This window comes from Geotrypetes seraphini, chromosome 1 (genome assembly GCF_902459505.1).
Source record: "Geotrypetes seraphini chromosome 1, aGeoSer1.1, whole genome shotgun sequence".
NCBI lineage: Eukaryota > Metazoa > Chordata > Amphibia > Gymnophiona > Dermophiidae > Geotrypetes > Geotrypetes seraphini.
In genome coordinates, this window is record NC_047084.1 from 338,170,407 (window position 1) to 338,314,585 (window position 144,179).

Consider the following 144,179-nt stretch of genomic DNA (forward strand, 5'->3'; position numbering starts at 1 on the left):
TTTGTTTCTGTAAATTGACACGGAAAGAAATAAGATAACACTCTTTTCAGCTACTGTGGCAAAATAACGCTCAGAATTTAAGAAGTTTTGGTTGGGTGGGCTGAGAACTTTTCAACACCCCCTTGTAGCAAAACACTGTAGTTTGAAATAGCACTTTGAGTCTTTCAGATATACAGGTACTCGTCAACTTATGACCTATTAAAGTTAAGACTGTTCGACTTTACCACACGTTTACTAGAGTTTCCCCCGCCAGCTGTTAGCAGCCCCAGTCTCCTGCACTCCCAAGCCTCGCAACGCAGCAGTAATAATATAAAGAGGAGGAGGAGCTACAACAAATGTTCACCACAATGGGATTCTGCTGTGCTTGACTTAGAAGGTAAGAAAATGTTGATAAAATATTATGATTACAATATCATTACCCAGTCTAATACAGTATTCTTAACCTTAGTCTAACATAGGCCGACTTACGTCCCGAACAACTTAAGACCTGTCAGTCAGAACCGATTACAGTTGTAAGTACCTGTATAGCACAAACAAGCTGAAATATTTTATTTGACTATTACACTGTTATTAGCATTAATTGTACAAAACTTTAGAAGTGGCTTTTGATTGTTCTTGTGAGAAATAATTTGGAACTTTCTAATTTTGTCATTAGAACCTTGTGATGGGATGTACATTCTGTTCCTGGGGGTCTCCTTTTCCCCTTTTAGAGCCAACACAAAGGGTATGACTAGAAGAACTGTAGTCTTACTGGGGAGGGTCTAGTCAGTATGGAAAGACTACGAAAGTGGTGGCAGGTCCCAGACGTCCCCTATCCTTCCAGTTAGAGTGACTGCTGATAAAAGAAATCCCAGAAGGACAGAGTGAATTAATTTGCATTGGAAGAAACTAATTTGCATATGTGCTTAAGTACAGAGAAAAGGGCACGACAATGATTCTCTAACACTGCCTATGGCCTCAGTACTGTTCCTCTACAATAGTTCATCCAAACGGAAACAGGAAGTTGCATCACAGGTGGCAGACTGCGGTAAAGGAACTGTGCTGAGGAGACTTCTCCTTTCCTTCCTTACTTCTCACTTAACCCCATAGCATGGCATCTTTCTCCTCTCCTTCTCTTCTATTTATCCCTCCTCCTCCATGCTCTGGCATCTCCTCTCCTTCCTTTCCCTCTAGTCTGTCTTCTTAGTTTCCCTTCCCTCCCCCCATGCCCTGGCATCTTTCTGCTCTCCTTCTCTTTTATTTATCCCTACCCCTCCATTATCTGGCATCTCCTCTCCTTCCTTTCTCTCCCTCCCTACTCTCTTGCCCCTGGTCTGGCATCTTTCTCTTTCCCTTCCCCCTTCCATGGTCTTGTATATCCTTTCCTTCCCCTCCCTCCCATGGTCATGGTATCTCTCTTTCTTCTCCTCTCTCTTCCCTGGTCTTCCTTCTCCCTCCTTCCCTCTCTCTACCTAATTGGGTGCAGCAGCATTCCCCCCCCCCCAAAAGCAGTGCAACCTTCATAACTCACTCCTTTCGCTGGCTTTGGCCCTTCCTCACTGCCAGAAACAGGAAGTAGGTGTGACTCAGCAGAGAGGAAGGCCCAATGCCAGCTGTCACTATGGGAGTGAATGGGCTGCTCCTAACATGTCTGCCTGCCAGCCCCAGAGCTCGAGGAGCTGCCCATGGTAAGGGGCCCCCTTTGGGCCCTTCTCTCTTCCCCTCACAAATTCTTTTCTTCCTCCTGGGCCCCTGACTGCCTGCTGAGGTGAGGTCAGCTTCTCTCCTTTCCACTCCCTCACTGCCCTCATGCCCGCCGCCCATAAGCAAACTAAAACCAGACTGCAAGGCTCTAACACTGTGTGCGCCGGCTTGCATTCGCCTCCCTCCCCCTTATAACCTAACTGCCTGTTTTGGAGGAGAAGGGAAGCTGGCACACACAGTGTTAGAGCCCCACAGCCTGGGTTCAGTTCATTTACGGGTGGGGGGCAAGAGAGCAGCGAGGGAGTGGAAGGGAGGGAAGCTGACCTCAACAGGCAGTTGGGGCCCTCTGCAGCTGTGAGGCCCAGGGCAGCTGCCCTGTTTGCTCCCCTCCTAATACCAACCCTGGGGTCCCCCTGATGTTTTCGGGCCTGAGGCACGTGCCTACTGGGCCTACCCTTTAATCCAGCTCTGGTCAGGGGCATTCCATGTAAGGATTTTAAAGGCAGTGATGCCTGATTTAAACTTTACCATTACGGTTATGGGCAGCCAATGTAGTTTCATATAGAAGAGCTGCCGGTGTTCCGATTTCTATAGTCTATATGAGTCTTACTGCCGCATTTTGAACTAGTTGTAGATGTGACAACAATGTTTTAGAGCAAAAAACTAGTGTTACTTTACAGTAGTCTAGTCAAGATATGATTAGGGATTTAGACAAGTATTTTCACTTTAAATGGCAAATGATGGTAATCACTGGGTATTGGCCTATTGGGCCTATTAAGTCCCAACTTGATATACTGGCTTGATAAGTAGCATTGATAACAGAGGTTGGTCTCAAGTATGAAATTAATTATTCTATTTTCATAGTTTTTAATTGTGGTGTCTGTTTCTATTAAAACATGTATACAATATCTACCTAGAACTACCGTATATATTGAGTGGATGGTGAAGTTTCCTTTCCTTGAATGCTGCTAGACCAGTCCATACTAGTGGGTTATATCCCCTAACTAGGCAATGCACCAAAAACCTAGAGATTCTAATGCCATGGGGAGAAGGGAAGGACATCTGGGACGGCTGGGGCACGGGCAGTGTGTCTGGGAGGGAATGCATGGATGGGAGAACATCGCAGGGGAGGAGACATAGGCATCCTGGGACTGTCTGCCAAGTCTCTTCCCTGAAGAAGCCCTTTCTGGAAACGTCAATCGCTCCTCCTAAACTTACTTGCTCCACTTCATCACTGACGCTGAAACCGTGGATTGAAGACAAAGTTTTATTTTATTTTTCTTTCCAGCTTATGATTTATCTTTAATCTTATCTATTGTTTTGCATTTTGTCTTTGTTTTGTTCTATTTCTATCATTTAAATTTCTCCAGAATTCTACTGTTCAACGGCTCCCCCTTCTGCTTCTATTCCTTTCTCTCCTCTCTTCTACCTTCCAAAGTATTTAGATCAATGCTGTCTTGTTAAAATGTTTATTTTATTTTTATTTTTCCTCTAACTCTACTTTTCACTTCTCTATTACCCTCCAGGTACTTTAGTTAGATTGTGAGCCTTCGGGACAGTAAGGGAATTTTTCAAGTACCTTTCTTATTTCTAATCTTAATGTATATTTTCTGTAAACCGCTTAGAACCTAACGGATGTAGCGGTATATAAGAAATAAATTACATTACATTACATTACATCCTGGTTCATGGAGGCCCCCTGGAACAGCTGATTTAAGACTGAAGGGAGGGATGCTAGATGGGAGGCCATATGGTGAACTCAGGGGTGATGTGGAAGGAAAGAAGAAGGAAGATGGGAAAGATGCTACAGTAGATGGGAGGGCATTTGGTGGGTCAGGAAATTGAGGGAGGGAGCAGGGAGGAAAAGAATTGTGGGCTCCCCTCCTCAATTTCTGCCCCGGGCCCCAGCATGTCTAACACCGGCCCTGGATGAGGCATGGGTGTATCACCCACTTACTCACTTACACATTTAACAACTAAACGCTGTATTTCTTCAAGCCTTCTTACAACTGTCACAGACATAGCATAAACTGGCACAGCTAAATGTGCATGTGCTAATGCCAGTTTAAGCTAGCATTCTATAAAAACTTTTATACATGTTAGAATAAGCTCACTACCCGTGTTTATTGAATGCCTAAATTATGGTGCCCAGTTATAGAACAACCCCAAAAGGGGGCAGTTGCTATGGGTATATCCAATCAAAAATGACAACATCTGTATTTGTAACCACTCTGTTGGTTTTGTTTTGTTTTCACAGACATTTTTATACAAGATGAGGGTGGTCATACTATTTCCACTCTTTCTCACTGTAGCATTTTCTTCCCTGGTAAGTACTCATAGAGGTTAATTTTATTGCAAAGTTTATAGGATTCTTCTACCTATTGATAGGCACTTTGCTAGAAATCCTATAACTCAATGAGTGTTTTCACTAAGGGGCTGATTCTATAAAGGGCAGGCACATAAAGTTAGGTGCCTCTTAGGGCTCCGTTTACTAAGATGCGCTAGCATTTTTAGCGCACGCTGCATTGCCACGCGCGCTAAACCCTGCGCTATGCAACAATATCTAACGCCAGCTCAATGCTGGCGTTAGCGTTTAGCACGCACGGCAATTTAGCGTGCGCTAAAACCGCTAGCGCACCTTATTAAAAGGAGCCCCTAGGTTCAATAATTGTTTTTAAAAGTTTGTATTGGGTAATAGGCACTTATCTGATTCTATAAAAGATAGGCGCCTATCGCATGGCGCTTAGCAGCGCCTAACTCCTAAGTGGGCATTTTTGTGGGCAGAGTGTTAGGCGCTGCTAAGTGCGATTCTCCCAAAACTTAGGTGCCTGAAAAGTAGGCCTCTGAAATCCAGATGCCTAAGTTTTTACATAAGTTGACTAGTGGCACTAGTTTTAAACCCACTTATCAAACAAGGGCAATATAATGTAATAATTCTAAAGAATGCTAGATGTAATCTGCATAATGGGGAGCGGAATGAATGCAGATTACATCTAGCATTCTTTAGAATTATTAAGGGCTCCTTTTACGAAGCCGCGCTAGCAGGTTTAATGCACGCGACTTTTCATTACGCGCTAACCCCCGGCTGGCTGAAAAACTACCACCTGCTCAAGTGGAGGCGGTAGCAGCTAGCATGTCCGGCAGTTTAGCGCACGCTATTACGCACGTTAAACCACTAACGCGCCTTCGTAAAAGGAGCCCTACATTTTGACATAGGCACCACTAGCCACAATTCTGTAAATGGCGCCTATCTGTAAATGGTGCCTAAAGTTTGACTGACACATGGACAGCGCCAATTTTTTTTAGGCGCTGGCTGATTTAGGCGACATTTATAGAATCAGCCCCTAAGTCAGTGTCTCTCAAACTGTGTGCCACAACACAGTGGTATGCCCCAAAGAGATTCCAGAATTTTACTTTATTTTAAAAAATTCCTTTCATAAGTATACACTAGAATAAATGACATGTATGTTACATGGGCAAGAGTCTGTCAATGTTATGAGCATCTGTGTGTAAGGATACAACCACCCAAACATCATTCTTTGATGTGATTAGTCCTTGAAAATTAACGGCAAGTAATTTTTAAGTTCAATATGTTTATTAGTGTTTTTAATAAAGCAAAACAATCAGTGCCGTATTCAAGCAGATACATGTCTAGCAATGAGAAACAGTTTCATCCAAATTTCAAAATGTGAAACCTAGCAATATATTTTAGGTTTTATGAAGTAATTACCCTAAATTGAGCAGCAAAGCAATTAAGGCTTTGTTACCGTTTGGATCTTCTTATCTTTGCAAGCTTAAATTTTCAGCTTTGACAGATATTGAATTAAAAAAAAGAGAATGACTGCAGATGGTGGATGATGCAATGCGTGTTTGCTTGTCGACTATCGAGCCACGTTTTGAATTAATTTGCACTCAAAATCAAGCACATCCATTATATTGATTAGCAAATCTATTCTATATACTTTAATTTCACTGTTGTTACAATTACCCATACATAGCTTAAAGAACTTTAAGTAAATAACTCAACTATAACTTTTTGTTGGTTTTGCAATTTTATAATTTCAGTTATAATGTGCCATGAAAAACATTTGCTCCGTTTACTGTGCCGAAGCTAAAAAAAAGTGCATATCAATATAGACAATCAAGTTCTTGCAAAATTTACATTTTTTGATGATTTAGTGGTAACAGATTCATAGGCTTAAAAACGTATTCGTTTTACATGAATTAATTTTTCAGATTGTATATTTATTGAATTTACAATTTTAAACCAATAATTCAACTTCTATATAAAGCAGGGAAAATGAATACAGCATCAACAAAAAGGAAATTTTCTCCCCAACCCTTATAAAAACAAAGAAAATGGAAAAAAAAATTAAATCCATATAAAGCTATTAATTCTTCCACAATAAGGGAAATCTAATAATAAATGGAAGAATTTAGGAAACAATGTTATAGAAAATTTTTATCAATCAATTGCACCACTCTAGTAGATATTGCAAAGGATGCATAAACTGTTCATGCTCTAAATTAGCTAGAATATTTCCCCTGCTAATATAGCAACCTTTGTAAGATATATAAGATCCTCAGCGCCACCACTCAGGACTCAGTATCTCATTGTCCTAAGCTTTGAGATTGGCAAAAGCTCTCCCATATATTGTAGGTTTGCATCAAACAGGTTTCGTTGCTCAGAGACATTCATCAAACAATACTAGACTGGCTTTTCACATGCTAACGAGAAATTGGAAGAGTTCTGACAGTCTCAACTTCCCTTTCTGGGGGGCAAGTTTATGTGAAAAGATGAATGCAGAATTATTAGGGGAAAATAAGGTATTTAAATTAGTGTGGGGCCCTTTAGCAGCTTTTGGTGCATCTATTTAAGTTATATCTCTTTTCAAGTTAAGTTAGGTTTGGTTCCATACACATCCGGGGAGGGAGGGGGGTATTTCATAGCAATGTATTGGAATATGTCTATATTTCGGGTTTGTAAAGGGTTGGGGGGGATAATGATGATCTTTTAAAATTTGTTGTTCAAAGGTGTGTTTTTATGGTTGATATCTTTCAAATGTATACATTTGTATTGCACTGTTCATATTGGAAAATAATAAAAAATTTACAAAGATAGCTTTACGTGTCTACTCGTCATTGGATCTGCTATTAACTTAAAGAGCTTAATTTTTAATTTTTTGCATTCAATTTTATCAGTTATTCAATGCCTTTTTCATTTTTCTAATTTTTCAATACTTTTTAGGCTAATACTTAGCTTGTAATCAAGTGGTCTCCAGCTAGGGATGTCAGTGCCGACGTTTCGCTTAGTCAGCTTTTTCAAGGCTTTATCCCTAGAAAAATAACCATCGTATTAATGACCTCTTAGTTGTCAAGAAAGTGGTCAAATGTTTTGGATTCCTGAAAATATACCTCCCTCCTTTACAAAGCCATGCTAGCATTTTTTAGTGCCAGCCACCGTGGTAACAGCTCTAATGCTCATAGAATTCCTATGAGCGTCCGAGCTGTTACCACCGCGGCTGGTACTAAAAAGGAGGAGGATATTTCATTGAGCAATAATGAATTGAACATTTGAATGGATATTTCAAGAAAAACACAGCCCCCAGTTGAAGCACTCCAGGACAAAGTAGCAAAAATTATATTTTCCATTTTTATGTCTCACAGGAGACATTAAAAAAAAAAACAAAAACAACTATAATTTTTGCTCCCATGAAAGATTTGTCCTTAGATCTAAAATCATATTTCTAAATTAATACCTGAATATTTTTATAAATCATTTCCATGCATAAAAACATTGATTTATTTGCACAGATAAGCAGCCATAAAATTAGGTCACACCTAAAAGTACTCATGGTGCAAGATAATGTGTACTTACTGTATATAATAGGTGTGCTGGGGTTTTAGCATAGCATGGGTGGTCTCATGATTTACTCACATGTTTTATCAAATGCATGAGTCATGTACATTTACACCTGCGATTGAGCAGGTACAATATCCAGGACTTCATTCTCGGCATGATTTCTCCAAGATTCGTACTAATATTTTATAAAGAGACATAGGCGGTGAACAGCAAGCCTTAACTAAAAAAATAGAGTGGTGGCAGCAGGATCAATATATATGAGTGAAAAAGCAAGCTAAACAACGTAGTCTCCATCAAGGGCTACTGTATATATTTACTCTCTCCTTTACAAAGCTGCGCCAGCCACGGCTGGCAACAGCTCCAATGCTCTTAAAATTCCTAAAAAACGCACTAAAAATGCAAGCGCAGCTTTGAAAAGGAGGGGGTTAGTCAAATGAATTTCCAGCTTTTTGTAAGCTATTTTTCCTACGAAATTAAAAAAAAAATGGAAACTTGCTGGTCTAAGGGCTCCTTTTACTAAGCGTGCGCTAGCATTTGTAGCACACGCAGGAAATTACCACATGCTACGCTTCTAGAACTAACGCCAGCTCAATGCTGGCATTAAGGTCTGGCACGCGGGGCAATATAGCGCACGCTATTCTGCGTGATAAAGCCCTAGCACACCTTAGTAAAAGGAGCCCTAAGTGTATAGACCTCAATGGAGACTACATTGTTTAACTTGCTTTTTTACCAAACTTTTCAAACAACCCTTGTATATATACTGGTACTGAATATATATACAGTGGAACTTTAGTTTACGAGCATAATTCGTTCCAGAAGCATGCTCATAAACCAAGTTACTCGTATATCAAAGCGAGTTTCCCCATAGGAATGAATGGAAACTCGCTTTGATTCATTCTACCTCCTCCTTCCCCCCCCCCCTGCCCGAGGCTACTGACGCTGCTCCATCACCCCCTCACCCCCAGCTCTAACCGGCATCGCACCCTCCAAACCGGCATTGCAAACCCCTCCCCCCCCCTCCAAGCGACAACCGCATCGCACCCCCGTGCTGGAAGTGGCATCCGCCCGCCCTCCCTCCCAAACATGCTCTTTACCCCATCTGCTGCTTGTGCGAGAGAAAGAAAGCTCCCACCTTGTTGCCTGGGCTTGGCCTTGAGCATCTGCGCATGCTCAAGGCCTTCTGGCTCTCATTCTCTCCGAGATCTCAAGAGAACGAGAGCCAGAAGGCCTTGAGCATGCGCAGATGCACAAGGCCCAGCCCGGGCAAGAGGCGGGAGCTTTCTTTCACTCGCACAAGCAGCAGATGCGGTAAGGAGCATGTTTGGGAGGGAGGGAGGGCAGATGCCGCTTCCAGCATGGGGGTGCGATGCGGTTCTCGCTGCGGGGTGTTCGCGGGGAGGGGTTGTGATGCCAGTTAGGAGGGTGCTATGCCAGTTAGAGAGGGGGGGAGGTGCTCGTTTATCGGAACATGCTCGGTTTGCGAGACAAAAGTTTGTTAAGTGTTTTGCTCGTCTTGCAAAACACTCACAAACCGCGTTACTTGCAAACCAAGGTTCCACTGTATATTAATTTAAAGGTGACACTATGGCACTCATTTCTAAAGGAGGAATACATCTCAAAAACTGCATAAAGTGACAGATGGATGTTTTTCTCACCAAAATGTCTAAATCGGGAGAGCATCATGCCATGCCAACCTCAGCTCCCTTATGATGTCACTTCCTGGTAGCAGGACCAGGATGTGACATCAGAAGGGAGCTGAGGTCATCGCAAGCTGAAGGTAGAAAATGCTGCTGACGCCGGTGAACATTTCAAGAGGTATGCAGGGGGCGGGGAGTGCCCAAGTGGTGGGGAAGAGTGGGGTGGGGTGCTTAGCACGGCGATGCTGGGCACAATCGCCCCAGGCACCAGCCTCCCTCGCTATACTACTGACTGGGATGTTTTCCACTGAGTTTGTTCTAATAGAAAGGGTATATGTTGGAGGTGTGTTTTGGGTGGGAGTTGGGCAGGCTTGCAACCTGGAGATTTTTCTATGATAATGGAACAGAAAAAAAGTCCAGAAAAGAAGTGTTTTTATCTAGACCTGTTTCAGGCACAACTAAAGAACCAGTATGCAGCTAAAGGAATCTTTTGAAAGGAGTCCTTTATTAGCAACAGCTCACATAACATTCACATACAAAGAGGGGGTAATTTTACAAGTTTTAGGTAGCACGAAATGGTGGAATTCTAGTCATTTATATAGATAATTAGATAGATTAGATACATAAAATAATTAGGTAGATTAGATAGATAAATGGATAGAGTGAACTTACTAGTGAAGAGTCATCTAATATCAATTCATCAAAGCTATATTTTTTTGCTTCCATTCAGCTCAAAGAGAATCACAGAAAAATCAGATCTGCAAGTCACGTAAGAATACAATTTTTTAATTATTTCATGTAACTAGAGATGGGAAAACAATTTGAATTAGACATAAGGCTGTTCTTCTTTGATCCATCTCTCCTGAGCATTCTTTGGCCTAGCCCTATAACTACAGTAATTAATAAAAGGAGCCCTATGTAATGGAATCTTATTTAGCCCTCTAACTTTATTATTTATTAACTAGTATTTTAGCCCGTTACATTAACGGGTGCTAGAATATATGTCTGTCTGCCTTTCTTTCTGTGTCTCTCTCCCTACTGCTGTTTTTCTTTTTGTCTGTCTCTCTCCCTGGCCCCCTTTGTCTGTCTGTCTTTCTGTGTCTCTCTCTGCCCCTGTGCCTTTCTTCTTTTCTTTCTGTCTGCCTTCCTCTCGCTGTCTGGCTTTCTTTCTATCCATCTGTCTCTCTCCCCCCCACACTTCCCTGTGCAGCAGCCACAGCAGCATTCCCTCCCCCTCCATGTCTCTGTGCAGTAGCATTCCCTCCCCGCCACTACTTCCCTGTACAGCAGCATTTAGATCCCCACCTTCCCTGTGCAGCAGCCACAGCAGCACCAGCATTCCCTCCCACCCCACACCACTTCCCTGTACAACAGCAGCGTTTCCCTTACCCCCCCTTTCCCATCCCTCGGTCTTGACTGCTCCCTTAGTCCCTTGCCGCCCCCACCCTTCCCTTGCCGCTGTCCATTCCAGCAGCGTGTACAGCACTCTACACATGCTGCTTCGGGGCCTTTTACTGCCTTGATTTACTCTGCAACGTCCCTGATGATATCATCAGAGACGCAGCAGAGCAAATCAGGACAGTAAAAGGCCCCGAAGCAGCGTGTGTAGAGTGCTGCACATGCTGCTGGAATCAGCTGGTTTTGAGTCGGGACCGCAGCATCCCTTCGTGGCTGGAGTGTTTTGGGCTTCCCTTCCCGCCCCGCGAGGTGTCAGCACGGCTCCTCTCGATCCCGCCAGCATCGGAAGCCTTCTCAGACGCTGGTGCGGCTGGTGAAAGGAGCCGACACGGAGAGCAGAAAGTCCAGCGCTGGCGGCAAGTGGTAGGCACTGGAAAGTAAGGCTGGAGACGCGCGCATGCACACTCCTGCAAGGCCACGGACCTACATCTCACAGATCAGGGGAAACGGAAGCACGCAGTTGAGTGCGCATGCGCGGCTAGCGTTTTATTATATAGGATGTTCTCTGTAATTGGATCTGAAGTCTTAGGGCTCCTTTTACTAAGCTGCGCTAGCGGTTTTAGCGCACGATAAATTGCCACACGCGCTAGATGCTAACGTCTCCATTGAGCTGGCGTTAGTTTCTCCGCATAGCGCGGGGGCTAGCATGCGCTATTCTGCAGCGCATGCTAAAAACGCTACCGCAGCTTAATAAAAGGAGCCCTTAGTTCCTGATTAACACTGACAAGCAGTGAAACAGGTCAATTGTTATAAGAATAAAATTAATGCATTTAAAAGCAAGTAGCAGCCAAAATTGGTCAAAATAGTGTGGTTAGAATGTGAGATTGATGCACTGAACAAACTAGGATGCTCGGGAAAAATACAATAAACCTTTCGGCAGTATTGCATGAATACTTGACTTAATAATAATAATAACAGTTTATATACTGCAATACTGTGAAGTTCTATGCGGTTTACAAAAGATTACAAGAGATACAAAATGAGAGAACTTAAGAGAAAAGAGAGTGAGAATAGGTCAAGAAAACCGTTATTGAGAGAGGTGTGCGGGTCAGTTGTCTAGGTACTTCAGGAATAGGTATGTTTTTAGGCGCTTCCTGAATTCCTCCTAAGTGGTGGGCGAGAGCAATTGTTTTAGGTCTTTGCCCCATAATGCTGCTTGATGTGAGAGAAGGTGTTCGTGGTGTTTTTTTCAGTTTGTAACCTCTGACTAGGGGGGAAACGAAGATCGGATGCGAGCTTCTCTTGTGTTTGTTGGTGGAGAAGGTGAAAAGGTCCGTTATGTATTTAGGGGCTAGACCATAGAGTACTTTGAAGCAGAGGCAGGCGAACTTAAACTTTACGCGTGCTTCTGACTTCAAACTAAACACTTGGGGCTCCTTTTACAAAAGTGCATTAGGGCCTTAACGCGCGCTAGCCGCTACCGCCTCCTCTTGAGCAGGCGGTAGGTTTTCGGGTAGCGCGCACTATAGCGCACGCTAATCCAGTGCGTGCGCTAAAAACGCTAGCGCGCTTTTGTAAAAGGAGCCCTTGATTATCCTACAAGCCTTAAACTGTGCCTCCTAGATTGCGCTGGTCAATATTGTGTATTTAGATTTTCAAAAGGCGTTTGACAAAGTTTCTCAGCTCAGCGCGCGGCGGCAGCAGCTACGGAAAAAAAAAAGAATGTGAGGATTTATCAGGAAAGGAACAGAAAACGAAGATGAGAATTTTATAAATGCCCTTGTACTATATCACTCCGTAGTGAGGCCACACCTTGAATACTGTGTGCAATTCTGGTCGCTGCATCTCAAAAAAGATATAGTGGAATTAGAAAAAGCACTGAGAAGGGTGACGGAAATGATAAATGTGATGGGATGACTTCCCTATGAGGAGAGGCTAAAGCGGTTAGGGCTCTTCGGCCTAGAGAAGAGAAAGCTCAGGTGAGATGTGATAAAGGTCTATAAAATGCTGAGTGGAGTGGAAAAGGTAGATGTGAATGGCTTCTTTACTCTTTACGGCCATCTGGTAACCCTATCTAGGTGGGTTGGAGGCAACATGGTGTTACATAGAATTTTGTATAGAGTTAAATATGTTGCAAAGAATTATACATGCTACATAAAGTAATCAAATCACGACCTTTGAAGTCCATTGGAGTCATTTGTTGAGCAACAGAATGATTGATTCTTTAGCTCCTGGATTTAATTTCCACACACATCCAGGTAGGGAGGGAGGGAAGGTTCATAGACAATGGCGCGAAAGACAAAAGCACGTGCCGACAATTGAGCGCAGCGCGCGTCGCCGCGCCGCACTAAATTACAGTTTTTAGGGGCTCTGTCGGGGGGTTTTGTTGGGGAACCCCCCCAGTTTACTTGATAGACATCGCGCCGGCGCTATGGGAGGTTTGGGGGGTTGTAACCCTCCACATTTTACTGTAAACTGAACTTTTTCCCTAAAAACAGGGAAAAAGTTTAGTTTTCAGTAAAATGTGGGGGTTACAACCCCCCACACCCCCCACAGCGCCCCCACAACGCGGCGCGATGTCTATTAAGTAAACGCCCTCCCCGTCGGAGTGCTAAAAACAGTAATTTAGAGCGGTGCGTCAGCGCGCGCTGCGCTCAATTGTCTGGGCGCGCCTTTGTCCCGGCGCGCTATTAACCTGACACCGGGAGGGAAAGGTATGGGGAGGGGGGGAGGGGGGGAGGGTAATTTGTTTTAGTTATTTGCAACAATGTAAGTGCTGTTATTTGAGATTTCTGAATGTATAATTGTTGCACTTTTTATATGTTTTGAAAATCAAATAAAGATTTTTTTTTTTTTTTTAAACCTGCCTTCTCTGTCCCAATTTGGTCTCACAATCTAAACTAACGGCTCCTTTTACTAAGCTGCGCTAGGGTTTTAAAGCGCGGAATAGCGCGTGCTATATTGCCGCACGCGCTAGACCTTAATGCCAGCATTGAGCTGGCGTTAGTTCTAGAAGCGTAGCAAGTGGTGTAGTACACGGTAATTTCCTGCGATTGCGCTAAAAATACTAGGGCTGTAATGCGCGGAATAGCGCGCGCTACATTGCCATGCGTGCCAGACCTTAATGCCAGCATTGAGCTGGCGTTAGTTCTAGAAGCGTAGCGTGCGGTAATTTCCTACGTGCACTAAAAACGCTAGCGCACCTTAGTCAAAGGAGCCCTAAGTGGTCTGATAGGAAAACAGAGCTTTCACAAAAGGTAAATAGATAACGGAGACTAGTAGTTGGTACGGTTGAACAGACTGGAAGGCCATATGGTCTCCATCTACCATCATTTTCTATAGGTTCTATGAAACTGCAACTTATTCAGCCACTAAACTTAGGCAAGTAGATATTCTGATTTATTAGTCTAACACTAATCAGAACAATTTCACATCATATATAACCCAAATATATATCAATTCAAGAAAAAAAACCTCAGATACCCCATCGGTGTATACTTCGCTTTAAACTTTGAGCTACTGACCTTACTGGCATTAGGGGGAAAAAAACTTCCTTATACTGAAACGTGTGAATAGTCTGCTTCAATATATACAAAACTTTTACTTATCTGAAATACGAATTTAAAAAGTAGCAATCCTACCAACAGAGGCCTCTGTTTCACTTACAGTTGCTTCAGGAAGTTCTTCAGGAAGTGTCTATTAATTTATTAAAAAAACAAACAACCCTACAAAATATCTCATGATTTTAATAGTCTCCAGGAGAAAGGAAACAGTACTGGCTATTAAAAATAAATATGTATCATTAGCCATATCTGTTCCCTGAACCAGATCACTATATAGAACCAATAGCCACCCTCACTCTTTTCAGAGTTACTAGGCAGTGAATATTCTGATTCTCTCTTCATAAGCCACCACTTATGAGATACCTACTGTGTGAAGCAGATTTAAGCAGGCAATGATGCTTCTCAGTCCACTTGGGCAGGAGCAAAATGGCGGAAGACCAGAGGTTACTAAACACCAGCCTAGAAATATGGAACTAGAGAGAGGTTGAGGGAAAGAGGAGAAAAAGAGATTAAGAAAAGGGAAGATTGAGAAAAGGAGTTTCTGCAGCTTAGGCCAATTGAAGAAAGGGATGCTGTGAAGGCAGTGGGGATAGACAGAAAATTATTGGGTTATGCCATTTCACATATCATTTCTAGAAATATTTGAATCATTTGTTTGGCCATTTTTCATCACGGGAGCAAAGTCGTATAGCAGGCACTGTTTTGAAAGAGTGCACCTTATTTGATAAAAGAGCATACTTTGATGTTTTTTTCCTGATGTTTATATACAGTACAAGTGTGTACTGTTCTTGCATGTGCTGTGGTTCACACAAGCCACAATGGTTCATGCATACAAAATCATTGACACACTTCTCTGGAGTCTATAGGGAGTAACTTTTTTTTTTTTTTTTTTTTAATTTATTCAATTTTTCTATACCGTTCTCCCAGGGGAGTTCAGAACGGTTTACATGAATTTATTCAGGTATTCAAGCATTTTTCCCTGTCTGTCCCGGCGGGCTCACAATCTGCCTAATGTACTTGGGGCAATGGGGGGATTAAGTGACTTGCCCAGGGTCACAAGGAGCAGCATGGGTTTGAACCCACAACCCCAGGGTGCTGAGGCTGTAGCTTTAACCGCTGCGCCACACACTTTCAGTGCATCTGCCTGTCATCACAATAGTTCAGATAGGAAGTGGAAAGGGGAGTGTTATAGGAGAAGGGAAAAATGAAGTCTTATGACACCATTAGAGACTGCTTTTGTGTGGAGCTGAAAGCTCTGAGCTTCAGCAGAAGTAAAAAGAGTGGGGGGTTTCTTAAAAGGGATCTCCCTCTTTCAAGGTTTACAAATTTGGCATACGCGATCATTTCCTGCAAAGTTCTGGAACAGAATCTGTGTCTGTAGAATATCTGTTTACAATTGGACGCAGGAAGTAGAACCTTGACTTCTAGAAGGCTTAAGAGTGAATCTTCCAGACAGTTTAATTCTGCCTTTCAGACAAAATGCTGTGCAAAGCAAAGGCTGGTCACAAAGACAGTGATTAAAGAGGAGACTTTCATAACCTTAGGCATAAGCAGCAATTAAAGTTGCTTCATTTCTAACCCTTTGAGGTTAGGACCAAAACATCCTGTTACAATATATACAGTATTTATTGAATACTGGGCAGAAAATAGAATGATTACAGATGGAAAAATATATTAGTGCACCTTCACTTCTTTTTTTTATTTTTATTTTTTAATCTTTATTGATTTTCCAAACTATCAAAGTGCAATAAACAATTGTACATAGAATAATTTTGTTATAAAAAGCACATTCATCATTCAGAAATACATGAACAATCATTTTTACTCCCACCCACCCAAATGACTAATCAAGAAAAACATAAATGTATAGGTTCCTTCAATAACCTTTCCTACATTAATCTCTGTAAAACTCAAATCCCAAACCTCCCACCCACCCCTTGGAAGTATAAGTTATAATCAGAAGTGAATTAATAAACCAGTCAATTATTATTATTAATAAAATCAGTCAACGGACCACATGTTAGTTGAAATACCTTAGTATTACCCTTTTGATCATTACCGTATTTTCACTCATACCGTGCACCCGTGTAAAATGCGCACACGGGTATAGTGAACAGGAAACTGTAATTTATGTAATATTTAAATAATTAATCTGATGTCAGAGAAAGGGCGGGACCGCCGCAAGAGGAAGCAGCGCAGACGCAGGGCTCAGAGAAGGGGCGGGACTGCCGGCAGAGGAAGCAGCAGGACAACGGTAGGCAGCTTCTCCATGATGGGGGGGGTGGGGAGGCTGTGGGGGTGCGAGCGGTCCTTCGGGGTGGGGGTGCGGGTGCAAGTGCGAGTGCGAGCGGTCCTTCGGGGTGGGGGTGCGAGTGGTCCTGTGGGGGGGTGAATCGGACGTCGGGGGGGGGAACTATGTAAAAAAAAATATGTACAACGCGCTCACGAATATAACGCGCATGGTTATACTCGGTTTGTAAAATCATGTATAACGCGCGCGTTATATGCGTGAAAATACGGTAATCATTTTTTCCAACCTATAACAAAGACATAATGAGTGCCACCAAAAACTAAAATTCAAGCGATCAAAATTTTTCCAATTTTTTGTGACCATTTGGATGGCTATCCCAGTTATAATTCCTAACAGTCTGTTTTTATCCTGTCAATTGGTGGCTTAGGGGATAATAATGTCCCACAGATAACTGTGTCATAAGATAACCCTGGGCAAGTCACTTAGGCCCAAATTCTATAACCAGCGCCTAAAGGTAGGCACCTATTTCGGCGGCGCCCAACTAGATAGGTGCCTATCTAAATTGAATAACAAGCTCAATCGAGCTTTTAAATCAGCACTGATTGAAACATAGGCGCCTAGCAAGAAAGCACGATTCTGTAACAAGGCGCCTCTAAAAATTTAGACGGCCTTCAAAAAAAATAGGCGCTATGCATGTTAGACGTGGGCGTGGCCACATGTTAGGCGCCTTCTTACAGAATCACTGCTCTTAAGCGTGCTTAAGCGCTCGCATGGGCACCTAACTTTTAGTTGTGCCTTGAGCTGGCCTATTTAATGGGCACCTCCAAAATAGGTGCCGCTCAGCGTGATTCACTAAACAGCACCCAATTTTGCTTGAATCACGCTGAACAGTGCCTATATCGGCGCATAACTTTTGGGCGCTTCTTATAGAATTTGCCTTTTAATCCCTTGAGTACCTGAATAAATGCTTGTAAACCTTCCTCAGCTCCCCTGGGAGAACAGTATAGAAAATTGAATAAACAAGTACTAGGAATGCTACTTTTGTTGTCACTCGGTCTCTCCAGCACAAAAAGGAGAACTTCTGTCGATGCCAAAAAGACACCTACCAAAGTGCAGATAAAAGAGAACAACTTGTTTCTCATTGCTCAGCTCTGTCCTCTCTGGACTGCATTACACAGTCTCAGAAAACTGAGCTGAATGCAGCCACACATCACCGTTTTAACTAGCTACAACATAATTTAAGAAAAATAGAATTCACTGTGATAAAAAGCTTTAATGATTATTTTGCTATTCTTTCCACAGTCAAAAGAACTTTGGAGGATTCCTCATTATGTGTCCCGTGTCAGATTTACAACTCTTCCATACCGAGTGTCAGTGTACATTTATCCATGGTTAGCTGGGTTTCAAATATATCCATACTTTACAACTACCAAGCCTGGAATTACTACTTCTTCCCCTCCAACTACACCAAAGAAAGAATCTGGAGACGGAGGAAGAGGAGATAATGATCCACCAGAGTAAATCTTTATTTATTATTTATTTATTTCGATTTTTATCCCGTCCTCCCAGTAGTTCAGAAAGGCCTACAAACAAACATTCACGGTGGTGTATATTTGAACAGTACAAAGATTATACAGTAGTTCAAATACGGGGATTATACTATTCATGGTCTAAGATGATATATGTTTTCATAGCATTGAAGGTAGAATACTAAAGCATGCATACAGTACAGGGAAAATTCTTTAAAAAATGGTGCAAAACATGAGGTGCTGATAAAAATTGGCATTCATTGTTATTCTATAAAGGGTACTTTGGGATCTATTTATATAAATATTTATAGCCCTCATGATCCCATGGTTCTAAGTGAGGTACAATTAAGTAAAACATATATAATAAAATCAAACAGCAATAAAGCAAAAAGCATAAAATAATAAAACTCATTTAAAAAAATCATCTAAAGATTGTATTAGTTCATTGGTGTCACTTCTCATTAGAAGTTACTGCTTCTTAATTCAAATAGACTTGAGGGGAGATATGATTGAAGTCTACAAAATCCTGAGTGGAGTAGAACAGGTACAGGTGGATCGATTTTTCACATTACATTTCTAGACCGCAAAACCTCGCGGATTGATGCGGTTCACAAAAAGAGAAAACTGGGCATTCCCAGTGAACTACAAAGTAGACATCAATCAATTCAATTCCCTAAAAATTTTACAAACAAGACTGATTTTCAGTAACTTTCTGTAATGCACATAAGAACAGGACCTGCCAAATAACCAATAGGAGGAAATTTTTTTTCACTCAGAGAATAGTTAAGTTCTGGAAAGCATTGCCAGAGGTTGTGGTAAGAGCGGATAGTGTAGCTGGTTTAAAGAAGGGTTTAGACAATTTCCTGAAGGCAAAGTCTATAGTCTGTTATTGAGAAAGACAATGGGGAAGCCACTGCTTGCCCTGGATCAGTCGCATGGAATGTTGCTACTCCTTCGGTTTTGTCCAGGTAGTAGTGACCTGGATTGGCCACTGTGAAAATGGGCTACTGGACTTGATGAACCATTGGTCTGACCCAGTAAGGCTATTCTTATGTTCCTATATAAACAACAATGTCTTTAACTGTTTTTGAAATTGTAGTAGTCCTGGTAGAGTCCACAGTTCTAATGATAGATCATTCCACCTTTATGCCCCTTCAATATAAAACATAGAATTTCAGTAAACAACTAATTTGACCTGCTTGAAAAAATGTCCAATAACAATTTATCCATAGAATGCAAATTACATAAAGGTTTATATAAACTAAGTGAAGTAGCTAGTTGCAGCACCATCATTATTCAAGGTTTTATACTGTAAATCAAGCAATGTCTTAAAGCTGATTCTGGACTTGATTGGTAGCCTATGTAGGCCCAGCAAAACTGGAATAATATGTTCTTTTCTGGATACACGAGTCACCAATCAAGCTGCAGCATTTTGGATGATCTGCGATGCTTACATCACATAGGGCTCCTTTCTCAAAGCCGCGGTACCAGCTGCTGCTGTGGTAATCGTTCCAATGCTCATAGGGATTTAATGAGCGTCGGAGCATTTGACATGCAGCAGCCACTACTGCGGCTTTGTAAAAGAGTGGGGGGATATTTAGGAAGACCCAAATATAACAAGTTACAATAGTCCAGAATTGGAGAAATCATTGCATGTATTACAGACTGAAAATTATTAGATGACAAGAAATTCTTCAATCTCCTCAGTAATCTCAATTGAAAGACTTTCTTGACAACACCCTTTATCTGTGATTTCAAAGAAAAGGTGGCATACAAATGTATGCCAACTTACTAGTGGATCATTACCTGCTAATAACAAAACTTCAGTCTTGGTAATATTCAATTTCAAATGATTAGCCATCAACCAACTATTGATCATTTGAAGACATAAGAAAATTTATTGCATCAAATACTGAACTCTCAATAGGAAAATAAAATTGGATGTCATCGGCATATAGAGGGTGCCCACAAAAACACTTCTTGATTTTAAATTGTTACAAAATCAAAACTTATTGGAATACGTTTATAAATAAGATGACAGCAAATACAAGTCCCACAAAGCACGGTTAGCAAGATCTTACACAATCGCTTGCACTTTCCCCCTTATAAGCTGCAATTGGTGGAGAAGTTACAACCTTCAGATAAATGACAGGGGTTCCTCAAGTGGCCCCCGAGATCACCGGACAGTACAGTTTGTGACTTTTTCCTTTGGGGGTACGTGAAAGACAGAGTGTACATACCTCCACTACCCACAACCATGAATGATCTGCAGTATCCAGGAAAGATAAAAATAAAAGTTATATTTCAAAAATTAAATAGTAACTAAATGAATATATAAATTATAATCAAAGAAAAGAAAAGAAAAATTAAAACAAACTCAATAAAAATCATAATTAGTGCCAATTAAATGCTTGTTAACTCCAATAATTAAATCATTGGAGTCCATTAACTAATTATTTTGGATGCCGATCTGAGATTGGCGCCCTTTATAGAATTTGAATATAAATGTGGTGGTTATCCTATGTATTAAAAGCATATGTTAATGAGATACAAACGAAGTACACACAAAATACTAAAGTACATGTATATAAGTACACATAGCAAGGAGTTTAATTCAACTCAGTACTTATAAGAACATAAGAACCGCCATCTCCGGATTAGACCTTCGGTCCATCAAGTCCGACAATCCGCACACGCAGAGGCCCAGCCAGGTGTACACCTGGTGTAATTTTAGTCACCCAAATCCCTCTATGCCTCTCGTAAGGAGATGTGCATCTAGTTTGCTTTTAAATCCTAGAACGGTGGATTCCGCAATAACCTCCTCTGGGAGAGCATTCCAGGTGTCCACCACTCGTTGCGTGAAGCAGAACTTCCTGATATTTGTCCTGGACTTGTCCCCCCTTAGCTTCAGTCCATGTCCTCTTGTCTGTGTCACATTGGACATTGTAAATAATTTTTTTTTTCCTGCTCTATTTTGTCGATTCCTTTCAGTATTTTGAAAGTCTCGATCATATCTCCTCGCAGTCTCCTTTACTCAAGGAAGAACAATCCCAGTCTCCTAAGTCGTCCCTCATATTCCAAGTTCTCCATACCTTTTATTAGCTTCGTTGCTCGTCTCTGCACCCTTTCCAGCAGTTTTATATCCTTCTTTAGGTTGGGAGACCAATGTTGGACACAGTATTCCAAGTGTGGTCTGACCATTGCCCTATAAAGCGGCATTATAACTTTCTCCGATCTACTCGTGATTTCTTTCTTTATCATGCCTAACATTCTATTTGCTTTCTTTGCCGCTGCCACGCATTGTGCCGACGGTTTCAGGGTCCTATCTATCAGTACACCCAGGTTCTTTTCCTGTTCGCTCTTACCCAGAGTTGCACCTGACATTCTATACTCGTGTTCCTTGTTCTTTCTGCCTAAATGCATTACTTTGCACTTTTCCACATTAAACTTCATCTGCCATTTTTCTGCCCATTTCTCTAACTGACATAAGTCACTCTGGAGTTCCGCGCTATCCTTCTGCGATCTGATGTGACCACATTTCAACAAAAGGCTGCATCAGAACCAAAACTAGAAAGGAACAGTCAAAAGTAATGCTAGTGGTTGGTCAATTTTCATATGGCAAGCTCTGTCGTATTTACAACAAGCACTGACTATTTACCTAATAGAAATCTGAGATCAGAGCAACTGCTATGAGTTTGAGGATTGATACTGGATGTTATGTGGTAACAGGTCATTCAGCTTTTTCAGAGGCAGCAGCGAGAATAAGCTACCAGGAATTTTGAGATTATGTAAAGGTAGTGACCAGTTTTGTAAATTGCTTAAAACACATCTTTTTGTGCAAGCTTTTAATGATTAAGAAAAGCAGGTTCTTTCATATTATTGCAGGCTGCCAATAATTGAATAAGTTGTTTTTGTATTGTTGATATTTTTATGATGTAAATGGATTGTGTGTGTGTGTATCAAGTGGGAGATAAATTTTAAAATAAATCTATAAATAAATAAGCACACCTCTCTAGATTGAACTAACAGTCAGGGTGAATTAATTTTGCAGCAAAGTCTTGACTGCTAGTTCTAGGGGGAAACATGCTTTTTAAAAAAAAATTTTTACCTCTCTAGTTTTGCCTGACTGCAGCCTTTTGATGAAATATGGCCACACTAGGCCTAAGTATTTATTTTGTTGAACTAAAGCCTTCTAATAAAATTGTTTATCTGCACTGGCATCGCAGATCTCCTGTTTCTCTTTTCTTCCCTGCAAATATATATAAACGTGTAGCCAGTATCACACTATCACACAAACGCCCTCTCTAACCCCCTCTTTTACAAAGCTCGATAGAGAAAATAACCAGACAGAATTCATTAATAACCTACTTATCCCTTATAATCAAACAAGGACTTTAAGCGACAACTTTTAACTTCAGGAAAGGAAACTACGAGGCAATGAGGGAAATGGTAAGGAAGAAACTTAGGAACACTTCCAAAAAATGGCAAACGGTACAACATGCCTGGTCTTTTTTTCAAGGGCATGGTAAGCGAGGCGCAAAATATATATACAGTGGTGCCTCGCATAACGAATGCCTCGCACAGCGAACGCTGCGCACAACGAACTTCATGTCTTGCTTCCCACAACGAACTTCGTTTCACACAACGAAGTCGCCCGAGCTGCATCCTTCCGCGCAGGCACCGCGCTTAACTGCCCTCTCTCCGCCTGGCTCCCTGTGCAATGGCGGACCGTCAGCTCGCAGGGGCCCGGCGCCTACTGCTGATGCGTTGGGGGGGCGGAGCTACTCTCGCCGCTTCCCCGATGCTAGAAAAAAAAAAACAAATGAACAGTTAAGTCCCAGTTTTTGCCGCTGAGACTCTGCCCTCTCTCACTGTAAAATTATTGTTTATATAGTATATCATGGCTTCTAAAAAAAGCAGGAAGGTGATTTCTGTTGAAATTAAACGGGAAATAATTAGAAGGAGTGAGTGTGGGGTAAAACAGTGTGACCTCGTCAAAGAGTTTGGCCTCAGCAAAACCACCATTTTCACCATTTTGACAAATAAGGATGCAATAAAATCAGCCAAAGTAGCCAAAGGAGTATCAAAACTATTTCATGAAAAACATAGGTCTTCAATCCACGAGGAAATGGAGAGGCTATTAGCAATTTGGATTAAGGACAGGCAGGTGAAAGGTGATGTAACAACCCAAGATATTATCTGTCACAAAGCCAAGAGAATTTATGACGATCTAAAGAAAAACGTCCCTGGAAGTAGCAGCAATCAAGCTAATGAAGAAGAATTCAAAGCCAGCAGGGGGTGGTTTTTTAAATTTAAGAAAAGGTGTGGAATCCACAGCGTTACTATGCATGGTGAGGCTGGCAGTGCTGACAAGAAAGAAGCAGAAAAGTTCTCTATTAACTTTCAAAAATTTATTAAGGATGAAGGATACTGCCCACAACAAGTGTTCAATGCCGATGAAACGGGTCTTTTCTGGAAAAGAATGCCGAGCAGAACCTTCATTACAAAAGAGGAGAAGAAATTGCCAGGACACAAAGCCATGAAGGACAGACTTACCCTTATGTTTTCGTCTAATGCTAGCGGAGACCTCAAGATCAAACCTCTATTGGTTTATCACTCTGAAAATCCAAGAATTTTCAAGAAAAATAACGTTATTAAGTCCAAACTGCCCGTCCATTGGAAGTCCAATCAAAAAGCATGGGTGACCCAAGTTATCTTCAACGAATGGATTCTGGAAACCTTTGCTCCTGCCGTGAAGAAATTCTTGCTGGAAAAAGAACTGCCGCTCAAAGCCCTTCTGATACTTGACAATGCCCCTGCTCACCCAAAAGACCTAGAGGAAATATTGCAGGAAAATTATCCTTTTATCAAGGTGCAGTATTTGCCACCAAACACCACATCCATTATTCAGCCAATGGATCAGCAAGTTATTGCGAACTTTAAAAAACTCTACACTAGAGCCCTCTTTAATAAGGTGTTTGAAGAATGCGAGTTTGGTGGAGACAATATGACTGTCCGAAAGTTTTGGAAGGAGAAATTTGATGTCCTTATGGCAATACGACTTATACAGAAGGCCTGGGAAGAAGTGTCACAAAGGACCCTAATTTCTGCTTGGAAGATGCTTGTGCCTTCGTGGACCCAGGAAGAAGCAGTAGTTGATGACACAGAAGTGGTGAAGGACATCATCACAGTGGCCCAAAGGTTGGAATTAGAGGTAGAGGAAGAGGATGTAGAGGAGCTTATAGAGGAACACGAAGAAGAGCTGACAACTGAAGAGCTCCAAGCACTTCTGGTCCAGCAACAGGACAATGCTCAAAGGGAAGCGTCATCTGATGACGAGGAGCAACAATCAAACAATAAACCAATCCCAACTGCTGACATCAAGAACATCCTGGTCAAATGGAAAGCAGTTCAGGAGTTTACCAATGCCCACTATCCTGATTCAGCTGAAGCAAACAGGATCAACGATCTTTACTCCGATACTCTTGTCCGTTATTTCCGGCAGATGTTGGAGAAAAGAGAAAAACAAACGACTTTGGACAGGTTTTTCATGAAACCATCGGCCAAAAAGCAGAAAATGGATGAAGATGTGCAAGATTCGGTAGAATCTACTTAGTCTGTCTTTAAATTTAAAAAATGTGTGTTGTTTTAAAAAACAATTATGTTGTTAGATGTATCTAAATAAAAATAATAACCAAAAATTTATCTTTTTTTATGTCATCTTAGCATATTTTATGCTACAGAACAAATTATTTTTTTTAACATGTATTGTTATGGGAAAACGCGTTTCACATAACAAACTTTTCGCATAACAAACTTGCTCCTGGAACCAATTAAGTTCGTTGTGTGAGGCACCACTGTATCCCCAGGTTCAGAAAGGGGTGCACAAAGAGTCGAACAAAAGACCCGGCGTGGATAACCAAAATAGTGAAGGAAGCAATAGGCAATAAGAAAAATTCATTCAGGAAGTGGAAAAAGGACAAAACTGAGGGGAACTGGAAAGAGCACAGGAAAAATCAAAAAGAATGTCACCATGTGGTTCGAAAAGCCAAAAGAGAGTACGAAGAGAGGCTAGCCAGGGAAGCACGAAACTTCAAACCGTTCTTTAAATATGTTAAAGGGAAGGAGCCGGCTAGGGAGGAGGTAGGACCACTGGACGACGGAGACAGGAAGGGAGTGGTGAAGGAGGAGAAAGAAGTGGCAGAAAGGCTTAACATGTTCTTTTCGTCTGTATTTACAAATGAGGACACATCAAACATACCGGAACCTGAGCAATTCTTTCATGGAAGTCAAGCAGAAAAATTAACATCCATAGAAGTGAGCCTGACAAATCCCCGGGTCCGGACGGAATACATCCAAGGGTTCTGAAGGAATTAATGGAGGAGATAGCGGAACTACTACAGCAAATTTGCAACCTATCCCTAAAAACAGGCGTGATCCCGGAGGATTGGAAGATAGCCAACGTTACGCCCATCTTTAAAAAGGGATCAAGAGGTGACCCTGGAAACTACAGACCAGTGAGTCTGACCTCGGTTCCGGGAAAAATGGCGGAAGCTCTGATAAAAGAAAACATCGATGAACATTTTGAAAGGAACGAACTTCTGATAACCAGCCAACATGGTTTCTGCAAGGGGAGATCGTGCCTAACAAACTTATTGCACTTCTTCGAGGGAGTTAACAAACAAATGGACAGAGGAGACCCCATAGACATCATATATTTCTAAGTATTTCTAAGTACCTATTTTACTTATAATTTTAATGCACCCTATTGTCTATTTTTCTGTAAACCGCTTAGAATCCTAACGGAGTTTAGCGGTATATAAGAAATAAATTACATTACATTACATATATCTAGATTTCCAAAAAGCCTTTGACAAGGTGCCCCATGAACGTCTACTCCGGAAACTGAAGAACCATGGGGTGGAAGGAGATGTACATAGATGGATCGGAAACTGGTTGGAAGGTAGAAAGCAAAGGGTAGGAGTGAAAGGCCACTACTCGGACTGGAGGAGGGTCACGACTCAGTTCCCGCTAAGCTGTGCTGGGGTGCGCTGGCGCACAAAATATTACCTCGCAGCGCACAAGTTTCTCGTCACAGCGCACACAGTGTAGAGCACAGTTCTTCAACCGCCGGTCCGCAAACAAAATCTTGCCGGTCCGCGAAGGATTCGGTCCCCGCCGCAACGAAAGGCCTGCGTCAGCTGACTTGCAACTTCCTGTTGTAGTCGCTGTGCCGGGACTCCTGCCTGCGCCGGGACTCCTGCCTTCCACCGCGTTTGCCTCCTGCCTTGTCTCCGCACCTCCAGACCAGCAGCGGCAGCTGTGTATGCTTTTAACTTCGGCACAGAGCTGCCCCTAATCAATAGTTTAGCGCGGTTTCATAAGGCAGCCTCGGGGCCTTTGCTAGGCCGGCCCACATCGCATCATCGAAGCGGGCCGGCTATCAAAGGCCCCGAGGCTGCCTCATGAAACCGCGCTAAACTATTGATTAGGGGCAGCTCTGTGCCGAAGTTAAAAGCATACAGAGCTGCCGCTGCTGGTCTGAACTCTTGGGCCGCTGAAGGAGGGCAAAAAGCAGCTGTCCTGGAGGTTTCCCTTCCTCTCGCCTTTACAGGTTCCTTTTTTCCACCTTTTTTTTTTTCCTTCAAACGGCAACGGGCCCCAGCATCGACATCAATCAAGTAAGTTCCACTGTCAATCAAGCGGTTCTGCTCGGCCAAAGCTTCCCCTGTGACATGAGCCACCCTCAGGGGAAAGAAAGTGACCCACAAAGGTGAGGGGAAGGGGGGCAGATGATGGAAGTTGGGGGGGGGAGAGAGAGAGAGAGAGAAGGGGCAGATGATGGAATGGAGGAGATGAGAGAGAGAGAGAAGGGGACAGATGATGGAAGTGAGAAGAAGGGAGAGAGAGCAGAAGGGAGATGGATGTCAGTTGAGAAGGGAGAGCAGATGCTGAATGGAAGTGGGGAAAGAACACATACTGGATGGAAGGAGGAGATAAATAAAGGGGGAAGAAAATAGTAAGATAATGGAGGGGTGAGGGAAAGGGGTGACTGACAAGCTGTGTGTAGACACAGTGAAAAGAGGGAAACGGGACTAAATAGTAAGAAAGAATTTAATTTAGATGGAGGCAGAAAATAGAGAAGGAAGACCAGAGAAGAAAAGGGAAGAGAGAGCAGAGAATGATCAGATCTGAGTGGAGGAAATGAGAAGAGAGATATGCTAAAAACCACAGGGGGGAGGGAAGGATAGAGATGCAGTTATTTTGAAGCTACACTGTTAAGTTAATATGCTGTTGGTAGAGTTGCAGTGGCATCCTAAACATATTTCTGGCAAGCCAACTGTATATGGTGACATTATTAGAAGATGACTGTGTGAAACTTTAGGGAACTTGGATGCCAATCAGTTTTTGGAAGCCAAAGGAAAACATACATTTTTTGTATGCTATACTGTATGTTTGGCTCGTTTCTACTTCAGTTTTGTTCTTGCCTTTTCGTTTTGTCTTCCTTCCACCATCTCTTATCTGCCTTCCTTATCATCCTTTTCAATGTGATTTGGCAGCTCCTGTCAATCATAGGCTGGCTGTGCAAGATTGCTAATTCTAGATGCCTGGGTGACCTAATGCCTGTGCATGTGATTTTCTGTTTTTGTGTTTAAAACATTTTGCTGAAAGCACAACAGTGCAAAAGAGTAAAACAGATTTTATGCTGTTTATTCTAGGAATAAGCAGTGGGCTTTCCTAAGTCCATCTTAATAATGTCATGCAGATTTTTTAAGGAAATTATCCAAATCTTTTTTTAATTACATGTTGAATGAAAAATATTTTCCCAGGTTTGTTTTAAATCTACTACTTAAAAGCTTTATTGCATGCCCCTTTACTCCTAGTATATATTTATTTTTATTTTTTATTTTTTAGTATATATATATTTATCTTTTGGCATGGCCCATCAGTTATAGCATTTGCTACATGATGGGCCATGCCAAAAGATAAATGTAGCATTTGCTACATGAATTGATTTTTTGTCACATATGGTTAAGGGGCTGGAGGAGTTGCCGTACAGCGAAAGATTAGAGAAACTGGGCCTCTTCTCCCTTGAGCAGAGGAGATTGAGAGGGGACATGATAGAAACATTCAAGGTACTGAAGGGAATAGACTTAGTAGCTAAGGCAGGGAGAACGAGAGGGCACTCTCTAAAGTTGAAAGGGGATAGATAGATTCCATACAAACGTAAGGAAGTTCTGTGGTAGAAAGCAACATATTTATTTGGCTCATAACTTGCTGGCGCCCGATATTTTTAGCTCACAGTGAAAAAAGTTTGCTCACAACACCCGCCCGCTTAGAGGGAACACTGCGAGTGGTGTACCGCAGGACTCGGTGGTTGGGCCGCTGCTATTTAATATATTCATAAATGATCTAGAAACAGGGACAAAGTGTGAGATAATAAAATTTGCAGACGACACCAAACTATTTAGTGGTGCTCGGACTATAGAGGACTGCGAAGAATTGCAAAGGGACTTGAACAAGCTAGGGGAATGGGCGACGAGATGGCAGATGAAGTTCAACGTTGAGAAATGTAAAGTATTACATATGGGAAGCAGAAACTTGAGGTACAACTACACGATGGGAGGGATATTATTGAAAGAGAGTACACAGGAAAGGGACTTGGGGGTAATGGTGGACACAACAATGAAGCCGATGGCACAGTGCGCAGCAGCCGCTAAGAGAGCGAATAGAATGCTTGGTATAATCAAGAAGGGTATTGCGACCAGAACGAAAGAAGTTATTCTGCCGTTGTATCGGGCGATGGTGCATCCGCATCTGGAGTACTGCATCCAATTTTGGTCGCCGTACCTTAAGAAGGATATGGCGTTACTCGAGAGGGTCCAGAGGAGAGCGACACATCTGATAAAAGGTATGGAAAACCTTTCATATGCTGAGAGATTGGAGAAATTGGGTCTCTTTTCTCTGGAGAAGAGGAGACTTAGAGGGGATATGATAGAAACTTACAAGATCATGAAGGGCATAGAGAAAGTGGAGAGAGACAGATTCTTCAAACTTTCAAAAAATAAAAGAACAAGAGGGCACTCGGAAAAGTTGAAAGGGGACAGATTCAAAACCAATGCTAGGAAGTTCTTCTTTACCCAACGTGTGGTGGACACCTGGAATGCGCTTCCAGAGGACATAATAGGGCAGAGTACGGTAATGGGGTTTAAGAAAGGATTGGACAATTACCTACTGGAATAGGGGATAGAGGGGTATAGATAGAGGATTACTGCACAGGTCCTGGACCTGTTGGGCCGCCGCGAGAGCGGACTGCTGGGCACGATGGACCTCAGGTCTGACCCAGCAGAGGCATTGCTTATGTTCTTATGTTCTTATGTACTACCTTCTTACCATCCCCTCATTAAAACATATTAGCACAATGAGGACTACAATTTTCTCTGTATTCCAAATTACTTACGTGAAAAATCAACTCTTGCCAACTTTAAGGTGAAGTTAAAGACATTTCTCTTTCTCGATGCTTTTGTAATATTAACTGTCCTTTTAAGGGTGACCTAGATCCAAGAAAGGTTTTTTCCTTCAGCCCCCCCCCCCTTCTCTTTGTTATTCTTCCCCTTGCATGTTCTCTTTCTCTCTATCAATTGTAGTTCTAACCCTTCCTTCCCTTTTGTTCCCGTTTGTCAACGTCTTTAAAAATTGTTATTACTCCTGGTTTGTCAATCAGGGTTCCGTTCTGGTTATAGTACAGAGACGATACTAGCTTCTCTGATTGACTATCTTCATTGATTATTTAGTGTAGGCTTAAGTGCATTGATCCTTCAGCTGGATCTAAGCAATGCTTTTAATCTGGTTGATCACAAGATTTTATTGGATTGTTTAGACTCAATTAGTATCTCAGGTAAAGTTTGGAACTGGTTTGAGGGTTTCCTAAGAAATAGATGTTATCAAGTGTTTAGTGAGGAAAGCTATTCTTCTTTCTGGAGTAATTCCTGTGGCGTACCACAAGGGGCTCCAGTATCGCCCACTTTATTAAACATTTATTTAGTCCCACTGGGAAGATTGCTGCATAGTTTGAGAGTTAAGTTCTTCATCTATGCAGATGATATTACTATAGTGCTTCCGCTTACATCTTTTTCAGGGGAGATAAAAGACCTAATTTCTTCTTTACTAATTCACATTGAGCAATGGACAACGAGAGGCAAACTCAAACTTAATCCAGAAAAATCAAAATTCTTTTTGGCTAGTCCTTCTGTTAATATAAAAGAAAAGGTACTACTACTGAATGATAAAACTTTCTTAATTTCTACCTCTATTAAAATCTTAGATATTATATTGGACCGCCACTTAACTTTGGATGATCACACAAATCTATTGAGAAAAAAATGTTTCACAATTTTGTGGAAACTTCAAACGATAAAAAAAAATTTTGACAGTGTATCATGTAGGTTATTAGTGCAATCCTCCATTTTATCTGTTCTGGATTATTGCAATATAATATATTTGGGGTCTCATAAAAAGCTTCAAAAAAGAATGAGACTTATCCAGAAGACGGCGGTCCGTCTGATTTTCGGTCTGAAAAAGTTTGACCATGTTACTCCATTTTATCAACAGTTGCACTGGCTGCCTTTTGAGGCTAGAGTATTGCTTAAATTTGGTTGTATTTGTTTTAAAGTCTTGTTTTGTATGACGCCTATTTACCTGTCCTCATGCTTTGAACAATATAAACCTAATAGGATTACTCGAGGGCATTATCTATTTGTTCATCCGACTATTAAATCTTGCCGATACAAGAGATTTTTTGATAAATTACTCGGTGTTCAGGCAAGTAAAATGAACTTATGGTTATGTACCATCATTTCTCAGGCTCATTCATATATGTCATTTAGGAAGCTGCTAAAAACTGATTTGTTTGATAAATTTATAAATTGATGTTTTAGAATCCTGATTGGTAAATAGTACATTGTTTTTATAGTTTGTTTATTTTAGTTTGATTTTAACGTATTTATAGTCAATTGTATTTTACTTACTGATTCTATAACCTCTTTACTGTATGTGAACCGCCTAGAATTAATGTGGTAGGGTGGTATACAAAAATAAAATTATTATTATTATTGTTAAAATGTATTTTATTTAGCACATTGTTTTAGCATTTTTGTACACCGCCTAGAAGGCTTGATTGGGCGGTATAAGAAATTTTAAATAAACTTGAAACTTGCCAACGCGTCAAATGCTCCAAAGCCCAATGGGTGTCAGAGCATTTGTTGTATGACACTCGCTCGCGCAGCTTTGTAAAGTAGACCTTAAGGTAGAAAAGTTTTCTGCATTAATGCATCTAAAACATTTTGGGGACAATTCTATAAAGCGGTGTTAACATTTACATGCCAAATATATGCATAAACTTTTAGAATACATACTGGCATATATGGAGGCACATACATGTGTAAATGCCAAAATTCCATCCATGGGGTATTCAATAGAAAGGTGTCCTATGCCTAAATTTGCGGGCATACATTTAAATTAAAACCAATTAAAGCTAATAATTGCTTGTTAAGAAGTCAATTATCATTGCTAATTGGCTCATTCAATTAAGTTGCACATGCAAATTAGGCGTGTGCCCAAATTTCTGTACGCAACTCAAAGCACCATATAAAGAATTCAGGGGATAATGTTTTGGAAAAACTCTTATTACAAAATGTTTCTAGCTACACAGGTTAGAGAAAGCAGATGGGACTTGATATATCTGTGGTTACAATTAAAGTAGTTAACATATTATAAACTGGTACTTATTTTGTACCTGGGGCAATGGAGGATTAAGTGACATACCAGAGTCATTAGGAGCTGCGGTGGGAATTGAACCCAGGTTCTCAGCCCAGTACACTAAACATTAGGCTACTCCTCCACACCTGATCTAGTTTCAATGCTAAAATATGTGATTGTTTCCATTCAGCCTGCCTCTATATATATATTACCGTATTTGCCGGCGTATAAGACGACTTTTCAGTACCTTAAAATCCTCCCCAAAGTCGGGGGTCGTCTTATACGCCGGGTACTGTTTAGAGAGCTGCACGGGGACGCCCCTAGGGTCGCGGGGATCCCGTGGGGATGCCCCCTAGGGTCGCGGGGATCCCATGGGGACGCCTCCGAGGGTCGCGGGGCTCCTGTGGGGCTGGATGCTCAGTCTTCTGGATGTACGCGGCTCTTCTTCTCCCTACCTTCTCTGCTTGCAGCACAGAGCCGAACGGAAGTCTTCCCGACGTCAGCGCTGACGTCGGAGGGGAGGGAGGGCTTAAACAAAGCCCTCCCTCCCTCCGACGTCAGCGCTGACGTCGGGAAGACTTCCGTTCGGCTTTGTGCTGCAAGCAGAGAAGGTAGGGAGAAGGAGAGTAGCCTCGCGGTTCGAGTGGCTACCAAGGGAGAGGGGCGGCTGCCCCGCCCCGGTTGCAGCACAGCCGGCCAGGTCCCCTTACTTTTGTGGCACTTCCCCGACCGACCGATAACAGCCCGGGTCCGACAATCCTCCCTGCCCTGTAGCCGCGAATCTAAATTACCTTCTTACAGCAGCTGTAAGAAGGTAATTTAGATTCGCGGTTAAGGGCAGGGAGGTTTGTCGGACCCGGGCTGTTATCGGTCGGTCGGGGAAGTGCCACAAAAGTAAGGGGACCTGGCCGGCTGTGCTGCACCCGGGGCGGTAGAGAAGGTGTGCGGAAGAAGGGGTAGTCTTATACGGCGAGTATATAACAAAACTCTATATTTTAACTAAAAGTTGGGGGGTCGTCTTATACGCCCAGTCGTCTTATACGCCGGCAAATACGGTATTTTTATTTTTTTTTACTTTTCAAAAGTACAGGTTGATCACCTTTGTATTGTGCTAGTTGACTGGTGATAAAGCTGACATTGGCTTTGTTTGTCTGTAATTTCTAAGTTCTAAGTGTTCTTTCCATTTTGCAGAGGATAGTGACGAGAACAGACTGTCAGCTAGCCCTGAAGAATCGTGAATTTTGGAAGAGGATGGATTCACTCTGTATCACAAAACTGTATACTTTACCTTTCTAAGTTTTTTTTGAAAATATAATCATGACTATAAGAATTAGAACACTTTCTCTGGGTGAGGTTCCTGATTCCCCCGCTTCTCACAAAAGTCACCCGAAACAAAGACAATGTTAATAGTCAGCTGCTATTTATGATATATTACTTCAGACTGTATGTATAATTTGATAACAATTTGTATAATTCTTTGTAACATATTAACTCTATATAAATTTCTAGACTAGAACTCTAATTAATAAGGATCCAGCGGGATATAAAATTGTGCATAACATAACATAATGTAATATAAATTGCCTTTTAATTGTGGTCACCTGGTATTGAAGTTAATTAGCAAGTTGGAGAGTTTTCTCCCACTTCTCCCCAACTTCTATTCATCCATAGACTCTTATACGTACACATGTACATGCACACTCTCTTCCCTTTTTCCCTCCATTGAAGATCTCGGTGCTTTAGCCTTTTACCTATGCTTGCCTCCAGCTCCTTTTTCTCTCCCTCAAATAAATCACAGCTTCATGGCCCAGTGACATAGCTACAAAGGGGCCTCAAGTGGCCTGGACACCCCCCAACCCCCATTTTGCCTTTAGGTCTCCCAAAATATCAGCACCTTCTGCTGCTATAATAGTTGGAGATCCCTGAGCCGTGCTAGCTAAACAGGTTCTCCACCTGTGGCCTGTAAATTGATAGTGCTTTATGTAGGCCACTGCCACCATGCTGCTTCACTCCCCCCCAGTGCATGCTTAGTTTTCATGAATGCAGGAAAACTGAGCATGCACAAGGGGTGGTTGCAATCCATGGAAAGAGCCGCCCATCACTAGGCAGCCAGTGGAGGATCTCTTCGGATGGTGGGGCTTGGAGATCTGCCAGTTCAAATATTTGGGGAACAAGGAGACACAAACAGTAGGGCAGAGACAGAGCAGGGGAGTGATAAAATTTTGTGCCTCTCCCCCTCCCCCCCACAAACACACACTTTCGGTTCAGGCTTCCACAAAACTGGCTACATGCTTGCTTCTTACTCCTCTAACACACCCTTAGCTGATTCCCAACTCCTAGTATTATTGAATTGAGACTGAGCTATGTGTGTGTTCCAGGCATTCCTGTTTCTCCCCACATATTGCATGTTGACACAAGGAAGGAGGGGTAAAGATGGAATTTATATATCAGAGCAACCCCTTTCCTTGTGTTCCCCGCATGCTGTCTGAAGGGGATGGACTAGAGTAGAAACCAGGATCTCTGAGGCATGGGATGAGATAGCTCCTTCAAATTTTGATGCCTATATCTAGGCTTGGAGAAGAATTCTAGAGCTTGGAAAAGTAAGAAATCATACAGTTGGGTTGGAGGAGTGAGAAATAAGGGAGTACAGCAGAGTTGGAAGGCTGAGAGGAATTAGAGATGGAAAGGGTCGCACATCCAAAGCATAACTAGGACACTACAAAAGAGAAGCCGCTGAGTTCTTAATTCTTGCTTCACTGGCATTACATTTCCAGGGTAAAGTTTGCCACCTCAGACTTAGCCAATCAAGTCAATAATCAGTGGCTGACCAGCTAAGGTAAAGCAGTGAAAGCTAGACCTATGTAGGTGGGTCTATCAAGCTACTAGCCTTAGCTGCCCAACCGCTGAATATTGGTGGTGACCAACTATGTCGTGCAACATAGCTGGTCACCAGCCAATCTGGAGAGTTGGATATTAAGCCAATTATTTCCCATGGAATATTGTCGGATTGCCAGTTAAGTGGTATTTAGCTGGCCGGGAGCTGCTCTGTGCTTGCTAAGTACTGCTGAATATTGGAGAATATGGGGCTCATAATCGAAAGAGAAAAACATCCAAAAACCAGCCTAAGTCGGTACTTGGACGAACATTTCTCAAAAACGTCCAAGTACCGATAAAAAAAACGGGTTTTGGACGTATTTCTAAACTAACTAGGCCTTCATAGTGCCACTGAACGTCAAAAGCTAAACAGGACGTTTTAGGAGGCGTGTCAAAGGCGGGAGTTGGGCGAGATGTGGACCATCTAGGCGTTTTGGACTTGGACGGAAAGTTGGACAAAAATGTGGTATAAAGATGGACGATTTAGTGGCTTGGATGATCAGATCGGCAGGACGTATAATTAGTCGATTTTCGAAACGAAAAAAAAGTTGGAAGTATCTTTCGAAAATGTGTCTTAAGCTCTTTTTAACTTTGGACGACTTGCGAGATGGACGTAAATTGACTTAGACGTCCCTTTTGATTATGCCCCTCCACGTGCCTACATTGTTTAATGTATATTATCAGACTATGTGACTCCTGATGCAGGCATTTCTGCTGAAACACGGCTGTGTCAAGTCCTTGGTTTCTACTTCATGGATGTATAATGGAGATTTGGTTTTGATGAACATTTAATAAAGTCATTTAGTTTTACTGGAAGTTCTTGGACCTTTGTTGCTCCTCATGCTTTCTTGGTAAAATACAAACAAAAACCTGTCAATATTCAACCCATGGCGGTCAGTGTTTTTCTAAATGCTGACCACTATGGGCAGAATTAGCCCTGGATATTCAATGCTGGGCCATATCCGAGCACCAGCATTGAACATATGGGGCTAATTTGTTATATGCTAGCCACTGGGTCTTATGCAGGTCTCTGGCTGAATATTGGTAGAAGCCATATATGAAAATATGACCATGTCCCAAACTCTTTCCCCTACAATTCTGCTCCCCCGCCCCTGACACATACATACACACACACTGAAACATCCAGCAACCTCCCAGGCTAGCCTTCCTCTCCTCCCCCCCAGAAGAAGAACATTCAGAACTCTCCCCAGATCCTTCTCCCTCTCTTTCACCATGCCAGAATATCCAGACCCACCCACCCACCCCCACCCACCCACACATATGAAACCCCTCAATTTTGAAGAGGCAGTTACAATGGGAAGGAGTGAATGGATATCGCTCTTGTTTCCTGCTAGATTACCAAAGATTGAGCAAGTAGGTCCCTGACAGGTGGAAGATTCCCACGGTAAATGAATTATGTTTCACAAGCAGCATTATTCTACTCAATCAGGAGCATTGGGTTGCAAAGCTGTGACACCATGTCCCTGAGAACCACCCCCATCGCACATACTCCTTTCAAAGTCTTCCCTATCTGTTTCCCCCTCCTAAAGTGGACCCCCACATCAATGACTTCTGCCCTTAATTGAACCCTGACCCCCTAGTGGTAGTACCAAAATACTACCACTAGGGGTCACCAGCACCATTTTGTACTTGTTGCCAGCAAGGAAAGCAGTGACTGGGGATCACATATTCCTGGAGCCAAGTAGACACCAGCAGAAGGTCCAGGTAGGCCTAGGGAGCTTGGTGGGTGGGAGTGTCTACTAGGTGAGGCCTTAAAAATGGTGTATATTGTATTTCTTTTCTCCCTTCCCCATCGGCAATATAAGTTTTGGTATGTTAAGTCCATCTCTCTTCTTCTCTCCTCTCCTTTCCGCAGCCTGGCATCTGTGTCCTCGCCTTTCTGCAGATTGGCATATCTTTCTCCCCTCCTTCCCTTCCATTCCATGTTCTGGCATCTCTCTCTTCCCTCCTTCCTTCACCCTTCTCTGGAACCTGGCATCTCTCCCTTCTTTGAGTCATCTCTCCTCCCTCCCAGTGTAACATTTCTCCCTCTGTCCTCTCCACCACTATCATGTCCAACAATTCTCCCTCTTTCTTCATTTCCCCATGTATACTATCTCTCTTTCTCTCCCACTCCACACACCTATGTCCAACAATTCTCTTTTTCTCTTCCCTCACCCAACAGCATCTCTCTTTCCCTACCACCCCACTCATGCATCTTTCTTTCCTTCTCTTCCTAAACCCCAGCCCATTTAGCATCTGTCCTTCCCTACCTTCCCAGACAACTTCCAGTCTGTGCAATATCTGTCCTTCTTGCTTCCCCCCTCCCCCCCTCCGCAGCACATGCAGCATCTGTCCTTCCCTCTTTCCCAACCCCAGTTGAGGGGGGGGCTCAGCTGGATCTTGGTATGACCTCTCCCCAGTTCCTGACTCCCCCACCTACAACCTCCCTGCTGCTGTAATTTAAAATCTTCAGGCAGCCGGCAGTGCAACGAAGCCAGCCTCCTGCCGTCAGCCTGCCCTGAAAGTGTTCTTTCTGCAGCACTTCCTCTTTCCACTTAGGCAGGATGCTGCAAAGTGCTGCAGAAGGAACACTTCTAGGGCAGGCCGACAGTGGGAGGCTGCCTTCGTTGCGCTGCCGGTTGCCCGAAGATTTTAAATTACAGCGGCGGGGAGGTGGTAGGTGGGGGAATCGGGAGAGCCATACTTCCGATTGCCAAATTTTGTTGAGGCCATAGCCCCTCTTGCCTCCCCCTTTCTGACGCCTATGGTGCCATTTACTGAATCTGCCCCTTATTGCAGAAGAGGGATGGAATTGGCAGGCAATAGGTGGGAATAGCGCTTTATAAGAACATGGTCCATCTAGCCCAGTAGCCCATCCTCATGGTGGCCAATCCAGGTCACTAGTACTTGGCAAAAACTCAAAGAGTAGCAACATTCCATGCTACCAATCCAGGGCAAACATGCGGGGACAGGAAGCAGTAGCAGAGGGAAAACTTCCTGGTCTCCAAAGGCAGCGTGTTTACCTCACTCAAGCTGCCACTGGCATGAAGAGAGAAATAGTGGCTGCAGGGATGGATCAGGCAGGGGGATGGAACCCCAGACTGCCACAGGAGTCGCCAAAAAGCTCTCCGCAGGCCACTATTGGCTTGCAGGCCTTGCAATAAAGACCACTGCAATAGGTTCATTATGTGGTTCACCTCTAGTGTTTTATAAAGTTTTCATGAAGATGAGAAAGCTGGGTACAAAGTAGGATGTGCAAAGAAAAAAATTTTCATATCATGTTTTGTTTCATTCTGGGATTTATGTTTTATTTAGGGAGCTCATTTTCAAAGCACTAAAACACACAAAGTATTGTAGAAACCTATGGTACTTTGTATGTCTAAGTGCTTTGAATATGAGCCTCTTCCAGGGGTGCACTAAAGCTATTTAACATTTACTAAGGAATAATATATATGATGGATTTCATTGTGTAACAGCATTTTACATTCTTAGTAGGCAACCAGGAATAATAGTGACTACTAGAGAATGACACGGTGGCAGTTACCTGCAGCTAGCCGTGGGTAGCCGCGGGTAACCCGCCGAAACAGTGGGGGGAAAAAGTGCTCACTGTGAGCACGGGGACAAGGCCATCCACCGCCCCATGGAGTGGTGAATGGCCTTGACCCCGCAGTTATGGGAGGGAAGGTGTACGGTCACCAATTGCACACGGCCCTCTCCCTACCTATGGCCAAATCTATCTCCCTCCCTCTCTTCCCCTTACCTTCAAGGCACTTTCATAAAAAACTTACTGAAGTCGGCGAAGCCTGCCTGCCTGCAGTCGCGTGTGTGGGGGGCAAAAGTTTCTCCTCTGACGCAACTTTGCCGACTTCAGTAAGTGTTTTATGAAACTGCTGTGAAGGTAAGGGGAAGGGAGGGAGCTAGATTTGGCCGGAGGGAGGGGGCTGCGCGCGATCGGTGACCACATGCCTTCCCTCCCTTAAGTTTCAATTCTTTACTAACACGCCGCGAAGATAAGGGGGAGGGAGGGAGATTCTCGGGATGCTGAAGGGCGGTGAGGTGGCGAGAGAGAGGGTGGATGCTGCAGGGACGGAGTAGTGAAGGGGACGGTGGAGACAGGGACGGGGCAGTGAAGAGGATGGTGGGGACGGGTCGGTGAAGGGGACGGTGCTCCGGGCAGTGATGGGGACAGATTTTTTTCCCCGTGTCATTCTCTAATGAATGGATGTAGACGCAAATGTGCAAAAATGATAATCCCGCTACATAGTATTCTGGAAGTATTTGCATATCTTAAATAAGAACATAAGAATAGCCTTACTGGGTTTTCCCCCTTGGCATCCCCCATTCTGGCACCATTTGCTGAATCTGTCCCTTAATGCAGAAGGGGGATGGAATGGGCAGGCAATGCGCTTTATAAGAACATAAGAAAAGCCTTGCTGGGTCAGACCAATGGTTCATCAAGCCCAGTAGCCCATTCTAACGGTAGCCAATCCAGGTTCCTAGTACCTGGCCAAAACCCAAGAGTAGCAATATTCCATGCTACTGATACAGGTGCAAGCAGTGGCTTTCCCCATGTTTTTCTCAATAACAGACGATGGACTTTTCCTCCAGGAAATTGTCCAAACCTTTCTTAAAAACCAGCTACGCTATCCACTCTTACCACAACCTCTGGCAATGCATTTCAGAGCTTAACTTGATTTAAAAAGTATTTCCCTGTCACTTCATCGAGTGTCCCCTAGTCTTTGTAATTTTTGATGGAGTAAAAAAATCGATCCACTTGTACCTATTCTACTCCACTCAGTATGTGCATATCTTTAATACTGCATAGAGTTGGCATTCACACAGATGGAATCTTGACAAAGTGTGGACAAGATATACATTTATGTGTATAACTTATATTACACTACCAGTTACACAGGTAACTCCCAACTCTAGGTGGAAGCTTTTATATCAGCTCAAGGCTTGCAAAAGTGCAAATGCCTAAACACATACATGTACTCATGAGTACATGTACACTTTACCCACCCCCCAATCTAAGGTATACAAAGCAAAAAAATATATATGACGGACTATTAGCCACCAAAGCAGCGAAACTAGATACCACACACATACACACGCACATCTCTCCAATCTGCTGACTATGACGCCCAACTAAAAAACATTCAGGAAAGAACTTAAAACTTTTCAAGAAATTTGTCAAATGATCTAACTAAACCTGATCGACCCTCCACAGATCCCGACGCATATAACATCTATTAACCATGTATTCTCCCTGAAAATGCCCAGGCCAACTCTTGTTGTAAACCTAGAACTGAAAGGTATTGGTGGGATAGAAGACATCAATATAATGTAATGTACATATATCCAGTTACATTAGTACCATATAGAGGAAAGTAGGTGCCTACCTTCTGTTATAGAATAGGCGCACCATTGCTAAAATTGCCCTGTAAATATATGTATAGGCTTTTCTGGGTCAGACAGCAGGTGGAATGAGAGTGGGATTGGCACTTATCCATGAATTTTATAAAATACGTTCACACACAAAGTTCCACCTGCCTCAAAGTAGGAATAAAGATGTGTTCCTACTTCCCGTAAGATAACTCTAATAAAAGTGAAAACATACAATACATAGCCTTTATTAAACAGGCCCAACATATGTTCCACTGTGCCTTGGTAGGCTTGCTGCTCCACTATAAAATTATACTCCATATGTTTTAGCATGCACTAACCTTGTAATGAAATGAAGCCCCAAAAAAGAGAAGCACATCCCTAATTCAATGGGTTAGTTGTTTTCAGCCCAAAAGGAATCGAAATGAAGCAATATTATGTCTGGGGAAATGTCTGCGTTCATGTAGTCAAGAACTATATGCAACACCACTGGTTTTCAGAAAGCCATTTAGAATTCAGTCAAGTCCTTTGGAATTCTAACGTGTGGTAGAATTTACACAATACCACACGTTAAACAGTCACTGGCTTCCTTTAAGGCACTGCCAATAACAGCAGGGTACTAAATGAGCTTCATTTTGACATGAAATGGTAAAATTGCTGCTTTCTGAATCATGATAACCTAATTAAGTGAATTTGGCTGATACTCTGCATTTTTAGTCTTAACTAGCTCCTCGACACCCTGTTCTACAGACAACTAATTATAGTCCTACTGTTTGGTATCAAATTATAGGCTTAGCACCTCTTGTCCATAAAATTACTCATGCCTGCTAAAAACTGGTGGTTTTACAGGAGTGGGACGTACTAAGACCAGCACAAAACTATGCCGATTAACACTTATGAGATACTTTTGTACTCTTGGGGGTGATACACAATGCATATTAGTATGCAGCAGCAGGAAGGGGACCAATGGAATTGACAATTCACTTGGTACCAAAGATGAACACAATCCCCCTGGCATTCAGCAGGACTTAGCCAGCTGGGAGCGCCTTCCAGCTGACTAAGTCCCATTTGGCCAGCTATCCACTGATATTCAATGGATGATAGGCGGCTATCTCCCGCTGAATATTGGGCTCTCCAGCTAGCCTGTGACTGGCTATATTGTGCAACACAACCGGTCACCGCTGATTTTCATTGGCTGGCCAAGCTAAGGCATACGGCCAGATAGACCCACCTAAAAAGCAGGTCTGTCTTTAGCCATTTAGCCATTTAGCCTTAGCCTGCCAGCCGACAAAGATTAGCCCGGCCAGCTAAGTTCAAGCCACCAAACTTTGCCCCAGATATTCAATGCCGGGGCTGGATTTGGCTTGCTTACAGCTTGCTTACGGCTCATGGGAGGTAGCTAGGCGAGGGTTGAATATCGGGCCCAATGTGACACCAGCATAGCCCATCAAAGATGATTTATTAGATCAATATAACATTTGTAGCTAGTTGCCTTTATCAGGGGTATTGTTTCTAAAAATGATATAAAATAAAATGAAATAATTATATCCATAACTTTGATTGAATAAATGCCATTAAAATAAACAAAATGATAAAAGAGCCATATATGTCTAAAAATGTAAACTAAATAACAAATCATTATAAAACAATCATAATTATTGACAAGTACCATAAGACATACAATCTTTGAATAAAAATTATGACAAAACAGAATTGTAATAATTCTTTAATAATTGCAATAATTCTATTCTGAATATCCTTTAGAAATATACTGTACTGTTACTATTTGTATTTTGTACTTCACTGATTGTCCAGTCTCTCTTTGATGTAAACCACTGAGAAGTCATCAGATTGCAGTGGTATAGAAGAATAAAGTTATTATTATTATTCATGCACGTATAGTGTTGCATTGTGACCATTTGAGGCCAATAGCTGAATATATTAAACATCTGAAATATGTATACAAAAATGATGTTGCTGGCAATAATAGTAATGAACTCAGCCCAACCAAGAAGAGAATGATGTGGATATGGTTCAATCAATGATCTGAAACAAGGTCAAAACATTGAATTTTGTTTCTGCAATTTGGCGCTTAATGACATAAGAAAGCACCTCTTCTCAGCTACAGTGATAAAATAATGTTCAGAATTTAGGTTGGTTGGGCTGAGAACTTTCCATCAACCCCTTGTAATAGTGTCATTGTGTGCCCTTGGGTCCTTACATTTTTGAAAAGAGGACCCAAGTGATTCACATCTATCCATTCCACTCTAGTCAGTATTCTATAGACCTCTGGCATATCTTTCCTCAGCAGTCTCTTCTTTAAGCTGAAGAGCCCTATTCTCTGTAGCCTTTCGTCATTTTTAAAATATTTTTATTTTTGCACAATCTTACACATGCTAAGTGGATTGCATCTGTTATTGTACATAAATTATACAAATGTATAAGAAATGATAATACAATTAAGGGCTCCTTTTACAAAGCTGAGGTAGAGGTTTCTAGTAGCCAGCGAGGTAAATGTTCAGACCTCACAGGAATTCTGTGAGCGTTGGAGCATTTACCTCGCCTACCTGTGGTAGAAACCTCTACCACGGCTTTGTAAAGGCCAACATAAAATTTTAAGTCTCGTCAAACTTTTCTTCTTCCATATCATAACCCTTTAAGTGGCAGATGGTGAAACGGCTGCTTTACGTAACTTGATGTTGAACGACAGCAACAATGCCAAATAAAGGGTTACAATTTGTCTTCAAACCTAAATTCCTTGCTATGCCTGTTGGACAAGAATTGTTTTAAGATCCTTTTTAAATGATGCCAACTTTTGAACCTCTTTCATTCTGAGTGGCAATAAATTCCATAATAAAGGACCAACAATATAAAATATAGGTGATCAATACTCTTCCAATCTGATTGCATGATATGATGGAATTTCCATCAGAAATTTTATTTGCAGATCTCAGTGCTCATAGCGGTTGATAACTGTGGAAAATAGTAGTGATAATCGTAGAAATCTGTTTCATTAAGATCTTATAAAAGAATACAAAATTTTAAATCCGATCCTAAATTCTATAGGAAGTCGGTAAATTTGCATCAGACTAGGAGAAATAGAGTAAAATTATTACAACCCACTACAACCCTAGCAGCTAAATTTTGAGCTACTTAAAGAGCATCCCAATATGCAAAATATTACAGTCAAAGCAAGGGATTATAGTGCTTTGAATTACCAATGATAAATTGTCATGATTTAACAAATGTTTTTTTTGTGTGTTTTTTTTTTTGGTTTGTTTCAGGAGTTGATTTACTGACATCATTTTCTACTGTTAGTCATTAATTCCATTTGATGGACTACCTCAGCCATTCTCAATGTTTGAAACAATCAAGAAACCAATTTCTCTATGTATGTTTTAATCATTTTGATCATTAAAATAAACGTCCATTATTTTCTGAATTTGAAATATCATACTAAGGGAGGAATCTAAAATTACTCGAACTCCATCAACAATGGAAATATTGTTTTCAAATGTAAAATGAGTGGAATATCAGAACACGGATAATCAGAAAGAAATAAAATCAGAGGTTTTGAAATATTTACCCCTTCTTTTAATGAAGCCGACAGAGAGGAATTGAATGGGTGTCGGAGCATATGCTGTGAGCACTTGACGGTGCTGCTTGGTTAAAGAGGGTCTTAGGGCTAGATTCACTAACCTGCTGATTGTGCCCGATCCGTGGCCTAGCCAAGGCAGGCCGACTGATCCACAATGGGTCAGTATTTAAATGGGGGGCGATCGGAGGAACATCCCCCTCCGACCACACAGATCGCTAGTAAGCGATCCTGAAGCATGCACAGACCATCTTCTGTGCCTGTAGATGGTCTGCGCACGCTTATAAAAGCAGCAATTCTTCTTTTCTTTTAACTTCACTTTCGAGCCTGTGGTTTTAACCCACTTTAAACCTGTGGGTTAAAACCATGGGCTTGCACTGCGGGGAAGGGCAGGAGATCGGGTCAGAGAGCAGGAGATCGGGGTTGAGAGCAGGAGATCGGGGCAGAGAGCAGGAGATCGGTGCAGAGAGCAGGAGATCGGGGTTGAGAGCAGGAGGTCGGGGCAGAGAGCAGGAGATCGGGGCAGAGAGCAGGAGATCGGTGCAGAGAGCAGGAGATCGGGGCAGAGAGCAGGAGATCGGGGTTGAGAGCAGGAGGTCGGGGCAGAGAGCAGGAGATCGGGGATGAAAGCAGGAGGTCGGGGCAGAGAGCAGGAGATCGGGGTTGAGAGTAGGAGGTCGGGGCAGAGAGCAGGAGATCGGTGCAGAGAGCAGGAGATCGGGGCAGAGAGCAGGAGGTCGGGGCAGAGAGCAGGAGATCGGTGCAGAGAGCAGGAGGTCGGGGCAGAGAGCAGGAGATCGGGGTTGAGAGCAGGAGGTCGGGGCAGAGAGCAGGAGATCGGTGCAGAGAGCAGGAGATCGGGGTTGAGAGCAGGAGGTCGGGGCAGAGAGCAGGAGATCGGGGTTGAGAGTAGGAGGTCGGGGCAGAGAGCAGGAGATCGGTGCAGAGAGCAGGAGATCGGGGCAGAGAGCAGGAGGTCGGGGCAGAGAGCAGGAGATCGGTGCAGAGAGCAAGAGGTCGGGGCAGAGAGCAGGAGATCGGGGTTGAGAGCAGGAGGTCGGGGCAGAGAGCAGGAGATCGGTGCAGAGAGCAGGAGATCGGGGTTGAGAGCAGGAGGTCGGGGCAGAGAGCAGGAGATCGGTGCAGAGAGCAGGAGATCGGGGCAGAGAGCAGGAGATCGGGGTTGAGAGCAGGAGGTCGGGGCAGAGAGCAGGAGATCGGTGCAGAGAGCAGGAGATCGGGGCAGAGAGCAGGAGATCGTGGTTCAGAGCAAGAGATCGGTGCAGAGAGCAGGAGATCGGTGCAGAGAGCAGGAGGTCGGGGCAGAGAGCAGGAGATCGGTGCAGAGAGCAGGAGATCAGGGCAGAGAGCAGGAGATCGGGGTTCAGAGCAAGAGATCGGTGCAGAGAGCAGGAGATCGGGGCAGAGAGCAGGAGATCGGGGTTGAGAGCAGGAGGTCGGGGCAGAGAGCAGGAGATCGGTGCAAAGAGCAGGAGATCGGGGCAGAGAGCAAGAGATCGGGGTTGAGAGCAGGAGGTCGGGGCAGAGAGCAGGAGATCGGGGCAGAGAGCAGGAGATCGGGGTTGAGAGCAGGAGGTCGGGGCAGAGAGCAGGAGATCGGTGCAGAGAGCAGGAGATCAGGGCAGAGAGCAGGAGATCGGGGTTCAGAGCAAGAGATCGGTGCAGAGAGCAGGAGATCGGGGCAGAGAGCAGGAGATCGGGGTTGAGAGCAGGAGGTCGGGGCAGAGAGCAGGAGATCGGTGCAAAGAGCAGGAGATCGGGGCAGAGAGCAAGAGATCGGGGTTGAGAGCAGGAGGTCGGGGCAGAGAGCAGGAGATCGGGGCAGAGAGCAGGAGATCGGGGTTGAGAGCAGGAGGTCGGGGCAGAGAGCAGGAGATCGGTGCAAAGAGCAGGAGATCGGGGCAGAGAGCAGGAGATCGGGGTTCAGAGCAAGAGATCGGTGCAGAGAGCAGGAGATCGGGGTTGAGAGCAAGAGGTCGGGGCAGAGAGCAGGAGATCGGTGCAAAGAGCAGGAGATCGGGGCAGAGAGCAGGAGATCGGGGTTCAGAGCAAGAGATCGGTGCAGAGAGCAGGAGATCGGGGCAGAGAGCAGGAGGTCGGGGCAGAGAGCAGGAGATCGGGGTTGAGAGCAGGAGGTCGGGGCAGGGAGCAGGAGATCGGGGTTGAGAGCAGGAGGTCGGGGTAGAGAGCAGGAGATCGGGGCAGAGAGCAGGAGATCGGGGTTGAGAGCAGGAGGTCGGGGCAGAGAGCAGGAGATCGATGCAAAGAGCAGGAGATCGGGGCAGAGAGCAGGAGATCGGGGTTCAGAGCAAGAGATCAGTGCAGAGAGCAGGAGATCGGGGCAGAGAGCAGGAGATCGGGGTTGAGAGCAGGAGGTCGGGGCAGAGAGCAGGAGATATGTGCAAAGAGCAGGAGATCGGGGCAGAGAGCAGGAGATCGGGGTTAAGAGCAAGAGATCGGTGCAGAGAGCAGGAGATCGGGGCAGAGAGCAGGAGGTCGGGGCAGAGAGCAGGAGATCGGGGTTGAGAGCAGGAGGTCGGGGCAGGGAGCAGGAAATCGGGGTTGAGAGCAGGAGGTCGGGGCAGAGAGCAGGAGATCGGTGCAGAGAGCATGAGATCGGGGCAGAGAGCAGGAGATCGGGGTTGAGAGCAGGAGGTCGGGGCAGAGAGCAGGAGATCGATGCAAAGAGCAGGAGATCGGGGCAGAGAGCAGGAGATCGGGGTTCAGAGCAAGAGATCGGTGCAGAGAGCAGGAGATCGGGGCAGAGAGCAGGAGATCGGGGTTGAGAGCAGGAGGTCGGGGCAGAGAGCAGGAGATATGTGCAAAGAGCAGGAGATCGGGGCAGAGAGCAGGAGATCGGGGTTAAGAGCAAGAGATCGGTGCAGAGAGCAGGAGATCGGGGCAGAGAGCAGGAGGTCGGGGCAGAGAGCAGGAGATCGGGGTTGAGAGCAGGAGGTCGGGGCAGGGAGCAGGAGATCGGGGTTGAGAGCAGGAGGTCGGGGCAGAGAGCAGGAGATCGGTGCAGAGAGCAGGAGATCGGGGCAGAGAGCAGGAGATCGGGGTTGAGAGCAGGAGGTCGGGGCAGAGAGCAGGAGATCGGTGCAAAGAGCAGGAGATCGGGGCAGAGAGCAGGAGATCGGGGTTCAGAGCAAGAGATCAGTGCAGAGAGCAGGAGATCGGGGCAGAGAGCAGGAGATCGGGGTTGAGAGCAGGAGGTCGGGGCAGAGAGCAGGAGATATGTGCAAAGAGCAGGAGATCGGGGCAGAGAGCAGGAGATCGGGGCAGAGAGCAGGAGATCGGGGTTCAGAGCAAGAGATCGGTGCAGAGAGCAGCAGTTCGGGACAGAGAGCAGGAGATCGGGGCAGAGAGCAGGAGATTGGGGCAGAGAGCAGGAGATCGGGGTTGAGAGCAGGAGGTCGGGGCAGAGAGCAGGAGATCAGTGCAGAGAGCAGGAGATCGGGACAGAGAGCAGGAGATCGGGGTTCAGAGCAAGAGATCGGTGCAGAGAGCAGGAGATCGGGGCAGAGAGCAGGAGGTCGGGGCAGAGAGCAGGAGATCGGGGCAGAGAGCAGGAGGTCGGGGCAGAGAGCAGGAGATCGGGGTGAGAGCAGGAGGTCGGTGCAGAGAGCAGGAGATCGGGGCAGAGAGCAGGAGATCGGGGTTGAGAGCAGGAGGTCGGGGCAGAGAGCAGGAGATCGGTGCAGAGAGCAGGAGATCGGTGCAGAGAGCAGGAGATCGGGGCAGAGAGCAAGAGATCGGTGCAGAGAGCAGGAGATCGGGGCAGAGAGCAGGAGGTCGGGGCAGAGAGCAGGAGATCTGGGCAGAGAGCAGGAGATCGGTGCAGAGAGCAGGAGATCGGGGCAGAGAGCAGGAGATCTGGGTTGAGAGCAGGAGGTCGGGGCAGAGAGCAGAAGATCGGTGCAGAGAGCAGGAGATTGGGGCAGAGAGCAGGAGATCGGGGTTCAGAGCAAGATATCGGTGCAGAGAGCAGGAGATCAGTGCAGAGAGCAGGAGGTCGGGGCAGAGAGCAGGAGATCGGTGCAGAGAGCAGGAGATCGGGGCAGAGAGCAGGAGATCGGGGTTCAGAGCAAGAGATCGGTGCAGAGAGCAGGAGATCGGGGTACAGAGCAGGAGATCGGGGTTGAGAGCAGGAGGTCGGGGCAGAGAGTAGGAGATCGGTGCAGAGAGCAGGAGATCGGGGCAGAGAGCAGGAGATCGGGGTTCAGAGCAAGAGATCGGTGCAGAGAGCAGGAGATCGGGGCAGAGAGCAGGAGATCGGGGTTCAGAGCAAGAGATCGGTGCAGAGAGCAGGAGATCGGGGCAGAGAGCAGGAGATCGGGGTTGAGAGCAGGAGGTCGGGGCAGAGAGCAGGAGATCGGGGTTGAGAGCAGGAGGTCGGGACAGAGAGCAGGAGATCGGTGCAGAGAGCAGGAGATCGGGGCAGAGATCAGGAGATCGGGGTTCAGAGCAAGAGATCGGTGCAGAGAGCAGGAGATCGGGGTTGAGAGCAAGAGGTCAGGGCGGCAGAAGGCAGGGCAGTCGTAAAGGACCTGAGCAACTGGTCCTCAACAGTCGCTTATTTTTGATTGGTCAGCCCAGTCAGTGTCCCTCTTTTCTTTTTTAATGAATCTCTGCCTGCCTACATTTGAATGCCGGTCCCCCTCATTTGCATGCGCGGATCGAATGATGATCGGGACAGAGGTTAGTGAACTGGGTCGGAGGAAAATCGGGTCACAAAGGGGTCGCTAAGTGGGCTTAGTGATCGGTGGGCTTAGTGAATCTAGCCCTTAGGCTTAAATGACTTGCTTTCATCCATTGTCTACGAGGTTTTGCTGAAAAGTTCTCAGCTCACCCAACAACCATCTTCCTAAATTCTGAGCATTATTTTGCCACTCCAGCTGAAAAGAGTGTTATCTTATTCCTTTAAGTGTCAATTTGCAGAAACAAAATTCTCTGTTTTGACTGACTCAACCATATCCATGCCATTTTCTCCTTGGTTGGGATGAGAACTTTTCAGCACCCCCTTATATTTTTATCAGAACCTTGCTTCTTAGGCAATGGTTTTATTAATCACAGCCTTTTTTTTAAGAGAGAGGGTACTTTACCAATATCAAAAGACTTATTTATTATATAGGCAAAAGGTTGTAAAGATAAATCTCTCAATGCCTTTATAATAGTTGGAATGTAAATACAGTATCTGAATGACAATATGAAGGATTATTCTTTGAAGAAACTAATTTTAATTGTTAAACAAAGATATGCTGAAATTCAGACCAAACCTCATCTGAGGACGACATTCCAGTGGTTTTTTTGTGGAATCAAATTGTTCAGTAATTTTAGAGATTTTCATTAAAAAAAAAAAAAAGAACTTTTAGCAAAGCTCTGACAAGTAGTTTCCAGAGAATTATTCCTTTGAAAATTTATTAACTACTGCAAACAATTCTTTTGATCCTGAAGGTGCAGATTCAGTGATCTTACGCTTCCTAATCCAATAATGGTTTTATTCAAAAGAGCTTTTTATTCTTCTTTATCTTACCAAGCTATATTATAAACCGTTTAGATACCTGTATGATAAACGGTATATCAAAAATAAAGAAATTTGAAACTATACACATTTGGAATTCAAATCCTTTGGGGACATGAAGGATTAGTTCCTTCCCATTTTATCAAGTAATTCTTTAAAGGCATATCTTAAAAAAAAAAAAAAAAAATCTTGGCATAATTATACAATGTTTAATAAATATTTTTAATGATTTGCTATATTTATTCTCCACTGACTATTCATAGAAACATAGAAACATAGAAGATGACGGCAGAAAAGGGCTACAGACCATCAAGTCTGCCCACTCTGCTTAACCCACCCCCTGTCTATACCCTAATGACCCAATTTCCTTATCTTGACCCTCGTAGGGATCCCACATGGGTATCCCATTTATTCTTAAAGTCTGGCACGCTGTCTGCCTTGATCACCTGCACTGGAAGCTTGTTCCAATGATCAACCACTCTCTCTGTGAAGAAATACTTTCTGGTGTCACCATGAAATTTTCCACCCCTGAGTTTGAGCGGGTGCCCTCTTGTGGCCGAGGGTCCCTTGAGAAAGGGACCCTCGGCCACAAGAGGGCACCCGCTCAGATACTCTTACTTTGTAACCCACATTGAACCTTAGAGTACCGTATATACTCAAATATAAGTCGATCCGAATATGTCGAGATCCCCATTTTTCCCCCATTAGGGGTGATCCTGATGATCCTGGTGAGACAGTCCACAAAGACTAGATATCCTTGCCATACGTTTTAACACAAAGGGCTCCTTTTACTAAGCTGTGATAGTGTTTTTAGCATGCGCAGAATCTTTAGCGCACGCTAAACATGCGCTACGCGGCTAAAACTAACGCCAGCTCAATGCTGGTGCTAGCATCTAGCGTGCACGGCAATTCTGTGTGCGATAAGCGCGCGCTGAAACCACTATCGCAACTTAGTAAAAGGAGCCCCAAATATTTTTATTAGTATAAAACCACACAACGTTTACAATAACATCAGTTTAAACAAATAAAAAGATATTGGCCATTATGACAGATATGTTACAAAGGAGTGTATACAAGGTCAATATACTTAAGAACAGCAAAAACAGCAATGGCCAATAACATATAACCATGGGTGCTTCTGTAAAACAAAATCTAGGTCCAAAGAAATATTAGCCTTCTATAGATAGTAATTTTAGGTGACCTGTCATGACACATCAACAAAGGTGACCATATTTTTTCAAAATATTTTTTTCTATACAAAATTCCTGTAGGATCAAAAGGATACTGCTCACTTCTGTCCCAATGTTGTATGACATTGTATTATTTGGGACTTTATTACATCCCAAGAGTCTAATTACTGCAAGCAAGAACAGATTACTTCTTGTTATGACAGGGATTGCTATCCAGTTGATTACAAGGAATTGGAAAAATTGGGATAGACTGAATTATATCTTTTGGTGGGAAACCCTGGGCCAATTTTATAGATTTGAGCGAATGAATTCGGATCTGGGACATGATAAAAAAAATGTAGAGACTTGGGGCCCATTAGAGAGTTTTGTTAAAACTGATCACTAGTGTAGCCTTTCATTTCTAAAGGAGTTTTGCACACCTCCAGGAAGGGTGGGAGGGTGGGAAGGGGGGGTGAAATGTACTTATATTATTATTTGTTAGATATAAGTGCTGTTTTATGGTACCAATTGTTTGTATATTCTGTTGCACTTTGTATTTATTTTAAAAATTAATAAAGATTAATTTTTAAAAAATGCTCACATTATAGTAAATATTTTGCAATAAAAATTATAGCAATAGACCCTCCCCCTTAAAAAAACCACACACACTTCAGGAAACAAAAATACCTCATGAACACTCCCCAATAGTTAGCACATACAGTGTGGGCACACAGGGAAAAGAAGAAGGAAGAATACTATACCTTAAAGACTTGTAAATTTCATCATGCTCAAAAGAAAAATATACAGTAATTACTGTTAACTCAAAGATATTACACTCCCTCTATGTTACCTGTAAGTGAATTGCACCAATAAATCTATCGGCAATAAACCACTTAGGGCTCCTTTTACAAAGGTGCATTAGGACTATAATGCACGGAATAGCATGCGCTAGCCGCTACCGCCTCCTCTTGAGCAGGTGGTAGTTTTTCGGCTAGCACGCGCTAATCCTGTGCGTGCGCTAAAAGCGCTAGTGCACCTTTGTAAAAGGAGCCCTTAGAAATTAAAATAGGCGGTATTTCAAAAAAAATCACCCAGTAAACCTAACAGGGCAGAAGACATCTATTGATGACAACTCCGTATGCTGATCAAGTGTGGGGCCCAGCATCTGCATATGCCCAAGGCCTGGCAGCTCCCGCCCCTCTCCGAGAATCTCAGAGGGGGCGGGAGCCAATAGACCCCGAACAGCTGCTTACCCAGCCCACCCACCGGAGTCGCTGACCTCCATGCACAGAGCCACTGACTGCTGTGCTCACCCCCTGGAGCCGTTGGCATTCATGCACAGACCGTTGGCGATCCGCTCTGTGCTGGGTTAGTGGGAGTCTTGAGCATAGGAGAGGGCGGGAGCATCCAGGCCTTGGGCATGTGCAGATGCTCGAGGCCCCACACTGGTTCAGCGTGGAGTGAATTGCTGGTGGTCTGTGTATAGATGTCAGCGGCTCCGGGGGGAGTGCGCGGTGATTGGTGGCTCCTTGCATGGAGGTTGGCGATTCTGGTGGGTGAGGTAGAGTGGGAGAGTGGCTCGGGGGTGGGGGGAGCATGGAGGTCAACAGTTCTGGGTAGTGGGGCGAGATGGGTTAGCGGCTCTGGAGGTGGCCGGTCCCATGCATGATGAAGGTCAGTGATCAGATCTGCGGCAGCATTAGGAGTGATTCTTGAGTGTGGGCCTGTGCACGGAGGTCGATGGCTCCGAGCAGTTGACGGGTCAGCTATTGGCTGTAGTAGCACCAGTAGGTGTATGGATATCAGCTGGATGCACGTGTTGAGAATAGCGGCGGGGGGGGGGGTGTAAGCCTGCATGCAGGAGCTTAGCGGTGAACAGGAGGAGGACAACTGTGCCGGTGGTGAGGGAGTGGCTTGAATATAAACCGAGACCCCCATTTTTGGGCCCCAAAATCTTGGTTTATATTTGAGTATTAATATAAAATTGTTTCGTATTGTATTCAATCACAGTTTATTTCATTTTCAGAAATTATAATTCTGATGCGGCAACTGCTGAAATGTGGCCATCTGTCATTATGTCATTGTCACTGTCTGTGTATCTTGGTCTTTGTGTACTATCACCAGCACCTGTTTGCCCCTTTGTTTGACCATTAACAGTTCATTTGTCTGCCTGGCCCATCTAGTAAAGTTTGGAAAAAAATGCCATCAGAAAACAAAAAAATGTAACTTAATTCATAGAGAAACTTGGGACACTTAGGTAAAAAAAAATATATCATATATCATTGGTAATGTAGCCATGTGAGGGAAATTTTATCAAAGGATGCCTATGTCAAAGTTGATAAAAAAGATTGTCTGGATGATATTCAGCCAGCATCAGTGAGCTGGCTGGAATATCATATGCGTGTCCCAGTTGAGCTGAAGCCATGTAAGGCAGTTGTATGGCCCTGGCTGAATATTGGTCAGGACCCGCATAACTATTTTCTATTTTGAAAGCCTTTTCATTCCCCTCTCTGACCTCCAACATAGCCCCCTCCCTCCTACCCTCTCCTCTCTCTCCTATCCTCTCCCCTAGTCCATGAAAATCAATGACTCTCCTTTCCTGCTGAAATGAACCCCCCACCCCAACCCCTCTGAGTACTAGGTAGACAACCTCGGGCCTATCCGGTGTTCTTTGTGATCTGTGGAGATCATTGGGGGCAGGAGTGAAGTCTACTCGCTCCTGCCCCTTGTGGCTTACCTTAGAGAAAGGTGCTGCAACCACTCGTGGCAACTCACAGTATATAAAGAAAGGTCTGATATGGCCTCTTAACTTAAGTGATTAAGTGCTAAATATTGGCTCTTAACGTTACAAGTTCTGCTCTGCCCTTGGACCACCCGCAAAATAGTTGTCTCTCAGTTCAGCAGTCTGTGGTGATATTCAACTGCACTAACCACAGCTGCTGGGGGGATCGGGGAAGGAGTGGGGGGGGGGCAGAGATGATGGTGGGGGAAGGGCACCATCGTCCAGGTGTCTCTCAACCTCGCTATGCCACTGCTCCTGGACCCTAAAATGGCTTGTATGAGACTATCCACTGATATTCAGCAGCATTGGAATATAGGATCCATATGTGAACCCATTATATTCTATGGGCATCTTAGCAATTAGCGCGCACTGATCTTTAGCACATGCTAAATATAGATTAGCATACGTTAATAAAAGGACCCCTTAGTTTTGGGGTCTCTCTACAAAACTGAGATATTCTCATTGACTTCCTACTAAACATTACTCCTGAAAGATTTGAGTGCATCTATGAATCTGTGGGAGAAGCAGAAGAACAAGGTGTAAGGCAGAGATACACTGAGGTCATCTCTGAGTCAGAATGATATTTTGGAACACAAGACAATTTGTGGTAATGTATTTGTAGTCTGAAAATGTCATGCCTTGCTCAATAATAATATCTCTTGTACTTTCAGGAATGTGCCTATGGTGTTATTAATATTCATATCTCATCTTCGTTAAATGTGGTTGAGTTCTAGAGATGGCCGCACTGGATATGATGACATTGCTTCGTGAGCAGAATGGCATTGTGTGTTACATAATAATCTGATGTTCTGTGGCGGGTTATGACTTCCTCTGAATCACCGCAAACAAATAACTGTCCTTATTTGAAAAAGGTTGAACTCGTGTCCTCCTTCAAAGATACTCTGTATTGGGGTTATTTTATAAGGGGCCTGAATGAGTAGAACAATGTTTTATGTGCTCAAGTGGGCTCTTAAAATTGTCCAGTCTATAAGTTTCTTTTAAAAAAAATTAAAAAAAAACCCACCTAGAGAAATCATAAATAGCTATATTATGGAATTTATTTGTACATAGATATTCCAGGGAACAGAGCTGAGACAGATTACCACTTCCTGTATGCATGCATTACACCTCTGAGCGGGTGTAAATGTATGTGTCCACTTTCTCTGCACTGGACAGAGGATGCCTAAAGTTGGATACGCAGTTTTGACCATGGATTGCAAATCTGTTGCATAAATTAATTAGCTAATTAAGCATTAACAATTATTGGTGTTAACAAGCACCTAAGTAATTAGAATTTACACATGGATCTGCCCTATGCTCTATTCTATAACATATGCACCTACATTTCATACCAACTCCATATGGGTAATGGCCATAGGAGAGGTATGGGTGGGTAAAATCAGTTAGCTTAGCAGGGTTTGGAGGATGGAAATTTAAAAAGCATCATCAACATCTTTTCTCATATCAGGCAGTATTATGGGGTAAAGATATGGAACAATTACTTATGCTCACTAATACTTATGGGGAATTTAGGAGACACCTAAAAACTTATCTGTTCCTGAAGTATTTAGGCAACTGACCTGTACAATCTTATTCTATAATAACTGATCCCTAGAGCTGTTAATCACTAGCTTCTAATTTTGTTAATTCTACTCAATTTGTAGCATCTTTTAATTATTGTAAACTGCATAGAACTTCACGGTCCTGCGGTATATAAACTGTTATTATTATTAAAAAAGGTTTGGAAAAATTCCTAAAAGGGAAGTCCAAAGGCCATTATTGGGATGGCTTGGGGAAATCCATCCCTTATTCATAAAATCTGTTTTACCACTGGGTTGATCACTGTTGGAAACAGGATACTGGGTTTGATGGACCTTTGGTCTGTCCCAGTATGGCAATTCTTATGTTTTTATAGGTGAGAAGCATTCCTAGAAATTAAGTGTGATATCATATATATATATATACATTTTATTTATATACCACTTATATCCTAAGTACTTTATCATATTTCCTTCGCTGTCCCAGCACTCAAACTCTATCTAGTATACCTGGGGCAATGGGGAGATTAAGTGACTTGCCCAGGGGCACAAGGAGCAGTGAGGGATTTGAACCCACAACCTCAGGGTGCTGAGGCTGCAGCTCTAACCACTGCGCCACACACTCCCCACATAGAATACCTTCATTCGCGAGCCTAATTGCCATCAGCTGGGCACGAGCATTTACCCCAGTCTTTGGCAGGTGTAAGGCTATAAAGATTGCTCCATGCAGAGTTCCCTTCACAAAATACTAGCTTAGCGCAGATCATTCCAGCATCTAACTTTGGGCACCATTTTTTTTAAATTTCTCCCCTATTGCGTATGAAGTAGATCCAATCTATGGGGCTGATATTCAGACAGTGGGAGGCAGCCCAGCAACCTCCCACAGTTGGCGGCCAACCCCGATATCCAATACTGGTGCCTTATGTAGCCACCGGCACTGAAGTGTAGCCGCCATAGATATAGCCAGCCAAGTCAATATTTATCAGCTGGCCAGCTAAGGCATAGTGGCCAAAGATAGACCTGCTTTTTAAAAGAGCCTATCTGGCCACTAGATTTATCTGGTCAGCAAATGAATATTGGTGCTGATTGACTATGTCACACAACATAGCCGGCGACCAGCCAATCCATTGACTGGGATATTCAGCGGGAGATATCTAGTTATTTCCCACTGATTATCGACAGTTATCCATACTTGGAGGGTTAAATGCCACGTAATATCGAGTGGTATGTGCCTATGTGCTTCAAGAGTCTAGGCACCTAGTTATAAAATTACTTCCTCCACCCCACCCCACCCCCATCCCCTAGAGACTATCCAAGGGAAAACACTGATGTTTGCTAGGATTTGCTATTTTATATTTAGCAAAAGCAAAAACCTCGTTTGTGAAAGACTACCAGAATAAGATGCTGTAAGATCAATACAATGGCGGGACACATGGCTACTGAATTGAAATACAATTTTTATATCTTCTGCCAGTGGAATCAGCACCTACCCTTGACGAAGAGATGAAACAGAGCACTCTTTCAGGTAGTATTGGAACCATACCGGATAAGCTAGGGCCCCTTTTACAAAGGCGCGCTAGGGCCTTAACGCGTGGAATAGCGCGTGCTAAGTTGCCGCATGCGCTAGCCGCTACCGCCTCCTTTTGAGCAGGCGGTAGATTTTTGGCTAGCGTGCGTTAAAAACGTTAGCGCACCTTTGTAAAAGGAGCCCTAAGTGTCTCTGTGCTTATTATATCTTTTTTTCATTTATTCATATAATGGTTAATATAATAGATTGAACTTTCCAAAAATTTAAAGTATTCGCTGACATTCCTGCAAAAATAGTCTCCCTGGATTGATGCGAGTGTCAGTAGTAGCACAGTGCATGACACATTTTTTGTAAAAAAAACCTTACGGAGAATGGTGATGTAGCAGCGGACCCGTGCTTTCGGACCTGAGGGCACACTGCATGTATGTTCACGGGTATACCACCATTTTTGGACAGTTCCCTCTACTGAAATTCTCATTAACAATGAAAAAGAGAAAAAAACAGAAAAATGAAAAATCAGTAAATATAATTTTATTATTTTGTGGTTGATTGTCGCATCTTATTCTGGCAGTCTTTCACAAAATAGTTTTTTGTTTTTGCTATTAGTGGGAATACCTCCTTTGTTTATTTCCCATTGAGATTTTGGATAATTTACACTATTTTATATTTGCAATTGGCACTGTAGGTCCCTAAAGCCATGAACATTTTTGAAAATTGTCCATGCTCCTTGCACCTAAAAGTATGTGACTACACCAAAAGTGTCTCATCACCTGGAATTTGTGGCCTATATTGATTTTTGTTTTCTGCATGGATTGCACCAAACTTCAATATATTTCTCTTTGCCAAATAATTCATCTTTATCAAGTACACTCATGAAATGTTTAACTTTGTCCACTATAAAAGCACCATATTTTTTAGTTTCAGTTTTTATTAGATATAGACCACTATTTTGCTTGGATGTAAAATTCAGTCTTTTGTTATTTAAATTATCTTCTGGCTTGGATACCGTGGGTTTAGTCGAGGGATGCAGAAGGTTGCAAGCTCCAGCGGCCCTCACTGGTTCATATTCACACGACCAAACTTGAGTTCTTGATTTCAGTCAAAAGCTTTCCATCAGTTTCGGTGGCACATTTGGTTTTGGCCAAAACTGACAAAAGCAGTTTTGGCCAGCCTCTACCTTACAGCATTTAACACCCTATTCCCCTGTTTCCAAAACCATAGCGTGTTTTTTAGTACCAGCCACAGCGGTAACCGTTCTAACGCTCATAGAATTCCTATGAGTGTTGGAGCTCTTACAACCACACTACGGTTTTGTAAAAGGGGGATGGTAGTAAACAGACCCTCCTGCGGTTTGTTATTCCCCCTGTTATTAGAGACTATACTGTATAGGAAAATACATTTTTGCTCTGTTAATTTCTTTTTTGGATTATTGTGTTCTGGTAGGGTTCTGTTCTTAGTTGCTTCATTTCCATGTTTAATGTTGTACTTGAATGGAATGTTAAAATTTGCACAATTAAAACAATTTTTAGAATGCCTCAACTCACTGTATCTTTACCTACTTACTAAGGACTATTTCTGTCCTCTTTCATCTGCAAACTCTACGCCGGTTTTAAAATTGAAAATATGCATATATTTTCACTTTGAAAGTTGCCTATGGAAAAAGCGCTAACGGACACTTGCACCTCCTTTTTCTATGAGGGGGTATTCTGCCCCGGTCGCCATCTTGATGGGGCACCGGCACCCCCTTCTCCTCTCCAACCCGCTGCTGCGCGCTCGCTTTCTCTTCCCTCCCTCTTGCCTACTTAGGGCCAGTTACACAAAGCTCCAACGCCACAGTAAAAAATACCAAGGTAGGAGCAATTTTTTCTTTTACCAGCAATGCTCACCACAATGGCATTGAATGTATCCTACTCATGCAGAAAATTGCAGGTAAAAGAGGGGGGAGGAACTGTGCCTGGCACTTGATCCTCCTCCTGCCTGCCCTGTCAAAAAAAAAAAGATCAGCCCCTGCTCTCCCTGCCTACTAGTACAGTTGAGCTGGCAGGACTTCCCAAAGCCAAGGCAGCTTCGGGGAACTCCTGCCAGCTCAGCTGATTGGTGATTCCCCTTCCCCGATCAGCTCAACCTGCAGGCAGGCAGGGGCTGCTTTTAAAAAAAAAAAAATTGGCATAGCACTTGTACTCACACAGCTGCGCCCATTTAAAAAATAAAGAAGTTGTATGAGTCCAAAAGTGGGACCCCTGACAGCCTTCCCCCCTGACTTCTGATCCCCCGCCCCCTCCCACCACTCCAAAACAAGATTCTGGTGGTCGTCTGGGCTAGTGGGCTGGGTTGGGTCATACCATCCCCAGCTTGAGGATCCTCCATCCCCAACACCGTCCCCCATACCTTTTGTCAAAAAATCAGGCAAGAGGGGTGCCCACTCCTTCCTGCCTTGAAGGACTAACTCTTCAAAATGGAAGCCTGTCCCCTCTCCCAGTGCATCCTGAGATGCACTGGGAGGGGTCTAAGGTCCTGACAGCCTCAGCTGCCTAAGGTTCCTCCCCTGTGGAGATGCCTTAGCCAATCGTGGCCTTAGGACCCTCACAGTGTATCACCAGCATGCATTGGGAGGGGCCTAAAGCCCCAGTTGGCTCAGGCACCTAAGGGGAGGGGCCTTAAGCACCTTAGTCAATCGGGACCTTATACCCCTCCCAGTGCATTCCAGGATGCACCAGGATGGGAAGGGCCACCATTTTGAAAAGGTGGCCCTTCAAGGTAAGAGGGAGTGAGTAGAAAAGGTACAGGGGGCATTGTCATTGATGGAGAGTCCTCAAGCTGGGGAGGAAGGTCTGATCCAATCTGCCCCATCCCACTAGACCACTAGGATTTTGTTTTGGGGTGGTGGGAATGGTCGGGGAGATTCAGAGATACCGGTAATTAGCAACTAAAAACAAGGGGGTATTCCCTTTTGTGCATTGCTAGAAGAGCTCATTTAAATACTAATGAGCTCCTAGTGATGTATCTGCAGAGGGTTCTGGGGCTTTGGGAAAAAGGGGGTGCATGTACTGGAAGACGCACGTGCAGCAGGGGGTACGGAAGTACGCCTCCGCCCTGGGCACCCCTACCCTTGCTACGCCACTGTCTATGGATACATTTTCCAACCAAAGAGGAGAGGAGCAAGGAATTTGATATACCAATTTGGGGGGGGGGGGGGTCAGTCAAAGTAGTTTAATGGGTTTTTTTATTTTTTTGTACAGGTACTTTTTCTGTCCCTAGTAGGCTCACAATCTAAGTTTTGTTTTTGTTTTGTTTTTTAGTACCTCAGGCAATGGAGAGTTAAGTGACTTTCCCCAGGGTCATGAGGAGCTGCAGTAGTAACTGAACCCAGTTCCCTTGGTTTTCAGGCCACTGCACTAACCTCCTCCACATGAACTTTCTCTGCACAAATTCAACAGACTGCTAAAACCTGTTGTTTCCTTCTCTACAGTATCTCCAAAATCTGACCCTTCCTCTCTGAGAGCACTCTCAAAACCCATATCCACACCCATATCACCTTATGCCTAAACTACTGCAACGTGCTTCTAATGGGTCTTCCACATAACTATCAATTCCCACCTTCAGTCCATTCAAATTTCTGCCACATGACTTATATTCTACCAGAATCACCAAGCACACATCACCCCTCTCCTCAAGTCATTTCATTGGCTCCCTATCCATTTCCACAAACAGTTCAAACTCATCCTACTGAATTACAAATGCATTAACACTGCAGCTCCCCTATATCTCTCCTCTCATCTCTCCCTATACTCCGCCAAAGGAACTCCATTCATCAGGCAAGACTCTCTTACTTGTACTCTTCTCTTCTACTGCCAACTTTAGACTATGTTCCTTCTCCCTTGCTGCAACATATGCCTATTCATTTATTTTTATAAATATTTTAAATGTTTTTATGTATTATTTTTTATTAATAATTTTTCATTTTTTTATTTTTCCATCATTATTTTTTTATTATTATTTTCTTATTATTCTTTCACTATTTATTATTTTATAATTACATAAAATTCACATATTTATACTTTTTTTTTGTTTATCTGGTTAATATCAGTTCATTATTGGGATCAAAACAACTTGGAACATACTTGAACATTCGCTTGCTTTGGGTAACGTTGCTTTTCTTCATTTATGACATTTATAGTTCTCTTTTGTTTTTCTCTATTCAACATTTGTGTTTTAAATCAACGTTTGACTAATTGTTTTGAATGCTTTACATATTATTGATGCACAAATTCAACTATTATTATGATTGTTTTGTTTTATATACAGTATTTTACATTTTAAATGGTTTTAAAATTTATGTTTTCATATTGTTTTAATTTTGTTTTGTTATTAGGTCCTATTAGTGTTTTATTTTATGTATTATGTTATGTTACTATGTTTTTAGACTCCTGATGCAGACCTTTGGCCGAAACAACACGACTCGTGTCGAGCCATATTGCGATATTGAATAAAGTATTCCTATCCAACTCCATTGGTTTTCATTTCCTGCACTGTATTGTGTGAAGGATTTGTTGTTTTCTATTTTTATCCCCTTATAAAACATGATAGCATAAAATGGTATTCAAAATTATAATGCATGCTATCACTTTAACACAGTGGTCTCAAATAGAGAATGACATGGGGAAAAAAAATTATCACCGTTCCCACTTCGTCCCCATGAGCTCGTCCCCGTCCCGTCCCATCCCCATGAGCTCGGTCACGGTCCCTGCCCCATCCCCGCAAGCTCAGTCCCCGTCCCCACCCTGAAAACTGTCAGATCCCATCCGCACAAGCCTCGAATAGTTATGATTTTATACTGAGCTTATTTTATTAAAGTACTAGCTGATGCCCGGCGTTGCACGGGTATTTAAATATAGCAATAACACTGTAAATGGATTCAAATAAAGATACTTTATAGTGGTGAATGAATGCAAGTCTCACTGGAATTAGCAATCTCTTAAACTGAAAAGGAAGATCTGTTGGAATAAGTGGCATCCAAATGTTTCAGTATTGATTTAAACAACTCAATATGTGGAAACTCAGGTTGAAAAGAAACTCCATGCAGTTTTTTCCCGGTTCAGAATGGAACCTGTGTGCCTAGTTCAGCATATGTGAGTACTCATGTAATGTAATAACATTATGAACTGGGGTGCATGAAGGAAACAGTTACAAACACAGTTAGAACATACAAACTCTATATGTATGGTGTCCTTGGTAGAATAGAAAAGATGTCCCTAGTGGTTATAGTGTCATAGAAAGTGTTTTATAGTTGGAATTACGGTGAGAATGGCAGCTTTTTACATCCTTTCCATTGACATGAATGGGTGAAATCTGATTTTCTGTTTGTAGCTCCGCCCACGTGTGCAGGTGGGCCGCGAGAGCCCCAGAACATATCACCCCAGGTAGTGAGGGATCTGCATACCAAGTTTCGTTCAAAGCGGTGAAGCCGTTTTTGAATTAGTGTGAGAATGGCAGCTTTTTACATCTTTTCCATTGACATGAATGGGTGAAATCTGATGTTCTGTTTGTAGCTCCGCCCACGTGTACAGGTGGGCCGCGAGACCCCCAGAACATATCACCCCAGGTAGTGAGGGATCTGCATACCAAGTTTCGTTCAAATCGGTCAAGCCGGTTTTGATTTACTGTGAGAATGGCAGCTGTTTACTTTTTTTCCATTGACATGAATGGGTGAAATCTGATTTTCTGTTTGTAGCTCCGCCCACGTGTGCAGGTGGGCCGCGAGACCCCCAGAACATATCATCCCAGGTAGTGAGGGACCTGCATACCAAGTTTCGTTCAAATCGGTCAAGCCGTTTTTGCGTGATCGCGGCACATACACACATACATACACACATACATACACACATACATACCTCCGATTTTATATATATAGATAAAAAGAGACAATATTCTGTATAATTGTCATTTTTAAACACAAATAATACAGAGCAAGGATCAACAAAACCCTGTCTCCCCTCCCTTTCACAAATATTTCCTCCACTATTGTGAAAACTGAACAAACCAAATTACTACAGAATGCTACATAGAAAAATCAAGCTAATAGAATACTTCAGTCACACATGGCAGGAATAGTGTTAGGGGAGTGCAACTAAGGAACCTGCCCACTGGTCAGCTGGAAGCTAAAGAAGCACAGCCTGGGCTTTGCGGTCCCCAGTTATGTCTAATACCAGCTCTAGCAGGATACATATTTCAAATCTAAAATATTCTAGTCACAAAATATAAAATAATTTTTTTGTTCCTATCTTTTGAGGTCTGGCAATTTTATTCTTCAAATCATATTGGTCTCAGGCTTTGGTTTTGGGTTACTTCTGTCTTCATTGTGGCATGGCTGGCTCCTGAAGTTAAAATAGGCACAAGAAGAGCTGGGGAGGAGATGCCAAGTCTGACACGGGCACAATTTTTTTTACCACAGGAGCAAGATTTTCACCGCTCCCATGGGGCGGTAAAAGGTCTTGACCCCATTCCCTTGGGGCGGTGAAAGGTCTTGTCCCTATTCCTGCGGTAAAACAGTTGCAAATGTCTCCATTCCTGCGGATTTACTGCGGTGACCATGGTTTACCGTGGTAAACGGTCCCCTTGTCATTCTCTAATCTCAAACTCAAACCCTTTGCAGGGCCACATTTTGAATTTGTAGGGACTTGGAGGGCCTCAGAAAAAAATAGTTAATGTCTTATTAAAGAAATGACAATTTTGCATGAGGTAAAACTTTATTTATTTATTTTTTGTTAATATCATTTTTATTAAAGCGTCAAGAGAAACAGGCATGACACAATGAGCATATAGGCAAACAGAAGTAACAGTACAAAAATACAATAATTGCCAACAGCACAAACTGTACCAGTAATACATAAACAAATAAGAGGAGGAGCCCAATACCACCCACCAATTATGTTCCTAAAAGAGAACTTGTTTATAAAGCTTTCCTTTTGGCTTAGTCTTAATAACAATATTGCCATTTATAGCTAAAGAGACATATGATCAAGAAACTGTTTTATTTTACTTTTATGATTTGATAAAAATACTGAGGGCCGCAAGTTTGAGACCACTGCTTTAACATATCATAAAACCCACGTTGAAATGTTAATATGGGTTGGTAAATCAACCCTTATATTTTAAAGAAAACATTATTCTCTTTTAGGATCTTTACTCAATTCTATTCTACTTTCATACTGAATTGGCATGGTTTTTATTATTATTATTACTGGTATTATTTTTGCATTTCTCTTACTATTTACATAAGCTACATAGAATCCAGGGTCATATTTCTCCCTTTAGAAAATAAAAAGGATACAGGATTTCATGGGGTTTCACTCATTACCCATTGTGTTCATGACAGATACTGCTGTGTAAGTATTCTATTCCTGCTTAGATCATAGTTTTTCTGTTTAAAATGGGAAAAAGATTTTACTTATGCCCTGCTATTAAAGCAGATCCACGCCCCTTGTGGCATACTGATGTCTGCACCTATTAAAAGGGTCTAATGAAATGTTGGGCAATGGAAACCATATGACTTCACAATAATTTCTGGGTCTTGATTGGCTACCGGCCAGCAGTGGTAGAGTTTAAATTGCACATAAGGATTCAGTAACACCAAAAGCTGTAAGAAATACAAGCGAAGAGCTTCTCAAAGGCATTAAAACCTGTTCAGTCTTATTGCGTGTATGATACTACTAGGGGTCTACAGGTAATTCTGAAGTGTTTTACCTATACAGCGATTACTTTCATAAGGGCTGCATGCTCGAGGAAGAAAAAAACAAAGCATAAAATGGTTTAACACTGTTTTTGATGCAGGTAGCAATTTGAAATATGAAGACTCTAATCATTCTTTGTCTTTGGGGGACAAGTCTTTCTTTGCCAGTAAGTATGATTTATTCTCTTATTATGACTTTAGAAAGCTTACAAGTCCACCTTTTCATGTAGATAAGGTCAGTGTTAGGGGAGGACAAACAGGGCAACTGCCCTGGACCCCACAGTTCTGGGGAGCCCCTGTGAGCAGGCATGCCTTCCCCCTTCTGTCACCCTCACCTTTCCCACCTCACTGACAAATTGACCGCGGCAGCAATTCTGAAGCGCTGCCTGTGGGCCCCCCTCCGTGCTTTCCTTCAGTCATGTTTTGCACCCAATTACACAGCTTCCTGTTTTCTCTTGGGTGAACTGTAGCAGAAGGAAAGCATGGAGGGGGATCACAGGCAGCACTTCAGAACTGTTGCCGTGTTCAGTTTGTCAGCAAGATCTGGAAGGTGAAGGCAATGTCAGACTGGTACTGAAAGAAGGGGAAAAGCATGCTGGCCCGAGGAAGCCCTCTAGACCAGCTGGCTTTTAAAAAAAGCAGAACAGGGGAGGAGTTTAAAGAAGTGCCAGATTGGAGATGGGGGAAGGTGAAGGTGAACATCTTATGGGGCCCAGAAACAGAGGGTAATGTTTTGAAGGGAGAGAAGAGAAAAGGAAAGACGTTGGCTGCAGGGTGGTGTGGAGGAAGGGAGAAAGAGACGCTTAATGGAGGACAGTTGAGAAGAGAAAGGAGGAGATGGTGGACCTGGAGGGAATAATTAAAATAAGACATACCAACATACTGAACAAAAAAAAAAATAAAAAAAAAGAATTAGTAGTAAAATAAAATGTCTTAATTGTAGCACATGTTGATAAGTACTATATACCCCAAATGGGTATATGAAGGATAGGGGGATTGAGGGATACAGATAAGGGTAGATAAGAGCATGGAAAGAGTAAAGATAAAAACAAGCGGGCTATAGGGCTAAATCAAGTAAACATGACAGGTCATGGACCTGATGGGCCGCCGCGGGTGCGGGCTGCTGGGCACGATGGACCTCTGGTCTGTCCCAGCGGAGGCAAATTCTTATGTTCTTATGCGCTTAAGCTGGTTGGGATCCTATTTGGTTAAAATGTGCCACATAATTCAAGTTATTTGTAATGATTATTATTTTATCTATTCTGCTAGTTAATGTGATTATAAGTGTTTCACCTTCCTAGTCACTGCAATTTCTCTTTCCTCTCGTAGGTATGGCCAAATAGATTGTTGTCTGCAAGCAATAGCAGAGAGGTAACTGAACTACGCTGTTTGCATGTACAGAATAGGCCTCTACTAACTTTTCCTCATATAAAGGGCTAATAGAAAACCACCAATGCAAATTAAAGGGGTAATTTTTGAAGTTTTATTTTTACATGTATTTGGTCACATGTATTTGAAAGAAGATGTTTATTCCAAATAAGAGCTCCTTGGTATTCAAACTGCCAATATACCTAAGACAACACACCACGTACCTTGGCTTCCGGAAAAAAATTAAAATACTGTATATCTATTCTCCCACCCTCACCCAAAACAACCACTTATTTTACTTCAGCTTATGTACTTATGTAACTTCAAGAATTTGATCTAACTCATATTGTAAACTGCCTAGATTCCTTGCAGAGAATTGCGGTATATAAGACACTGTTTTGTATTGTATTATATTATATTGAATTGAAATGACATTCATAAAACATTAACTAGCTTAAAAATGTGCTCTGTTTCTAATAAAGTATTTATTTTGCTGTTAGCCATAGCCAGATGTAGTCTGGGCAATGCCAACATTGGTTATAAATACTTTAATCAACATGTATACTTGTTAACTTTACTCATAAATATTTACAACTGCTCTTGAGTGAGTCTGAATGTCTGCATATGAATTCAAGGTGCAATCTCTGCTATGTACAACAGTATTTTATAAAGATACACTTGGGGCCAGATTCTATACAGGACTCCTATGTTAGGGTCCGCCAGGTGCCCTAATCGTGGCTGCCTAGCCATGCCTTACTTTGGGGTCCGCGCACAACTTTTTATTTATTGGCTTAATCGGCATGATTTTCAGCCAATCCAAAAAATAATTTTTAATTAGCGATTAAGAGTTTGGCGCTGAACTCTAAGGATGCCTAGCAACACCTAAGTGACAGCACCCTCCTACGTCTACCTGAAAATTAGCTTGGTTAGGGGTGGAAAATAGCTGTAGAAGACTTAGGCATTGCTAGACGTCTGAGTAAAGTGCCAGTAAATTAGGCCCAGTAACACCTGGCCTAATATATAGGCGCCTACCTCTAGGATGCCTAGTGACACCTAAGCACACCTAGGCACCGCTGGGTGGGATTCTATAAACAGCGCCTAACAATTGATTGACAACCGCGCGAGCAACGCCTACAATCTGGTCCTTAGTGTCTTCATAAAATAGAACCTAAGTAGGTGTCTACTTGGCCTCTTAAACTAGACGCCCTCTTACAGGCGCCTAACCTAAATAAAAAACATTTAAAATGTTTTAACTGATTTTCAAGGCACCTATTGGTGCCTAGAAAATCGGCACCATAATTGCACCTCCGCAGGCCCGATTCACATCAAAGGTAGGTGCCGGAAATGTAGGCCTTGAAAACCCTGCCATCATTTCCAGCACCTACTTTTGTTGGAGGTGCAATTCTCTAAATAGCACTGTTGCGTGATTGACAAGTTATCAGTGGCTGTTTTTAAGGCGACTGCCAACCACGACACCATTTAGAGAATCCAGGCCTAGGTGCCTAACTTAATTATTTAAAAGACTTAATCAGCGCCAGCAACAAGCAATTAGAATCACATACAGAATCTTAGGTTGCAGGGGGCCAGCATGGGATTGTGGGAGGGGGAGTCTTGCTCTAAATGCAACTGAGCTCCTGGAATGCCCCACAACTGAACTTTGGTTGAAGGTTCTCCCTTTCTTAGAAAGTCTAATCCAATGCGCTACTCCATGGGACTATGGTATGTTGTTGTTAGGAGACTAGCGGGGCTTGATGAAGGCGGGGTTCTCCCTCCCAAAATGGAAGGTGATCTACATGGCTGTCTTGGTAGTCAAAAAGCTATTACTGCAATATTGGGTATCGGATCGTATTGGCTCTATTTTCTCAACGGGTTAACCGGATTGCTGAAGTGGCACGGTTTGAGATTCAGAGGACACCCAAGGAGGGGAGGATCAAACATAAATGCTATGTGGCTCTTTGGAAGCACCTCCTGGCACTCTACTCTAGTGACCAGCTCCAGTAAACTTCACCTTTCTAATCTCTTTCTAGGGCCTGGGAGGGGCTGTCTTGCAGTGGATAGATGGGCAGGGGTGAGCAGGGGGTAGTATGAATGGGTGGTAGATGATGTGACTTGGATGGTATGTGTGTAGATTGTGTTGTTGGCAGGAGGAGGTGTGGGGTCTATTACAAAAATTAACAATGGTGATGGGACTGTGGTTGATTATATTTAGATTTCATTTGTATTAGGTGATTATTGCTTTCTGTACAGTGGAATTTATAACTGTATTGATGGTTGATTGTACAGTCTGTGTTGCCATTTCTAATAAATATAATTGGAAAAAAAAGAACCACATATAAGTAATTGGCTTAAATTAATTGGATGGTAGGCACATAACTCATTAGGCACCTATTACTTTCAAGTAGGTGACTAATCCAAGGCACCTACCAGAAAGTAGGCATGGTTAGGGGCGGACCTTGGGCATGTTTTGCGTGTAGATACCTGTTTTAGATTTAGGCATCAGTTGGCGCCTATCGTAGATGCCAGCATTTAGGCCAAGAAAACCCTGGAATACATAGGGTGCACCTAAAGTTATGGTACCTATTGGCACCTAAGTCTATTTTGTGCACCACTATGCACAATTCTATAAATATTTAAAGTTTAACATTAATAAACTGATGCAAAATGCAAAATTTTTGATGTCAAAAATTGAGATGGATTCCCTATAACATCATCACTCCCAAAATGGTGGGGACTGGGGGGGAAGGAGGGAGAGATGTACATTTCCCTAATCTGACATATTACAAGTAGAAAAAAACATACTTTTTAATCCTCCCTTTGTAATCTATGCATTGTTTTGGTACTAATTTCTCTCTTTGGCTTTTCTCAACCCTTTCTTGGGTCTCTTGTCCTTTTGACATTTCTTGTCTATGTCCATCATCCATCTTATGTGCCCCTGTCTATCCTGTCCAGCATCTCCCCCTCTACATTCCTGTCCATAATCTTCCCGCATACGTTCCTGTCCCTATCCTTCCCGCATACGTTCCTGTCCCTATCCTACCCGCATACGTTCCTTTCCTTATCCTTCCCGAATACGTTCCTGTCCATATCCTTCCCGCATGTTCAGCATGTTCAGGCGGCCTGTTTCTGCCAGAAACCTGCAACATATTTTGAAGATTGTGGAGGAGGGGAAAGTAGACGGAACTTAACGTCTGAGGCTAGACCTGTTTTTAAAAGCATCTAAATGCCCACTGACCAATATTTACTTTGGGAGTGATAATGTTATAGGGGGGGGGGCCCATCTCAATTTTCCCACCCAGAGCCCATTCGGTCCTAGCTATGCCCCTGCTTGGAGCCCATTTCATTCTAAGAAGACCAATGTAATAAACTCCATTACCATCGACTCTTGTGTTAACAGACCATATTAATGACATCAAAATAGATTTTATATGAATTTATTAATGTTAAAATTAACATGCTAACAAGGACATTATTTCAAATTTTTAACTCCACCTATCCACCTGTGTCCCTTTCCCTCTCCTTGTGTCCAGTATTACCTCTCCTAGTCCCTGTATCTATGTTCCATCCATTGCCAGCATCTCTTTTGTGCCCTGTCCCTTCCTATGTCCAGATTCTTTCCTTTCTCTTTTTTTTTCTCTTACATCCCAACTCTGTGGTTTGGCATCTCTCTCTTCTCCCTCCCTCTGTGGGCTCAATCTCTCTCTTTCCTCTGCCTCACATCCAGAATGTGCCCCCTCCCTCCCCCAACCCCATCCCTGAATCAGAGATCCCTAGCCCCTCTACCCCACCCCATCCAAACAGGGATCTTGGATCTCTCTAGTCCCATCATACCCCACTCCTAGATCTGGATCTCTAACCCCCTCACACCCCACTCACAGATTTGGGATCTCTAGCCAGCCCCCACCTGCGGATCTAGCTCCCCAGTAGACCTGTGATCTCTCTAGCCTTACTCCACCCCATCCACAAATCTGAGATCTCAACCTCCTCCCCACCAATTTCCTTGCAGGTCCAGCTTCTCTTTAACACCCCTACTCATAATGCGCCACAGATCACTGGCAGAGACAATGACTGAAACAGGCCGCCTTTGCCTAGTCCTGCCAGCATCTTTTTTGGTACGAGGTTTCATCCATAGGAACTGACATTGGAGGCAAGACCCCAGCACAGAGAAAGGCCCTGGTAGACCCAGGTAGAGGTGGCCTGTTTCTGCCAGCAAACTGCAACACATTTTGAAGATTGTGGAGGAGGGGAAAGTAGACGGAACTTAACATCTGAGACTAGACCTGATTTTAAAAGCATCTAAATGCCAAAAAAGTACCCATACTGATCAGATAACCACTGGAGGGATTAAGGAATGACCCACACATACACAGTGCCACAATGGTAGCTGACCCCCTCCAACCCCCAAAAAATCTGAATGAAACAGTATATACATGTGTCTAGAACAGCAGCAACTGGTATAGGAAAGCTTAGCAGAGCATCACACAGGTGTCTTTAGTAGCCTGGTAGATGGGCTAGTGAGCCATAGAAACGAGGACCCAAGCCCATAAGCCACTCTAACCAACACATTTTTGGTGGAAAGTATGAGGCCATCAAAACCCACCAAAATCCTACTATACTGCTATATGTTTATGTCTATTGGAAGCTTCTATACCGCAACTATTGACTGGGTGCCACTTGCAGACATAAGGGCTATTGAGGTGGTAGACAGGTAGGTGCTGGCCTTCCATGTAACTTTTTTTTTCCCCCTGGGTAGTAAGTATTTTTTATCAATTGCCTATGCCACAAAAGTATATAAAATGGCTATCATTCCCTTCAAACTTTGCTTTTGTGACCAGGACATTGATATTTTGAAATTTACCTTTTTTGCAGAACTTTCTAGGTTGATTCCAAGCTGAATAAACTTAGGGACCCTTTTACTAAGGTGCAAACATCTGGCAGATACATTTTGCTAAGTATGCAGCCAATTTATCAAGAAAAGAGAGGAAAAGTATTCCTTAAAAGCATCTAATAAGATGTATGATGCCTTCAAGGCATATTTTGGCATGCCTGTTGGGGATCAAGACATACCTTGGGCACCTCACGTCACATGTGAACACTGCCAAAAAAATCTCTGGAAGGTAAGACAATTTTGTTTCTCACTAGGATGGCTGGATTTTCCGCTATAAAATTTCTTAGAATGTTTAATTTTTATATCATACGAGTATGTTGTAAGAATCTCATACACATTAGTTATAGGCAAAATAAATTTATTGTTTTCATTACCACATTTCTATTTTGTTCTTCTACAGGATGGTACAGAGGGAAAAAGAGAGCCATGAAGTTTGTGATCTCAAGAATTTGGCAGGAACCAACTGACCACTCAAGCAACTGCTACTTCTGCATGGTGGACCCTTCCAAATGTCGAACTGGCAAGCATGCATCTGCAATAACATATCTGAAAATTCCTTCATTCATCACCACTGTGTCACATTGCCCTGAGCTCCCCATGCCCACTCCCCAAAAGAGAGAGCATCTTTCTTCAGAAGAAAGCAGCAAGTCAGAGAGTGAGGGAGACACTGGATCCAATTTACAGTATCACTGGTGCAGCTGATGAGAGAAATCCATACTATCCAAACCAAAAAGACCTCAATGACTTGATCAGAGATCTTAGTCTCACCAAGTTCAATACTGAGCTTTAGATGTCTAGGCTCAAGTAGTGGAACTTGTTAGATGAAAGTGTACAAATCACAGATCAGAGGAAGCATCACCACTCTTTTCCCACCTTCTTCACCCATCAAGATGGGTTCTGCTTCTGTCACAATGTGACCAGTGTTTGAGGCAATTGGAATTGCTTGTAACCTGAACGAGTGGTGTCTCTACATTGACAGCTCATCCAGAAGCATCAAAGCCGTGCTGCTCCATAACAGGAGCAAGTACCCGTCTCTTCCACTGGCTCACTCAGTGCACCTCAAAGAGGATTACAACAGCATCAAAACCTTACTATGCACCTTGAAGTATGATGAGTATGGCTGGGAGATCATTGGAGACTTCAAAATGGGAGCATTCCTAATGGGTTTCCAAGATGATTTTACCAAGTTTCCCTCCTATCTCTACCTTTGGGACAGCAGGAACACAAAGGTGCACTACCAAAGGAAGGACTAGCCACAGTGGACTGAGTTCTCTGTGGGGAGAAACAACATTAAATGGGAACCACTGGTGGACCTCCAGAAGGTGCTGATGCCACCACTGCACATCAAATTAGACCTAATGAAACAATTTGTCAGAGCTCTAGATAAGGAGTTGGCAGCCTTCAAGTACCTTAAAGACATCTTCCCTAATCTATCTGAGGCAAAGGTCAAAGCTAGTGTCTTCGTCACACCACTGATAAAGAAGATCCAGGAGTGCAAGTAATTTCCCAAGAAACTAACTAGAAAGGAAAAAGCAGCTTGGAACAGCTTTGTCGCAGTGGTTTGGAGCTTCCTGGACAATCACAAGGCCGAAAACTACAGTATGTGGAGTTGGTTGAGAATCTGAAGAAGAATTACAGTAAAATAGACTGTAGGATGTCTCTCAAAGTCCATGCCCTTGATGCTCATCTTGTTGACATTCAAGGAGAATATGGGAGCATACTCAGAGGATCAAGGTGAGCACTTCCATCAGGATATACTAGACTTCGAACACCGCTACAAAGGACAATATAACGAGAACATGATGGAAGACTACATATGGAGGCTGATTTGTGAAAGTGACTTACAATATATTTGCAAATCTCAAAAAAAATATTCACTTCTAAATCTTCTGTGGTCATCTTTGTATAACTTCAAAATAAATACACATTAGTTGTGATTCATATGTTGCTTTTTATGACGTTATAAGAATGAAAAGATGAAAAATTGGCGTTTTTATGTTTTAAATATATAAATTGCACAATTTGACTATCCTGGTCACAAAAGCAAAGTTTTATGGATATAACAGACATTTTCCATACTTTTTAGGCATGAGCAATTAGGAAATTACACTTCCTAACCAGGAACAAAAATCGTGATACATAGTGAAATCAATACATTTTGGGGAAAAAGAATGTTATCTGGGATTAACAACAACAAAAAAACTGATCTCCTTTAGATATCACTGCAAAAAATGAAAGATTTTTATCATTTTCTTCATGTTATAATTTTCTAATTGTCACTCCTAATATTTGTTAATGTTGCAGCTGGTAAACACTGGGTTTGGATTGCCTCCAGCACAGATTGTGCCAGACCACACCACCCTTCAGCTTCAGCAGGACCCCAATCAGGTAAGATTCTGAGAACGCTTCACCACATGTTGTGCAAGCCTCAATAGATCACATAAAAATACTTTCAGAAACGAGGATGATTTTATTCAGGGGATAGGAGATGGTTAGGGGTCCTAAGGGCAGGTGGGGTAATAGGGAGTGGACTAACTAGAGGGTTGAGGAATGAATGGAAGAGTGGTAGGTGGTGGTATTTACAGGAGGTGGGGTGGCTTCTTGGGTAGTGTTTGGCAGGTAGGGTAATTAGAATGGATAGTTGTGGGGAATAGTTGTGAGGAAAAGAGTGTAGAAAAGGGTCAAAGTGTGTCACAGAAAGTGGACAACAAGGAAATGCTCCGCCAATAGGAATTAAATGAACGTCGGAGCATTTACCTCGTCAGCCAGCTCTATAATTCTCTACCGTGGCTTGTTAAAAGGGGGCCAATATAATTAAGACAAAGAAAGCAAACAACGGCTTAGGGTATTACTTATGGTGGGATGGTTAAAACAGGCATTTACAAAATCTAGTCCTGAACGCATAGTTACAGAATACAGCTTAGGCATGCCAGTACCATGTACATGCATAAATGCACACTTATTCATATGAATTTCAGTTTCTTCTAAATTGGAGCACTCAGTTAAACTTACATTTAGGTGACCTAATAAAGAAAGAGGAGGTTAATGCCAGAGACACACCTGTAATGTATAATATTTTATAAATTTTGCGCATAAATATGAGTCCTGCCCAGACTGCCTGTAAGGGGCATTTTCTAAAAACTAAGGGCTCCTTTTACTAAGGTGCGCTAGCGTTTTTAGCGCACGCACAAGATTAGCGCACACGCTAGCTGAAGAATTACCGCCTGCTTTAAAGGAGGCAGTAGCAGTTAGGGCGCGTGGCATTTTAGCGCGTGCTATTCCGCACGTTAAGGCCCTAACGCACCTTTGTAAAAGGAGCCCTAAGACATCCAAAAAATGGCATAAATCAACACTTGGACATCCTAATCAGCAGGACATCCAAGTGCCGATTTTCAAAACCGTGCTTCTACATGTCTTCCGATGCGTTCTACCCGCTGTGCGTCTAAAACTAAAGGGGGCATATTGGAGATATGTTCTAGATGGGCTTTGGGCAGGCTTTGGATGCACTTAGTCTTGGACATCTTGTGGTGATAACATCTCCCAACACATCCTGAATGGAACTTAGGCATCTGAGGATAGACCTATTATAAAAGTCTAAGTGCCAGATGACCACTGGAGGGATTAAATAATGACCCCCACACTCCCTCAGTGATCACTAACCCCCCCCCCAACCCTCCAAAAATCTGAATGAAACAATACATACCTGTCTCTAGAACAGAGGCACCTGTATGGGAAAGCTTAGTAGAGTATCACACAGATATCTCAAGTAGCCTGGTGGGTGGGCTAGTGAGCCATAGAGAGGAGGACCCAGGCCCATAAGCCACACTAACTCTACATTTATGGTAGATATTGTGAGGCCACCAAAACTCACCACAATTCTACTATATTGGGATATTGGGGTGATAAACACTGTGTAGAAGGACTGAAGTTGAGATACACTAAAGAATAACACAGGATGGTTTCTCACGGTTATTCACGGGGATGTCTATACATGGGGACAGGGACAAATTCTGTCCCCTTGTCATTCTCTAGTAGACAGGTGGGTATAGTAGGTTTTGGGGAAGTTTTGGAGGAGGGCTTACCTGGCACCCTTTATGTGAAGTTCACAGCAGTCCCTTCAAAGGTACCCCACTGCTCTGTTGGCATGTCTGTGTGGCAAGTCCATTACAATGCTGGCCCCTGCTATGTCCAAATGGTCTGAATCTGGCCATTTTGCACTTGGATGTTTCTGTGGTCGAAAATGATGGTTAAAGTTAGGACTCCTACAGTCCCGTCGGCTAAGACGACTAAATAGGTGATTTTCAAAAAAACAGAAACTTTGGACATGGGCATTCCTTCATCCCCAACTTTGGATGCCTTGCAGGAAATGTCCAAAATCAGACTTAACAATGAAGTCGTGAGCATAAGATGTCAAGTAATCAGCCACAGGTATACTGTTCTGGAGTCTATGAGCTGCCCCCCTACCCCTCACACCCGCCCCTCCTCTCCTCCCCCTCTCATACCTCTTGAAATATTTGCCGGCACGAGCAGCATCTTCTACCTGCTGCTTACGCTGTCCTCGGCTCCCTTCTGAAATCACATCCTGGTCCCGCAACCAGGATGTGATGTCAGAAGGGAGCCAAGGCGGGCCTGAGTAGCCCATGGAAGATTCTGCTTGTGCTGGTGAACATTTCAAGGGGTGCGTGAGAGGGGGCGGCGAGGAAAAGAGGTGCCAGTGCCCCCCCCCCCCCCGTGAAGACGATGCCCGGGGCGGTCCCCCTCACCCTCCCTTACTACACCACTGCATACAACCAGTACATAAATTTTATTGCCTACTTAGAGAATCACCCCCTTTGACCTCAGACAGACAGATGAACAGACCTTCTCAACCTGTTTTGTAATTTGTTACCTTTACTTACAGACATTGCCTGAGTAATTACCATGTAAACATTGAATGCCAAACCTGGGTTTCAGAATACAATTGCAAGAGTAATTGAAGTTTAAACTTAAAAGAAGCGATGTTGGCTGTGCTGGACAAACTTTTATAATATAAAAAGTCCAGGTATTTGGAAAATAGGATAGCACATGCGACTGATGATATTATGAGGTATTGAAGATGGTGTACATTAGCTGTAAAAAGATATTTTAAAAATCAAAGTAAGCATTTCTCATATACAACTGAAATATTTGTCTGTATTTGACTAATCAGGATAAAATTAATGTATTTTGAAGATTAAAGGATGTTATTCAAGAATAATAATAAGAGAAAATAAAGCCCTCGTATCTGCTTTATATGTTACTGCAAAAAGAGAATGATTTTACTATTTTCTCATGTTATAATTTTCTACTTTACTCTCCAAATATTTGTTAACATTGCAGCAAATGAACCCTGGGTTTAGACTGCCTCCAGCACAGCTTGTGCCAGACCACAGCACCCTTCAGCTTCAGCAGGATCCCAATCAGGTAAAGCAACATGGTCCTCATGTGCAGTTTGTATTCAGACAGTTGATATACTTGATTAGAGATATAGCAAGTCTTGTACGCTTTTGTACAACAGATATCTTATTGCATAAGAAGATAAAAACAAAAGAATAAGCTTACTGGGTCAGATCAATGGTCTATCAAGCCCAGTAGCCCGTTCTCACGGTGGCCAATCCAGGTCACTAGTACCTGGCCAAAACCCAAAGAGTAGCAACATTCCATGCTACCGATCCAGGGTAAGAAGAGGCTTCCCTCATGCCTTAATAATAGACTATGGACTTTTCCTCCAGGAATTTGTCCAAACCTTTCTTAAAACCAGCTACGCTATCCACGTGTTCCAAAGCTTAACTATTTCTACTCAGCCTTGATTCTGAATCTCTTTTGGCAGGATCCACATCTTCACCCTACATTTAGAAATCTACCAGTGATCTCAGGATATCAGCAAGTAAGACAATGTATAGTTTATTAAAACTTATTATACCATGTATACCAAACAGATGGAGCTAAGTGATGTACACGATCTAAAGCAATAAAATATAAAACCCCAATGTATAAAACAGGAAAGATAAACAATCAGCCCAAAGCAGACAAACAGATTCTAACATATAGGGCCCTATTTGCTAAGCTATTATCTATTAATGAAGCAATTAAGACTAAATTCTCTGTATGGCACTGAAAAATTGGCCACAGGCAAACAGAAGAACACCTTGCCTTAGTATATAAGTAGACAAGCAGAAAAGCAAGGGAGGTGTCTTTTCAACCAATGATCGAGCCTTTATTCAAATTAAGTTGTCCCGACAAGGATCCCAGTGTCGGCGTATGGAAGACGCCTTCCTCAGGGGACACTTGGGTGCTTGGCACGGATTCCAAAACACTTTTGTGTGGTACAGTGGTTATAACTACAGCCTCAGAACCCTGAGGTTGTGGGTTCAAACCCACGCTGCTCCTTGTGACCCTGGGCAAGTCACTTAATCCCCCCATTGCCCCAGGTACATTAAATAGATTGTGAGCCCACTGGGACAGACAGGGAAAAATGCTTGAGTACCTCAATAAATTCATGTAAACCGTTCTGAGCTCCCCTGGGAAAACGGTATAGAAAATGGAATAAATAAATAAATTTTGAAGACAATCTGCAGTGCTCTCAGAGCACTGCAGATTGTCTTCAAAATTTATTTATTTATTCAAGACTGTTTGATAGGCTGGTATCTTAATGCATTCTGCTTCATTTTTTAATCAAGTTCCTTATATTCAACTTGATGTATTTTATCTGTTCTATGTATTACTTCTTTCCCTGCCATGCTGGTATTTTATTGCATGTCTAGCTGGCATTTAACAGTTCTTTATAAACTGTCATCAGTGCTTCCCCAATTTTCAAATCGTGCACTCAGCACTTGGTGCTCTACCCCTTGGTCCGGAAAACAAAGACACTACACAAGCGTTTTCAACTAGTGTGGAATTTATTAGGCCGCAGCCATAACAGCACTATTACATCACAACTGTCATCAATTGAGCATAATAACCAATCAGGTATGACCCCCACATGATCAGGTGCACAGCATATGCCTCTTCATCCTCTCCGAATGTGGGTTGCCGTAACAGCTTCCCCTGCTCGCTGGACCTATCCCGTTCAAGGATGTGTCCTCTCATCAGCAGTACGTTGCTGTGAAGATCAGGGCCTGGCCTCCCTGCCGTCCAAGCAAGGTGACATGCCCAATTTCCTAAGCAATGTAAAGGTGTATGTCGTTGACTCATATGCTGTGCTTACCCTCCTTTCCCGTCTGGCTGCGACAGAAGTAGAGGGTGGGCGGGAGGGAAGCCGCGTCCGCCTCATGTGAAGCCGGATCGAAAGGGGCGACCTCCCCTCCGCTCACCCTAATCTAGCCTACCCCCCCCCCCCCCCCCCCTCCTGCACCTAGCCGATTGGCCCCCCAAGGCTTCGGCTGATTTGTCATCGCTCCTCCCTATGTGGTTCGGAGCTTGTTCTCAAATCGTGCACTCAGCACTTGGTGCTCTACCCCTTGGTCCGGAAAACAAAGACACTACACAAGCGTTTTCAACTAGTGTGGAATTTATTAGGCCGCAGCCATAACAGCACTATTACATCACAACTGTCATCAATTGAGCAGAATAACCAATCAGGTATGACCACCACATGATCAGGTGCACAGCATATGCCTCTTCATCCTCTCCGAATGTGGGTTGCCGTAACAGCTTCCCCTGCTCGCTGGACCTATCCCGTTCAAGGATGTGTCCTCTCATCAGCAGTACGTTGCTGTGAAGATCAGGGCCTGGCCTCCCTGCCGTCCAAGCAAGGTGACATGCCCAATTTCCTAAGCAATGTAAAGGTGTATGTCGTTGACTCATATGCTGTGCTTACCCTCCACTACCCGGGATAGCGAAACCTCGCTTATCGCGGGTTCCCCCCAAGTGCTGTAGCTGCGGCCTATATGCTACCCACTGCATGGGTATGCAAAGGTACTGATAACTTTTCGTACTGAATCGCCTCAGTGTAATGAACATGGGTATGCAAAGGTACTGATAAGATAACTTTTCGTACTGAATCGCCTCAGTGTAATGAAATATACGCAACCCACTGCACGGGTACAGCGCTCCAACTATATATGCCAAGGTACGGGTAAATTCATCCATTGATATTTGCAAAACTTCAGATAAGCGTGTGCTGATAAGCGTTGACAATGTACCGAGGAGCACCTGCAATGTAGGCCGTGGAAGCCTCTGCTGTTGTATATTGCTGAAATTGTGCTGCCGTAGAAGCTGCCGCTGCAGTTGAGGCCGTGGAAGCCTCTGCTGTGATAAGCCTAGCCAATGTAAAGCACATGCGATGTACCAATAAGCGTTGCCAATGTACCGATGTGCTGATAAGCGTTGACAATGTACCGAGGAGCACCTGCAATGTGCTGATAAGCGTTGCCAATATACCGGTGGCCGTGGAAGCCTCTGCTGTTAGAGCCGCTGATGTTGTATATTGCTGAAATTGTGCTGCCGTAGAAGCTGGCGCTGCAGTTGAGGCCGTGGAAGCCTCTGCTGTTGTATATTGCTGAAATTGTGCTGCCGTAGAAGCTGCCGCTGCAGTTGAGGCCGTGGAAGCCTCTGCTGTGATAAGCCTAGCCAATGTAAAGCACATGCGATGTACCAATAAGCGTTGCCAATGTACCGATGTGCTGATAAGCGTTGACAATGTACCGAGGAGCACCTGCAATGTGCTGATAAGCGTTGCCAATATACCGGTGGCCGTGGAAGCCTCTGCTGTTAGAGCCGCTGATGTTGTATATTGCTGAAATTGTGCTGCCGTAGAAGCTGGCGCTGCAGTTGAGGCCGTGGAAGCCTCTGCTGTTGTATATTGCTGAAATTGTGCTGCCGTAGAAGCTGCCGCTGCAGTTGAGGCCGTAGAAGCCTCTGATGTGATAAGCCTAGCCAATGTAGAGCACATGCGATGTACCAATAAGCGTTGCCAATGTACCGATGTGCTGATAAGCGTTGACAATGTACCGAGGAGCACCTGCAATGTGCTGATAAGCGTTGACAATGTACCGTTGGCCGTGGAAGCCTCTGCTGTTAGAGCCGCTGATGTTGTATAGCTGATATTGTGCTGCCGTAGAAGCTGGCGCTGCAGTTGAGGCCGTGGAAGCCTTTGCTGTTGCATATTGCTGAAATTGTGCTGCCGTAGAAGCTGCCGCTGCAGTTGAGGCCATGGAAGCCTCTGCTGTGATAAGCCTAGCCAATGTAGAGCACATGCGATGTGCCAATAAGCGTTGCCAATGTACCGAGGTGCTGATAAGCGTTGCCAATGTACCGAGGAGCACATGCAATGTAAGCGTTGCCAATGTACCGCGGAGCACATGCAATGTGCTGCTAAGCGTTGCCAATGCAATGTGCTGATAAGCGTTGCCAATGTATCGAGGAGCACATGCAATGAACTGATAAGCCTAGCCAATGTATAGAGGGGCACATGTACTGAGGAGCACATGCAATTTGCTGATACGCCTAGCCAATGTACCGAGGAGCACTGAACAGAGGATCGTATCCAATGTACAGAGGAGCACATCCCATGTCCTGATAAGCCTAGCCAAAGCACAGTGGAGCACATGCAATGTGCTGATAAGCCTAGCCCATGTAAAGAGGAGCACATCCAATGTGCTGATAAGCCTAGCCAATGTACAGAGGAGCGTATCCAATGCACTGATAAGCCTAGCCAATGTAGAGAGGAGCACATGCAATGTGCTGATAGCCTAGCCAATGCACAGAGGAGCACATCTGTACAGAGGAGCACATCCAATGTGCTGATAAGCCTAGCCAATGTACAGAGGAGCACATGCAATGTGCTGATAGCCTAAGCTGATAAGCCTGGCCAATGTACAGAGGAGCACATGCAATGCCCTGATAAGCCTAGCCAATGCACCGAGGAGCATATCCAATGTAACGATATGTACTGATAAGCCTAGCCAATGTACAGAGGAGCGTATCCAGTGTGCTGAAAAGCCTACCCAATGTACAGAGGAGCATATCCAATGTACTATGTACAGAGGAGCGTATCCAGTGTGCTGAAAAGCCTACCCAATGTACAGAGGAGCATATCTAATGTACTGATGAGCCTAGCGATGTACAGAGGATCCAGTGTACTGAGGAGCCTAGCCAGTAGAATATCTGGATCAGCGTGTAAATATCACAATATTTATCCCATATTCCCCATAATCCAAGCATGTGAGACCAGTAATATGTGTGTGTTGTAGTTCAGGAAGGAATGCAAACCGTAAGGGAGGCATCGGACCTAATGTCCCGTAAATGCTGTTGAGGTAAGGTGAACTCTCCTTATGAAGGTCTTATAAAACCCCGTATGTAAGTCGTTAAATGGATAAAGCGAAAGTTCAAATTTATTGTTGTGTTATACACCCCAATATAGGACCCAGCTTCTAGTGTATATCCTTCTATGCGATATCCTTCTAATGCCCTGCGGACTTACCTCCCAAATGCTGATTGTCGAACTGCAGATGCTTGTGCTGACAGGATTCCAGATGTCAGCTGTTGTGGTCTCTGGTAATGAGGTCGTAAGCAAGATGGTATGAATAGACTGTGTGGGAAAGAAAAACGTTAATACATGAGGTGTGCAGGAAGTGAGGAAAATGGCTAATGGAGCTCGTGGGGCCCGTTAAGGTCCAGAAAGAAAATTTAAGGAAGCCCAGTCGGATAACCCTGTAATGCTTACCCCTACGCGAAGAGAAGATAAAGTGATACCATAGAAAATTCCTGGATCTGGTTCCCTCGGTTGCAGTCTTCGTTGAAGACAAAAACATCCGCCTACGACTACCTGTGCTCTCGTATGGAGCAAGTGTTGTACAGTAGTATACATCGGAGCCGTGCATCGAATTCTAAGGGCAGGACCTGTGAATCGAAGTTCACGCCGAGTGGATGCAGCCCTAATCTCGGGAGATAAGTCATTGGACTATCTCATTTGCCCTCCCGCTTAATGGAGTTAAAATTCACGGGAGGTGCTGCTCTAGAATTCACGGGAGGTGCTGAGCTCCAGATGTGCGGCCGTAGAAGTCGCGGTGGTAGCACGTGTGCTGGCCGTGGGCCTCTTCGGTGCTGGCGGCTTGGATCGTAACTTGTCGAGATGGCATGGCTATGAGAAATACTAAGAGAATGAGACTGTAAGTAAAGGCCTAAGTAGGGTGGGACCAATAAGCATGCCAACTTGTGGCCTCCGTGATAGGGAGGTTAAGTTATATAACAAATGTAATAAGGAAACCGTCAATCATTAAGTCCGTGAGGTCCTGCAGAGGCTGTGCGGCCGTAGAAGCCGCGGTAGTAGTGCGCGTATGGATCGTGACTTGTGCTGTCGCGAAATACTTTGAGAATGATACTGTAAGTACCGGCATAAGGAGAGTGGAACATGATTGTTTATAGGCATGTCGGCATGTCGTGTCAAAGGAAAACCGAGCGGCTTCCCATTTGTCTTCCTTGTTTAATGAGGTAAAGTTATATAGCAGAAACTTAATAAGTAAAACACAGTACATTTATTGCAAGTTATGGTTAAAGAAAATTCTTGGAACTAAGAAATTTATAGAGAAAGATAATTCACGGAAAGCAGAGTTATAGTTAAAGAAGATTCATAGAAGGAAGAAATGTGATGAGTCCAGTGTCATCGCTGTCTCATTAATAGGAATAACTGGAAGGATAAATGCTTATCTAATGTGTTGCGATTTTAGCCATATTTCATATCCCAAGGATAAGAATTATAGGATCATTAACATTAGCTGATTGGATAGATGGGAAGACTAGAAATAACCGTGAAGCGTCACATCCTCATCTAACACGGCCCTGAAGGCAAGGTATTATATTTAGTCCAGCACATGAAGGCAAGGTCTTATATTTTGTCCAGCCCATTGCAGCAGAGAAGTAGAATCAGATAGCAATAAATCACAGAATGCAGAGAATTAGACTCAGATATCAATAGGGAAAAGGCAACTGTATGGAGTTAGGCAATTTCAAATGGGCATTGAAATAAATAAAGGAGGGGTCTGCACTGGGACCAATGCCTTCGCTAACATATAGATCAATGAACTAGAGATGGGAATAACTAGCAAGATAAATAAATTTGCTGATCCCTCCACTAGCTATGGAAGGGGCTGGAGCAACGTTTTCCCGATGTCCCTACACAAGAAACAGCAGCACTGGCCATGCCGAGACATGTGGCCGCGGCAATGCCTCCACTAACATATAGATCAATGAACTAGAGATGGGAATCACTAACCAGATAAATAAATGTGCTGATCCCTCCACTAGCTAAAGAAACAGCAGCACTGGCCATGCCGAGACATGTGGCCGCGGCTGGCAGCCTCCAGCAGCTTCGCTGGCCGCGTGAGGCAGATGGAAGACTGAGATGGCTGTGCAATAGATGCACAGATATACAAAAACATATATAATTACATGAAGACATGTAAAGTTCCTGGAGGAACAGCTCATGGCTGCCGATGAGACAGACATGGAGAAACCACCGCTTGCCCTGGGATTGGCAGCACGGATACTGCCACCATTTGGGTGCCTTCCAGCTACTTGTGACTGGATTTAGCACTGTGGAAACAGGCCACAAGGCTAAATGGATCATAGGTTCGACCCAGTATGGCCACTCTCATGTTCCCCCTCTGAAGGTGTATCCACATATCTTATCTGAAACCACTCCAGGAAAAGCCGTACACCTGGTCCTGGGCAAGCCGCCCGCCAGGAGCAGAGCTTGTTCTAAAGCATCGTTTCTGCAAAATGGCATAGCAAAAGTTCCCAGTGAATGCTACAGTTGTTTGTTTTTTTTTTTTGAAGCAAATTCCTTGCAAGCTGCTATGTGTTCCCCTTTGCTTTCTCAGCTGCTCTGATCTTGTAGCAGCTAGAAATCCAGATTTATTTGCAAACATTACAGAGACAGTATTTGCTAATTTGCATTAAAATCAATAGCTGTTGAACGATACAAAAGTATCCACGAACATTTAAATTTTATTTTTTTTTTTTTGACTCAGGAACATAGAAAATGCTGCACACAAAATCCAATTTTTGGGTTGGTTTAAAACAAAACTCACTTTTCTTTTATATATATATATATATATATATATAGGGGCTGATACTGAGCTCATTGGTCAAAGGCACCGCCGCCCCCCTCCCCCGCCGCAGCCGACGGGATGCCGCGTGGCCCAGGGCAGCCGAAGGCTGCTATGGTGCCTGGTTCGGGGTGGGAGCAGGGCGGCTGGGAGGTAGTGATCCAATTCCCCCCTCCTCCACCGCCGAAGTGCTCAGGGGGGGGGGCACCCGCCCCGCGGAGCGGGTGAGCGGGTGATACCGCCGCCTCGCCGCGGTCGGAGCTGGGCCTCGCAGCCAAAAGAAAAACCCGGCCGCGTTGGGGCCAGCAAGTGGCTGGCACTCCCGGCCGAAGAAAAAAAAAAACCCCCGATCCGGTCGCATGAGCCCGAGTGGCAATGGGGCCCGTCGAAGTCCGCGGCCGCGTGGACGCCAGAGGACGGAGACCCCAATCCCTCCTTTTCCCCAACGCCAGACGCAGTGGGTAGGAGGAGTCGGCTGGCGCATCCTCGCCCACGCGGCCGCGTCGGCTCGAGCCGACTCAGAATGCACGCAGCAACAGCACTCCTGGCCACAGAGGTTCGCGGCACAGACGGGCCCGTGCAGTGGCCCGACCCCGTCCAAGCCCTCCAGCGCTCTTACCCGCAGATCCCCCACAGCGCATGTGCTGCTGGTACCACGAAGACGCGGCCGTCTCCCGCTCACCTCCAGGCACAAAGCCAGAGAGGGACAAATAGGTGAAGAGATTCCATTAAATATATATATATATTTTTTTTTTTAAACTAGTGTGTTGAGGGTGAGCGGGAGGGAAGCCGCGTCCGCCTCATGTGAAGCCGGATCGAAAGGGGCGACCTCCCCTCCGCTCACCCTAATCTAGCCTACCCCCCCCCCCCCCCCCCCTCCTGCACCTAGCCGATTGGCCCCCCAAGGCTTCGGCCGATTTGTCATCGCTCCTCCCTATGTGGTTCGGAGCTTGTTCTAAACTGTTGTTTTCTTTTCTGCATTATATTGTAAACGCTTTCTGTCTTTATCTGTTTTTAAGTCCATTATTCTAATTTGTATTTTATCTGGATCCCATGTTTTAGCTCACCTTGTTGTGAACCGCCTAGAACTTTTTTGGTATGGCTGTATATAAAAATAAAATTATTATTATTATTAATAATGGTGAGCTGGTTAATATAGTGTATTTAGATTTTCAGAAAGCTTTTGATAAAGTTCCTCACGAGAGGCTCCTAAGAAAATTAGTGTCATGGGATAGGTGGCAAAGTTAAGTTGTGGATTAGGAATTGGTTATCAGATAGAAAACAGAGGGTAGGGTTAAATGGTCATTTTTCTCAATGGAGGAGAGTAAACAGTGGAGTGCCGCAGGGGTCTGTACTGGGACCGGTACTATTTAACTTATTTCTAAATAATCTGGAAATTGGAGCGATGAGTGAGGTGATTAAATTTGCAGATAACTAAACTGTTCAAAGTTGTTAAAACGCCTGCAGATTGTGAAAAATTGCAGGCAGACCTTAGGAAATTGGAAGACTGGGCGCCCAGATGGCAGATGAAATTTAATTACATTACATTACATTAGTGATTTCTATTCCGCTTGTACCTTGCGGTTCAAAGCGGATTACATAAGAAGAAGCTGGACATTTCCAGGAGGGTACGTGACATTTAGGGTAAGACATAGTAACAGAATGAGTATAGACTTGGTAACATTGGATGAAAGCAGTTATATTACATTACATATCAAATCTTTTTCCAGGCGTTGGTAGGTAATATGAATCGGTAGGATGAATTAGGTTGGTTTTTTTTGTGAACAAATGCAAAGTGATGCACATTGGGAAGAATAATCTGAATCACAGTTACCAGATGCTAGGTCCACCTTGGAAGTTAATGCCCAAGAAAAGGATCTGGGTATCATCGTAGACAATACGATGAAACCTTCTGCCCAATGTGCGGCGGCAGCCAAAAAAGCAAACAGTATGCTAGGAATTATTAAAAAAGGGATGGTTAACAAGACTAATAATGTTATAATGCCCCTGTATCGCTCCATGGTGCGACCTCATCTGGAGTATTGCGTTCAATTCTGGTCTCCTTATCTCAAGAAAGATATAGTGGTGCTAGAAAAGGTTCAAAGAAGAGCGACCAAGATGATAAAGGGGATGGAACTCCTCTTGTATGAGGAAAGACTAAAACAGGGCTCTTCAGCTTTGGAAAAGAGAAGGCTGAGGGGAGATAAGATTGAAGTCTACAAAATCCTGAGTAGAGTAGAACGGGAACAAGTGGATTGATTGTTCACTCCGTCAAAAATTACAAAGACTAGTGAACACTCGATGAAGTTACAGGGAAATACTTTTAAAACCAATAGGAGGAAATTTTTTTTCATTCAGAATAGTTAAGCTCTGGAGTGCATTGCCAGAGTTTGTGGTAAGAACGGATAGCGTAGCTGGTTTTAAGAAAGGTTTAGACAAGTTCCTGGAGGAAAAGTCCATAGTCTGTTATTGATAGGGAGAAGCTACTGCTTGCCCTGGATTGGTAGCATGGAATATTACTATTCCTTGGGTTTTGGCCAGGTACTAGTGACCTGAATTGGCCACCGTGAGAACGGGCTACTGGGCTTGATGGACCATTGGTTTCACCCAGAAAGGCTATTCTTATGATCTTATGTTTTTATGTAAATGCACATTATAACCTGTACAACACTCAAATAACTCAGAAATCTATATTCTGCATAAATGGATGTTTCCTTTCTATTGTTTTCCTGCCTTGCAGAGCCGGAGTTGGACTAATTCTTTTTATATCATTTGGGGTCAGGCTTCTGACTGCTTGTTCTCATACTACATTAATTAGTAAATATCACCCAAGAAAATAGAAATTGAATATATAAACAACACACTCTTCTACTCACATGGTGCATGCATTAATTAACTATCGGTATATTTGTGCATCAATTTATAAACTCTTGAAAAGAATCGGACCTTCAGCATTGAATTCACCTTCACAATGCTTTAAACAGCAAGTGAGAGGAATAAGCCTCAGATCCCTACCTACAGTATATTCAAGTAAACATTAGTTATAGGTTATATCGGGTACAGGAACCTCATCAGCATAAAAACCTCCACACTTACAAGCTATCAAGCCTTGTGCAATGCAAACAGGTTCTGATATATGACAAGATCTTCATAAAAACAGTACTTACAGTGGTAAATCAACAGTGTGGGAAATCAACGACACCAATGATGGCCAACGTTTCGCTGTCGGAGCTACTTCACGGTGTACAGAGGTTGATTCATTCCTATAAGACATCACATTTGATTTCCAAAACTGCAAACCTATGTGAAATTAAATAAATAAACAGATGCACCATATCACACCTAGGAAAACTTATAGACCGCCCTCAGCGTTTCTCATTCACAAAGATGGCTGCGGTATTCTGATTCCTCCTTATAAAGAATGACTCGTTTGCATAATGATGTTAGTTCCGTTTCAGATCAGTTACATCCAAATCATAGTTATTCATTCTATAGTGGTTGTTACTTTGATTTTAATTTTAATTATGATTTGAATGTCCCGTTTTCATTCTTATTACAAAAATTGACTCCATTTGAGTCTAGAGTTAAGTCCATGGGGCTCCTCACCGTTCAAGGTATGGATCCAAAATGATTCTCGCTGCCGAAGGAACTGTTTCCGATTTCCAACTGAAGTGGGTGCATAATCCATGGCAAAGCATCCAAGATCTCCAAATGTATGATTGTGTTCTAAACAATTTGACACTATTGGTACTTGTAATTTATTAGTATTCAGGCAATTTTTATGTTCGATGAGCTGTGTTTTTAGGGGATGGGTAGTCTGTCCAACATATAACTTCAAACACGGGCAGACAATAATTTATTTATTTTTAGTATTTATATACAACTTATAGCCTAAATGGTTTACATTCAGGTACTCAAGCAGTTGTCCCTATCTGTCCTGGTGGGCTCACACTATCTAATGTACCTGGGGCAATGGGGAATTAAGTGACTTGTCCAGGGTCACTAGGAGCAACATGGGATTTGAATCCATAACTGAGGCTGAGGTTGTAGCTCTAACCACTGTACCACACACTCCACTAAAAAGGAGGTAGTGCAGGAGGTCTTAGAGTAAGAACAGAATCCCCTTCCCATTCCCAGATCTAAAAAACTCTCTTTGAACTAGAGGTCTGCACGGGAACGGGGATCGCGGGAATCCCCCCCTAACCCACGGGACTCCCACGGGGACCCCCCCCTCTGGCCCACGGGATGGAAGGCTTTAGAAGCAGGATTCGTCCATATAATATAATGGACACGTCAGCCTTAGTGTTCTTCTGTGGTGCAGTCCTTTCCAAATAAACAATTCAACCGACGATTGTAATCTAAACTTAGGCAAAAACTTCCTAACACCCAGGAACAAAAACGAATATTTCTCAACAAGAGAATCTTTGTTTCCCTCAAACTGCTGCGTCAGGAAAAGTGTCTTTAGGAAAAGGGTAATGTAAGTATAGCGGCTCTCACTGAATATGAGTCATACAGCAAATTCTGGACAGATTGGAGGGGTGAAGGTTATCAAAGTGTGATGTGATGAAAATGTGGATTAGGGTTTTGGTAGTGTGTTCAGAGAGGAAGGGTTGGATTGTGGTGATATTATAGAGGAAAAAGTGGCAGGTTTTAGCAATATGTTGTATCTGGGAAAAGAAGGAGAGAATGGAGTCAAAGATTATCCTGAGATTGCGAGCAGACAAGACAGGAAAGATGAGAGTATTGTCCACAGAGATATAGGGGAAGCAAGAAAGTTGATTTAGGCGGGAAGATGAGCAGCTCTGTTTAGGCCATATTCAGTTTTAGATGGCAATGCCGGACAAGCAGGCTGAGATCTCGGATCTGGGTTGCAGTAGAGCTATCTGATGTGGAGAGGTAGATCTGGGAGTCGTCAATATAGAGGTGATACTGGAAACCATGGGAGGAGATCAGCGCTCCAAGGGAGAAAAGGAGTGTTCCCAGGACAGAGCCTTGAGATATACCAATTGATAGCAGGAAGGCTGTGGAGGAGGAACCACCATTGCAAACACTGAAGGTGCAATGGGAGAGATAGGAAGAAAACCAGGAGAGAGCAGAACCTTAGTATCCCAGTTTGATACCCAACGTCTCCTATCTCAAAAACAGGCACCTAATGCAAAAAAGACACCCTTGATCTACCCCTAACTAGGCCCACTTTTAACTATGCGCTTTGTACTAGATGCCTAACGGTCGTAGAATCATGCCTACCAAGTTAGGATGTTTAGGCTCCTAACTTTCATTAAACTTTACTTAGTGCCAATTAAAAGATGTTGAGTCCCGATTTTGGGCACCGATTTAGCTTATTAATTAAGTTAGGCGCCTACATCGGCTAGGTGCGCTGATGTAGGCTCGTAACTTTAGGCACACTTTATGGAATTTGGGGGATAGGGTCAGATATGGTGCCGGAAAAATCAGCGTGGAAAAATAATCGTGCTTAGCTCTGTTCTCTAAACCGCCTAATGCTAGAAGTGGTTTGTAGAGTATGCATAGCGGCTAGCCTCATGACTAAAATGTAGGCCCGATCATTTACACCAACTAAAGCCTGGTATAAATACCCATGATTAAATTCTGCCTAGATTGGGCGTATTCTCTATAACAGTGCACACAATTATAGGAATGTCCACGGCTTGCCTATGCCCCCCTCCCCCCAGGGCCATGCACCCTTTTCAGATCCCCGCATTAGAATTTACGTGCACCACTTTATAGAATAAGTTGATAATGGCTTGTTTGTGCCTAATTATTGGAGCTGATTGGCTCATTAAACAATTAAGTTGTAAATAATTTGGATTCACAGCCAAATTTGTGCATGCAACTTTAGTCACCATATATAGAATCCAGGGGACAGAGTACATCCACATATCCTGCCTCAAAGGTTTCCTGTCCTTCTGTAGTCTCCTTAGGGGTGCGGTGTTCAGCCTAGATTCTTTGAATCTCTTGCCCTTTTACTGTCCTGTTGATTATGTATTTCCTTCCCTTTCTTTTTTTTTTTTTGTAAATCTTTATTCATTTTTAAAACTACATTTGTACATAATACTTAAATCATTTACATAGAATATTAGAATTGAAGCAAAATAAACTTACCAAGATTATTAACAAAAAATTATTCTCCCTTACCCTTCCATCAGTTAATCAATAAATAAAATTATGTTAAGAACCTAAACATATCCATTAAACAATTCCAAAAAACTCTACCCCCCTACCTCCTCCCAAGATGTGTATGATTTCCTATCTACAAATATCAGTCTTTACAGTACTTAGTTAATGGTTCCCAAACATCCATGAATTTTTTGTAACTACCCTTCTGAATAGCCATAAACCTTTCCATCTTAAAAACATAACATAGGGACTCCCACCAAAATGAATAATTTAATCTATCCCAGTTTTTCCAATTTCTTAAAATAAGCTGTATGGCAACCCCTGTCATTATAAAAAGAAGTTTATTATTTCTCAAAGATATTTGACTCTTTTTCCTCATAAATGTACCAAATAAAATTGTATCATACGATAACGCCACTGGATTCTCTAATAGATTATTAACTTGATCCCAAATAGAATTCCAAAATTTCAGTATCAAAGAACAATAGTATAATAAATGATATTGATTTTATATATATTTAAAGCGCTCTGAAATCTTTCTAAAGGGTAAACGACTGTATCATATCATAATAAACTTGAAACTTCTATATGTGCGCAGTGCACTGGCATTTGTGTGCAAATAGACTGGCTCTGGGATCCTATTTTATAAAGGCACATTGGTTGGGTTACCAGACATCCGTGAAAACTCGGATGTGTCCTCTTTTTAGAGGACTGTCCGGGTTCCCAGATGGACTTTCCTAAACCCGACAGTTTGTCTGGGTTTTGGAAAGCCCCGATGAGCTCTGGCCGTATCAAGATGGACATTATACTATAGACTACGTCTATTTTTATGACTTTCGTTTTATTGATTTAATAAAGTGTTCCCTTGGTTGATATTCTGATATCTCTTTTGCCTCTTGTTTCTGGTATATATGGACTGTATCATGCGATTTTATAGTAGGAGGCCCTTAATATATGGTGAAATGTTATTGTTGTTCGTTTGATTTTTTTGTAGCTAATTCCTTCCATTAATCTTATTCCACTGACATCATTAATGGCACCTGGACAAGACATTCAACCTGTAAGTCTATTTTATTTTTCATTAATTCTCATTCATTATCATTTTTGCACCGTTTCTGTTAGTCTTAATAGTAAACATTATTATCGCTGGTTGTGAACAAAATAAAGACTTGCAACCTAAATACTAGAATATTCTCTGACAGACCACAGGATTTAATAGATTAAACTAAGAGAAAGACCACAGGAAGGCCCAGTATAGTGAGAAATGTTTCTTAAGAAGCCAGACTAGAATATTTTACAAGAGGCTCAGCCAAATGTAGAGCATTTTATAACATAGGTGCAGGACTGCACGTGTATGTCGGTAAGAGCCTGGTTCAAATGCCACTGTAACTCCTTGAAGTCATTAAACCCTCTATTGCCTCAGGTTCAAACTCAAATTGTGAGATCTCCAGAAACAGGAAAATATCTACTGTACCTGAATGTATAGTGCTTTGATAGATTTCAGGCTTGCAGGCAGTATATAAGAAATAAATAAACTAATTACTACAGATTGAAAATAAAGTTAAGCATTCAAAATCTAGGCACTAAGGCCCAGATTCTAAAACCAGCGCCAGTAGGTGCTCTACCAGTGCCTAAGTTAATTGTTTTATATGACTATTAACAGTATGGTAATTGACCATACCATTAAAATCCAATTGAAAGGAAAAAAGTAGACACCATGAGGCATCTACAAAACACGGCACTGGAATCGCGTCTACATAGATGCTTAGTGGTGCCGAATGTAAAAAAAAAAAGGCTTGATTACAGGCGAGGTTGACATTCATAGAAACATAGAAGGATGACGGCAGAAAAGGGCTACAGCCCATCAAGTCTGCCCACTCTACTGACCCACCCCATTAAGTCTGAGTGCTGATGACCTAGTTCCTTAGCTCGACCCTCGTAGGGATCCCACGTGGATGTCCCTTTTATTCTTAAAGTCGAGCACGCTGGTGGCCTTGATCACCTGCACCAGAAGTTTGTTCCAGTGATCTACCACCCTTTCTGTGAAGCATGATTCTACATCAAAAGTAGGTGCCAGAAATGTAGGCCTATAAAATCCTTTGACGCAGGTCACGATTCTGAAAGCGGGACCGTAATAGGAGTAACACACGACTGGTGCTGTTTTTTTTTTGCAGGCACCTGCCGATTATGGTGTCACTTTCAGAATACAGGCCTAAGGGTCAGATTCAGTAAATGGTGCTCAAATTTAGGCACCAGAAAATATCAGTGCAAAGCACTATTCCATAAAGGGTGCACCGGGCTGAGCGCCTTTTACAGAATAGCACTTTCTCGTAGAGTGAATTCCCACACCCAGCTTTGGGTGTGAGGATTTATATGGGCTGAAACTTGGTGTGAATCCTGGTGTGCAAGCTGTGTGTAATGTCCTGGTATAACACTGTATCTAAATACTTGGATGCACCTGACCTGCCTGTGCTCCTCCCATGGCCACACCCACCCACATGAGACACTTTAGAGTAGTGGTCTCAAACTCAAACCCTTTGCAGGGCCACATTTTGGATTTGTAGTTACTTGGAGGGCCTCTGAAAAAATAGTTAATGTCTTATTAAAGAAATGACAGTTTTGTATGAGATAAAACTCTTTATAGTTTATAAATCTTTCCTTTTGGCTAAGTCTTAATAATAATATTGTCATTTATAGCTAAAGAGACACATGATCAAGAAACTGTTTTATTTTACTTTTGTAATTATGATAAACATACCGAGGGCCTCCAAATAGTACCTGGCGGGCCGCATGTGGCCCCCGGGCCGCGAGTTTGAGACCACTGTTTTAAAGGATCTCTAATTAGAAAATGAAGGATGTAAAGTAAAGAACTAAGGCCAGTATTGGACAGACCTGTATGGTCTGTGTTCCATATATGGTGATTCGGTGTAGGATGGGCTGGGGTGGGCATCAATATGAACTCCACTAATATGGAACAGGAGGATGTTACTGGCCAGACTTTACGGTAGATGTCCTGCAAACAAGGGGATAGTTGGATAGGCTGAAGTGAGCTTGGACGGCAACTTCAGCATTTGGAACCTAGGACAATACTAGACTTTACAGTCTATGGCACAGAAATATCAAAGAAGAGACAAGTTAATCTAATCAGATATTTTTAATGGGTATAACTAATGGGTAGACTAGATGGACCATTCAGGTCTTTATCTGCCGTCATTTACAATGTTACTATGGGCTAGATTCACAAAGGGCACGGATCGGATCCGGGGGGGCTGATTCATGAATCGCCCTCATGCAAATGAGGGCGATCGGAATCACGCCCCCATCCGACTGTCGGGATTGCTCTCTAGCGATCCCAACGCATGCGCAGATCATCTGTAAATGGTCTACGCATGATCAAGAGCAGTGACCTTATTCTTTCTTTTTTTAAACTTTACTTTTGTTTCTTTTTTACTTCACGAGCCCGTGGTTTTAACCTGCTTTAAACCCACGGGTTAAAACCACGGGCTCATAGTGCGGGGAAGGGCAGGAGAAATTCAGGGAGAGAGCGGGGTGGCAGGAGAGATTCGGGGCAGGCAGGCAGAAGAACGGGAGATTTGGGGCAGGCAGGCAGAAGAACGGGAGATTCGGGGCAGGCAGGCAGAAGAACGGGAGATTCGGGGCAGGCAGGAGAGAGCAGGAGATCGGGGCTGAGAGCAGAGAAGCAGGGAAGAGAGCAGAGCGGCAGAAGGCAGGGCAGTTGGAAAGGACCTCAGTGACTGGTCCTCAGCAGTTGCTTGTTTGTGAACGGCCAGCCCAGTCGGTGTTGCAGGGTTTTGGTTAGTGAATCGCATCCCTGCCGTTCCCCTTATTTGCATGCGCGGATCTGAAGATGGTCGGCAGGGAATCGGGCCGAAGTAAAATCAGGTCGCAAAGGGGTCGCAAACCAATCAGTACACGATCGGTTTGCTTAGTGAATCTAGCCCAATGTTACTATACAGTTATTTTATTTGATATACCGCCATTATTAACAAAAAAAAGTAAAATCAAACTGGTTAACAATAGATAAAAATCTAAGGGAAATAATTTTTAAAAAATAAAATAAACACAACAGGAAAATGTCTGCTGTACAATTAACAATACAAGACACAAAATGACATTAAAGGGCAGGAAAGGTGAAGAAAGCAAAGGAAGAACTAAACTGAAGTATTAAGACCTAGAGTAAATGCCAGTTTGAAATAATAGGCTTTCAAATGTGATTTAAATAATCTAAGAGATTTTTCCGTGCGCAGATATAGCGGTGACGGAGTTCAAAAAAGCGTGGGATGAACACAGAGCATCTAGAATTAGAAAATAGTAAATATTGAAGAACTAAGGCCAGTACTGGGCAGACTTGCACGGTCTGTGTCTGTATATGGCCATTTGGTGGAGGATGGGCTGGGGAGGGCTTTAATGGCTGGGAGGGTGTAGATAGACTGGAGTGAGATTTGACGGAGACTTCAGTAGTTGTAACTTAAGAACAGTACCAGGCAGAGCTTTGGATTCTTGCCCAGAAATAGCCAAGAAGAAGAAGAAAAAAAAACCAACAAATTTTTAGATTGAATCAGGTTGGGCAGATTAGATGGACCATTCGGGTCTTTATCTGCCGTCATCTACCATGTTACTATATTACTATGGAAGGGAGTTCCAGAGCTTTTGGGGCCATTACAGAGAAACTAGCATCTCTGTAAATGTCTAGAAAAAGCTGTCTAATTGATGGGCTGGTCAGTGAGGATTGATTGGAGGCACGCAGCTCCCTTCTAGGAGAGTAGGGAATCAGATGAAAAAATAAAATTAGAGGAGAACCAGAATCCGAATCCGCGGTTTCAGCATCCGTGGATTTGATTATTCGCGATTTTAAAACAAAAAAACATTTAAATTTTTTGGGCTATTTTAAGCCCTGAAAGCCCCCCCTCCCCCTTAAGCTTTACCAGGTGGTCTAGTGGATTTTCGGGGCAAGAGCAATCTTCCCATGCTCCTGCCCTGTGCAGATTGCTCATAGGAAATGGCTGGCTTGAGCTCCCGTCGTAGTCTCGAGAGACTATGGAAGCTCAAGGCAGCCATTTCCTGTGAGTGATTTGCACAGGGCAGGAGCATGGGAAGATCCCTGCTGCCCAAAAACCCGTTAGACCACCAGGTAAGGCTTAAGGAGGGGGCTTACAGGGCTTAAAATAGCCAGGGGGAAGTGGGGATTAGGGGCAGAACCAGCCCAAATATTATTCGTGGATTTTTTAATATTCGAGGACTGGCTCTGCTCCTAACCCCTGTGGATAAGGAGGGAGAAGTGTATATGTATAAAGAATCCTGAAGGAGATGGGAAGCAGGTAGGAAGAAGTGTGCGTGAATCCATATTACTGCCAATTAACTCTAATTAACCCCAATAATTGGTTACTAGCTCCCAGGTGACTAATTAAGTTTATGCATACATCTAGGCTCCACACTCAAATATGGGAACCTATACAGAATCTGGGGGTAAGCTAGTATGAGTTCTATAACAGCAGATTTATGCATCCAATGCAATAAAGAATTTCGGTCAGCAATTAGTTGCCTAAATATAGGCAGGACAAATAGAGAATACTTGCCTCGTAACAAAAGAACAAACAAAAAAGATCAAAAAAAGTCAAGGGAGATGTCTTAAATCAACTATATTTAAGCTTTATGATTAAAAAGTCCCAATAAGGATCCATGTTTAAGCATCAACAGATGCCTTCATCAGGGGACACTTAGATTTGATACTAAAAGTTTATAAATTCACGGGTCGCGGGAGCACTAGATAGAGAGCAAACAAACAGTGAAACTGCAAGTGACTTAAGACATCTTCCCTTGCCTGTCCTTTTGTTTGTTGCCTAAATATAGACACCACCAATTACACTTGCTCTTTGGCCCGTGTAAATAAGCGCGCCTTTATGACCTTAGGCAAGTTGCTTAACCCTCCACTGCTTTAGATAGAAAACTTGGATTGTAAGTCCGCTAGCAAATACAGCGCTGTATACGTCTCCTAGCACCATAGAAATGATGAGTACTAGTAATTAAACACCTGACTGTATTCAATACAGCGCACACTTAAATAGTCAAAACGCCCATGTCCCGTCTATGCCCCTCCTATGTGAATGCCTCCTATGCAGTTACACACTTGAACTGCCAAGTGGCTTGAGATGGTTGTAACAGTGGCTGTTGTGTGACTGTTGAGCGAATGGTGTGTGGCGTGGGGAGTGTGCTTCTTGTTTGCCTGTGGTTTGGTGAGTCCTAATAGTATGAAAAAGTTATGGCAAATGGCCCAGTTTGGCTTTGCCCTCATGAGGCGGAGATGGTAGACAGGGACAGATTCTTCAGACTGTGGGGAACCACAAGTACAAGGGGGCACTCAGAGAAATTGAAAGGGGACAGGTTTAGAACGAATGCTAGGAAGTTCTTCTTTACCCAGAGGGTGGTGGACACATGGAATGCGCTCCCGGAGATTGTGATAGGACAGGGCACGCTACGGGGGTTCAAGGAAGGTTTAGATAAATTCCTGAAGGATAAGGGGATTGAGGGGTACAGATAGAATTAGAGGGTACAGATAGATTTAGAGATAGGTTATAGGAAAAGGCAGGAACCACCTATCAGGTCGTGGACCTGATGGGCCGCCGCATGTGCGGACTGCTGGGCGCGATGGACCTCTGGTCTGACCCAACGGAGGCAACTCTTATGTTCTTATGCTATTTCTCCTTCTGATGGACTTTGACCTGCATCCACGTGGACTCTCTTTTCCTTTTGGGGAGACATCCTTCTTGTTCTTTCATCTTTGTTGTTCCTATTCCTCCTGTTTTGCCATTTTGATGTGTGTACTTTTTTGTATGAGCCATTTGCCATTCTCAATAAAATATCTAAAAAAAAAAAAAGAGCTGCCAAGTTATAGAATAGCATTTAAAAGCACACAGGTGCCTACCTATATTCCCTTACCCTTTCTCCTCATCACGCCTTTTCTCATATCCTACCTCAGCAGCATGTATAGATTCACCCTTGTCCTGTTTGTCATAACTAGACGGTAAGCTTTTGTGAGCAGGGGCTGTCTCTTGTGTATTCAATGTACAGTGTTGCATGTGTCTGGTAGTGCTAGAGAAATAATTAATATTATTATTAGTAGTAGTAGTAGTAGTAGTAGTAGAAGTTGTACGATGGGCCGCTGAAAAGTTCTCAGCCCAACCAAGAAAAAAAAGTGGAAACATCGCTGGACTAAGTGCAAAGCCCTCGATGGAGACTGTCCCAACTTTGTTGATTGGGCTGAGAACTCTTCAGCGGCCCCTCGTAGTACCTAACTGTTATTTCATCACCATTTTAGCGCTTACCTTCCGTTAACTTTCATTTGAACATCATAAGATAGGCGTCTGATTGGTGCCTATTTTATGGTGCACTAAATAGGATTAGGGGAAAAGTATGTAATTAAACTGTGGAATTTGCTGACAAAAGATGTGGTCCAGCAACCCGCATTCAAAAGCTGCATACACAATTCCTGGAGACGGGGGGGGAGTGCATAATCATTTGTTAGCTTGAAAATCTGCAACTGTGCTCCATCCAAGATTTATTTCACCCACAAAAAAAGAGCAAATACCTCTGATTTATTTAAAAATCTATATCCCACCTAACACTAAGCTGATCCTAAGAACATACGAATTGCCATACTGGGACAGACCAAAGGTCCATCAAGCCCAGTATCCTGTTTCCAACAGTGGCCAACTCAGGTCCCAAGTACCGATAGATCCCAAGTAGTAAGATAGATTTCATGCTGCTTATCCCAGGAACAAGCAGTGGACTTCCCCAAGCCTTCGAGAGTTGAAGGACCTGTGCATGCATTCCAAATGGAACATCTACAAAGACTCCACCTGTAGTTCTCAAGTAGCTTTTCTCTTAGGCCATGACAAATATTTTCTCGTTGGTTTCATACATTTAGCTCTTTGGTAACATAGAAACATAGAAGATGACGGCAGAAAAGGGCTACAGCCCATCAAGTCTGCCCACTCTGCTTACAATCCAAATGTTTTTCCCAGTATCTAAGAACATATGAATAGCCATACTGGGGCATACCGATGGTCCATCTTGCCCAATGTCCTGTTTCCATCAGTAGCCAATCCAGATCACATCCCAAATGGTAGCAAGATTCCATGCTACCAATCCTAGGGACAGCAGTGGCTTTCCTCATTTCTGTCTCAATAGCAGACTATGAACTTTTCCTCCAGGAATTTGCCCAAGCCCTTTTTTTTAAACCCAAATAGGCTAACCACTGTTACCACATTCTATGGTGACAAATTCACAGTTTAATTATTCGACGAGTGAAAAAACATTTCCTAAGAGTTGCCATACTGTGATGTCAAGAGGCTTTGAGAATGTGGGTACAGTCCCATATGCATACTTATATAATAAAGACAAAGCATAATGAAATATTTTTAAAAATTCGTTCTGTATAATTTCATTTGTGAAGTCTGATAAATTTTCTTTTTCTCTCACACAGGTTAATCCTTCTGGAGGAGGTATACCAATGGCACAGACTCTTCCAATAATGATAGGTGGAATAAATGCTCTACCGCAGATGCTGCCTCCACAGCCTGTAAGTTTCTTTGCTTCCTTTATGTTCAAATCTGTTTTATTATTATGAATACAAAATAACAAATAACAAAGACAGCAAAGTCAAAGAAAAGAGCTTCCAACAATACAAAAGTTATCACGTTGTTTTGGTGAAACAAGAGTAAGAACCCCCCCATCCCCGTCCCCCGAACCCCACCCAAGCAGCAATAACCACCCGTACAAAATCCTCCCCCCCCCCCCCGCCCTTGTCCCAAGAAGCAAACAGAAGCCAAGCAACTAAACTCCAAAATGCCAAAGGCCCGTACTCGCTCTGGTGGCCCTTGGCAGTCACAAGAGAAAAGCCCTACCCCCCCCCCCAACAAACAAGGCAACAAAACAAAGGAAAACAAAAAGGAAAGTGCCTGCGGTGACCGATCCCAGGAGTGAGCGCGATGAACCTCAACAAGGCTAAGCAAGAGGATTCAAAAGGAGACTGTGACCTCTAGGATACAAGGAGTCCAAATAGACTCCCCACACAAGCATAAAGCGACGTCGGGTGACCAACGGCCTCTCGGGCCTCCCACGTGGCCAAATTATGCACCAGAGCTCTCCAGGTCCAAAAAGAGGGAGGCTCGGAAACAGTCCATGTTTGCAAAATGCATTTGCGAACAAGGAGACACACCTTATGACACCAGAGGGGACCCCCCTTAGGAAGGCCACGAAAAGCTCCAGGCAGATCAAGAACCAACTGCTCCACGGTACTCACAGTGTTGCTCAAAAATAAGCCTCAGAAGTAATGAACGATAGACTTCCAAAAAACTTGTATAGTCCAACAATCCCAAAAGGAATGAGCTAAAGTATTGGGATCCCAGCCACATTTCAGGCATAAGGGGTTCTTTGCTTCCTTTAAATCACACCTTTCAACAGTAGCTCAAGGCAGTGGCATAGTAAGGGAGAGCGGTCCATCCTGGGTGCCATCCTGGTGAGAGCACAGGCACCCGTCCTCCTTTCCACTCCCCACTCCTTTCACGCCACCCCCCCCCCACCCCCCACTGTCACTTGTGCACCCCGCATCCCTTCCCCCGTACCTCTGTCATGTTGCTGGCACAAGCAGCAACCCACAACCTGCTGTCGTGCCAGCATTGGCTCTTCCTTTGATGTCACTTCCTGGATTCACACCTAGAAAGTGACGTCGGAGGAAGAGCCAACGCCGTCGCAACGATAGTTTAGGGGGTTGCTGTTCGCGCCAGGAATGTTACAGAGATACAGGGGAGGAGGGGGGCAGGGAAGGAGTGTGTGGAGGTGGGGGGGGCAGGGGAGGGGCGCCTCTCAACCTCGCTATGTCATTGGCTCAAGGTGAGTCACATTCTGATAAGTAGGCATTTCCCTAACCTCGGAGACCTCACAATCTAATTTTATACCCACAACAATGGAGACATCCTTTTGTCATTTTCATAATTACCAGAACTGTGACAGAATTCAAGCATGTGTAGGACAGGTACAGAGGGCAGTGGGAAGGGCAGAAGAAGGTGAAGAGGAGTCTCTGGATCTTGGTATAAGCATGTGCTCATCTATCTGGAAAGAGCAGCATTTGAACATCATAATAGACAGCACAGATTAGTATTGAGTTAGCGGCATGACAATTTGATATCATTGTTCATTTCTTTATTGCAGATGTATCCAATAATAGTAGCACAATTTGGTCAACAGGTAAGAAGGAAAATTCTGTTTCTATTTCCTCTACTACTATTTATTATTTCTATAGCGCTACCAGATGCACGCAGTGCTATACACTAAACACGCAAGAGATGGTCCCTGCTTTAAAGAACTTATAACGAGAAACAGATAGAGCGTTTTGCAAGCTGCATGAGTTAGGGCCTAAATGAAGCTTCGAAAAAGTGGGCTTTGAGCCTGGATTTGAATAATGTTAGAGATGGAGCCTGGCGAATTGATTCAGGCAGGTTGTTCCAGGCATAAGGCGCAGCATGCAGAAGGGGCAGAGTCAGGAGTTGGCAGTAGAGGAGACAGGTACAGACAAGAGAGACTTACCTGAAGAACGGCGTTCCCAGGGCAGAGCGTAGGAGAGATAAGAGATGAGAGATATTGAGGATCCGCAGAGAGAGTACACTTGTAGATCAGTAAGAGAAGTTTGAACTGTATGCGGAAGTGGACCAGGGAGCCAATGAAGCGACTTGAGGAAAGGAGTAACATGAGCATATCAACCCTGGCGGAATACAAAGCGCACAGAATTCTGAAGGGGGAAAAGATGGGTTTGCAGGAGACCCGTGAGTAGCATGTTGCAGTAATCTAGGTGAGAGGTGACGAGGGCATGGATAATGGTCTTGGCAGCATGCTCAGAAAGGAAACTCTGGATTTTGGCTAGATTGTATAGAAAGAAGCGAGAACCGCATATCAATGAGTAGGTGGCAATCTACAGTGTCAGATGCTGCAGATTGATCACAGAGGATGAGGACAAAGTAGTGGCCTTTGGATTTGGCCAGGAGCAGGTCATTGAAGACTCTAGCAAGGGCACTTTCTGTATAATAGAGAGGGTGAAAGCTTGATTGAAGGGGATCAAGATTAGCTTGAGATGAAAGAAAGTAAAGACAATGGCAGTAAACAGTACTTTCAAGTAGCTTGGATAAGAAGGGGAGGAGAGAGGCAGGGCAATAATTGGAAGGGCAGGTAGAATCCAGTAAGAGTTTTTTTGAGGAGTGGCGTAACTACGATGTGTTTGAAGGCATCAGGTACAGTCACAGCAGAGAGGGAAAGATTGAGGATATGGCAGATAGTAGGAGAGATGGTGATCAGTAGACGGGAGGGGATGGGATTGGAGGAATAGGTGGTGAGTTTGGAGAAGGAGAGAAAATGTGCAGTTTCCTCATCAGTGATTTCAGAGAAGGAAGAAAAGATGCCATGGGTCGTCAGAGGGTCAGCAGGGCAGATGGGAAGAGGGAGAGGCGGAAGCAATTCGGTCAAGAACTCAAGGTTAATTTTGTTAACTTTGTCATGGAAGTACTCAGCCGTGGTCCGGGGAGAAAGTGAAGGAGGTGACAGTGAGGGCACTTTGAGTAGAGAGTTAAGCGTGGCAAAGAGATGATGAGGGTTGGATCCGAGAAAGTCAGTCAATCAGGCATAGTAGTCTTGTTTTGCAAGCAAACAGGCAGATTGGAAGGAGGTCAGCAGGAATTTGAAGTGAACAAGGTCAGCGTGAGCGCGGGATTTTATCCAGTGATGTTCCGTAGATCGGATGCAGAAATGTAAGTATCAAATCTTAGAGGTCAGCCAGGGCTGGGGTTAGGCACATCTTATAGGACATGAAATGGGAGGAGCAAGTATATCAAGGGCAGAGAAGACGATAGTATTATAAGAAGAGACTGCTTCATTGACAGATTTGCATAGCTTTGTGTTTAAGAGAAGGGGAGATAATGGCTGAGAGCGCACACAGGTCAACAGCCTGAAGATTCCTGAATGTATTTGTGAGAATCGGTCATGCCCACTCCCTCATGCTATGGTGACTCTCCCTCCCTCCCCCCCCCCCCATGGCAGAGAAATGGCAGGAGGGATACTCAATCCCTCCTGCCACCGAAGGCCCACTTCCATGCCAGGCATCCCCCCAAACATCTCCTACCCTTCTCCTCTCCCGAAAAAAGACAGGAGGGATGGCATTCCCTCCTGCCACTGGAGGTCCCCTGAACCCCCCCTCCAACCTCTCCCCAGTACCTTTTCAGAGAAGATGGAGCAGGAGGGAAGCTCAGTCTGTCCAACTCATGGGCCCACATAGGCCCAGTGCATCATGTGATGCATGGGGAGGGGCCTAAGGCCAATGGGAGGGGCCTTAGGCATCTGAGCCAATCAGGGCTTTAGGCCTCTCCCTCTGTTTCCTGGGATACAAGGGGGAGGAGTCTAAGGTTCTGATTGCCTCAGTCATTTTAGACTAGCAGGCCTACGAGCAAGACAGACTGAGCTTCCTTCCTGCTCTAACTTCTCTGAAAAGGTGTGGGCCTTCTGTGGCAGGAGGGAGTGGGCATCCCTCCTGCCATTTTGCTGCTGGGGGGGGAAGTCACCATGGCAGGAGGAAGTGGGCATCCCTTCTGCCATTTTTTCTCGTGTGGGGGAGGTGGGGTCAGCATGTCAGGAGGAAGTGGGTATTCCTCCTGCCAATTTTTGCTGGTGCGGGGGGCAGTCGATTCCTGGTGCCAGTACATCAGGGAGGGCCGTCATCAAAAGGGAGTGCTTTTATTCTTTTTTTTCTAATGGGGCAGATATTGTGCATGAGTAACATGCACAGCATCTGTGCCCATTAAAAAAAAAAAGTTAGACAGATCAGCGATTGGTCTTGACCAGTCGCTTGTTTTGGATCACTAAAAATGATCCCTTTTTTTTTTACTGCATCGGGAAGCCATGTTAGAGCATCAATCATTCTACTAGTTTACAAGGCATTTTAAAATTAATCAGCTTATTTGCATGATCAGATCAGGGAATGAGCGATCGTGCAAAAAACAGGCGGTGAGCCTTTTTCTGCACTGGGTCGGCAAATACGATCATCGCTAAAGCTGTTCAAATAGGTTTAGCGATGATCACTGGGCCTAAGTGCAGTTGCGCATGGAACTTCAAAGTATTGCCAATTAACACCAACTATCACAATTGGTTGTTAGTGACCATCAGCAACTAATTAAGCAAATAAGGTATGTGCATAGCTGGCATTATTCTAGAACTTGAATGTGCAACTCTGTGCGCTAAGGACTGAATTCTATATATTGTGCCTATAAAATTGCGCCAAAAATCCTCCAGAAATGTTATTCTATAAACAGTGCCTACAGTTAGGTGCGGTTTATAGAATAGTGCTTACCTGGGAACCACACCTAACTTTAGGCAGGACCATTTGTACCAATAGAAATGTGGTGCAAAACCTCACATCTAATGTTGGGTGTGGATGTCCTTTATTCTATAACTAGTGTTTAAGCCCGTTACATTAACGGGTGCTAGAATATACCGGTATGCCTTCTGTCTTTCTTTATTTATGTCTCTCTTCCTCCTCCTGTCTCTTTCTTCCTTTCTTTCTGTCTCTCTCCCTCCTGCTATTTTTCTCTCTCTCTCCCTGGCACCCTTTATCTGTCTGTCTGTCTCTCTGGTCCCCTGTCTGTCTTTATTTCTGTCTGTCTCTCTCCCTGGCCTCCTTTGTCTGTCTGTATTTCTTTCTTTCTCTCCTCCACCCCCCCCCCCCCCCACACACACACACACACTTTCCTTTGCAGAAGCAGCTGCGGTATTTCCCTTCCCCTCCAGGTCCCTGTGAAGCAATTCCCTTCTCTTACCTGAGATGTCCTGCTCCGTTCGGCCCCTCCCTGTGATCTGGCCTGCTCCGTTCAGCCCCTCCCCCTTCCCTTCCTGTGGGCTGGCCTGCTGCGGCCGAAGGTTTTTATTTTAAGCTTTAAAAGTGCCGGCGGCGGCTCCTGTCACGCTGCTGATCCTCCTGTAAAGAGCAGCCTGCGATGATGGCCGGCTTTAGCGAACCTCGCAGGCCGCTCTCCAGCCTCGGTAGCACGTTCCCTCTGACGCACGGGATCGCGTCAGAGGGAATGTGCTACCGAGTTGGAGAGCGGCCTGCGAGGTTCGATGGGAGGCTGCTCTTTACAGGAGGATCAGCGGCGAATGAGGGCCAAGGTGTGTTCCCTACCGAGGACGCGGGCAGGGAGAGAGCTTGCCTGGCTTCCAGGGTGAGTGAGGGCGAGAGGAGGGGAGTGGCCAGAATGTTTCCTGCTGCTGGGTTGGCTGCCACGGATCACACACCACAGCGGCAGGCAACACGAATTCCTAAGTGCGCATGTGCGCTTAGGGTTTTATTATATAGGATTATGCATGTAAGTTTGAGGAACGTGCCCAATTCACCCATGACCCTCCTATTTACACACACCCCTTTTAGCAGCACGCATAAATTTAAATTAAAATCAATGAATAATTGCTCATTATGAAGCCAGTTCTTAGGCTTAAAGTTGTACATGCAAATTGGGCATGCGCCCAAATTTGCACACACAACTCAAAAGGCCATTTTTTGAATTTGGGTATATGTCTGAAATTGTGAGTGCAAGTTTAAAGAATGATGGGGTACATGTGCTGTGCAAAATGTGCATAAAGTTGGTCATGTGTAGATCATGCTGAATGAAGATGGCATATATATAATATATATATATAAATCAAGTAGATCCTTGCATTGCACTTCATATTGTCGGGTATTATATTTTTACCAACTCAGATTTTATCTTTTCATAGGATATGATGGTGAGCTCTGAAGAAATGGTAAATACCTTAATTATCAGTTTATATAAAAGCATTTTGTTATACTATAATGCTGCATTGTGTACATACAGTGAGGTTATATTATTTCTCACAGAATTTTTGCTATTAAAATTGACCAATATTGGAATGTTCCTGTAAGTTGCTGTGGTATTTTTCAATGAATAATATTCTCTTCCTGAAGGATTCCATTCAAAGATGTGTATTCTTTTTTAAACAAATGGCAAAATACAATGAATAAGTCCTTTTTTGGGTTTGGTTCATTTCAAATAAAATCAGAGTTGCCTCCCGCCATCTCCCAGCCCCACCTCAACTCCTCAAATTTTTGGGTTTTCTCGGCTTTGTAAAGGAGGGGGTAAACGTACAGTAGAAAAAAGTGCACCCCTATTGAGCAGGATTCCCAATAAAACTGAACATCATTTTACCATCTTTACTTGTGTTTCTAGAGTTGGGAATGTCACGTGTTCTCAGCCTTGAAAATGAAAATAAAATGAAAAGTATCCTTATTTTATGTGGTACAAGTAGGATTCAAAGGTTTACATTTGAGGCTCCATGATTCATGGTGGGGAGCAACCTCACAATCCAATTCTCTATTCAAAGAAAATAAATCTGAACCCTGGGAACCTCCTTCTCCCAATCCAGGCCCCAGCCGTCCATCCCTCAAACCCCCAACTCGCTCCCTCTGAGATACTGGCAGTCAAGGGCAGGAGCAATATCCACCTGCTCCTGCCCCATTGTGATCATCTGTTGTCTGCTGACCTCGGACAGTAGTACTGTGGAGCAGACGTGAGTAAAGAGCTCCTTCTCCTCACTGCCTGGAATCCAGATGGCAAGTCAAGGGCTTAGTGTTTGAAAGGGGAGCTGCATGGGAACCCCTGGAGCCTTTGTTTTATTTTAAATAAGGGACAGGGCTCAAAGGAGGCAGAACTTCATCAGGGTGCACTTTGCTTTTTCACAGGGTTACCAGATTTCATCAGTAAAAAAAAAAAAAAAAAGAGAACATGTGGCCCCGCCCCATTCTGCCTTCAGCCCCGCCCCACTTTACCCCGGTCCACCCCAGCCCCACCCACACGTGAACTTTGTCTATTCTTCCCTGAGCTCGGGGCTTCTAAGTTTTGGACCCTCCCCCCCAGGAACTCGGACAGCCCTCTAAAAAGAGAATATGTCTGAGTTTGCCCAGACATCTGGTAACCCTACTTTTTCATGCCTTGGACCGTTAAAGCACTGAGGCTCTTTTAAGATCTGCTGGCACTGCACAAAATGGGTGAATTTATTTTTGCCTTTTTACTTGTGTTTCCACAGCCAGGAATGCTCAAAGTTTACTTGCCTGGGAATGCAAGTAAAATGTTTCTGAATTTTAGCTCCGAGTTAATGTGGAGGAGTAGCCTAATGCAGTGGTTCCCAACCCTGTCCTGGAGGAACACCAGGCCAATCGGGTTTTCAGGCTAGCCCTAATGAATATGCATGGAGCAGATTTGCATGCCTTTCACTTCCATTCTATGCAAATCTCTCTCATGCATATTCATTAGGGCTAGCCTGAAAACCCGATTGGCCTGGTGTTCCTCCAGGACAGGGTTGGGAACCACTGGCCTAATGGTTAGAGCAACAGCATGAGAGACATGGAAGCCAAGTTTAGCTCCCACTGCAACTCTCTGTGACTCTTTGCAAGTCACTTAACCCTCCATTTCCCCAGGAACAAAATAAGTACCTATATATAATTAGGGTTATCATACATCCGGGAAAACCAGGCCATGTCCTCTTTTTAGAGGACTGTCCGGGCGCCCGGAGGGATTTCCAAAACCCGGCAGTTTGTCTGGGTTTTGGAAATGCTGAGCTGAGAGGCCGCATCTGGAAGCCTTTGCACATGTGCGTGTCATACGTATGCACGCATGCATGTGATGTCATTGCGTCGACGTCCCTGCATGCGCGAAGGCTTCCAAATGCAGCCTTTGAGCTCAGGGAGATTTGGGGGGGTACAGCTGGAGGCGGAACGGGGCGTGGCCAAGCATCCTCTTTTTTCAAAGAAGAAATCTGGCAACCCTATATATAGTATGTAAACTACTTTGATTATAACTACAGAACGGCAGTGTATCAAATCCCATCCCTTTCCCTATTTGCAAACTTAGTTAAATTTCAGAGCCCAAATAGTGCTTCCAACATTGATTGCCCAATGAAATGAAAACTGAGCCAAAAACAGGGCTTAATTTCTGGTGGAACAACCTGGAACACAGTTCCACCACTGAAGATTCCAGAGCAACAAAGGTTTTCTGCTCCAGACCGCCTTCCAGACAGCATGCAGGGAAGAGGAGGGATGAACATGGAACAGAGCAGAGAACAGTCCCTATAATCCAGCTCCTCCCCTTCTCTGAATTCACAGTTCCGTTTCCTTTTTGTCTACAAATTAAGCCCTGGCCAAAAATAAACACATTTATTATTGTTGAGCAGATCAGTAATAAGGGTGTAAGGACATTCTTGTGGGAAGCTGGCAATGTAGGGTTACCATATTCTTCTCAGTGAAATCCCAGATGCCTGGCCCTGCCCTGTTCTGCCCCATCACCATGCCCCATTCCTCCTTCGGCCCACTCCATTCCACCCCCCAAGCCCCGCCCGTGAAAGTCTCATCTCATTATTCTTGAACTCCAGGCCATGTCCAGGGGCCTCCAAGCATGCGCAGGTGCGTATGACGTCATCTGCACATGCTCAGAGGCCCTCCACAAACACCTACAGCTTTGTTTTGGAAAGTCCGTCTGGGCACCCGGACAGTCCTCTAAAAAGAGAACATGTCCGGGTTTTCCCAGACGTCTGGTAACCCTATGGCAATGATATCCTTCTTTGACACATTTTTACTTTCAACTTATACTTTTTATTGGAATAACATAGGGTCATGTTTACTTAAGAGCATTAAGTTTTAGTACTAAATCCATGTTAACAGCCAAGCAACATGCCTTCAGTGCAAAGGCTCTGTGGTAACTGTTGGGTGCATGTCCAGCATTCCCCTGCAGTTTCCTCACAGACGTGTTCCCTAACACAACCTACTGAGGTGGCATTAGGGGAACCAACTTTCAAAGCACATTTTACAGTGCACACAACCACAAACTGACTGCATAACCAACACCCATACCTTGCCCAGCCCCACCCAATCCCATCCTAAGCGGTTAGGGCTAGATTCACAAAGCAAACCGATCATGTACCGACTGGTTTGCAACCCCTTTGCGACCAGATTTCCCTCGGGCCCCACTCATTAACCTCCCCTGCGATCCGCTTCGAATCCGTGCATGCAAATGAGGAGGAATGCAGGCAAAGTAGACAGGCACGCGATTCACCAACCAAATTTTCCAAACCGACTGGGCTGGCCGATCATCCCAAGAAGCGACTGCTGGGGGCCAGTCGAAAACATCTTTCCGACTCTCCGAAGCCCTGCTCTCTGCTGCCCCGAATCTCTCCTGCCTGCCGCCCCGATGCTCTTTTCCTGCCTGCTCTGCCCGATCTCTCCTACATGCAGCCCCGACTCTCCCACTGCCCTAATCTCCTGCCTGCCCCGAACGCCTGCCTGCCCCGACTCTCCCACCCTTCCCCGCAGTGCAAGCCCGTGGTTTTAACCCACGGGCTTAAGCGGGTTAAAACCACGTCCTCAATTAAAAAAAGAAAAAGTAAAAAAAAAAATCTCTTCTGGGCCCGGAGGTCCAGCGCCTGCGCAGACCATCTACAGATGGTCTGCGCATGCACTGGGATCGCTATAGAGTGATCCGGGTAGGCAGATGGTTGGCGTTCCTCCGATCGCCCCCATCTGCATATTGGCGTTTTGAGAATTCATTGGATCTGCACAGATCGGGCAGGTTTGTGAATCTAGCCTTAAATGCTGAACTTTTATTGTACGGACTGTTTTATTGTATGCTAGGCTTTAGCCCAGGCTATCGCTAACAGTTAGCATGTGTTAAAACCCTATTAACTGCTTACCACACCTTAGTAAACATGTCCCTTAAAGCATCTGTGACTAGCCTTCCTCAGGTCCATGTGAAAATTTAAAAAAGTATAATTTACAATTTGTTAATGAGCACTATGTCAATATATCAAATAGTAACATAGATACCACAGCTTTTTTGAAGCATAAACTTTTTTCTTTAATATTTTCTTCATATCCTACAAAGGTGCATTGTACAATATCAGTGGTGTAGCGAGGGTGAGAGGTGACCAGGGCGGTGGTGCCCCTCCCCCACCCTCATCTCTGCCCCCCCCCACCCCCCCTACTGTGCACACACTCCTCTTCCTTTCTCTTCCCTTCCCCTGTTCTTCCAGTTGTTCACCCCTGTGAGCAACGAGAACGTCAGTGTCCTCCTCATGACCCCGTTGGCTCTCCCTCTGACGTCGCTGTCTAGACACGGCACCCGGAAGCGAAGTCAGCGGGAAAGACGACGCGGTTGCGAGGAACACGTTGAAGCTGTTGCGCGTGACAGTCAACAACTAGAGGTATTGGGGTAGGGAAAGGTGGTGTCCGCATGGTGAGGGGAGAAGTGGGAAGAGGCGGGGGGGGGCAGAAAGGAAGAAGGGGGCCGGCGTCCCCACCCACATGGTGCCCGGGGCGGACCACCTCTCCCCTGCACCCCCCTCCCCCCTCCTTTATACACCACTGTACAGTATTCCTTTCCACTGACATTTTGGAACACGTACACATTTCTATAGGGAAGTCAGAATTTCTAGACAGGGCCTAGAAAACGTGGACTGTGAGCAGAGTGACTTTTTACAGAACTACTTGTTTCGTTGTTTCTAACTGTTGCTCCTCCTCCCACAGGAAAATACATTCTTCACTGGAATATTTATGCCGCCATTTCTACCTGGACTTCTTCCTGTAGGTCAAGCAGGGGTCAGCGTAGACGGGCAAGACACAGTTATTGCAGTGGATGGAGATGAGGCTATCCCAGCTGGTCAAACAGGAGCAAATACCCCTGTTCTGGGCACGGCAACTAGTGCAGTCTCCGACGGGATTCACAACGAGCAAGAAATGTTTGTGACTGCACCTGCTGGTGTCAGAAAAAGTGGGCCTGAAGGAGACATAATTGGGGAAGGAAATGGTGACAGGTTCTCTTCGTACACAACCCCAGCTGGCTTTATAAAACCCTTCACCGAGAGTGGGACAAATGTCATTTTTGTTGAGCCCACTGCCTTAGTCGATATGGCCCCTAGAGAGCCTAATATCGTGCCTTATTCTGAACTGAATGTGCCAAGGAATGGGAAGGTCTTCTACTCTCATATATCCCAAGGCCAAAAACTCAGCGCTCCAGTGAGGGGAGACGACCACCTACCAGTGAAGGCAACAGATGCCAAACTTTTGAGAAACCACAAGAAGAGCAGGGTCTAAACAGGAACCAAGGGGAAGATTCTTAAAACTTAAACATGCCTTTAATGTGATTGCTAAACCGGTTCCAGCCGGTTTAGCGTGCATGTATTTTAGCGGCGGATTATCAAAACGGCTTACAGTGGTCTTTTCCGAGTTTCCTAGCAGTCTCCAATTCTGCCATGCAAATGTAGTACAATGAGATCATTAATATTACAATGAGCACTCTGAGCGATTCTCTATCATCGCCGAGTGATTCCCTAACCTCGTTGTGCCACATTTGTGGCCAAAATTTGCAGAAGGGTCTGAACCTTACTTTCTGATCAGTGCCTGAGTGCTGATTGGCTCAAGCACTGACAGGAAAGTAAGGTTTGACAGCTCAGTCACCCCTCCCCATGCAAATTAAAAAAAAGAAATCAAAGATCGGCAGGAGAGATGCCCACTCTCTCCTGCCATGTTTGCACAACCTCTGGACACCTACCCCTGGCAGCAGGAGGGATGCTTTCTCCCTCCTGCCACATGACACAATCCCTCGACACCCCCACCCTCCCCCCCCGAAAGCAGAAGGGATGCCCACTCCTGCTGCCATCGCACAACCTCCGGTCACCCACCCCTGGCAGTGGGACAGCTGCCCACTCCCTCCCGCTGCGTCACACAATTCCCTGACCACTATAACTCTCCTCCTGTCATTGCCCAACCCCTCCCCTCCCACAACTCCACCCATCATGTCACACAATTCCCCGACACTACTAGTCCCCCAAAACAGGAGGGATGCCCACTCCCTACCTCCATCACCCAACCCCCCTCAACTCCCCCTGTGCCTCCAACGAACCCCTGCCTCTCCCTATCTTATTGATGAAGTTTGGCCAGAGGGACACCTACCCATTCTGGCTGGCAGGCCTGCCTTTTACAATCAGAGCTTTAGGCCCCTTCCCAGCGCATCACAGGATGCACTGGGAAGGGGCAGGCCTGCCCTTTTGCAAGAGACAGGCAAGTCAGCCGGAGCAGGTAGGCGTCATTCCAGCTGGAATCATCAATAAGATAGTGATAAGCATGGGGTCATCAGGGGCACGGGGGGACTTATCCGGGAGGTCGGACAATGGCAGGAGGGAGTGGGCATCCCTCCCACTGTGTTACAATAGTGGCCTCGGTAGCAGCCCGTTGGATTTTACCATTAAGATTTGAGAATCTTACCCCAAATGATCAAAAAACAGTCTAATAGCTACAAAGGGAAAGTGTGGCGGAGAGTGTGGCACAGTGGTTAAAGCTACAGCCTCAGCCCCCTTTCTCAAATGACCCTATCCTTGTGTGCAAACCTTAAATGTTGTTTGTTTGTTTTTCTTTAATAAATTGTATAAATCGTATTTCTACCCTTTACCTATTTGTTCCAGTTTATATCAATAGAACAAAATGATTAGTATGTATTATTTTGTCTCATTTGTATTTGTCATCCCTGCCTTTTATTGTATATTAGAATTATGTAATACGCATTGAAATATTGGATATTGCGTAAAATCAAAATTTATTAAACTTGAAACTTGTTTGGGGTTCAAACCCACACTGCTTCCTTTGACCCTAGACAAGTTATTCAATACTCACTGTCCCAGGTACTTTCGAAAGATTGTGAACCTGCTAGAACAGACAGGGAGAAAAATGCTTGAGTACTTGCATAAATTCATGTAAACCATTCTGAGCTCCCCTGGAAGAGCAGTATAGAAAATTGAATAAACAAATAGATACTCCTGAAACCTAGTTACCTCTCTCCAGTTACAAATGGGATAGAATAATAGTGAGCAGACACACATGAATATGTATGCCAGTATTCTGGTCATTTACACACATTCTTGGTACCTAAATATTGGTACCCTCCTTTAGAAATACTCCAAGGGAGCAATTCTGTAACTAGGTTCCTCCATTTCTGTGCTTCAATGACACGTGGCAGCTGAAAGATATTCTGTGTATTAATAAAGTTTTCTGAGGCAAAGCATCCATTTTCAATAGTTTTCAAGTTGTCTTTTTGCTATAATCAGTTGGGTTCTGGTTCAAAAACCTTTTACATTTCTTCTTTTTATTGTTTCAAAAATCACAGGAAATACTTTTTCTCCGGTGACCTTTCTTTGCCATTCCTTTGCTTTTCCTGCTCTTCCCCCTCCTATACAGAAATATAGAGTATTTTCCGATATATATAGCTACAATTCGTACACCAGTCCAATAGTTTACAGAGCACAGCAGTTCGACTGATTTTCAAGCTGAAAAAAAATGATCATGTGTCAAAGTACTACCGTACACTACATTGGCTTCCAATCGAAGCAGGGATACTTCTTAAAATGGGCTGTTTTTGTTATAAAATATTGCATGGTCTTCTTCCAAACTATCTCGTCAATTATTTTAAATTCGTAGATAGAAAACCATCACTGCGTAAACTTACTATACTTACGTTTCCATCTGCAAAAGGCTGTATTTTATAAGCGATTTTTCCAGAGAATCTTAGCTTACCAAGTAGCATTTTGGGATAGTAAGCTGATTTCTGGTTCCAGGTCTTATCAGGTTTTCAGAAAGATGCTGACTCACTTATTTGATAAATTTTATAAATGAGTTTATAAATTACTGTGTTTGTACAGTTCTTAATTCATAATGTTGGGTTTCTGAAATTTCTTTTGGACATATTAGTATAAACATAGAAACATGACAGCAGATAAAGGACAAATGGCCCATCCAGTCAGCCCATCCATAGCATCCACTATCTCCTCCTCTACCTAGGACATCTGACATGTCTGTCACATGCATTCTTGAATTCAGACAGTCTGTCTCCACCACCTTTACCGGGCGACTATTACACGCATCTACCACCCTTTCTGTAAAATAAGAAAAGTATTTCCTTAGATTCCTCCTGAACCTATACCCTCTTAACTTCATCCTATGCCCTTTCATTCCAGAGCTTCCTTTCAAATGAGACTCGACTCATGTGCATTTGTGCCATGTAGGTATTTAAATGTCTTTATCATATCTCCCCTCTCCCGCCTTTCCTCCAAAGTATACAAATTGAGATTTTTGAGTCTGTCCCCCATATGCCTTATCATGAAGACTACATACCATTTTAGTAGCCTTCCTCTGGACCGACTCCATCCTTTTTATATCTTTCTGAAGGTGCGGCCTCCAGAATTGTACACAATATTCTAAATGAGGTCTCACCAGAGTCTTATACAGGGGCATCAGTACTTCCTTTTTCCTGCTGGCTATTCCTCTCCCTAAGTACCCAAATATTTTTGTAGCTTTCGCCATTGTCTTTTCATCCTGTTTGGCTATCTTAAGATCATCACATACTATCACACTGAAGTCCCGCTCCTCTTTCATGCACAAAAGTACTTCACTTCTTAACAGTGGCGTAGCAAGGGTAAGTGGTGCTCGGGATGGTAATGCCCCTCCCCTGCCCTCTTCTCCACCCCCTCCCCCCCAGCTCCTTCCCAACCTTCCCTGCCGTGCGCGTACCCCTCTTCCCTTCCCCATACTTCTTTAATTTTCATGTTGCAAGCAGCATCGCAAACGTGCTGCCCGCATCATGTCCGTCATCGATTCCTAGGCTTGGGACCCGGATGTGATGTCAGAGAGAGCTGACACCGATGCAGGTAACAAGTTCGTGATGCTAGTCATGCTGGGAAAATTAAAGAGGGAAGAGAAAGGGCACATGCGTGCTGAGGGGGGTCATGAATGAGCGGGGGCAACAGAGAAGAGGATGGGTGCTGGCGCCCCCACTGACGACGCTTGAGGCAGACCCCCCCTTACTATGCCACTGCCCCTTAAACTGTACCGTTCCCTCGGATTTTTGCAGCCCAAATGCATGACCTTACATTTCTTAGCATTAAATCTTAGTTGCCAAATTTCAGACCATTCTTCAAGCTTTGGTAGGTCCTTCCTCATGTTATTCACATCATCAGGGGTGTCTACTCTATTGCCGGTTTTGGTATCATCTGCAAAGAGACAAATCTTACCCAATAGCCCTTCAGCAATATTGCTTATATAAGAACATAAGAACATAAGTAGTCGCCTCCGCCGGGGCAGACCTGAGGTCCATCCCGCCCAGCGGTCCGCTCACGCGGCGGCCCATCAGGCATATTGCCTGAGCAGCGGTCCCTGACTAATTTTATACCTACCTCTACACTTATCTCTAAACCTTCCACTGCTCTTATCTGTACCCCTCAATCCCTTTGTCCTCCAGGAACCTATCCAGGTCTTCCTTGAAACCCTGTACTGTGCTATTTCCTATCACGGCCTCCGGAAGGGTGTTCCATGTGTCCACCACCCTCTGTGTGAAAAAGAATTTCCTTGCGTTTGTTCTAAACCTGTCCCCCTTCAATTTCATCGAGTGACCCCTTGTTCTTGTGGTTTCCTTCAAATTGAAAAATCTGTCCTTGTCAACCTTTTCGATGCCCCTCAGGATCTTGAAGGTCTCTATCATATCTCCTCTGAGTCTCCGCTTTTCCAGGGAGAACAGCCCCAGCTTCTTCAGTCTGTCTGTGTATGTAAGGTTTTCCATACCCTTAATCAGTTTAGTTGCTCTTCTCTGGACTCCCTCAAGCATTGCCATGTCCTTTTTGAGGTACGGTGACCAGTACTGTACACAGTATTCCAGATGTGGGCGCACCATAGCCCGGTACAGTGGCAGGATGACTTCCTTCGTTCTGGTCGAGATACCCTGCTTAATGATACCTAACATTTGGTTTGCTTTCCTCGAGGCTGTGGCGCACTGTGCCGACGCTTTCAATGTCGTGTCTACCATCATTCCCAGGTCTCTTTCCAGCTTACTGACCCCTAGCATTGATCCCCCCATTTTGTAAGTGAACATCGGGTTCCTTCTCCCTATATGCATGACCTTGCATTTCCCAACATTGAAGCTCATTTGCCACTTTTTCGCCCATTCTTCCAGTGTCGTAAGATCCCTTTGGAGATCCTCGCAATCTACCGTGGTTTCAACCTTGCTGAATAGTTTGGTGTCATCTGCGAATTTGATGACCTCACATTTTGTTCCCGCCTCCAGGTCGTCAATGAATATGTTAAACAGGAGCGGTCCCAGCACTGACCCTTGAGGAACCCCGCTCGTGACCCCTTGCCAGTCCGAGTAGTGGCCCTTTACACCAACCCTCTGCTTCCTGTCTGCCAGCCAGTTTTTGATCCATCGGTGGACCTCCCCTCGCACCCCGTGATTCCATAGTTTCCTGAGCAACCGCTCATGTGGTACTTTATCGAAGGCTTTCTGGAAGTCTAGGTAAATTATGTCTATGGGTTCACCTTTGTCCACCTGGCTATTTACCCCCTCAAAGAAGTACAACAAGTTTGTGAGGCACGACCTACCCTTGCAGAACCCATGCTGGCTCGACCTTAGCTGTCCATTTTTTTCGATATGATCACAGATGCCATCCTTAATCAGCGCCTCCATCATCTTTCCCGGGACCGATGTGAGGCTCACCGGCCTATAGTTTCCCGGGTCGCCCCTTGAACCCTTCTTGAAGATGGGCGTGACATTAGCTATTTTCCAGTCCTCCGGGATCTCTCCAGTTTTTAGGGATAGGTTGCATATTTGCTGAAGTGTCTCTGCTATTTCATTCCTTAATTCCTTGAGCACCCTTGGGTGAATGCTGTCTGGACCTGGCGACTTGTCGCTCTTTAGCTTGTCTATCTGCCTGAGGACATCCTCCTAGCTCACCTCTAGTTGGATCAGCTTGCTATCTTGATCTCCATTTTCTATTTCCTCTGGTTCCGGAATGTTGGATGTGTCCTCCCTCGTGAAGACTGACGTAAAGAAGTCGTTTAACTTGTCAGCTATTTCTTTTTCTTCCCTCACTGCTCCCTTTCTATCCCCATCATCCAAGGGCCCCACTTCCTCCCTCGCTGGTTGCTTTCCCTTTATGTACCTGAAGAATGATTTGAAATTTTTTGCCTCTCCCGCTAGTCTCTCTTCATATTCCCTCTTTGCTCTCCTAACCACTCGGTGGCACTCCTTCTGTCTTTCCTTGTGATCCTTTTGGTTGGCCTGCGTTTGATCCTGTTTCCATTTTTTGAACGATGCTTTCTTGTCACTGATTGCCTTTTTTACAGCAGCCGTTATCCATGCTGGGTTCTTTATTCGATTTTTCTTGCACTCTTTTCTGAACCTGGGGACGTACAGGTTCTGTGCTTCGTGCACCGTACGCTTGAGCAGGGTCCAGGCGCTTTCTACGGACTCTATCTTCCTTGTGCTGCCGTTGAGTTTCTTCCCCACCATTTTCCTCATTGCATCATAATTCCCTTTTCTGAAGTTGTGCCCTGTTGTTGTGGTTCTTTTCACCCTGGATGATCCCAGTTCTAGTCTGCACTGGATCATGTTATGATCGCTGTTCCCCAGTGGGTCTAATACTGCTACTTCCTTTGCAGGTCCCCCCAGTCCACTGAAGATTAGATCAAGAGTAGCTTCTCCTCGTGTAGGTTTTGTGACCAGCTGCTCCAGGAAACAGTCCCTCGTGGCTTCCAGGAATTTGGTCTCTCTCACGCAACTTGAGTGCCCGATACTCCAGTCTATCCCAGGGTAGTTGAAGTCCCCCATCACCACCACACTTTCATTCTTGCATACCTGCCGCAGTTCAGTCTCCAGGTCCCGGTCGATTTCTTCCGATTGGCCAGGCAGACGATTGGCCAGGATCCTGGGGCGGAAACTGAAGCTGAGATCAAGGAGGATAGCCTTCTCGGAGATCCTGCCAGTACCGAGAGCAGACGCAAGGAGACAGAGCGAACTACAAGTAATGAACGGATGGCTGAGGAGATGGTGCGAGGAGGAGGGTTTCCACTTTGTTCGAAACTGGACGACCTTCCTGGGGAAGAACAAGCTCTACAGGAGAGATGGACTGCACCTGAGCACGGCTGGGACGAGGCTGCTGGCAAGAAACATCCAAAACGCCATAGACCTAGCTTTAAACTGAGGAGTAGGGGAAAGCCGGAAGTCGATCTGGCCTCGACACACCGGACATTGGTATCAAAAAATGATACTGAGCAAGGACATCGCAAAAGAGAGCTTGGGACCGAGTGGGATCTTTTGGACAAAGGGACTGAGAGGGACTTTTTGGACAAAGGGACTGGGAGGGAACTTTTGGACAAAGAGGTTGAGTGGGAACATTCAGAAAAGGGACCCACAGATGGGACTGAGAGGAAAATCTTGGACAAAGGCACTGAGAGGAAACTTTTGGACAAAGGGACTGGGAGGGAACTTTTGGACAAAGGGACTGAGTGGAAATCTTCAGAAAAAGGGCCCACAGATGCAATGCAGGGGCCTAGTGCCCAAATGAATCTAACAAGCAGGGTCGAGAGAGTACAATGGGAGCCAGGGGACCATCCAAAAAAGGGGATACTGGCTGGGGGCAAAACGGACACGCCACGGGAGGTGGATGACCGAGTAAAGGCAAGCCAGGTGGGAGCGCCGAGCCATGGAAAGAAAACAGCAGGGCGGGCGACAAATCAGGACCTATATTGCCTCTACACAAATGCAAGGAGCCTCAGGGCCAAAATGGGAGAGTTGGAAATTATAGCCAATCAAAAAGCCCTAGACATAATTGGAATCACAGAAACGTGGTGGGCTGATGACAATAAATGGGATGTAGTCATACCAGGGTACAAACTTTACAGGAGAGACAGGACACACAAGAAGGGTGGAGGAATAGCGCTATACATAAAGGACTCCATACCCTCAACCAAAATGGAAACAGCAGTAAGGGCGGACGGCTTGGAATCAATATGGGTTAAGCTACTAGGAGGATCTGGAGCAGACATCAAATTGGGTCTATACTATACTATATATATATATATATACTATACTATAAATGTTAAAAAGAACACACCCAAGAACCGAACTTTGAGGCACATCACTGATAACATCCCTTTCCTCAGCGAGATCTCCATTGACCATTACTCTCTGTCACCTTCCACGCAACCAGTTTCTAACCCAATCTGTCACTTTGGGGCCCAACCTGAGAGCACTCACTTTATTTGCCATATACTAATAGAGAAATGCTTGGCAAATTTTGCCAAAGTCAGTCAAGTAGATATTCAATCTGCAATAGTAAGCACTTTTTAAAATGCTCACAATTGCCAGCCAAACTGGACCCAGATATCCAGTGCTGGACCATATGTGATACCCACATTGAATATCCAAGGTCAGCCATGATCCCAAACACTGTTCCTTCAAAGTTGAGCAGGAGTCCTCCATCTAGAGTTCTGCCAGTAGGGAGTGCTGTTTTACTATCCCATTTTTAAAGTGAGTGTCAAAAAGTTCTACAGGACTCCAGAAAATACAATATTAACCCCCCCCCCCTCCCCTTACTGGTAGCAGTGCAGTTGGAGGACTTCCGCTTAGCAAAGAAGAAACACTGGTCCCAGAGGTAAGCAGATGCTAGGTGATATTCAATGTCAGCATCTGCATATCTAACTGGGCAACGACAAGACCTTTTTTTGTGGGTGGTGCCCACATATCTTGCAGTTCCACTAATTCTCAGGGTTGTATAGTAACTAAGGTCTCCTTTTATTAAACTGTGTTAGCAGTTTTTAGCCCCGGGAGCCTTGCTGAAAGTCTCACGCTGCTCTCGACGCTCAAAGGAACATCCTATTTCTATAGAACAGCAGCATTTGCTAAGGGAAAGCTTAGTACAGCATCACACAGGTGTCTTGAGTAGCTTGGGGGGTGGGCTAGTGAACCATAGAGAGGAGGGCCCAGGCCTATAAGACACTCTAAGTGTAAGGTCACCAAAACCCACCTCTACTTCCATATAGATGCCACCTGCAGCCATAAGGGCTATTGGAATGGGAGACAAGTGGCTATAGTAGTTTTTGTGGAGTTTTGGAGGGCTCACCCCAAATTATAAGGGGGTTTTGGTGAGATGTATATATGGCACCCTTTATGTGGAGTTCACAGCAGTGCCCTCTAAGGTGCCCTGCTGCTCTGTTGGTATGTCTGTGTGGCCAGTCCATTACAATGCTGGCCCCTCCAACATCCAAATGGTCTGCATTTAGATGCTTGGAGCTTTGGCACAACTGTGGTTGTAAATGCTGCATGAAGTTAGATGTCTCAGCGGTCAAGATGTCCAAGTACTGTATTTTTTGCTCCATAAGACGCACCTGACCATAAGACGAACCCTAGATTTAGAGGAGGATAACAAGAAAAAAACCATTCTGAACCAAATTTTGTACAAATATATACCAGGCTCTGCACCCAGCCCCCCTCACTCCCTGCCAGGCTCTGCACCCAACCCCACACTCCTTGTCAGGCTCTGTACCCTGTCCCCCCTTCTTCCAGCCTCTGTACCCTGTCCCACTGCCCTTCCCTGTAATCTGCCCCCCCCACACACACACATACACACACACCTCTGGTGGTCTAGTGGTAGGCTGGGACAGGAGGGAGATACCCAGTCAAAGGCAAAACAGTGAACCAGTCAAAAACCCTCTTTAAATAAAGGAAAAGGAAGAAAAGAAAAAAAGCATGCCTGACTATGTCCAGGTCACAGCCTTTTTATTTTTTCCAAATAACCCCAACCAAACATTCCCAACAAACACCAGAAGGCCACTACCGCCTCAAAATTAACCATTCCAAATCCACCAGGCACCCACACACACACTCCTCCATCCAACAGACACACAACATACATGCAGTCAGTCATTCATGCAAGCCTGTCCGTCCCCCCCCCCCCCCCCTTGCCAGCTGTCTTTTGTGTGTGCCTTGGTCTTTAGAAGAGGACCTGGCCTGCTGTGACCTGATAATGTACCCTGCCAGTGGTTGTGTGGAGGGCCTGATCATCATCATCCTCGCCATCAGCCACATTGATTACCACAGGAGTGTGGTTGGGGCTTGGGACATTCTCGGAGCTTTCCACTTTTATCACTTCACGCAGTTGTGGTGAGGAACTGACCGGAGCTGCCAATATATTCTGTGGTAGTGAGAGCTGGGCTGCTTTCACTTCCTCTTCTATTGGCTCCGACCTAAGGATCACAGATTTGCTAGGTGGTAGGCAGATTCCATCAATATAACGTCCCCTTGTGTGGGGGAAGGCACAGTTTGCCTTCTGACATCCAAAGAGCTGGTTTTCCAAGTAGCACGGTTTTTTTAAAATCAATCTTCATGTACCGGAACTTGCAGACCTGCCAGAAACAGCGCTCTTCTTCCCATAGAGTACAAACTGGTATCGGCCGGCAATAGCGTGCTTTCTGCGCTCCTGCCTGGGCCCATTCCACTTTCTGAATGGCTGCCTCAGTTCTCGCGGGATTCGCAAGAACTGAGGCAGAAAGCACACTCTTGCCAGCCGATACACCGCAGGACCACCAGGCTTAAGGGGCGTTTAAAAAGGTACTACAAGGGGTTTAAAAAGGGCAGAAGCAAAAAATATGGCAGGTGATTTTTGTGAAAAAATTTGGACATCCAGGATATTTGAAAATAGCTGGTTTTCCATATCTGACTTTAGACATCTAGCGGTAAACACACAAAGTCAGACTTAGATGTACTATCAAAAAATGAGGAATCCTGTAAACAATATGAGAAACTAAACAAAATTAAAAAAATTTGTTCTACACCCACTTACCAGTCAGCATTCAAAGCGATTTAAGTGGGCAGGAGAGGTTCCTGTCTGCTTAACTCATGCTCAGTTGTCCAGCCACCAATATTCAGTGGCACTTAATCAGTCAGTACTGATAAATATTGGCACTTACTAGCCACTTCAAAAGTGAGCAGAAGAAAAATGTTCCAGAGGCAGTCAGAGAGGGGCTTGGAGGTTGCAGTGCTGACAACATTTAATGCCAGCGTCCACATCACTCAGAGAATAGTTAAGCTCTGGAATGTGTTGCCAGAGGTTGTGATAAAAGCGGATAGCGTAGCTGGTTTTAAGAAAGGTTTGGACAAATTCCTGGAGGAAAAGTCCATAGTCTGTTATTAAGACATGGGGGAAGCCTCTGCTTGCCCTGGAGTGGTAGCATGGGCTTTGGCCAGGTACTAGGGACCTGGATTGGCCACCATGAGAACGAGTTACTGAACTTGATGGACCATTGGTTCTGGCCCAGTAAGGCTATTCTCATGTTCTTATGTTCACATAACTAATCAACCAAATAGAACCACATAAATAGGACTCCTAACTTTGGTCATTTAGCTATGCAGGTGCTGGAATGCACATATCTGTCAGTGGTAGCCTGCATTTTTTTTACATCTGCTCCTCTTCTGCCCCCTTCCCACAACACGACTGGACCCCTCAAACACAGCCACCATTACAAACTCCACCTGATTCTGATTCTCCCCACTCCTATGATCCCACCAATATTGTAAACTTCCTCCCGCCATTCTAATACCACCTGGGTTCCCACACTAATATAGAATTCCCCACCATAATTATGATCACTCCAATTCCAATCCCTCCCCATGTCTATGTAGTCCCCTCCCCACCTCCCACTGCTTTTAGCTCCTTCTTGGTCAATTGAATCATGGAGACAAGCGTAAACCATATACAAAATAACTTGGATATATATCAACCCACACTCTTAATCAACAGCCAACAATCACAGCTGCTCATATATTTCACACACATTGTAGTGGAGAAAAAGCCTCAGTTTAAAAGCAAACAGCCCTATGCAAATCAGGGGCTGACTCACACTCAGTCATTGGCATAAAAAAAAACTCCACTATTCAATTGTGACATACAAGCTCAATCATCCTCATGCCATACATACTTCACAATCCCCATCCTGGGACAAACATGAAGTAACAGATCTCAGTTGATAACATTTGTTTGATCAACAAAACTGTCAGTCTCCCACATAACATGGCATTGGTCAGACCTCCAGACTGTTAAAAACGAGGTTGAGAGAATTTCGTCATTGTATAAGAACTGGAAGGCTGGAAGAACCTTTAGTAATTCACTGCAAAGAACATTTCCATGAATTTGATGCACTGCGTTGTATGGTTTTGGAACAGGTGCAAGTCACAAAATGGCGAGGTGAAATTAGGTGCTGGTTGCACCAGCGTGGGCAAAGATGGATTTATTTGTTGAATACTTTGACCCCCCCCAGGGGTTTAGATACAGCGATAGAATGGAGAGTGTTTCTGTGATTGTCCCAGTGGTACGGTCAGCGTGAGAAGCTGCAGAACATCTTGACATTTTCACATGGTCTGAGGCCATCACGTTGGGTGGAATTGATGTGCATCATGACTTTGGGCTAGTTCCCGTGTTTAAGAAGAATGGCATTTGCGGAGCAGTAGAAGCTGGTAAAGAAGGAGAGTTTTTTTTCCCAATCTTCCCCTGAAGCAGTGGTTGTTGCATTGCGAAACAGGACCTGTCGAGATGTTTCTGCTGTGTCTATGGAAAGTTAAGTACTGTATTGTTCAAGTGATTATATGAAAAAAAAAAAAGAGTGGATTATTTTTTTGCAATTGGGAAGACTTTTATATTTCAGGAGGACACTGATTGGCAGATTGGATTACAGACACTGAATAGATAAAAAGGGTTGCTATTTTAAGTAAATTTCTCAATTAGCTCAATTCTCAAATATTTATTGCACTACAGTATATGAAATGTACTATGAATTGTATTTATGGGGCTTGTGAAATATAATTGGTATTGGGGATGACTGAGCTTATATTTCACAATTGAATAGTGGAGTTTTTTTTTTTTTTTTTTAATGCCAATGACTGATTTGCATAGGGCTGTTCTTTAAACTGAGGCTGAGGTGGTGGAGACTAGGACTGGGTGAATTTAAGAAAGCATGGGACAGGCACGTGGGATCTCTTAGGGAAAGGAGAAGATAGTGGCTGCTGCGGAAGGGCAGACTGGATGAGCCATTTGGCCTTTATTTACCGTCAAGTTTCTATGTTTCTCTACATCAGAAAGAAACAGAAAGCAAAAGTATGTGATCCCTCTGGGGACATTGTGTAGGGGAAAATGCTCCCTTCTGAGATCACTTCCTGGTCGCGAGACCGAGACATGATGTCTGAAGAGCACCGAGGCCGGCGCAAGCAGCAGGTGGAAGGTACTGCTCGAACCTACAAATGTATCAAGAGGGGCACAGTGAGACAGGGAAGCATGGGGGTGTGTGCATAGTAATAATAATAATAACTTTATTCTTCCATACCGCCATACTCTTGAGACTTCCATGGTGATGCTGGGCACCACCACTGTGGGCACCAACCTACCTTGCTACACCACGGCGGAGAATAGTGATAAATGAAGTTCACTCTGAGGAAAGGGATGCTACCGGTGGTATGCCACAAGGTTCAGTTCTTAGGCCTGTTAACATTTTATAAGCAATATTGTTGAAGGGTTGTTTGATATTTTCCCCTTTGTGGGTGATACCAAATCTGCAATAGGCTTTGCACAGATACATTTATTGTATCGTTTAAAACCAATGTTGTTACCATCTGACTTTTGTGCTGCTGTACAAGCAATGATCTTATCGCGTCTGGACTACTGCAATGTCCTATACCTGGGAATAACTAAGACCAGGTGCAGGGCTTTGCGGGTGGTACAGAATGCTGCGGCCAGATTGATAACTGGAGCATCAAGATATGAGCATATTACTCCATGTCTCCAACAATTGCATTGGTTGACAGTTGCATTCAGGATTCGATACAAAGAAATTATGATATGTCACCAATTTTTATATGGTACGATCCCTGAATTTTTAAAAGGTTTGATGTCTGAGTATCAACCATCAAGATCACTGCGCTCTGAAAGTTCAGCATTGCTGAAAACGAAGGCTAACCCTAAATATGTGGAAACGGATGCCATGACTTTTACATGTGCAGGGGTTAAGTTGTGGAATAGCCTGGTTGGTCAAATCCAAAAATGTAGAGATAAGAGCTCATTCAGGAAAATGCTGAAAACACAATTATTTGTAGATGCATTTCTCCGAGAAATTGATTTTATGTAAGGATTGAATCTGTTTGTCTTGTTCTAACCTTGTTCTGAATTTTATAATATTTTATGTATGTAATTATTTGTAAACCGTTTTAGAATAAAACGGTATATAAATTAAAAAAATAAATAAACCCCTGATGGTGTGATAACATGAGCAAGGACTTAGTGAAGTTTGAACAATGGTCCAGATATTGGCAGCTAAGATTTAATGCCAAAATATTTTGGGTCAAGCATTTCAGCTGCAAAAAACCCGAGGGAGCAGTACAGTTTAGGGGGAGAGAAACTTTTGTGCATGAAAGAGGAGTGGGAATTGGGAATGATCATATGTGATGATTTTAAGTGTCAAACCGGTAGAAGAGGTGATGGTGAAAACTAGAAGGCCACTTTGGTGCAGATGACCTCATTTAGAATATTGTGTACAATTCTGGAGAACGCACCTTCAAAGAGATATTAAAAGGATGGAGTCAGTTCTAAAGGCAGCTACTAAAATGGTCAGTGGACTTCATTATAAAGCATATAAGGACAGATGTAAAGATCTCAATATGTATACGTTGTAGGAAAGGTGAGAGAGGGGACAGTGGCATAGTAAGGGTGAATGGCTTCCAGGGCACTGGTGCCCCTTCCCCACTCCCCTTGCCGTGCATGCGTACACATATCCTTCCTTTCCCCGTATCTTTTTAAGTTCTCCGGTGTGAGCAGCTTACCCATATCAGTGTCGGCTCACCCTTTGATGTCACTTCCTAGGCGTAGGTCCCGGAAGTGACATCAGAGAGAATGCCGACACAGGCAGCAACCTCATTCTGGGGAAGTAAAAATTATACAGGGGAAGACATGGGGCAGACACATGTAGCAAGGAGAGGAGCATGGGGGTAACGCAGAGTAGAAGGGGTGCCACGCCCTTAGGAAGACCACACCCTGGGCAGACCGCACCCCCCCCCCTGCTTACTATGCAACTGAGAGGGGACATATGAGAGAGAAGTTTAAATACCTCCATGGCATAAATGCACAGGAGGCCAGTCTCTGGAATGAGGAAGCGTAGGATGACAGTGGATAGACTCAGACATAACTCAAGGAAATACATCTTCATAGAAAGGGTGGTGAATTCATGGAACAGCATGGTGGAGTCAAAGATACATCTGAATTCAAGAAAGTTCGGGACAAATACATAGGATCTCTATGGGAGAGGAAGAGAGTACATGGTTTGGATGGGAAGACTGGATAGGCCATAACGTTTTTACCTGTCGTCATTTTTCCATGAATTCCAAAGGTCCTGACTTGGATGTTTGAATTCCTCCCTACGTATCCTTTCTAAAAGCTCTCATACTGATAACTAATAATAAATGGCAATTAAATTCTGGTACTTTCTTAACATGCATTTATTGTAAAAATGGTTTTAGAATGCACTCCTTTGCAAGCAATATTCATGAATCAAAATTGGCTAAATATATTTTACAAGTTGTGAACATTTGTCAAATACATATTGTGACAAAGTTCTATTATGAAGTTAAACAGTTCTTATTTTTAGCTGTCAGGTTAACAGGTAACATGATAGAGTCCTACACAAATGCAAACCACATCATTACTGCTTCAGATATTTTGAGCCAACAGTTCCCAAAATGTTTCATCAAGGATTCACTTATGAATTCTGACAAAAAAAATCTCAAAATTCCCCTCACAAAATATGACTTCATTTTCTCTCCCCTCCCCCCTTTTACTAAGCCACAATAGAGGTTTCTACCATGGCCCAGAGCACTAAATGCTCCGGCACTGCTTTCATGCTTATAGGGACTTCTATGAGCGTCGGAGCATTTAGCGCTCCAGGCCTTGGTAGAAATCTCCACTGCGGCTTAGTAAAAGGGGGGTTTATTAGCTCATATCTCGCCTTTCCAAAATATATTTCTCAAAGATAAGTTACAGCAAAATCCAGTCTATTAAGCATTAAATAATAAAATTGTGAATGCATCAAATACATTATGAATAACGAACAGAAATTCATGACAGGATGTAGGCTGTTGTTTCCTACCCTTTGGTGCTTTATGTGAGATCCAGTAAGTTTAAAATAATATATACACTATCTTGATTATATCTCTTGGTTTCTTGCAGGTGTTCTAGGGCCATCTAGTGGGTTAAAGCTCAAAGCTGGGATAATTTTATACACAATATGTAGAACAGCATTTTATCTACTCAGGGAGAAGCTTACATAATTGCTCAGGATATTAGTATATAAAAACGAGGCACTCAAAAAGCAGAGGCCCTGATTCTATAAAAGACACCTAAAATTAGGCGCCTAAATCAGTATGCCTAGCCAAATTAGGTGCCTATCTTACCCTCCCCCCTTTTACAAAAGCACAGAAGAGGTTTTTAGCACCAGCCGCCACACTGAATGCTCTGCGCTTCTCTAATGCGCTAAAATTCCGTTCTGTGCTTTGGTAAAGGGGGGATTAATTCATTAAAATTGGCTTAATGGGGAGTGTGTGATGCAGTGGTTAGAGCTACAGCCCCAGCACCCTGGAGTTGTGGGTTCAAATCCTGCACTGCTCCTTGTGACGCTGGGCAAGTCACGTAATCCCCCAGTGCCCCAGGTACATTAGATAGAGTTTGAGCCCGCTGGGACAGATAGGGAAAAATGCTTGAGTACCTGAATAATTTGTAATCTATATAGAATATGCGGGAATAAATAAATTTTTTATAAAATTAAAGATTTTTTAAAATGTAATTAGCTGGTAGGCATCTAATTTGGTAGGCGCCTACCATGTCAAGGTAGGTGTCTACACTAAGGCAACTATTGGCAAGCAGGTATAGTTAGGGGTGGATTCAGGGCAGAGTTTGGGCTTGGATTCACTTAGGTGTTGGTAGGTGCCTACCTTAGGCGCAGTCAAGTAGGCCTAAATGGCAGGGTCCCTAAGGTTTTTAACGCCTACCAACTCCTAAGAACACTTAGGCACTCCTAGGCACGATTCTGTAAACGGCGCCTAGCAGATGATTTTTGTTTTTTTTTTAGTAATGCAATTTTCTTTAGGGCCTTAGATGAGTGTGTATTCTCTGACACTGTAGTTGTTTTTTCATCCAAGGCCTTTGAGAAATTCTTAGTTTCAACTGTTTATTAGTTTTATAGCGTCATACAAAAAATGCATAAAATGGAATACAATAAAATCCATAAAAGCACTTCAGTTCTACATATGAAACATTAAATCCTTTTCCTCCCTCCAACCCTCCCTCCCAATTCCACCCTCTCATTTTTACTCTAGATACGCTTTTGGAATTTGAAAGTTGATTGTATCATATAAACCTTATTTAATGATCTTTTATGTAAAGTTCCAATGGTACCCAAATTTCCTGGAATCACCTAGTTCCTCTACTAATATTTTCTCATATCGATAGTACAAACAGTCTCTCACCAGAAAGGTAAATTTAATCGATCCCATTGTTTTCAATTCCTCATAATCATTTGTAAAGCAACTCCAGTCATAATAAGGAGAAGATGATCCTTATGTGGACTCTTATTCGTGAATGAGGTTCCAAACAGTATATTTTTAGAAGATAACGAAATGGGCACCTCAAGAATAGAAATGATCTTACTCCATATTGACTTCCAGAAAGTTAGTATTAAGGAACATTGAAATAGAAGGTGATCTAAGGTACTTAGCAGTTGATTAACAACCATGCTGAGCAGCGCCTGAGTTAGATGCCATTTATAGAATAAAGGCCATAGTGCTCAATATTCCGTGTGATATAAGCAGACAGGAGAAGCTCCTGCCTGCTTAAACCATGCAGAGTAGACCGGTCACCAATATTCAATGGCCCTTGACTGGGCAGTGCTACTGAAAATCAGCTCAGATCATACAATCAGAATCTGAAGAAGTGGTCCATAGGTGGAGTCGGGGAGGAGCTGGCGTTTAGGCAAGCCTGAGCCATATTCAGTGCCGGTGCTTGTATAGCTAAGCCGCCAAATAGGATCACCCAAAAAGCTGTCCTTTCTTTTGCCACTTTGTGTCCAAACACTCAATAAAATGCAACATCCGCATAAACTCTGGGTCACAAGGTTCAAGGTTTATTAATATTTGATTTATCGCTGAATCTGTTTACAAAGCGATGTACATAAGTAAAAGAATAAAATATAAAGATACAAATTAAAACTCAGTAACAACAGTTTTAAGACAAGACAAACTTGAATTGGGAGGAAAATTGGGGGAAAGATTACATCTATTATATATAGAAAAACAAATACGGGGAAAAAACATAAGGGAACAGGGATAAGTAAAAGATTAAAAATTAAAAAAAAATTTAATAATGAGTTTGATCTCCCCCTTGTTCTGATTTCCTCGTCCAATCACCCCACTCTGTTTCCCCAACCCTTCCCCTGGTTCCAATGCCCCCTGCTTACCCCAATCCATTTCCTTTTTTTCATTCCTCTACTCTTTTCTGATCTCCCTTGATTTTGGAGGCTGATTCCCCCACTAGGGGTTCCGTGCCCTCATTTTGAAACCAGAGCCAACCAGAGTGGGAGTGGAAAGAGATTGCCCCTGCTCCATCCCATTAGACCACCAGGGATCACTGTAAGCCCTGGGAGTACCTAGTGGTCTGGGGAGGGTAGGTCAATAAGGGGTTGGGGAGCAGATTGGGTGGGGTATAGTCCAAGGAACCAGGATAGATTGGAAAGAGAGAGAGAGAGATCAAAATGGGGTGATCAACACCTGAGGGGGCTTAAATGGAAGGGGTCAGAACCAGGAAGATTGGAAAGATTTGGGGGACCTGACAGATCCCTTTTGTGGGTCCTGGACAACATTGTCAGGACCCTTATGAGTGTTTTATGCGGGCCCAGGCTGAATATTGGTCAAGACCCACATACATGTTGGCAGCCCATGCCTGGTTATGCCTAGGGTTACCAGATTTTCTTTCGGTAAAATCTGGACCCAGAGCCACGCCCCCAGATCTGCCCAGTTCCGCCTCTGTCACGCCCTGTTCCGCCCCAGCCCCTCCCCCAGACGGCATCTGCGTGTATGCAGACATGACGCAACTACGTCACTTGCACGTGTGCCTGCAGGTGGCATCACCATGTTGCGTCTGCGCATGCACGGATTTTGTCGGGAAGCTTTTCAAAACCAGGACAGAGTGCTGGGTTTTGAAAAGCCATCTGGACCCCCGAACATGTCATCGAAAAGGAGGACATGTCCGGGGATATGTGGACGTCCAGTAACCCTAGTTATGCCTGGCTATGCAATGTCAGTGCTCAGACAAGGCCTTGCATTGAATATTCTTGTCTAATTTAGCACGTTACAGTCAGCTGAATATTGACCAAATAGCATCGGCTTTTATGCAAGGTGAGGGTAAAGTTTTAAATTTATTTTCTATAGTAAACCATGATTTACATACAGAAAAGATCATTTGAACCCCAGGTTTCTGCCCTCTGTAAAACTGGCTTTTTTTGTGCTGACGCAACTACGTTCAGTCAGGTCCTCTTTTGATGCCGACACCTTGATTCTGTCTCTGGTAGCATTGTGCATGAATTGTTACAATATTGTATATCTTGGAGCAAGTAAGTCTACAATTAAGAGACTCCGAACCCTTCAGAACACTGCAGTCGGGCTCCTTTCTTTCGCGTGTAAAATGAACCATTCCTCTCCTCTACTCAAAAAACTCACTGGCTTCCAGTTGATTATTGCAGTTCTTGCTTTTAAGGCCTTCCATCAGGATACTCCTATGTGCCTCATATCTTCATTCACCATACCTTACTGCCCAATGTGAGAGTTCTGTGTGCATAGTATAACTAAGGTGACCATACGTCCCGTTTTGAACGGGACCATCCCGTTTTTAGATCTCCTGTCTCATTGTGCCCACCCACAGCTTCAGGATGCCGAAAAGTCCCATTTGCAGGGACAGCATCCCGAAAATGTGCAGGGGTCAATGGGACAGGTAATCGCTTCCCCTCCCTGCCATGCTAAAGCCAGCCTGCCTCCCTCCCTTCCTCCAGTGCTGAAGCCTGCTCCCCGGACCGGCCCCTGCTGCTGCTACCTAACCACCGAAGCCTGGCCTACCGCTGCTTCAAACCCTCCCCCCTCCTCCCGGTCTGCCAACACTGCCACCCATCGCAACTAAAGAGAAGGAAAGTCCAGGCGCCAGCCCACAAACCTTCTTCCTGACATCAATTCTGATGTGGGAGAGGAAGTTCTGGGCCAGCCAGAAGTTGCATCAGAGGAGAAGCTTTCGCTCACACACATGCGACTGCAGGCAGGCAGGCTTCGCCGGCTTCAGTAAGTTTCTTTACTAAAATACCGCAAAGATAAGGGAGAGAGATAGAGTTGGCCCTAGAGAGGGAGGAAGGGAGGTGACCGCTCACCTTCCCTCCCTTAACTGTGGGGACAAGGCCATTCACTGCTCCATGGAGCGGTGGATGGCCTTGTCCCCATGCCTGCAGTGAGCACTCCCCCCCCACCACCACCATTTTGGCGGGTTATCCATGGCTAGCCGCGGGTAACTGCCACCATGTCATTTTCTACATGCTTGCTGTCTAACACCAGCTCTGGCAGGATACACATTTCAAATCTGACATACTGTAATCACAAAACAGAAAATAAAATTATTTTTTTCTACTTTTTCTTGTCTGGTCATTATTCAAATCATGTTAGTCCCAGGCTCTGGTTGTCTTTTGATAACTCACTTGCCAGGATCTCCTGCCCATTCGTCGTTTTCTTCTTTCTCCATGCTAACCATCTATCTTCCCCTTCTGTTTCCCTTCCCCTTCCCTCCCCCAGAGGTCTGGCATCCCGAGATCCACCATCTCTCCTTTACTCAACTACCCTTTCATCCAGCATCTCTCCCTCCTTCCGTACTATCCCAGGGTCCACCATCTCTCCCTTTCTCTTCCCAACTACCCTCCTATCCAGTATCTCTATCATTTCCTCCACACCATCCCTTGTGTCCAGCTTCTCTCCCTTTCTGTTCCTTCCCTTCCTCCATCCCATTGTCCACCATTTCTCTCCCTTTCCTCTGTTTTAGACCCATTATTTCTTCCCCTCCCCCCACCCTCAATCCAGCATATGCACATCTGTTTGGACCCCTCCTTCCCTCCCTCTGTGCACTTCTTAATCAGGGCCCCTCCCCCCCAAAGGCCTGCATGTTTTCCCCCTTCTTCTTCTTGGTCTTACCTTCGAGATTTGGCCCGCCGTTCCATCCCTGCCTCCATCCCGGCTTCCCAGTCTCATCTTCTAAGCAGCCTGCCGAGGATCACTGGTCAGCTGTAGTGATCCTAGTAGGCTGCCTCGGCCTCCGTAGCACGTTCCCTCTGCCACAGTCCCGCTCCTCCTCTGACATATGGGACCATGGCAGAGGGAACGTGCGGCAGAGGCTATGGAAGCCTGCTAGGATCGCTACAGCCATCCGGCGATCCCCAGCAGGCTGCTTTGAAGATGAGACCGGGAAGCTGGGATGGAGGGAGGGAAGATCGCGGGACAAATTTAATTACCCTGCGGGACAGAGTTTAACTCCCCTGCCTTTAAGGTTCTGCTGAAAACCTGGCTCTCTGAGCAAGCTTTTGCCCACTAATGTTTATTTCTGGCTGTGGCCGTACACTGGACCCGTTCCCTGCTACCCTGTTGGTTCGCTGATCTCTACTGGTATGCATGCTATCCTTTCCTATACATTATGGAGTTCCTTTATAGCTTGCACAAAATACCGCAGCACGAATAGTTTGAGTTCCCAGATATGAGCATATAACACCAATTTTATACAGCTTACACTGGCTTCTTCTTGTTCTGCATATTGAATTCAAAACTTTGTGCTTGATTTTCAAAGTACTGAATGATAAAGGTCCTGTCATCTTTGAATTTGCTGTTTCGTTTTTATCAGCCAGAGAGCACTTTGCACTCTGAAAATCAGATGAAACTTGAAATTCTGTCATTGAATGTGGTAAGATCAACTAGAATTCGTCAATCTATGCTGTCAGTGCAAGTACTGTGGAATTTGCTACCAATTGAAATCAAGCAGTCTTCAGATGTGATGCAATTTAGAGAACGCATAAAAACGATGTTATTTGAGAGGGAATATAAATGAATTGATTTTTTTTTCTTGACTTTTTGCAGGCAGGCCTGTTTTGTTTTGTTATTTTAAGTTTCTGTATAATATATATTATTATGAATGTTGTTATGTAACCTGCTCTGAGCTGTGGATGTAGTGGGCTATAAAAGTTTTAAATAAATATGTTTTCACTAGTCTATAAACAGCTTAGTTCTGCATCACAGTTAAAGTGGTATATCAAATTGTGAATGAATGAAAACCTCAATAGCAGTTTTCCCCCCTTTTACTAAACCTCGATAGTGGTTTTTAGCACAGGTCAACACGCTGAATGCTCTGCGCTGCTCCCATCACTCGTAGAGTTCCTATGAGCATCGGGAGCAGTACAGAGCATTTAGTGCACCGGCCTTTCCATTGCAAATGCAAGCAGTGTCTCACTTCCGGCTCACCACACAATTGCTTCCCATGTACTCACCTTTATAGGACCCCCAGGGGCCCCTGAAGAAGACTTTTGTCAAAACGCGGACCGTGTTGGGTCCTGTATCCCTAGCGGACTAGGTCCTTTAAGACTCTTATGTGGATGATTTATTTTTATGTGGATGGAATAAAAAGAAATAATAAAATGCAGAAAATATTTACACCTATTTTTGCAGCATCTAAGTGCAGGCAGAGCACAGGCATAGTGACAACGTATGTTTATTTTTAAATAAAATATACACATATGGGCCCGATATTCAGCCAATACTGGGTAGCGCTTTTCTTCCACCTGGATATTCAATGCTGGGCCATTATTGAATATCTAGGGGGTTTTAATCATTACAAAATTAACCAGTTATGCTGATATTCAGCACTAACCAGTTAACTTTTTAGCAGATAAAGATAGGACAGCTGTTTATGTTGTTCTTTTTTTTTTTTTTTTTAAATGTATGTTTATTAGCAGTGAAAGAAACACCACCCAACAGGGCGCAACAACAAACAACAATAAGGCATAAATTGTCCATAACAAGCGAAAATACTTGACAGCTAAACTTATTCAGTTAGGCAATGAATATCGGCACTTAACCAGATAAGTCACACAGTAGAGCCAGTTAGGCCCAGATTCTATAAACGGTGCCTAACTTAATTTTCTTAATAGGCTTAATCGGTGCCATTAATTGAAAACGCCATTAAAAAATGATTGAAAAACAATTTTTAAAAAATTAATTAGCTAGTAAGCGCCTAACTCGGTAGGCTTCAAGGTGGGCATCTACACCAAGGCACCAACCAGATAGTAGGCATGGTTAGGGGTGGATTCTGAGTGGATTTTGGATGTGGTTTGACTTAGGTGCCAGTAGGTGCCTAAGTTAGGTTCACTAATTTAGGCCAAGAAAACCCTGGCCTAAATGGGAGTGTGCCTAAGATTTAACACCTACTGGTACTTAAGAGTGCTTAAGAACCACTAGGCATGATTCTATAAATGGTGCCTAGTGGATGATTGGCAATAGCTCTCAATGGCACCTAGAAGTTAGGGCACCATTTATAGAATCATGGCCTTAGTGGCTAGCTACTAACCATGGATATTCAGCTGGAGATAACTAATTATCTCCCTCTGAATATCCATAGTTAGGTGTTATAATGCTGTGAACCAGCCAGGAGTCATTCCTGGCTGGTTAGTTTTGAATATTGGCAGATATGTGTGTACTTAACATGCCCATATAAATTTACTCATTTACAGTTGTTGCAGCTTCTATGAGGTTGTTTCATAAAGACACATCTTTGCCTTGGTCTTCACTGAGGAAGATGTGAGGAGATACTGGTGCCAGAAATGGTATTCAATTCTGATAAATCAGAGAAACTCAAACAAATCTCTGTAACACTAGAAGATGTAATGGGTCAACTTGACAAACTGTACAGCGGCAAATGACCTGGACCAGATGGTATAGAATTAAAAAATGAACTTGCAGAGCTAATGTTAGTCATTTATAATTTTTGTTTAAAATCCAGCATAGTACCAGAAGACTGGAGGGTAGCCAACATGATGCCAATTTTTTAAAAGGGTTCCAGAGGTGAATCAAGAAATTATAGACCAGTGAGTGTGATGTTAATACTGGACAAAATAATAGAGACTATTATAAAGAACAATATGACAGAACATTTACATAAGCATGGATTAATGAGAAAACCAACAAGAATTTAGTCAAGGGAAATCTTGCCTCACCTTGTGTTTTTTGGATTTTCAAAAGGCATTTGACAAAGTACCTCATGAAAGACCTCTGAGGAAATTTAGAAAGTCATGGGATAAGAGATAATGTCCTATTTATGGATTAAGAACTGGTTGAAAGACAGAAAACAGCTGCTTTTTAATATATTTATCAATGATCCAGAGATGGGAATAACTAGTAAGATAATTAAATTTGCTGATGACACAACATTGTTCAAAGTTGTTAAGAGGATTGAAGAAAATTGCAAAAGGATCTAGTGAAACTGGGAGATTAGGTGTGAAAATAGCAGATGATGTTTAATGTGAGCAAGCGCAAAGTGATGCATGTGAGAAAGAGGATCCCAAACTATAGCTATGTGATGCTGGGTTCTGTGTTAGGAGTCACTGCCCAGGAAAAGGATCTTGGTGTCATTGTTGAGGATATGTTGAAATCCTCAGCTCAAAGTGCGGCGGCTGCTAAGAAAGCAAATAAAATGTTAGGAATTATCAGGAAAGGAATGGAAAACAAAGATGAAAATGTTATAATGCCCTTGTATCACTTTATGGTATGAAGACCAAATGAATATTTTTCATCATTTGATGGGTGGAAATGAAACTTGGATCTATCACAGAGATCCTGAGTACAAAATGGAATCAATGCAGTGGAAGCACAAGTCATTCCCCACCGCAAAAAAGTTCAAGACAGAAAAGGCAAAGTCATGGCAACTGTCTTCTGGGATGATGAAGGACTTTTGCTTCTGGAGTTCATACCACACAAGACAACCATAATCGGGGAGAGTTATGCCAACACATGGATAGCTTTGCGGGAGTCAATCAAGGAAAAAAGATGAGGAAAACTCACCGCAGGTTTGCTGCTTCTTCACGATAATGCACCAGTGCTGCCATCCAAGAATGTGAACCATCCACCTTACAGTCCTAACCTGGCTCCCTTGGATTATTTCCTGTTCCCAGTTTTGAAGAAATCTCTCCGTGGACAGTGGTTGTTAGTGCTGCCCGATTCACGATTCAAATTAGTTCACCGATTCACTTCAGGTGAATCAATTCGAATCGATTCAAAACAAAAAAAAAAATCGGTTCCAGATTCGACTGACCCTCCCCCCTCACCCCTAAAGCAGGTGCGGTAGCACTACTCTTGCTGGCTGGCCGCTGCCGCACCTGCTTTAGAGGGCAAGGGGGGAGGGTGAGTCGGGAATTGCTGCTGTCCAGCTTCCCCCCTGCATCCGTTTCCCCCTCCCCTGGTGTTCGACTTACTTCTCCCCCCCGGCCTCCCGCTTCTTTGACTGGGTAACAAGAAAATTAGATCTGGGTGAGTCCCTGGACGTGGTGTATTTGGACTTCAACAAAGCTTTTGATAACGTCCCCCACCGCAGGTTATTGAGCAAAATGAAATCAATGGGATTAGGTGAAACACTGACCGCATGGGTCAACGATTGGCTGAGTGGTAGACTTCAGAGGGTGGTGGTTAATGGTACCCTCTCTAAAACGTCGGAGGTGACCAGTGGTATGCCACAGGGCTCGGTCTTGGGCCTGATCCTTTTCAACATATTTGTAAGAGACATAACTCAGGGGCTTCAAGGTAAAATAATCTTATTCGCTGATGATGCCAAACTATGTAACATTGTAAGTAACAGCAATTTTTCTGACAGCATGATGCTAGACCTGCTTTTATTGGAACATTGGTCCTCAACCTGGCAGCTTAGTTTTAACGCTAAAAAATGCAAGGTCATGCACGTATAAATTGAATGGAGAAACCTTGGCAAGGACTGAAGCAGAACGAGATTTGGGAGTAATCATTAGTGAAGACATGAAAACTGCCAATCAAGTGGAGAAGGCTTCATCCAAGGCTAGGCAAATGCTGGGTTGTATCCGGAGAAGCTTTGTTAGTCGAAAGCCCGATGTCATAATACCATTGTACAGAACCATGGTGAGGTCTCATCTGGAGTACTGCGTACAATTCTGGAGGCCACATTACCGTAAAGATGTGCTGAGGTTCAGTGAATGGCCACCAGGATGGTCTCGGGACTCAAAGATCTATCGTACGAAGAAAGGCTAAACAAATTGTGGCTATACTCTCTTGAAGAACGTAGGGAGAGGGGAGACATGATTGAGACGTTTAAGTATATCATTGGTCGTATTGAGGTAGAAGATAATATTTTCTTTCTGAGAGGACCCTCGACCACAAGAGGGCACCCGCTGAAAATAAAGGGCGGGAAGTTTCATGGTGATACCAGGAAGTACTTCTTCACCGAAAGAGTGGTTGGCAATTGGAATGAGCTCCCACAACAGGTTATCGAGGCCAGTAGCGTGCCAGATTTTAAGAACAGATGGGATGCTCATGTCAGATCTCTAAGAGGAAATGGGACATCAGAGTGTGATCTCTCAAAGGGTAGTTAGGAGGGTGGGTGGGTCAATAGAGTGGGCAGACTTTTCTGCCGTCACTTTTCTATGTTTCTATGTTTCCCCCCTGGCCTCCCCGCACCATTTACCTTATAGGAGCAGCCTGCAGTCAAGATCGCGATGCTAGCACTGCTAGCAGCTGTTTCCTCCGCCGCGATCCTGCCTCTGATGTCAGAGGAGAGGCGGGACCGCGGCAGAGGAAACAGCTCAGAAGCAGTGCAAAGATCGCTAGCATCGCGATCTTGTCTGCAGGCTGCTCCTATAAGGTAAACAGTGCGGGGAGGCCAGGGGGGAAGTCAGACACTAGTGGGAGGCCAGGGGGAACACGCAGGCCTTCCGGTGGGGGGTGAGCAGTCTTTCGGGGTGGGGGGTGGGACAGGCCTTCAGGTGGGACAGGCCTTCAAGGGGGAGACAGGCCTTCAAGGGGGGGACAAGTTAAGGGGGAGAAGCCTTCAAGGGGAGGTGCAGGCCTTCAGGGAAGGAAAGACCTTCAAGGGGGAACAGGTAGGCCTTCAGGGGTGGGATGCAGACTTTTAAGGGGGGGCAGGCCTTTAAGGGGGGGGATAAGCCTTCAAGGGGGAAACAGGCCTTCAGGGATGGTGGCACAGGCCTTTAGGGGTGGGGTGCAGACCTTCGGGGGTGGGGTGCATGGGAGGACAGACCTTCAGGGGAGGGGGCCCTGGTAGAAGTACATGGAGGGAGGGAAGGAAGGGGGGTTCAAAGAGATGTGCATATGCCGGATTTTGGGGGTGAAGAAATAATGGGTCTGAAAATAGAGGAGAGGGAGAGAGATGATGGACAATGGGATTTAGGGAGGGAAGGATCAGAAAGGGAGAGAAGTTAGACACAAGGGATGGTGTGGAGGGGAGATAGAGATACTGGATAGGAGGGTAGTTGGGAAAAGAAAGGGAGAGATGGTGGACCCTGGGGTGTTGGGGAAGGAGGGAGAGATGCTGGATGAAAGGGTAGTTAAGAAAAGATGGATCTGTGGAGGGAGACAAAAAAAGGAAAGATGCCAGACATCCTGGGGAGGGAAGGGAAATGGAAGGGGAGGACAGAGATGGCAGATGGATGGTTAGCACTGAGAAAGAAGAAAGAAGGAGACCCTGGCAAGCAAGTTATCAGAAGACAACCAGAGCCTGGGACCAACAAAATTTGAATAATGACCAGACAACAAAAGGTAGAAAAACTAATTTTCTGTTTTGTGATTACAATATGTCAGATTGAAAAGTGTATCCTACCAGAGCTGGTGTTAGACCACAAACGTGAGCTAGGATTTAACAGAGAGAGGAAAAGTCTTTTTTGTTTGTTTATTTTGATTACACCACAGCGCCAGTGTGGGTAGGAGAGGGCAAAGGGGGTGAAGAAGCTATAAAATAAACCCACCAGGATGTTTGAAAATTGAATCGAAAAACCAATTCAATAGGCTGAATTGAATCGAATCAAATTTTTTTTTCCTAAATCAGGCAGCACTAGTGGTTATCTAGTTATCTAATATAGAAGAATTATTTTCAAAGGGGTTAAAGTCATTGCAGGAAAAGTGAATGAGGTGTATGGAGCTATCAGGGGACTATATTAAAAAATAAGATGAAAAATCTTTGAAAACTCTTCTCTTTTCTACTGAGGTAGATAAATTATTGAACACCCCTCATATTACATAAAATGCCCATTATGGGCACCAATGACGTGTAAGTGCTAGTATTCGATGACCTTCATATGCCCTTTATACTTTGTATTGAAATTTTACCATTAAAAAAATACAAAAAAAACCCTAGAACAAAATCCACTTGTATAGAATGCTCCTTTGAAAATTATTTACAATATTATTAGAAATTTCAGCTATCTATAAATGTTCTCATAAATGATTTTTTGATGGGAACATAAAATATGTTTTGTCATAATTTCCATCTCTGGTTTTAATAAGTACAATTTTTTTCTTGCCTAAAAAAATGCTTTCACATAATATAAAAATTATTTTTAAAAGAATTGCAACATTTATGCACACAACACACAGCACAACCAAACGTGGCTATTAAATCAGTGAATAATTACTTTATGACTGCAGAAATATTTTTGCTAGTTTTGCTGATGGCTCTTAAAGCAAATGAATTGTTTACAGCAAATAATTAAAATTGAATTTTCAGTAAGGGCCTAAAGAGCAAGAAGGATATTTCCTCCTTCATTACTAATGTGCTTGGTTCAGCAATAGAACTATTAAGCAACTTTCATTTGTTCTTCAGGGTCAGATTCTAAATGTTCATAATTGTGGACGCTGTTACTTGCTAGCCATGGTATTTTATCTGCTACCTAGAAATTTTGTGGTTAGAATTCTGGCCTGTCTTCAGACAGAAACTGCTGGAATCTTGTTATAATTAACAGGTGGTGATAGGCAGGAATATTGCCACCCACAGATACAGACCAGTGTGGTATTCTTATGGTTATGATGGTGTACTGAAGATTTCATAATCAAAGAACAGTTATAATGAGATAGCTGAAGCTATTTAGACATATTTTGATGCAAGTAAAAACTTATAATTCAGCATTTCTTTACATAGCAGTGTGACACAATGGTACATTGGCACTTTATTGGGCAGTGCTAGCTGGTCGGTCGTGCCCCAGGCTCTTATTTCTTGGAATCCTCAAACCGCTCAGTTTATTTATGAGCCTCCTATGAGGAACCGTATCAATGGCTTTGCTAAAATCTGAGTTGACCCGGGATTAGCACTTTATTGGGCCCTAGGCAAACATATATTTGAGGGCCCCCTACCCCAGGGAAAAGTGCAGGGCCTAGCTGTGGATATGATAACGGTAATAGTTTCTGAATGAGCATGGGGACTATGCAAACACATGCTTTGAATGGAGAAGCCCAATGGGCAGAGCTGGAGAGCAGCCAAGTTACCCAGTTCAAATGGTAGGGTTACTACATGTCCGGATTTACACGGATTTACACCCAAGTCACACCCCATTCCGCCCCAGCCCCATCCCCACCAACCTCTTTTTGTGCTTGGAACCATATCGAGAGGGCATCATGCTCAGATCTGTTGCGATGATATCGCACGCATGCAAAATGCCAGGTTTAGAAAAGCCGTCCAGATGCCCAGACAGTCCTCGAAAAAGAGGACATGTTCGGGTAAATCCGGACATCTGATAACCTTAGGCACATCATAATCTTCTAACAATATTCTGTTTTCAGATTTTGCTCCTAATTTATATGTTCTATCCACTGAAGTACATTAGAACCTTTTCCTCAGCTTGGATGGTGACCTTTTGTCAGCAGATCCTTTATCATTGCGTTGTCCGTATTCTCACATACTCCGCCTCAATTGTATCTAAGTTTAATTATTTTAGATTTTCATTTTTATAATTTTATTATAGGTCTTTTATTGTTTTTATGTCAAATATTATAAACTAGGCTCCTATAGATGCTTCTCCATCTCCCACTATTTTACTTTTCATCTACCTACCAGCTTTCTACAGTATTTACCAGATCTTTTTAGTTCATAAAAACATAGAAACAAGATGAAATTCTCCTTAATCGTCTGCAATCACTAGGGATTGATGGCCAAGTCTTACTGTGGTTAACATCCTTTCTTTCAAACCGAATCTCGAGAGTTAAATTTAATGAGTCCTATTCTGAAAACTTTTCTTTATCTTCCGGAGTTCCACAAGGATCAATATTATCCCCTCTACTATTTAACATTTTCTTATCCCCACTTATCACCATGTCACAGTCACTAGGATTCACAACATTTTCATACGCTGATGATATTCAACTATTGCACCCTCTCAATCCAGAAAACACCGAAGAAATAAAAACTATCACTGATAAATTAGAAAAAATAAAAACCTGGTTAAATAATAACAAACTGGCTTTAAATACCCAAAAAACAAAAACCATGCTTTTCAACTGGAAAGGAGACATATTTCAAAAAACACCATTCATTCTTGATAACATTCCACTAGAATCAGTATCCAAGTTGAAAATCCTCGGCGTAATAATTGATGTTGATCTATCTTTTCATGACCATATCAGCGCAATAGTTAAATCCTGTTTCTACAGATTACGTCTCTTACGCTCAATTTCTACTTTTCTGGAAGCTAAATCACTTAATATTTTAATTCACTCTCTTATTATTTCCAAACTGGACTATTGCAATGCTCTCTTTATTAACATAACTCAAAAAGAAAATAGACGTCTCCAAATCATCCAAAATACAGCAGTAAAATTAATATTCAATGCGAAGAAATTCGATCATGTCACCCCCTTACTCATTAAATCTCACTGGCTCCCTATAACCCACCGAATTACCTTTAAAATATTATTTTTGGTTTACAAAACATTATGCTTCAACGAACCCCAATTTATTGCAAAATTGATTATCCCATACAAATCTGCTCGTTCCTTAAGATCTTCTTCTTTAAATTTGCTTTCAGTCCCTTCATTAAGAATCATAGGCACCAGACGCAATGATATATTCTCTGTAAAAGCGCCCACACTGTGGAACTCCCTTCCAAATTTTATCAAAATCGAAAAAGACCTTGTTGCGTTTAAGAAAATTTTAAAAACATATTTATTTCAGGACGCATTTGATCTATAAAACATAGTCTTTTTAAGTTTTCCATTCTCTTCTATTCCATCTTAACCCATGTCTACCTAATGTGCTCTACCCTTGAATGTTTAAACCTTTATAAATAACAAAATTGTAACTTCTTCCCTTTCTTCCCACCCCTTCACGTTCGTCAATCTTTGTCGTTTTTTTTTTTTAAGTGATTTTTATAAACTAAATGTATGTCTGTCTATTAATTGATTATTAGAAACTAAATGTATTACCACACCCTGATGGTTTTTAATTGTACATCGCTTAGGTACTGTGATAAGCGATTCATCAAATAAAGGTAAACTTGAAACTTGAAACTTGAAACTTGATGGCATTTATCTGCCAAATGGCCCATCCACAACATCCACTATCTCCTCCTCTCCCTAAGAGATCTCACATGCCTGTCCCATGCTATTTTAATTCAGATACAGTCTTAATTTCCACCATCTCCATCGAGAGACTATCCATGCATCTACCACCCTTTCTTTAATGAAGTATTTTCTTACATTACTCCTGAGTCTCCTTATTATCTCCAACAAGATCCTTGTTCCACCATGTATCGGTTGTGTCAGGGAACTATTTTAGATATATACTTCAAGCTTTTGCTTTTGCCCCAACCCTGATGCAGCCGATACATGGTGAAACAAGGATCTCCACCCTTTTTACCTACTCTATCCCATAACTACATCCCAATTGTGGTTCTCCATGAACCACATCTCCATGACCACCACTAGATCCAATTCAGCTTCTACCATTACAACCTCAAGATCTAGAATTCTGCTTCCCATACTATGGGCATTGTTATACAAAGCTTTCCAGCTATCGCTCTTTTGTCTCATTTCAATAATGGTATTTGATGCCTTATATTCTTTGATAGATGGACACCATCTCTACTTAGCAGGTCTTGGAAAATCATTCCATGGTCTAAGAAACCAAAGCACTCCCATTGATACCATCCATGCAGCCACGCATTCAGCTCCAGAATGCGAGTTTCTCTCATTTGTTCTTTACTTAAGACAGAAAGGATTGATGAAAACACTGCCTGTGCACCTAATTGTTTCACCTTCTATCCTTGGGCTATGTAGTTGCTTTTGATGCATTCAGTGGAATGCCTCAGGGCCGCCATCAGGGCAGTACTACCAGTCCTGCATTCAAGGGCCCGGAGGTGACAGGGGGCCCGGGCTCCCCCAGGGTCCTAGGCAGTGTTCCCTCTAAGACAGCAGTCTCAAACAGTGTGGCTCTCCAGGTTTTATTTGTGGTCCGCGGTCTGGAGGCGATCATTCTCTTCCTTTTGGAGCAGCAGCCGGCTCGTTCGTTCAAAGCCGCGGGTTGGCGGCTCCTTGCGCTATCCACTCCTGCATCGGAAGCCTCTCTGACGTCACACCATCAGAGAGGCTTCAGACGCAGGCGCGGATCTCGCAAGGAGCTGCCACCCGCGGCTTTGAACGAATGAGCCGGCCAGACACGCTGCTGCTCCAGTAGCGTACCAAGGGGGGGGGGGGCGGTCAACTGTTCTCGTCTAGAGCAGTGGTGCCCAACCTGCTTCCCTTCCCTTCTCACTGCTGCCTTCGGGGATCAGGCCGGCACCGTGTCTTTGATCTCCCTGCTTCTCTTCCCTGTGGGGCCGACCAACTCTCGCGACGGCCCGACGGCAATTCTGATGTCGAGGGGACGTTCTGGCTAGCCAATCGCTGCCTGGCTGCCCGGAACGTCCTTTCCGACGTTAGAATTGACGTCGGGCGGCGAGAGTTGATCGGCCCCGTGCAGAAGATTGCGGCAGCGGCAGCAGCCTATTCCGTGGCGGTGGTGGCATGGGGGAGGCAGGAAGGAAGGAAGAAAGAAAGAATGGGGGAGGGGGGGACAGGGAGCCAGAAAAAAAAGCAAAAAATGGGGCACGGAAGAAGGAAGGAAGAAAGAAAGAAGGGGGGGACAGGGAACCAGAAACAAAGCAAAAAAATGGGGCACAGAATCAGAGAAAGACAGACATAGAGAAAGAAAGAAAAAGTTGGGGGAGGGAATGAGGTCTGGAGGAGAGGAAGCATACAGGAGGCTGAAAGAAGGGAAGAAATATTGGATGCACAGTCAAAAGAATAAAGTGCAACCAGATGAAATTACCAAACAAAGGTAGGAAAATGATTTTATTTTCAATTTAGTGATCAAAATGTGTCTGAATTTATATATGCTGTCTATATTTTGCACTATGGCCCCCTTTTACTAAATCGCAATAGTGTTTTTTAGTGCAGGGAGCCTATGAGCGTCGAGAGCAGCGCTGGGCATTTAGCGCAGTTCCCTGCGCTAAAAACTGCTATTGTGGTTTAATAAAAAGGATGGGGGGTATATTTGTCTATTTTTGTATGGTTGTTACTGAGGTGACAATGCATAGAGTCATTTGCCTTGACCTCTTTGAAAAAAACCCAGAATAGGAATGATAATTAACATTCTCTCAGCGTATAGTGTGCTTTGTGTTTTTTTATTTTATTTTTGGTAGATCATTTTGACTTGGTCATTTTAAAGTAGCTCGCAAGCCCAAAAAGTTTGGGCATCTCTGAGCTAGAGCATTGAGACTGTGTATTTCTATTTTATCCCCCCTTTTACAAAACTGTGGAGCGTTTTTTAGCGCCAGCCGTGGTGGTAGCAGCTCTGATGCTCAGAATTCTATGAGCGTCAGGGCTGTTACCACTGTGGCTAAAATCCACACTACAGTTTTGTAAAAGGGGGAGGGGTTAGTTTGTGATGACATATCCCATACTAGGCGAAGGTGTTTTCTGTGTTCTGTGTGTTTGAAAGACATGGTTTTCTGTTAGGATTGAGGATTTAGGATTGATCTGTGCTGGTCTGGCTTGTTTAGTTTTACAATGGGTGTATTGATGTACTGCTCACTGCAATATGTAAGATGCTGCCTTTTCCTAGGTACTCATGTGTGACGTGTGGTTTGTTACTAAAAATCATGATTTTCTTACAGATGGGGGGGGTGCCAAAAAATGATGGGTCCCGGGTGTTACATATGCTAAGTACGCCACTGTATGTAAAGATACCAGAAAGCTGGCGAAGCAAAAACTTTAAGTAAATTGTTATTCTTCTAAGTTTTGAGTATTTAACCCTCCCACAATCTCACGGGCACTCGTTTCAAGTTTCAATTTTTTTGAGATTTTGATTTAAACGCAATATCAAATATTTTCAATGCGTATAACAAAAATAAATTTGGGGAAATAAATAAAACCATTTGAACAATAAACATACAAACATATCCATAGATGATTAAAATTACATAAGGAGTACAAGGATAAACTACATTTGTTTAAAAATGCGTCCAAATGCTCATAAATTTGTGGAATATGTAACTTGTCGCTCATGCATATTTTTTTTTGCACACACCTCATCAATCCTTAGAGGGAACATTGGTCCTAGGCCACCATAGTACAAATTCTTGTATTATTCTTCTGCTGTGCACAACAATAAACAATAAACACTGCTGTCATACTTTTTTTTGTCCCCTGCCGATTTCCTGATAGCACCCCCCCCGGACAAAAGTGGGGGGGAAGGGGTGGCTGGGGGGGGCCCAATAGGATTGCTCAGTAAGGGGCCCAGAAATTTCTG

At 43.8% G+C, this 144,179-nt stretch overlaps 1 protein-coding gene across 1 annotated transcript; it reads left to right on the top strand.

Annotated features, from left to right (window-relative positions):
• The first annotated feature begins 951 nt into the window (after window positions 1-951).
• On the top strand, window positions 952-109,494 carry AMTN (amelotin). The gene is made up of 8 exons (XM_033960279.1): window positions 952-1,027; window positions 23,135-24,525; window positions 72,388-72,471; window positions 75,442-75,525; window positions 90,280-90,345; window positions 97,789-97,884; window positions 99,516-99,551; window positions 108,928-109,494. The coding sequence occupies exons 1-8, from the start codon at window positions 952-954 to the stop codon at window positions 109,492-109,494; spliced, it is 2,400 nt and encodes a 799-aa protein (XP_033816170.1).
• The last annotated feature ends 34,685 nt before the right edge of the window (window positions 109,495-144,179 follow it).

What these genes read in the sequence shown, in the direction of transcription:
- AMTN (XM_033960279.1), top strand. Translation starts at nt 952, where the DNA reads ATGGCCTCAGTACTGTTCCTCTACAATAGTTCATCCAAACGGAAACAG. An exon ending in TTCAGCAGGACCCCAATCAG is followed by an intron (nt 72,472 to 75,441) that starts GTAAGATTCTGA and finishes TTAACATTGCAG; the next exon opens with CAAATGAACCCTGGGTTTAG. An exon ending in TTCAGCAGGATCCCAATCAG is followed by an intron (nt 75,526 to 90,279) that starts GTAAAGCAACAT and finishes ATTTTTTTGTAG; the next exon opens with CTAATTCCTTCCATTAATCT.